Below are 144,179 nucleotides of genomic sequence, written 5' to 3' on the forward strand. Positions count from 1 at the left end.
GTGAGTTTTTCCTGCATATTGCATCATCTGGGCTAAGTGATATTTCTCACCCACTTCGACTTGTAAGTCTCTAGTCTCAAAATCAATGATCCATTGGGCCATTCTCTGTGAATTAATACCTGAAGCTTTTCCCTTCAGCAAAGTTTTTAAGGTGACATGCGGGGTATGTAAAATTAAAGGAGCAAATCCCACTATATGCTTCACTTGATTCACAGTCCAGTGCACGCCCAGTAGGTGCTTCATGCACTGAGTGAATCCTTTTTCCACGGGGGTAAGCAACCTGGAGTAATAACCTAGGGCATACAACTGACACTAGACACTTCTGGGCTTTCTTTGGGTCATTTTTGTAGGAGCACCGAAGAAATAGAAATATCACCAGTGTGAGTCTGAATGTAAAAAGGCTGGGAAGGGTCAGGGTTAATCAATGCAGCAGCTGCCGTAAGGGCGCGCTTCAATCCCTCAAAAGCCTGTAAGGCGGTTCCCTCCACATTAACAGGGTCAAAGTCATTATCAACATTTTTCAATAAATCATACAGTGGTTTAGCCAAATAAGCAAAATCTTCAATGAATTCTCTGGAAAAATTAATAAGACCCAAAAATTTTCTGAGCTCAGTGATATTGGTTGGTATGGGAACAGCCTGAATAGCTTTAACCCTGTCATGCATGGGTTTCTTTCCTTCTGCTGAGACAGACACACCCAGAAATTTAACCTCTGATTTCATCAATTGTACTTTATCTAGACTCATTTTGAGCCCTGCATCTTGTAAAGCCTGACAAACATTTTCAAGGGTTTCTCTGTGTTCACCTTCATCGACAGTTTGAATCAATAAATCATCCACATACTGTAAGACTTTGTCTCCGTAGCCAAGGGGTTCTAACATCTGAGCCAATGCCTGATCGAAATACACAGGAGAACTGTGAAATCCCATGGGCAACCGCGTGAACAAGTATTGCACATTCTCAAAAGTGAATGCGAAGCGGAGGGCAGATTCAGGTGTTAGGGGTACTGAGAAAAAGCCATTTGCAATGTCCAAACAAGAAAACACTTTACAATCACTCCTCAGCTGTGACATAACTTCAGGGACAGATGCAACAAGGTGAGCAGCTGAGGGAGTGTACTTATTTACAAGTCTCAGGTCTACTACCATTCGAAAACTGCCATCTTCCTTTTTTAAAGGTAGAATAGGACTATTACATGGAGAATTACCTTTTACAACAACACCTTGTTTCTCCAATTCACTGACTGCTACTCTTATGTAAGGGATTGCATCCTCAGGAATACGGTACTGACGCTGGAAAGGTGGCAGTTTTTCACCATCAATTTTAACCTGAGTTTGCATTAACCCACAATCAGTTTTCTTTGAGATCCACAATTCAGGGAACCTCTGCTTCAATTCATTCTTTAAAGCATCATTGTCAGCATTTTCAACATTCTCACTATCACATATTCCGAAACTAGCATTGGGTAATTTATGACTCTACTCTTCCTCCTCCACAGGAACAATTACAGAAATCAACAATTCCCATTGCTCCCAAAACATCAGTTCCCAAAATAGTATACCGTAACTGTGGGTTTACCCTAAAAGTGCATCGAAGACCCCTTTGCGTCGATCCCCCTGTGTCCTGAAATCTCAGGTTCACTGGATGACTTTTTACTGCTTGAATACAGGAGCCCCCAAATTCTAACAAAATTGTTAGTCTCAGGCAGTCCAGGGGGTGACTGCAGTTTGTGTCTTGTTACTAACTGGCTACGTCGATGGTGCCGTCAGGAACGATTTGGATTTATGGATCACGGAGTGAATTACCTTTACGATGGACTACTTGCTAGAGATGGGGTGCACCTTACGAAGACTGGAAAAGATATATTTGGAAGTCGCCTTGCTACACTTGTAAGGAGAGCTTTAAACTAGAACAACATGGGAAGGGAAGCAAAAGACCAGAAAAAGCCATACATCTGACAAATACTATTGAGAACTCTGCTATTAGAAGTGGAAAGGAAGAACAAAGACAAAAGAATCTAAATAATAAAAATATTGGAGAAAGAGAAACCAATCACAAACTAAAATGTTTCTATACTAATGCACAAAGCATGGGCAACAAACAAGGAGAATTGGAACTACTAACACAGGAAAAGAAATATGATGTCATTGGAATCACTGAAACTTGGTGGGATGATACACATGATTGGAATACAAGACTAGAAGGATACAACTTATTTTCAAGAAACAGACTTGATAAACGAGGAGGAGGTGTCGCATTGTATGTTAGAAACGCGTATATCTGCACAGAGATTGAAGCTTCAGAGACTGGAAGTTCTGTGGAAACTGTTTGGGTAAGAATACAAGGACAGAACAATGGAAAGGACACCATTGTAGGCATTTACTACAGGCCGCCTGTGCAAGCTGAAGATATGGATGAACTCTTTATGCATCAAATGGCCAAGTTCTCCAAAAAATATGACATAGTTGTCATGGGAGATTTCAACTATCCAGACATTTGTTGGGAATCTCTCTCAGGCAAAACTAACAGGTCAAGGAAATTCTTATCCTCTCTTGCTGACAACTTTATCTTCCAAAAGGTAGGGGAGAAAACAAGGGGAACTGCTACCTTGGATCTAATCCTTATAAACAGGGAGGAAATGGTTGAGGAGGTAAAAGTGGCTGGGACCCTAGGAGGTAGCGACCATGCTATTTTAGAATTTTGGATAACTAGAGGAGGAAGACCTGTGAAGACTCAGACGTCAAGGTTAGATTTCAGAAAGGCAGATTTTAAGGGATTCAGAAAGAGAATTGGTGGGATCCAATGGCTGGATATCCTTAAAGACAAAAATGTCCAGGAAGGATGGGAAATCTTGAAAAATGAAATTCTCAAAGCACAATTGTTAACAATTCCGAAAAGAGGGAAGAATAGGAAGCATTTAAGGAAGCCAGGATGGATGAACACAGAACTTAAACACATGCTAAAAAGGAAGAAAAACATGTTTATAAAATGGAAAGAGGGAGGCATATCTAAAGAAGAATATAATGCTGTCTGCAGAACCTGCAGGGCACAAATCAGATTAGCTAAAGCTGACAATGAATTGAGGCTTGCAAGAGATGTCAAAAGCAATAATAAAGGATTTTGGGGATATGTCAAAAGTAAAAGAAAAGTCAAAGATGCTATAGGATTTTTACAGGATGAAAATGATGAAATGGTAAGACAGGATGTTGAGAAGGCCGAACTTTAAAATTCCTATTTTGCATCTGTTTTCTCTCAGAAAGGAAATGTAACATCAACTGTTCTTCACTGTCCTATTAAGGGAATAGAAGAATCCAGGATATCTATAAACAGAAAGATAGTGAGGAAACACTTAGCTAACCTAAATGAATTCAAGTCACCAGGTCCAGATGAATTACACCCCAGAGTACTGAAGGAGATAGCAGAAGAAATTTCTGAACCCCTCTCCATAATCTTTGAAAATTCTTGGAGAACAGGAAAAGTCCCAGAAGACTGGAGAAGAGCAAATGTTGTTCCTATTTTCAAAAAGGGGAAGAAGGTGGACCCAGGCAACTATAGGCCGGTGAGTCTGACTTCTATACCAGGAAAGATCTTTGAACAAATTATTAAACAACATGTATGTCAATACCTGGATAAGAATGAAGTGATTAAACAGAGTCAGCATGGGTTTGTAACTAATAAGTCATGTCAGACTAACTTAATTTCCTTCTATGATGGAATCACTGATTGGGTGGATCAAGGAAATGCTGTAGATATAGAATCATAGAATCATAGAATCATAGAATCATAGAGTTGGAAGGGACCTCCTGGGCCATCTGGTCCAACCCCCTGCTCAAAGCAGGATTCGCTAAATCATCCCAGTCAGATGTCTGTCCAGCCTCTGTTTGAAGACTTCCATTGAAGGAGAACTCACAACTTCTCATGGCAGCCTGTTCCACTCATTGATCACTCTAACTGTCAAAAAGTTTTTTCTAATATCTAATCTGTGTCTCCTCCCATTCAGTTTCATCCCATTGCTTCTAGTCTTTCCTTGTGCAAATGAGAATAAAGTTGATCCTTCTACAATGTGACAGCCCTTTAGATATTTGTAGACAGCTATTAAGTCTCCTCTCAGTCTTCTCTTTTGCAAACTAAACATTCCCAAATCCTGCAACCTTTCCTCATAAGACAGGGTTTGCAGACCGGTCACCATTCTGGTCGCTCTTTTCTGAACTTGCTCCAGTTTGTTGATGTCTTTTTTAAAATGTGGTGCCCAAAACTGGACACAATATTCCAGATGAGGTCTGACCAAAGAGGAGTAGAGGGAAATAATGACTTCACGTGATCTAGACTGTATGCTTCTGTTAATACATCCTAGAATTGCATTTGCCTTTTTTGCTGCTGCATCACACTGTTGACTCATATTCAGTCTGTGATCTATTAGTATACCCAAGTCTTTTTCACATGTGCTGTCACTTAGCCCTATTCCTCCCATTCTATATATGCTTTTTTCATTTTTATTGCCCAGATGTAGTACTTTGCATTTCTCCCTGTTAAAAACCATTCTGTTAGTTGCTGCCCACTTCTCCAGTTTATTTAAATCTTTTTGAATCCTCTCTCTCTCTTCTCTAGTATTAGCTATCCCTCCTAGCTTTGTGTCATCAGCAAATTTAATCAGTTTACCCTCAATTCCTTCATCTAAATCGTTGATAAAGATGTTGAACAATACAGGGCCCAGGACAGAGCCCTGTGGTACCCCACTTGAGACATTCTTCCAACTGGATGTGCAGCCATTTACGACCACTCTTTGGGTCCGATCACTACGCCAGTTATGCACAAGGAAAGACTAGAAGCAATGGGATGAAACTGAATGGGAGGAGACACAGATTAGATATTAGAAAAAACTTTTTGACAGTTAGAGTGATCAATGAGTGGAACAAGCTGCCACGAGAAGTGGTGAGTTCTTCAATGGAAGTCTTCAAACAGAGGCTGGACAGACATCTGACTGGGATGATTTAGCGAATCCTGCTTTGAGCAGGGGGTTGGACCAGATGGCCCAGGAGGTCCCTTCCAACTCTACGATTCTATGATTAAAACTGAGGCTCCTGTATCGATGAGGATGTCTTCCCAAGGCAGCCCCTCTATTCTCCCTCTGACATAAGGTCTACCGTCCCTGCCCAGGGAAAGGGGGGCAAGGAGGGTAAGGGGAACAGGGGGAGCACTCCATTAATCAGTGTTACCTGCGGTGGGAAGCCCAAAAAATCCATCATCCCCATCTGGGCATGGCTTCCGTCCAACAGCTGCCATCTCCGCCCCAAAGAGATCCTTAGTCAGGGTCCGGTCCTCATGTTCCCGTAGCTCCTTGATCAGGGGAGCGTAGGGACGAGGAGGAGCGACCCCTCCCTGAATGACATGGACCTCCGGGCACGGATGAGTGAAAGCCGTTGGGGAAGGAACAGGAGCAGAAGGCACCTGTAAAACTGGGTTAACCATTTGAAGACCATTATACTGCTGATACTGCCTAGGGTCATTCACTGCTGGATACGGAGGTCTAACTCCGAAAGGTGGTCTGGAGAACTCCCGCGTCTGTTGGGGTTAAATGGTGCCCGGGGTTCTCGGGGAACAATCCCTGGCACAAGGCTGGGACAAAAACGTCTAACATGTCCCAGATGTCCACAAAAGTAACACAAGGGAGGACCCCTCATGGGATCCCTTGGGGGCTCTGCCGAACGGAACCTGCCCATTCTCGGTACCTGGCCGTACCCCCCTGGAACCCCTGGCCTCCCCGAATCAGCAGATACACCCCGAGGTGAATGGTACGCAAAAACATTAGACTCATCACCCCTCACCTCGGATTGCATCGTCCTAACAAAACACTCCTTTACTTTCCTCCCAATTAGGCAACATTTTTTTTAATAAATTTAAGATGGACCAGGAACATTTGGCCTAGGATTTTTTTCTCTCGGGGTTGAAGCAGCATCACACCTAACCTAGGGTCTGCATGTGCTGGAGCTGTCGGGACAATATATCTTTCCTCAACTGTGTCTGCATAAGCTGGAGCTGTTGGGACACTATATCTTGTTATGTACTACTTCACTCATTCTCCTAACTCTCTTCTCCAGTCTACAACTGTATTTACATCAGCACTGTGTCTCGAAGCTGCAGTGTCCATCTGTGACATAACTGCTCTCAGCTGCTGCTGCTGCTCGCACCCCTCCTCTCTGTGCTTCTGTGCTAGCTCCAGCATCTCACTCAGCTTTTCTAATCTCTCCCTATTTGCTGCCCCTCCCCGGGTGATCATGTTAACATATTGTTGTGTAAGCTGCCTATCAAGAGCCTGATCAAAAGTTATGACTGTCTTACACAAAGCCGCTACTTGACTATAAGCTTACCCTAGCGAATTTTTTCTATCTAGTTCCCTGTTCTCTGTGGTAAACCAACGCATACAATTTAACCACGTGGTTTCCACATTAACCCCCTCCAGCTGGGGTGTGCCAGCATATTTCTCTGCCTGCTTCCGTAACCACTCCATATTTACAGTGGTCTACAAGGACGAATTTTACTCTGTTCTAGTATCAACAAATGCAATTTAAACAAAGTTAGATACTCACACCTCTCAGATGGAAGACCTCGCTGCAGCTGTTTGGGGTCGACCAGATATCAAAAGAGGTGCAGCCGTGATTCCAGCCTCACTCGTTACGCTTGCCAAGCGTCTCCCCACGCCCTTTTAAAGCTTCTTGCTACCCGGCACAACAAATTCTCACGTCCTTGTAGATAGCTTCTTCTCATATATTTTTATAGTCTTTTTTTCTTCTGTAATTTTCTTATAAAAAAATCGGGCAGGCGGTTTCAGAGCGATCACGAGAGGTTCTCCTTCAGGCTGGCTTCCTTTGACCGGTTTAACGTATGGCCACACGCGTTTCTTTTATGTTTTTCTCTTCATTCTTCCAACCTCCAAGCCCTCATCTGCAGCTTCTTCCGGTGGTTCTTCTGGAGGCAGCTCTCCGGAGCCGCTCCTCCTGGCTGGCAATCGCCACTTGTAAGAAAAAGTTCTACTGAGAGCTGGAAGAGTCGGGAAGAAGTTCCACAGACGATCTCTTATCAAGCTGAGGTTGAAGTTTATTCGGAGATACACAGCAAAACAGATACAGAATAACAGAGGAGCTGGAATATGCGGGCAAAAACAGGGATTCAGACGGGCAGAGATTCGCTAGGAAGTCTGGCGATGATAAGGCTCTGTGCCCTGGCCATGGTGAGGCACAGCGGCATGATGGCGATGGAATGGCCTCGAGCGACAGTAACAGGGGCTTCTTATACTTTATCAGAACAAAGAAAGCTGCATTTTGCCGCAGAGGGCGTTAACATTATAATTCTAAGGCGTTTTCATGGTAATCTACAGGAACGTGGTTTAGAACAGAGAATATAATGACATAATACGAAGATATGAATTAACTTTTCTCCAAGCAAAACTAAAACCCATAAGTCATTGGTATCTATGGCTACTGTCCTAAAATCTTATCATTGTCTCCAATCTATGTCCATAAATTCTTACATCCTGACATTCTAATTACTTTACTCTTTGCTACCACACTATCACGTATAAGCATACTGACCATATATTTAGTGACCTGTGGCCCTATTGATCCAATCTTCCTCTATGCACATCTACTGAAGTTGGTAAGAGACATGATCTCATTTTCCATCCTCCATTAAGTACATTTTATTAGTTCTTTTGTAAAAGTTGAATCTTCTCTAACTTTTGACAAGATGACTGCTAGAGACAACATGGCCGCTCAGTATATTATGGCTGACCATTCTCTTACAGTATACACCGTATAACCCCAGCTTCGGTCACAGACCCTGCATCTCTCACACTGTAGAACTGACGCCGGACACACACGGTAAAACTGCGGTCGTCGGTCTTCTCATCTCTCGCACTTATACTGATAACATAAGATGGAGTCAGACGAACCCTCCTACAAAACGTGAGAACAAAGTCATTACTACAGGACTGTGTGAGAAAGGGATTTATTCTACAGGAAACGCTGGGGCCACAAATGAGAATAACATAATGTCGCTCATCTTCTCTTTCACCATAGATATTGGCAGTGAGGGCGACTTCCACTTTGCCGCAATGTGGATTTTAGTGGCCATACATAAGTAGTTTACTAGCTTCTGAAAGCTTTCTGGAAGCCGGGAAGGCCTGGTTCCCAGTAAAAGGGTAGAAGGTTTCAGAACAACCCTATACACAGTATGATGCTCTCCTATACACTGTATGATGCTCCCCTATACACTGTATGATGCTCCCCTATACACAGTATGATGCTCCCCTACACACAGTATGATGCTCCCCTATACACTGTATGATGCTCCCCTATACACAGTATGATGCTCCCCTATACACTGTATGATGCTCCCCTATACACTGTATGATGCTCCCCTATACACTGTATGATGCTCCCCTATACACTGTATGATGCTCCCCTATACACAGTATGATGCTCCCCTATACACTGTATGATGCTCCCCTATACACAGTATGATGCTCCCCTATACACTGTATGATGCTCCCCTATACACTGTATGATGCTCCCCTATACACAGTATGATGCTCCCCTATACACTGTATGATGCTCCCCTATACACTGTATGATGCTCCCCTATACACTGTATGATGCTCCCCTATACACAGTATGATGCTCCCCTATACACTGTATGATGCTTCCCTATACACTGTATGATGCTCCCCTATACACAGTATGATACTCCCCTATACACTGTATGATGCTCCCCTATACACTGTATGATGCTCCCCTATACACAGTATGATGCTCCCCTACACACAGTATGATGCTCCCCTATACACTGTATGATGCTCCCCTACACACAGTATGATGCTCCCCTACACACAGTATGATGCTCCCCTATACACTGTATGATGCTCCCCTATACACTGTATGATGCTCCCCTATACACAGTATGATGCTCCCCTATACACTGTATGATGCTCCCCTATACACTGTATGATGCTCCCCTATACACAGTATGATGCTCCCCTATACACTGTATGATGCTCCCCTATACACTGTATGATGCTCCCCTATACACTGTATGATGCTCCCCTATACACTGTATGATGCTTCCCTATACACTGTATGATGCTCCCCTATACACAGTATGATGCTCCCCTATACACTGTATGATGCTCCCCTATACACTGTATGATGCTCCCCTACACACTGTATGATGCTCCCCTACACACTGTATGATGCTCCCCTATACACTGTATGATGCTCCCCTATACACTGTATGATGCTCCCCTATACACTGTATAATGCTCCCCTATACACTGTATGATGCTCCCCTATACACTGTATGATGCTCCCCTATACACAGTATGATGCTCCCCTATACACTGTATGATGCTCCCCTATACACTGTATGATGCTCCCCTATACACAGTATGATGCTCCCCTATACACTGTATGATGCTCCCCTATACACTGTATGATGCTCCCCTATACACTGTATGATGCTCCCCTACACTGTATGATGCTCCCCTATACATAGTATGATGCTCCCCTACACACTGTATGATGCTCCCCTATACACAGTATGATGCTCCCCTATACACTGTATGATGCTCCCCTATACACTGTATGATGCTCCCCTATACACAGTATGATGCTCCCCTATACACAGTATGATGCTCCCCTATACACAGTATGATGCTCCCCTATACACTGTATGATGCTCCCCTATACACTGTATGATGCTCCCTATACACTGTATGATGATCCCCTATACACAGTATGATGCTCCCTATACACAGTATGATGCTCCCCTATACACAGTATGATGCTCCCCTACACACAGTATGATGCTCCCCTACACACTGTATGATGCTCCCCTATACACAGTATGATGCTCCCCTACACACTGTATGATGCTCCCCTATACACAGTATGATGCTCCCCTATAAACTGTATGATGCTCCCCTATACACTGTATGATGCTCCCCTATACACAGTATGATGCTCCCCTATACACAGTATGATGCTCCCCTATACACTGTATGATGCTCCCCTATACACAGTATGATGCTCCCCTATACACTGTATGATGCTCCCCTATACACAGTATGATGCTCCCCTATACACTGTATGATGCTCCCCTATACACTGTATGATGCTCCCCTATACACAGTATGATGCTCCCCTATACACTGTATGATGCTCCCCTATACACAGTATGATGCTCCCCTATACACTGTATGATGCTCCCCTATACACTGTATGATGCTCCCCTATACACTGTATGATGCTCCCCTATACACAGTATGATGCTCCCCTATACACTGTATGATGCTTCCCTATACACTGTATGATGCTCCCCTATACACAGTATGATGCTCCCCTATACACTGTATGATGCTCCCCTATACACTGTATGATGCTCCCCTATACACTGTATGATGCTCCCCTACACACAGTATGATGCTCCCCTATACACTGTATGATGCTCCCCTATACACTGTATGATGCTCCCCTATACACTGTATGATGCTCCCCTATACACAGTATGATGCTCCCCTATACACTGTATGATGCTTCCCTATACACTGTATGATGCTCCCCTATACACAGTATGATGCTCCCCTATACACTGTATGATGCTCCCCTATACACTGTATGATGCTCCCCTATACACTGTATGATGCTCCCCTACACACTGTATGATGCTCCCCTATACACTGTATGATGCTCCCCTATACACAGTATGATGCTCCCCTATACACTGTATGATGCTCCCCTATACACTGTATGATGCTCCCCTATACACTGTATGATGCTCCCCTATACACAGTATGATGCTCCCCTATACACTGTATGATGCTCCCCTATACACAGTATGATGCTCCCCTATACACAGTATGATGCTCCCCTATACACTGTATGATGCTCCCCTATACACTGTATGATGCTCCCCTACACTGTATGATGCTCCCCTATACATAGTATGATGCTCCCCTACACACTGTATGATGCTCCCCTATACACAGTATGATGCTCCCCTATACACTGTATGATGCTCCCCTATACACTGTATGATGCTCCCCTATACACTGTATGATGCTCCCCTATACACAGTATGATGCTCCCCTATACACAGTATGATGCTCCCCTATACACAGTATGATGCTCCCCTATACACTGTATGATGCTCCCCTATACACTGTATGATGCTCCCTATACACTGTATGATGATCCCCTATACACAGTATGATGCTCCCTATACACAGTATGATGCTCCCCTATACACAGTATGATGCTCCCCTACACACAGTATGATGCTCCCCTACACACTGTATGATGCTCCCCTATACACAGTATGATGCTCCCCTACACACTGTATGATGCTCCCCTATACACAGTATGATGCTCCCCTATAAACTGTATGATGCTCCCCTATACACTGTATGATGCTCCCCTATACACAGTATGATGCTCCCCTATACACAGTATGATGCTCCCCTATACACTGTATGATGCTCCCCTATACACAGTATGATGCTCCCCTATACACTGTATGATGCTCCCCTATACACAGTATGATGCTCCCCTATACACTGTATGATGCTCCCCTATACACTGTATGATGCTCCCCTATACACAGTATGATGCTCCCCTATACACTGTATGATGCTCCCCTATACACAGTATGATGCTCCCCTATACACTGTATGATGCTCCCCTATACACTGTATGATGCTCCCCTATACACTGTATGATGCTCCCCTATACACAGTATGATGCTCCCCTATACACTGTATGATGCTTCCCTATACACTGTATGATGCTCCCCTATACACAGTATGATGCTCCCCTATACACTGTATGATGCTCCCCTACACACTGTATGATGCTCCCCTATACACTGTATGATGCTCCCCTATACACTGTATGATGCTCCCCTATACACTGTATGATGCTCCCCTACACACTGTATGATGCTCCCCTATACACTGTATGATGCTCCCCTATACACAGTATGATGCTCCCCTATACACTGTATGATGCTCCCCTATACACTGTATGATGCTCCCCTATACACAGTATGATGCTCCCCTATACACTGTATGATGCTCCCCTATACACAGTATGATGCTCCCCTATACACAGTATGATGCTCCCCTATACACTGTATGATGCTCCCCTATACACTGTATGATGCTCCCCTACACTGTATGATGCTCCCCTATACATAGTATGATGCTCCCCTACACACTGTATGATGCTCCCCTATACACAGTATGATGCTCCCCTATACACTGTATGATGCTCCCCTATACACTGTATGATGCTCCCCTATACACTGTATGATGCTCCCCTATACACAGTATGATGCTCCCCTATACACAGTATGATGCTCCCCTATACACTGTATGATGCTCCCCTATACACTGTATGATGCTCCCCTATACACTGTATGATGCTCCCTATACACTGTATGATGATCCCCTATACACAGTATGATGCTCCCCTATACACAGTATGATGCTCCCCTACACACAGTATGATGCTCCCCTATACACTGTATGATGCTCCCCTATACACTGTATGATGCTCCCCTATACACTGTATGATGCTCCCCTATACACTGTATGATGCTCCCCTATACACAGTATGATGCTCCCCTATACACTGTATAATGCTCCCCTATACACTGTATGATGCTCCCCTATACACTGTATGATGCTCCCCTATACACAGTATGATGCTCCCCTATACACTGTATGATGCTCCCCTATACACTGTATGATGCTCCCTATACACTGTATGATGATCCCCTATACACAGTATGATGCTCCCCTATATCACTGTATATAGTGATATATATCACTGTATGATATAAGTGACAGCACATGTGAAAAAGACTTGGGTATACTAATAGATCACAGACTGAATATGAGTCAACAGTGTGATGCAGCAGCAAAAAAGGCAAATGCAATTCTAGGATGTATTAACAGAAGCATACAGTCTAGATCACGTGAAGTCATTATTTCCCTCTACTCCTCTTTGGTCAGACCTCATCTGGAATATTGTGTCCAGTTTTGGGCACCACATTTTAAAAAAGACATCAACAAACTGGAGCAAGTTCAGAAAAGAGCGACCAGAATGGTGACCGGTCTGCAAACCCTGTCTTATGAGGAAAGGTTGCAGGATTTGGGAATGTTTAGTTTGCAAAAGAGAAGACTGAGAGGAGACTTAATAGCTGTCTACAAATATCTAAAGGGCTGTCACATTGTAGAAGGATCAACTTTATTCTCATTTGCACAAGGAAAGACTAGAAGCAATGGGATGAAACTGAATGGGAAGAGACACAGATTAGATATTAGAAAAAACTTTTTGACAGTTAGAGTGATCAATGAGTGGAACAGGCTGCCACGAGAAGTGGTGAGTTCTCCTTCAATGGAAGTCTTCAAACAGAGGCTGGACAGACATCTGACTGGGATGATTTAGCGAATCCTGCTTTGAGCAGGGGGTTGGACCAGATGGCCCAGGAGGTCCCTTCCAACTCTACGATTCTATGATTCTATGATTCTATGCTCCCCTATACACAGTATGATGCTCCCCTATACACAGTATGATGCTCCCCTATACACTGTATGATGCTCCCCTATACACTGTATGATGCTCCCCTATACACTGTATGATGCTCCCTATACACTGTATGATGATCCCCTATACACAGTATGATGCTCCCCTATACACAGTATGATGCTCCCCTACACACAGTATGATGCTCCCCTACACACTGTATGATGCTCCCCTATACACAGTATGATGCTCCCCTACACACTGTATGATGCTCCCCTATACACAGTATGATGCTCCCCTATACACTGTATGATGCTCCCCTATATACTGTATGATGCTCCCCTATACACTGTATGATGCTCCCCTATACACTGTATGATGCTCCCCTATACACAGTATGATGCTCCCCTATACACTGTATGATGTTCCCCTATACACAGTATGATGCTCCCCTATACACAGTATGATGCTCCCCTATACACTGTATGATGCTCCCTATACACTGTATGATGCTCCCCTATACACAGTATGATGCTCCCCTACACACTGTATGATGCTCCCCTATACACAGTATGATGCTCCCCTATACACTGTATGATGCTCCCCTATATACTGTATGATGCTCCCCTATACACTGTATGATGCTCCCCTATACACTGTATGATGCTCCCCTATACACAGTATGATGCTCCCCTATACACTGTATGATGCTCCCCTATACACAGTATGATGCTCCCCTATACACAGTATGATGCTCCCCTATACACTGTATGATGCTCCCTATACACTGTATGATGATCCCCTATACACAGTATGATGCTCCCCTATACACAGTATGATGCTCCCCTATACACAGTATGATGCTCCCCTACACACAGTATGATGCTCCCCTATACACTGTATGATGCTCCCCTATACACTGTATGATGCCCCCCTATACACTGTATGATGCTCCCCTATACACTGTATGATGCTCCCCTATACACAGTATGATGCTCCCCTATACACTGTATGATGCTCCCCTATACACAGTATGATGCTCCCCTATACACTGTATGATGCTCCCCTATACACAGTATGATGCTCCCCTACACACTGTATGATGCTCCCCTATACACAGTATGATGCTCCCCTATACACTGTATGATGCTCCCCTATACACTGTATGATGCTCCCCTATACACAGTATGATGCTCCCCTATACACTGTATGATGCTCCCCTATACACAGTATGATGCTCCCCTATACACTGTATGATGCTCCCCTATACACTGTATGATGCTCCCCTATACACAGTATGATGCTCCCCTATACACTGTATGATGGCCCCCTATACACTGTATGATGCTCCCCTATACACTGTATGATGCTCCCCTATACACTGTATGATGCTCCCCTATACACAGTATGATGCTCCCCTATACACTGTATGATGCTCCCCTATACACAGTATGATGCTCCCCTATACACTGTATGATGCTCCCCTATACACTGTATGATGCTCTCCTATACACTGTATGATGCTCCCCTATACACTGTATGATGCTCCCCTATACACTGTATGATGCTCCCCTATACACTGTATGATGCTCCCCTATACACTGTATGATGCTCCCCTATACACTGTATGATGCTCCCCTATACACAGTATGATGCTCCCCTATACACTGTATGATGCTCCCCTATACACAGTATGATGCTCCCCTATACACAGTATGATGCTCCCCTATACACTGTATGATGCTCCCCTATACACTGTATGATGCTCCCCTATACACTGTATGATGCTCTCCTATACACTGTATGATGCTCCCCTATACACTGTATGATGCTCCCCTATACACTGTATGATGCTCCCCTATACACTGTATGATGCTCCCCTATACACTGTATGATGCTCCCCTATACACAGTATGATGCTCCCCTATACACAGTATGATGCTCCCCTATACACAGTATGATGCTCCCCTATACACAGTCTAATCCCCCCTCACTGTATATACACTGACCGCTTAGTATTCCCCAAATTGTTTGATAGCTCCAACACTGTAATCTCCACACTGTATGATGGCCCGCTAGATAGCCTCCATATAGTATAATGTGCCAGACAAGTTCACTATAGTCCTCAGTATAGTATAATGCACTCCCCATAGGCAGACCCTATAGAATAATGCAGCCCTTTATATAATGCACCCCATAGGCAGCCTCATAAAAAATAAATCCAAAACTCACCTTTCCTCCTGGTTTCTTCACTGCTGCGAGCTCCCGCACATCTCCGGACTGTAGGCTCCGAGTAGTGACGTCTTCGCGACCCCCTGTCAGTGTTGGCGTTAGTGACATCAGAAGCTGATGAGAGGGGGATGATGGGAGAGGGAGCGTAATGCTCCTCCTCTCATCAATGCAGTCAGCTGAAATGGCCTCCAGCCAACACAGTTGATTTTGCAATGACAGGTGGGGACCCACTGCTGGCGCAGGGCCCTAGCGCCTGCTCACGGGCCCCATAGCGGCCAGGTGGCAGAGCAGGGAGATCGATTCTGCCTGATCTGCCGCAGAATGTAACACTATCGGCGTGCTGTGGGTGGGTCCCCTCAGAGCGCTGGTCCCGGGGTGACCTCCCTCCCCCCCCCGTAGCTCCCCACATTGTAGGGTTAGAGATAAGTCACCTGCATTACTGATACTAATATATCACACTAGTAACATGTCCATGCCACTAACAATCGCTGCATAGAAAAACACTATTCCACAGCTATTTGTCACCAAGCACTAACTGCTGCTGTGGCACTACAAGTGCCAGACTTCACTTCCCAGTAGGAGCAGCAAACACTAGTTAGGCTGTGTGCACACGATGCGGATTCTGCTGCGGATCTGCAGTGGACTTGGTCCTGCGGATCAGCAGTTTCTGCTGCGTTGTACAGTACAGTCTATGAGAAATGAAGAACACAGTGCACACGCTGAGGATTTTCTGCGGATTTAAATCTGCAATATGTCAATTCTTTGTGCGGAATCTGCAGGTGTAAAAACGCAGGGGAAATCCGCACAAAATCTGCACTAAATCCGCAGGTAAAACGCCGGTCATTTAACCTGTGGATTTACCTGTGGATTTGGCCAAATCCGTGCGGAAAAATCCGCAGAGTAATCCACAACGTGTGCACATCCCCTAATCCTCCAGGACTCGCGGTCAGCCTGGTAACGGGTAGGTTAATAATTACACGCCAGCACAAACAGCGAGATAAGGTGATACACTGGTTTAACCCTCCCTCTGCCAGGGAGGATGCGCCGCTCTCTCTGCACAGCTCAGTGACTGCAGCCAGCAGTGCGATCTCTAGTTTGCACTTTTCCTGGTTTTCTCTCAGTCCCAAAGTGCAGTAAATTCCCAGGCCAAGACAAAGCATCGCCATATAGCGCATCAGTGACCGCTGCAAAGTGCCTGAAAACTATGTAACACGTAAGGAGAGCATCATGTAATGAATATTACACCCCAATAGCAGTAAGTTGTATGTATATATCCAAAGCAACAGATTAGACACTTCAAATAGCAATTAACATAGATACTCATCAATCCCCATGCTGTGTGCAGTGTCCACTGGTCCTGGAGCAGCGGCTCCTCAGCTGTCAGGCTCCTCTCAGTCAGAAGCAATCAAGTGCAGAGCAGACAGTGAACTCAGCTCACAGGCAGAGGCAGAGCCCCCCGCGTCCAGGCTGCTGCTGGAGCTGATGACTTCTCTGCAGCAGGGAGCTTTCAAGGAGAGCGCGCTCAGCCAGGATTGAGTGAGTCACCTCCCCTCCCCCTCTCCTCTGCAGAAGAACGGTCACATGACTCACTCCCTGCTGCAGCATGGAATTGTATCGGCACAATCTGCACGCCGATATAGTTACATAGCATAGCTCGGGTGGGCCCCATCAGAGCGTGGGGCCCGGGGCCACCGCCCCCTCTGCCCCCCCCCGGTAGCTAAGCTACTGCAGTACACAGATCACTAAATGCTCTCCTTTTCTTTGTGACTTCTACGGAATAATCGTTGAATAATAAACCTTTGTAGCCTCTAATAGTGATCCGAGTCGACTTTTTTTCTGTAATGTTGTAGAAGGACAGATTTAGCCACAAAGTCCAGATATTTCACAATTACCGGTCTTGCTCTACTAGAAGGAGAGGGAGAATTGTGCTGCTGTGGCAGAGGTGGACCCACTCTGGGGGCTCTTTCTACTTTCATACTGTTTTCTATCCCCAACGATCTGGGAAGTTCCTCCATACAAATCTTCATTAAATGAGTAGGGGGGATAGATTCTGGGAGACGTATTATCCTTAGATTGTTTCTCCTCGATCTGTTTTCTAGATCATTTACTTTTTCAGACAATTGCAGGCTCAATTTTGTGGCTTTTCTCAGCTTTAGTTGTATATACTGAAGTTCATCCTCTGCTGCACTCAATCTGTGCTCAGCTATATCAAGCCTTCAGACTGCTGGGTGATGGAAGCCTGCAGCTGCTGCAATGATGCAGAAACTGTTTGTTCAAGTCTTTTTTATGTCTGGTGCCAATATTTTAGCCTCCTCTGCAGCCAGAGCTTTATATGATATATTAAGTCCTGCTGGTAGTTCCCCCTCTTCCTCCCCCGTCTGTATCGTATGCGGTGCTGTGCCCGAGGACTTACTAGATTTCTTTGCTTTTGGAGTGTCGGGCGCCATCTTGTTGCACGCTTCTAGTGGTGTGTGGGGATTTAAACTTTTCCGGGACCCGCTTCTGTTAATAAATCTCTCCATGCGCCGCCGATGGAGATGTCTGGAGAGTCTCACTGACAGGCAATTAGCCAGTCGCAAGGTTGAATAGGTCCCAGTAATCTCACTGAGAGAAGCTGGTTTACAGACCTCTTGTCACACCGGAAGTTCCTGATATGTGTTTTAGCGCACTTATAAATATTTATATCCATGTTCATTTTAGTTAACATTTAATAAAATTCAGCAAAAATACCTATTTGAATAAAAAGCATAGTGAGCTCTTACTTCACTGCCTGCAGAGCAGGCACCGAGAACGGAGAAAAAGAAAGAGCCGATCGCCATATTAGATGGAAGCTCTGGGATGGAATTCCCCATAGTGCCGAGCTCAAAGAGTAAAATCAACTCAATTCAATAATGTGGGAATTCATTCTGCTCACAACAGCATGAACAGTAAACCAGAGAGGTAATATACCAGGGTCGTGGACAGGAAACCAGAGAGGTAACATACCAGGGTCGTGGACAGGAATCCAGAGAGGTGGGATATCAGGATCATGGACAGGAAACAAGAAAGGTAATATACCAGGGTCACGGACAGGAAACCAGTGAGGTAAGATACCAGGGTCATGGACAGCAAACCAGAGAGGTAAGATACCAGGTTCATGGACAGAAAACCAGAGGTAATATACCAGGGTCGTGGACAGTAAACCAGAGAGGTAATATACCAGGGTCATAGACAGGAAACCAGAGAGGTAATATACCAGGGTCATAGACAGGAAACCAGAAACGTAATATACCAGGGTCATGGACAAGAAACCAGAGAGGAAATATACCAGGGTCATGGACAGAAAACCAGAGAGGTAATATACCAGAGTAATGGACAGGAAACCAGAAATGTAATATACCAGGGTCATGGACAGAAAACCAGAAAGGTAATATGCCAGGGTCATGGACTGAAAACCAGAAATGTAATATACCAGGGTCATGGACAGAAAACCAGAGAGGTAATATACCAGGGTCATGGACAGAAAACCAGAAAGGTTATATACCAGGGTCATGGACAGGAAACCAGAAATGTAATATACCAGGGTCAAGGACAGAAAACCAGAAAGGTAATATACCAGGGTCATGGACAGGAAACCAGAAATGTAATATACCAGGGTCATGGACAGAAAACCAGAGAGGTAATATACCAGGGTCATGGACAGGAAACCAGAAATGTAATATACCAGGGTCATGGACAGAAAACCAGAGAGGTAATATACTAGGGTCATGGACAGGAAACCAGAGAGGTAATATACCAGGGTCATGGAGGGTCATGGACAGGAGCCTAGAAACGTAATATATCAGGGTCATGAACAGAAAACCAGAGAGGTAATATACTAGGGTCATGGACAGGAAACCAGAGAGGTGGGATATCAGGATCATGGACAGGAAACAAGAAAGGTAATATAACAGGGTCACGGACAGGAAACCAGTGAGGTAAGATACCAGGGTCATGGACAGCAAACCAGAGAGGTAAGATACCAGGTTCATGGACAGAAAACCAGAGGTAATATACCAGGGTCGTGGACAGTAAACCAGAGAGGTAATATACCAGGGTCATAGACAGGAAACCAGAGAGGTAATATACCAGGGTCATGGACAAGAAACCAGAGAGGAAATATACCAGGGTCATGGACAGAAAACCAGAGAGGTAATATACCAGAGTAATGGACAGGAAACCAGAAATGTAATATACCAGGGTCATGGACAGAAAACCAGAGAGGTAATATACCAGGGTCATGGACAGGAAACCAGAAATGTAATATACCAGGGTCATGGACAGAAAACCAGAAAGGTAATATACCAGGGTCATGGACAGGAAACCAGAAATGTAATATACCAGGGTCATGGACAGAAAACCAGAGAGGTAATATACCAGGGTCATGGACAGGAAACCAGAAATGTAATATACCAGGGTCATGGACAGAAAACCAGAAAGGTAATATGCCAGGGTCATGGACTGAAAACCAGAAATGTAATATACCAGGGTCATGGACAGAAAACCAGAGAGGTAATATACCAGGGTCATGGACAGAAAACCAGAAAGGTTATATACCAGGGTCATGGACAGGAAACCAGAAATGTAATATACCAGGGTCAAGGACAGAAAACCAGAAAGGTAATATACCAGGGTCATGGACAGGAAACCAGAAATGTAATATACCAGGGTCATGGACAGAAAACCAGAGAGGTAATATACCAGGGTCATGGACAGGAAACCAGAAATGTAATATACCAGGGTCATGGACAGAAAACCAGAGAGGTAATATACTAGGGTCATGGACAGGAAACCAGAGAGGTAATATACCAGGGTCATGGAGGGTCATGGACAGGAGCCTAGAAACGTAATATATCAGGGTCATGAACAGAAAACCAGAGAGGTAATATACTAGGGTCATGGACAGGAAACCAGAGAGGTGGGATATCAGGATCATGGACAGGAAACAAGAAAGGTAATATAACAGGGTCACGGACAGGAAACCAGTGAGGTAAGATACCAGGGTCATGGACAGCAAACCAGAGAGGTAAGATACCAGGTTCATGGACAGAAAACCAGAGGTAATATACCAGGGTCGTGGACAGTAAACCAGAGAGGTAATATACCAGGGTCATAGACAGGAAACCAGAGAGGTAATATACCAGGGTCATAGACAGGAAACCAGAAACGTAATATACCAGGGTCATGGACAAGAAACCAGAGAGGAAATATACCAGGGTCATGGACAGAAAACCAGAGAGGTAATATACCAGAGTAATGGACAGGAAACCAGAAATGTAATATACCAGGGTCATGGACAGAAAACCAGAGAGGTAATATACCAGGGTCATGGACAGGAAACCAGAAATGTAATATACCAGGGTCATGGACAGAAAACCAGAAAGGTAATATACCAGGGTCATGGACAGGAAACCAGAAATGTAATATACCAGGGTCATGGACAGAAAACCAGAGAGGTAATATACCAGGGTCATGGACAGGAAACCAGAAATGTAATATACCAGGGTCATGGACAGAAAACCAGAAAGGTAATATACCAGGGTCATGGACAGGAAACCAGAAATGTAATATACCAGGGTCATGGACAGAAAACCAGAGAGGTAATATACCAGTGTCATGGACAGTAAGCCAGAGAGGTAATATACCAGGGTCATGGACAGGAAACCAGAAATGTAATATACCAGGGTCATGGACAGAAAACCAGAGAGGTAATATACTAGGGTCATGGACAGGAAACCAGAGAGGTAAGATACCAGGGTCATGGACAGAAAACCAGAGAGGTAAGATACCAGGCTAAAAGTTATGAGGTCCAGAATAAATGCCTGAATCATTTCTTATGTACTGATGAGTATTTTTGTGGCTATTTAAATGTATAAATATTTTAACCATGATAATTTTATGTAGATTTTATTTTAATTGTTTAAATGAAAATAATTATAAGCTCAAACTTCACAGCGTGAGGAGCAGGCACAGAGGGCAGTAAATCAGCAGAATGAGCCGAACGCTGCATCACTTCAGAAAGTGAGGTGAACGGAGTCCAATATTTTGGGAATCCATTCTGCTCACTAATAGCAGTATGGGCCGGAGACCAGAAGCACAGTGTACTAGGGCACAGAGAGAAACATGGGTTCCAGGACATATCGGCCCCCGATGTCCTGTTAAAAAACTGGAAATCCGGAATATCAAGGAATTTATGGAAAAAAGAAGAAAAGAAAAAATGTTGATGGGTAAGTTTTTCATATTAGGCTCAGTATATACCTGGCTTGGTTTTAATAAGGTGGAAATATAATTTTCCCACCAGGTTCAGGAATTGACAAGGAAGTTATCGATTGTAACCAGAACCTTTGAAATTTCGGGATATTACAGACCCGCTTTTTAGTTTGACATATGTTAAATCTACTGATCTCAAAGAACAACTGCCCATAATAATATATGTTATTCACCATAAATGCTGGACGTGAAGCACCATGTATCTTATCAATGGTATCTAGTGGAGCAGAAGCTATCCTCCAGGAACACAGACCGATATAGTATATCATTAATCTGCAGAGAGCTTATCACTATAGTCGGATGGTAGATATATATCTAGATGGGAAAAGATGGCTGGGGGGGAAAGGGTGAGGATGGAAGTAAGATGGGGAATTGTGGCCAGGGAGAGAGCACAGTAGGAGCTCATCCGCGCTGATTCTACCGGCAAGAATCTTCTTATGGGAGAGAAAGAAGGGGAACTACAATATATTTGATCATATATATTATATTTATATCTAATTTATAACCCACTTGCTGATTGTCTCTCTTAGGCCAGACACATCACATAATCACAGGGAGTGAGTGTGAGGACAAAATAGTATTGTGACCCGGTCACTGCTTCACATAGAGTCTTCATTGCTAGTGCACAAATCAAGAAGCAGGAGAACGTGGCGAACCCCACAATGTCCACATACCAAAGAGGCAGACACAGACAAGACCGATCTATAGAGATGATTACATTACCCAGAGGCGCTCTTTTCAGCACGTTTCGCTTGTAATGCTTCCTCAGAAAGGGGTTTCTACAAGAGAAACGCGGGTAATGTGCAGTTTGCCCCGTTCTGCTGCTTCTGGATTTATGCACCAGCAATGAAGACTCTATGTGAAGCCGTGACCGTATCATGCCCATAATGCCACACATGCCCTATGGAATCGGCTTTATAACATTCATTGTTTGTACTATTTTTTGAATGTTTCCATGAGCACTGTCACTTTATGAGTCTACAATGTAATATTTATTCCTGTGTGGATTGTAAACCCGTTCTATATATTCTTTCTATCTGGGTTTATTGTGAATTGCTATTTACAATTCGGCGGAGACCTTACACCTGAGATATGTAATGATATAGGATGATAAGCGATATAATTGTTATACTTCTTCCATATGGACTTTCCACTTACAATTATATATACAGTCATATGTAAAAGTTTGGGCACCCCTATTAATGTTAACCTTTTTTCTTTATAACAATTTTGGTTTTTGTAACAGGTATTTCAGTTTCTTATATCTAATAACTGATGGACTCAGTTATATTTCTGGATTCAAATGAGGTTTATTGTACTAACAGAAAATGTGCAATCTGCATTTAAACAAAATTTGACCGGTGCAAAAGTATGGGCACCCTTATCATTTTCTTGATTTGAACACTCCTAACTACTTTTTACTGACTTCCTGAAGCACTAAATTGGTTTTGTAACCTCATTGAGCTTTGAACTTCATAGCCAGGTGTATCAAATCATGAGAAAAGGTATTTAAGGTGGCCACTTGCAAGTAGTTCTCCTATTTGATTCTCCTATGAAGAGTGGCATCATGGGCTCCTCAAAACAACTCTCAAATGATCTGAAAACAAAGATTATTCAACATAGCTTTTCAGTGGAAGGATACAAAAAGATGTCTCAGAGATTTAACCTGTCAGTTTCCACTGTGAGGAACATAGTAAGGAAATGGAAGAACACAGGTACAGTTCTTGTTAAGCCCAGAAGTGACAGGCCAAGAAAAATATCAGAAAGGCAGAGAAGAAGAATGGTGAGAACAGTCAAGGACAATCCACAGACCACCTCCAAAGACCTGCAGCATCATCTTGCTGCAGATGGTGTCACTGTGCATCGGTCAACAATACAGCGCATGCATAACGCCTTTTTGTATGACCAAACAACTCAATCTTTGTTTCATCAGTTCACAGGACCTTCTTCCAAAATGTAACTGGCTTGTCCAAATGTGCTTTTGCATACCTCAGGCGACTCTGTTTGTGGCGTGCTTGCAGAAACGGCTTCTTTCGCATCACTCTCCCATACAGCTTCTCCTTGTGCAAAGTGCGCTGTATTGTTGACCGATGCACAGTGACACCATCTGCAGCAAGATGATGCTGCCGGTCTTTGGAGGTGGTCTGTGGATTGTCCTTGACTCTTCTCACCATTCTTCTTCTCTGCCTTTCTGATATTTTTCTTGGCCTGCCACTTCTGGGCTTAACAAGAACTGTACCTGTGTTCTTCCATTTCCTTACTATGTTCCTCACAGTGGAAACTGACAGGTTAAATCTCTGAGACAACTTTTTGTATCCTTCCACTGAAAAGCTATGTTGAATAATCTTTGTTTTCAGATCATTTGAGAGTTGTTTTGAGGAGCCCATGATGCCACTCTTCATAGGAGAATCAAATAGGAGAACTACTTGCAAGTGGCCACCTTAAATACCTTTTCTCATGATTTGATACACCTGGCTATGAAGTTCAAAGCTCAATGAGGTTACAAAACCAATTTAGTGCTTCAGGAAGTCAGTAAAAAGTAGTTAGGAGTGTTCAAATCAAGAAAATGATAAGGGGGCCCATACTTTTGCACCGGTCAAATTTTGTTTAAATGCAGATTGCACATTTTCTGTTAGTACAATAAACCTCATTTGAATCCAGAAATATAACTGAGTCCATCAGTTATTAGATGTATGAAACGGAAATAGCTGTTGCAAAAACCAAAATTGTTATAAAGAAAAAAGGTTAACATTAATAGGGGTGCCCAAACTTTTACATATGACTGTATGTAAAGGATTTTTCTAAACTACATTTTGGGACAGATTAGATTCGTTTTATATACATACCTGATGATTTCTCTCTGCATAATCTCTTCTTTTTACATTTTTTTATGTGTTTTGTTGAAATACAGATATATTTCATACTGAAATGTTGTTTATGGGAGTAACTCTTGTAGGCTGTGTTGTTGATTTCTACTTCTGAATATATGGAGGACCTCATTTGGGCTTTTTATATATATATATGGTTAGACAAACAAACTACATAGAGCGGCAAAAGGTGTATACATGATAACCTCATACTGCAGGGAAGACATGTATTCTAGAATACTAAAGAAAGTGATAACACAAAATGACAATATTTAGGAGTATTTCACCAAACCCCATTACAGTCCATAAATCCCCATGTCCCTTTTAACTAATGTCATTACTCACATAACTCTTCACATATTGACAACTGTATTGTCCTCATCACAGACACTACTTACTACCATATGACACCATTACTTACTCTCACAATGCCCTGCAGCTACTCCTATTAACCCTTGTGTATGCCAACCATACCTGCTAATGGCTCTGATGTCATTTTATGTCTCCATTCTGGCTAGAGCTCCCATAAAGTCATCTCATTAGCTGCAAAGTTAGTTAGCGAAAGATTTTCTATGATGGCAGCTCAGTCTGACATGGCTGTTCAATATATTTACTACTGATCATTCTCGTACAATGAGTGTTTTTATTGTAACACTAGCTGAAGAGCCCGGCGCTGCCCGGGCATAGTAACTAACTGTGGTTAGTTATAGCAAATTATAATTATCCTCCATCCCATAGTCCTGTGCCCATATACCCATCATACATATCTACGATCCCATAGGCCCGTGCCCATATATCCATCATACATATCCTCCATCCCATAGTCCACTGCCCATATACCCATCACACATCCTTCATCTCATAGTCCCATGCCCATATACCCATCATACATATCCTCCATCTCATAGTCCTGTGCCCATATACCCATCATACATATCCTCCATCCCATAGTCCCATGCCCATATACCCACCATACATATCCGCCATCCCATAGTCCCGTGCCCATATACCCGTCATACATATCCTCCATCCCATAGTCCAGTGCCCATATACCCATCACACATCCTCCATCATACATATATCCATCATACATATCCTCCATCCCATAGTCCAGTGCCCATATACCCATCACACATCCTCCATCCCATAGTCAACCATTATATCATTTCCCACATTCTGAACAGTTAAAAGGCTTCTCCCCCATGTGAGTTCTTTGGTGCTTAAACAAATATGATTTACAGTTAAAACATTTCCCACATTCTGAGCAGGAAAAAGGCTTCTCCCCTGTGTGAGTTCTATGGTGTTTAACCAAATGTGATTTGCAATTAAAACATTTCCCACATTCTGAACAGCAAAAAGGCTTCTCCCCTGTTTGAGTTATACGGTGCATAATCAAATCTGATTTCCTTGTAAAACATTTCCCACATTCTGAACAGGAAAAAGGCTTCTCCCCTGTGTGAATTCTTTGGTGACTAACCAAATGTGATTTCTTTGTAAAACATTTCCCACATTCTGAACAGGAAAAAGGTTTCTCCCCTGTGTGAGTTCTATGGTGATTAACCAAATGTGATTTCTGGATAAAACATTTCCCACATTCTGAACATGAAAAAGGCTTCTCCCCTGTGTGAGTTCTCTGGTGCTTGACACAAACTGATTTCTTTGTAAAACATTTCCCACATTCTAAACAGCAAAAAGGCTTCTCCCCCGTGTGAGTTCTTTGGTGCTTAACCAAATCTGATTTCTTTGTAAAACATTTCCCACATTCTGAACAGCAAAAAGTCTTGTCCCCTGTGTGAGTTCTATGGTGACTAACCAAATCTGATTTCTGGTTAAAACATTTCCCACATTCTGAACAGGAAAAAGGTTTCTCACCTGTGTGAGTTTTATGGTGAGTAACAAAATGTGATTTATGTGCAAAACATTTCCCACATTCTGAACATGAAAAAGGCTTCTCCCCTGTGTGGGTTCTATGGTGATTAGCCACATATGATTTCTTTGTAAAACATTTCCCACATTCTGAAAAGGAAAAAGACTTCTCCCCTGTGTGAGTTTTCTGGTGTGTAACAAAATTAGATTTCTGGTTAAAACATTTCCCACATTCTGAACAGGAAAAAGGTTTCTCGCCTGTGTGAGTTTTATGGTGAGTAACAAAATGTGATTTATGTGCAAAACATTTCCCACATTCTGAACATGAAAAAGACTTCTCCCCTGTGTGGGTTCTATGGTGATTAGCCACATATGATTCCTTTGTAAAACATTTCCCACATTCTGAACAGGAAAAAGACTTCTCCCCTGTGTGAGTTTTCTGGTGTGTAACAAAATTAGATTTCTGGTTAAAACATTTCCCACATTCTGAACAGGAAAAAGGTTTCTCGCCTGTGTGAGTTTTATGGTGAGTAACAAAATGTGATTTATGTGCAAAACATTTCCCACATTCTGAACATGAAAAAGGCTTCTCCCCTGTGTGGGTTCTATGGTGATTAGCCACATATGATTTCTTTGTAAAACATTTCCCACATTCTGAACAGGAAAAAGACTTCTCCCCTGTGTGAGTTTTCTGGTGTGTAACAAAATTAGATTTCTGGTTAAAACATTTCCCACATTCTGAACAGGAAAAAGGTTTCTCCCCTGTGTGAGTTCTATGGTGCTTAACCAAATCTGATTTCTTTGTTAATTTCCCACATTGAGAACAGGAAAATCTATTGTCTGTTATGTGTATTTTTTCATGTTTAAGAAAAGTCTTTTCAAGAAAACTATTTCCATATTCTGAATCTGAAAATGGCTCCTTTCCTTTAGAAGCAATTAATTTTTTAATGCCTATATTGTGACTTTGATTTTCCTTAGTAGTTGGTAATGAACCAAAAGATGGGACCTGTTTCATAGGATCAGATGACAGATCTTTGCTATGAAGGGATGATGGTATATCTGGAGTAATGGCAATCACTTCAGTTGTATCCTGTGTGATCTCAAGATCATCAGATTTAAAAATTGAAGATGTCAGCGTTCCTAAAAATAAAACCAGTTAATAATTTTGAATAAAATATCTTCAAATTTTATACTTTTGAACATTTCTACTTAAGCTGTCCATAAAAGATACAAGCTTTTTAAAACCATTGAATTATTCACCAAGACAATGAGAGTTCACAGTCTAATCGAAAGCCTCATAGCATGAACCAGTGCATCATGGTGTTCAATGGTTTGTTCATTCTGCCTCCCAAACATGGAATAAAAAGCCAACAAACAATGTTATATAGGCAAAAATTATACCAATAAAACTTCTACTCATCTCACGGAAACACAAGACACCACTAAGGTCCATCATCTGTCAGAAGAAAACCAAAAGGTTTCCACAATATTTGTGGCTCAAAAGCTCTTGAAAAGCAACATGGCTTCCATAAACCAATCCAGCAATATCCGCTCTCCCAAAGTCAAATATCCACTCTCTTCTGAGCCTTGTAGTGCGCCCAAACCATATTTAGCATCCATATATTTGGCATTACTATAGTGAGAAGAACCCACTTAATTTACGGTGTGTGTTTCCTGGAGCACAATCTGGGCATTATGTGTTGGGTAATAAAAAGGCAAATGTGCAATTTTCATGTTGCAACATCCAGTGCGAGCTAATTTCCGTAAAGTGTCACTACTCCCATAGAATAATTCACTGAGGGTTATAATTTCCATAATGGAGTCACTTTATGGGGATTTCTACTGCTTCAGTTCCCTGTAATTTTGCTATATTAGGGCATCTGCAGATGGTGTGTCCCCTCTCCACTGGAATCTGCTCCTGCGATGTTTGATTCCATCACCAAGCAGCGCCTTATTTATGGTGCAGACGTTGCTGGTAATAGAAGAGATGTCGAAACCAGAAGCTCTGGGTGGCGCTGGCTCTGTCCAACCACTAAGATTAGGGTGCCTGAGACCAGTAGTTTCATCCAGCCTGGCAGTATGTGTGATGTACAATGTCTGCAAGATATGTTTTCTGTTGCAATGTGCTAACAAATCCTCCATCCTAGGACATTGTAAACTGTCAGTAGTAGGAATTCCTTCCCCCCCAGGTTTTATCAACCCTGCCACTTCCTCTGGAAGAGCAGGAATGTTAATTAGCTAGACCATCTTCCTCACACCATTTGGCTTCTCTCAGCTGAAAGAGAAAAATGCGGGAAAAAGGTCTTTGTTTGAAATAAAAACTTTAAGAGCCTGCCCTGCGAAAACCGTACCAAGTAGAGATATGAAAATCATATTTCTGCGATCCGAGCAGACCCAGCTTCGCTGTGGTGCCTGTTGCAAAACTCTCGGATGTCCAGAACCTGAGATATGATTTGCGCCCAAATGGATGGTCATATCGCATAGATGTTTGATGTTTTCTTGATAGGCTCATTACGCTGGGTAACATGATACCACTGATGAGTCCATACCAGCTTCTCCCATAAAGTTATAGCTAATCTAAGTTTTGTAGCCAAAACATAACTCGGATGAGAGAGGAGGGATCAACCCAGAATGCATCTCTCCGTGATGTCACAAAGCAAAGCCTATAAGGCCTTCCCTGGGCAAACCAGCACAGAACAGCTGCAGAGTCCGTGCTGACAAGAACTCAGATGAGCGGAGAAGTGCAGCTCCGCCTCCACCCACCTTAGCCGCATGGTCTGCCTAAGGAACAATATGGAACTGTGAGTGTAATCTCTTTGTTTTCTCCACTTTTATTTTATACCTGTACTGTACATATTTTATGTCTCAATTTTATAGCAACTTTTATCTGTAATCACTGTCCTCTTTCGGAAAATAAATGAAATTATTTAGATCTGTCTCCATGCTCTAAGAATCGAACTATACGCCTTTGTTAGATAATCGCTACTAATTCAAAGGGTTTGCCACGGACCCTCTTAACTTAACACTGTGAATTAAGTAACCGTGACTGGTGGCAGCGCGTTGTGCACGGCTATTGCGGCTTGCTGGCAGTCTAGAAGGGTCTTATATTGCTGAATAAGGGTCTGCGGCCACAGCATTGATAATTCCCTTACTGCAGAAGCCTAATTGCCGGTTCACAACAGGCAGCCCGTCCGGCGATTAATTATCCTAGGTGCAGTTCCCTGACTGACCTGAGGGTAAGGGGGGCGCCGGAGAGCTGCGAGTTCCAAAGTGGAACTGAGAAAGTGGGATATACATAAATCCCCGCAGTACTTGGAAGATTGATAGCAGTGGTGGGGCATCCAAATTAAACTCCCCCTGCGGCAAATTGTAGAGCGAGATTAGCTTGCTGGATATTTTTGTCACATGGTGCCAGTGGTGGGATAACTAAGATAAGCCCCACTGCGCCTGTGATAGCCGTGTGCCGGCATTGTGTCACGTCCCTCCGTCCGCTGATACACCGGTGTCAGTGGTGGGATTGTGACATAGTGGTGACACAGGGTCCGCTGTCCGTCGCGTTTTGGTGGCAGCGGGACCCCCGTTAGTCGTCGCCCGTAAGTGGACGAACGGCGGTGGGCTGGTCGTCACATATTGGTGGCAGCGCGGTGGGATAATCCTAGAGCATTAGTGATTTGGTTTGAGCAATCATTCCTCTCACTAAAAACCTGCACGGTTCCTGCGGGAATCCTGCATCATAGGTTTTGGAGAACAGACTCAGTGGTTACTAGTCCTGAGACATTAGTGTGTACTTGCAAGTATCCCCCTCCCGTTTCTTTGTTTTTCTTTTTCTATCTTTTATTTGGCAACCATGGCGGCAAAAGGAGAACCTTGGTACAACCGGCAGACAAAGGAAGTTCTTGCTGGGTTATGCACGTACCAAGGCCTTGACGCCACGAACAAAAACAGAGCTCAAATGATCGCGGCTCTAGTGCAGCTGGACAACGACCAGAATCCAGCGAGCGCAGAAGTTGGCCCAAGTGGCAATGGGGCTGCAGCAGAGGCTCCACTCCTGAGCGCTGGCCCCACATTCAGCCAGAACGGGGTGGACCCCTATCTGCAAATGGCCTTGGACGAACTCCCCGCCGAAGACAGTGATGGGCGGGTGAGGCTGATCCAGCAATATCGGCAGGAGGCCCAAGCCGAACGTGAGCGCCAAGCTGAGGCTGAGAGGGCCGAGCGTCAAGCCCAGGCTGAGAGAGCTGAGCGCCGAGCAGAGGCTGAGAGAGCCGAGCGCCAGGAGCAGAGGGCCCATGAACTGGAGGTACTCCAGCGGGGTGGGAATGCCCCCACAGCCCGAAGCGGTGAGCCCAGCAGCATCCAGACTCCTAAACCCCGGCCAGAGCTTTTTCCCGTGATGGAAAAGGACGGGGACTTGGACACGTTTCTGCGAGCCTTTGAGAAAGCCTGCAGACAGTACCAGCTGCCCAGAGACCAATGGGCAAGGTACTTGACCCCAGGGCTAAAAGGCAAAGCCCTGGAGGCATTTGCTTCTCTTCCGCCAGAAGCCGATGATGACTATGACGCCATAAAGCAGGCGCTGATCGCCAAATACCGGCTGACACCTGAGGTATACCGAAAGAAGTTCCGGCACCTCCAACGTGGCCCACATGATAGCTACAGTGATGTGGTGCAAGGACTCAGGACCCACTTTGACCAGTGGATCCATGGACTGTCCGTTGAAACCTTTGAGCAGCTACGGGACCTGATGATCAAAGACCAGTTCCTGCATCTCTGCCCAGCTGAGGTCCGACAGTTCATCCTGGACCGCGAACCAACGAACGCGGACAAAGCGGCGCAGATCGCCGACAACCACGAGGCCAACCGGAAGCCCGAGACGCGGAGGCCAGTCGCCACCAGCTGGAAAGGGGGTAAGCCAGCAACCAACCCCAATGCCCCAGCTAGCCGTCCCTCCGGAGGCCCAGTCCCTGTTGCCAACAGCAGGCCGGCTACTGACAGTCGCCTGTGTCACCACTGCCAGCGGCCTGGTCACTTCTTTTACACCTGTCCGAATAGGCCGAAGAACCCCCCAGCCAAGGCCCCTGGGCCCAACGCCTCTGTTCTTTTGGTGGGAGGTGTGGTTGGGAGGGCTGACGACAACGTTCAACCTGTTCAGGTGGGGGCCCGTCTTGCTACAGGCCTCAAGGACACCGGGGCTGAACGAACCCTCATCCGTCCTGGACTGGCGGCCCCTGAAGAGTTTGTTGAGGGGAAAACCCTGACTGTCACCGGGATTGGAGGCACCCGTTGTCCCTTGCCAGTGGCACGAGTTTTTCTTGACTGGGGTGCCGGGAGCGGGTTGAGGGAGGTGGGAGTGTCTGAAAACCTGCCCACTGATGTTTTATTGGGGACTGACTTGGGGCGGATGGTTGCATACTACGTCCCTGACACCCTTCCCCAAACTGATAATAAGGGTAACGTTAACCCTGATGATGATGATGATGACGGGAAACTGAATGTGTTACCTGCTAATGCCTTGATGAGTAATGATGCAACTAACAACCATTCTTTCCCCAGGTACAATGCTGATGCTGATGTGAATGTACCAAAGCAAACTGATAACCATTCTTCTCCTAGGAAGGATGATGATGATGTTGATGTATCTGTGCCGACTGAACCCGTTAACCCTTTCTTTGAAGCGGTAGATGTGTCCACAGGTACCGAAGTGCTCAGCCCCATCACTCTGCGGAGTGAGACGGCTGAGGAACCCCTGGCAGGAGTAAGCAACGGTGCTCAAGGAAATGGGGAGGTGCATGGGGACCATGAGGAAGGTAATGCCATGCAGCTGACCAGTGCCACCGAGGAAGGTAACTGGCCCATAAGTAGCACTGCTCCTGAAGTGTTGGGGGTGGATGGGGAGGTAGAGCCCAGGGCAGCACCAGCTGGTGGGTCTGAAGAAATCCCCAGGGAGACAGCATACATAGCAGCTGTCACACGCAGTCAGAGTGCCCAGATCGCAGGTAACGCACTGTCTTCTGGACCCTCTGCTGCTACAGGAGAGACTGAACCAGAGGTGAACCCAGAGCCGGTTCCAGAGGGTCCCAGTAAAGAGGGGACCCTGACGTCACTTCTGGCAGCCTCCAGCATGGAGTTCCAGGCTGCTCTGCACTCAGATGCCAGCCTGGAGAAATTGAGAGGTCTCGCCGAGACGCCCACCTCCAAGTCTGATAAGGAGAGGGTGTTCTGGGAACGAGGAAGGTTGTACCGGGAGACAGTACCCGGAGATCCTAAAAAGGAGTGGTTGAGGGAAAGACAGCTGGTCGTCCCCTATCAGTTCAGAACTGAGTTGTTGCGGATTGCCCATGAGATTCCACTCGCTGGACACTTGGGGATCAGCAAAACAAAGGCACGGCTGTCTCAACACTTTTATTGGCCCAAGATGGGGACAGATGTAACACACTACTGCCGCTCCTGTGCCACCTGTCAAAAAGTGGGTAAGGCGGGGCCTGCTCTTAAGGCTCCCCTTATTCCTTTGCCGGTGATAGAGGAGCCTTTCCAGAGAATCGCAGTGGACATTGTAGGGCCGCTGTCCGTCCCCAGCAGCTCCGGAAAGCGATACATTCTCACCGTGGTAGACTACGCTACCCGGTACCCGGAGGCAGTAGCTCTGTCTTCAACCAGGGCAGATAAGGTGGCTGACGCACTGGTGACCATCTTTTCAAGAGTAGGATTTCCCAGGGAGATGCTTACCGATCAAGGGCCCCAATTCATGTCTCGCCTAATGGAGCCTCTCTGTGAGAAAATGCAGGTGACGCAGCTGGTATCGAGTCCGTATCACCCACAGACTAATGGTTTGTGTGAACGCTTCAACGGTACCCTCAAACAGATGCTCCACATACTGGTTGAGACCCAAGGGCGCGACTGGGAGCGGTACCTCCCACACCTGCTGTTCGCTTACAGAGAAGTTCCGCAGGCCTCGACCGGGTTCTCCCCCTTCGAGCTCCTGTATGGCAGGCGAGTCCGGGGACCCCTTGGGTTGATAAGAGAATCCTGGGAAGATGAGCCAAACCCCACAGAAGTGTCCATCGTGGATTATGTCATGCGCTTCCGTGACAAGATGCAGACCTTGACGCAGTTGGTGCATGACAACATGACGCAGGCTCAGGCTGACCAGAAGCACTGGTATGACCAGAACGCCCGGGAGCGGACCTACCAGGTGGGTCAAAAGGTGTGGGCGCTGGTCCCTGTACCAACGGATAAGCTTCAGGCAGCCTGGGAAGGCCCGTACGTCGTCCACCAACAGCTCAACCCGGTCACCTACGTGGTCACGCTTGACCATGCTCGGGGTAGGCGCAAGGCCTTTCACGTCAACATGCTGAAGGCGCACTACGAACGTGAAGCTTGCGTCCTACCAGTCTGCAATCTGCCAGAGGATGGGGAGGAAGATTCCCTCCTGGACATGCTGGCCCAGGCCAAGGCCAATGGGTCCATTGAGGACATGGAGATAAGTGGTTCGCTCACCGTGTCCCAGCGGTTGCAGTTGATGGCCACCCTGGAACTCTTCTGGCCCGTGTTCACCAACCGTCCTGGGAGGACGGAGTTAGCGGTTCATGAGGTGGACACCGGGAATCATGCCCCATTACGGCGAACACCTTATCGGATCTCTGAAACGGTGCAACAAGTCATGCGCCAAGAGGTCGATGAGATGTTAAGGCTGGGAGTGATTCGACGGTCAAAAGGTGCGTGGGCTTCACCTGTAGTCCTCGTGCCTAAAAAGGATCGAACCACCCGGTTCTGCGTGGACTACAGGGGGCTCAACGCCATCACAACCTCTGATGCCCACCCGATGCCGCGCATCGAGGATCTGCTCGAGCGGTTGACAAACGCCAACTACATATCCATCATGGATTTGAGTCGGGGATACTGGCAGATTCCCCTGAGCCCTGAGGCGCAGGAGAAATCCGCCTTTATCACCCCCTTTGGACTGTACGAGTCCACGGTCATGCCCTTCGGCATGAAGAATGCCCCTGCCACTTTCCAGCGGATGGTCAACCACCTGCTTCGGGGACTGGAGGAGTACGCAGTGGCGTACTTAGACGATATTGCCGTCTTCAGTTCCACCTGGGAGGAACACCTTCAGCACCTCCAGGAGGTGCTCAAGCGTTTTCACAAGGCAGGCCTGACCATCAAGCCGGGGAAGTGCCAGATAGGCATGCACAAGGTCCACTACCTGGGGCACCGGGTAGGCGGGGGTTCCATGAGTCCGGAGCCAGAAAAAGTGGACGCAATCGTGTCCTGGCCCACCCCCAGGACCAAGAAACAGGTGAAGTCCTTCTTGGGCACTGCAGGGTACTATAGGCGGTTTGTACAGGACTATAGCGCCCTTGCCAAACCCTTGACTGACCTCACCAAGCAGAGGCTACCCCAAACAGTCAACTGGACAGATGACTGTGAGGCGGCTTTCCAAGCTTTGAAAGCAGCCCTGTGCAACTCTCCAGTGTTGAGAGCAGTCGACAGCAGTCGCCCGTTTCTGGTACAGACCGACGCCAGCGAGTTTGGCCTCGGTGCTGTGCTTAGCCAGGTCAACTCGGGAGACCAAGAACACCCCGTGCTGTACCTAAGCCGGAAACTTTTGCCGAGGGAAGTGGCATACTCGACCATCGAGAAGGAGTGTCTGGCCATGGTGTGGGCACTGCAACGTTTGCAGCCCTACCTGTACGGGCGCGCCTTCACGGTGGTAACTGACCACAACCCTCTGAGCTGGTTGCACACAGTGTCGGGAACCAATGGAAGATTGCTCCGCTGGAGCCTTGCCCTTCAGCAGTATGACTTCACTGTAAAACACAGGAAGGGCAGTGAAAACGGCAATGCCGATGGGTTGTCCTGCCGGGGCGAACCCGCTGAGGTGCGCATGGCCGATTACCGAGAGGTAATGCCTCCTTAGCGCCCTCTTAAGGGGGGAGGTGTGATGTACAATGTCTGCAAGATATGTTTTCTGTTGCAATGTGCTAACAAATCCTCCATCCTAGGACATTGTAAACTGTCAGTAGTAGGAATTCCTTCCCCCCCAGATTTTATCAACCCTGCCACTTCCTCTGGAAGAGCAGGAATGTTAATTAGCTAGACCATCTTCCTCACACCATTTGGCTTCTCTCAGCTGAAAGAGAAAAATGCTGGAAAAAGGTCTTTGTTTGAAATAAAAACTTTAAGAGCCATGCGAAAACCGTACCAAGTAGAGATATGAAAATCATATTTCTGTGATCCGAGCAGACCCAGCTTCGCTGTGGTGCCTGTTGCAAAACTCTCGGATGTCCAGAACCTGAGATATGATTTGCGCCCAAATGGATGGTCATATCGCATAGATGTTTGATGTTTTCTTGATAGGCTCATTACGCTGGGTAACATGATACCACTGATGAGTCCATACCAGCTTCTCCCATAAAGTTATAGCTAATCTAAGTTTTGTAGCCAAAACATAACTCGGATGAGAGAGGAGGGATCAACCCAGAATGCATCTCTCCGTGATGTCACAAAGCAAAGCCTATAAGGCCTTCCCTGGGCAAACCAGCACAGAACAGCTGCAGAGTCCGTGCTGACAAGAACTCAGATGAGCGGAGAAGTGCAGCTCCGCCTCCACCCACCTTAGCCGCATGGTCTGCCTAAGGAACAATATGGAACTGTGAGTGTAATCTCTTTGTTTTCTCCACTTTTATTTTATACCTGTACTGTACATATTTTATGTCTCAATTTTATAGCAACTTTTATCTGTAATCACTGTCCTCTTTCGGAAAATAAATGAAATTATTTAGATCTGTCTCCATGCTCTAAGAATCGAACTATACGCCTTTGTTAGATAATCGCTACTAATTCAAAGGGTTTGCCACGGACCCTCTTAATTTAACACTGTGAATTAAGTAACCGTGACTGGTGGCAGCGCGTTGTGCACGGCTATTGCGGCTTGCTGGCAGTCTAGAAGGGTCTTATATTGCTGAATAAGGGTCTGCGGCCACAGCATTGATAATTCCCTTACTGCAGAAGCCTAATTGCCGGTTCACAACAGGCAGCCCGTCCGGCGACTAATTATCCTAGGTGCAGTTCCCTGACTGACCTGAGGGTAAGGGGGCGCCGGAGAGCTGCGAGTTCCAAAGTGGAACTGAGAAAGTGGGATATACATAAATCCCCGCAGTACTTGGAAGATTGATAGCAGTGGTGGGGCATCCAAATTAAACTCCCCCTGCGGCAAATTGTAGAGCGAGATTAGCTTGCTGGATATTTTTGTCACATGGTGCCAGTGGTGGGATAACTAAGATAAGCCCCACTGCGCCTGTGATAGCCGTGTGCCGGCATTGTGTCACGTCCCTCCGTCCGCTGATACACCGGTGTCAGTGGTGGGATTGTGACATAGTGGTGACACAGGGTCCGCTGTCCGTCGCGTTTTGGTGGCAGCGGGACCCCCGTTAGTCGTCGCCCGTAAGTGGACGAACGGCGGTGGGCTGGTCGTCACATATTGGTGGCAGCGCGGTGGGATAATCCTAGAGCATTAGTGATTTGGTTTGAGCAATCATTCCTCTCACTAAAAACCTGCACGGTTCCTGCGGGAATCCTGCATCATAGGTTTTGGAGAACAGACTCAGTGGTTACTAGTCCTGAGACATTAGTGTGTACTTGCAAGTATCCCCCTCCCGTTTCTTCGTTTTTCTTTTTCTATCTTTTATTTGGCAACCATGGCGGCAAAAGGAGAACCTTGGTACAACCGGCAGACAAAGGAAGTTCTTGCTGGGTTATGCACGTACCAAGGCCTTGACGCCACGAACAAAAACAGAGCTCAAATGATCGCGGCTCTAGTGCAGCTGGACAATGACCAGAATCCAGCGAGCGCAGAAGTTGGCCCAAGTGGCAATGGGGCTGCAGCAGAGGCTCCACTCCTGAGCGCTGGCCCCACATTCAGCCAGAACGGGGTGGACCCCTATCTGCAAATGGCCTTGGACGAACTCCCCGCCGAAGACAGTGATGGGCGGGTGAGGCTGATCCAGCAATATCGGCAGGAGGCCCAAGCCGAACGTGAGCGCCAAGCTGAGGCTGAGAGGGCCGAGCGTCAAGCCCAGGCTGAGAGAGCTGAGCGCCGAGCAGAGGCTGAGAGAGCCGAGCGCCAGGAGCAGAGGGCCCATGAACTGGAGGTACTCCAGCGGGGTGGGAATGCCCCCACAGCCCGAAGCGGTGAGCCCAGCAGCATCCAGACTCCTAAACCCCGGCCAGAGCTTTTTCCCGTGATGGAAAAGGACGGGGACTTGGACACGTTTCTGCGAGCCTTTGAGAAAGCCTGCAGACAGTACCAGCTGCCCAGAGACCAATGGGCAAGGTACTTGACCCCAGGGCTAAAAGGCAAAGCCCTGGAGGCATTTGCTTCTCTTCCGCCAGAAGCCGATGATGACTATGACGCCATAAAGCAGGCGCTGATCGCCAAATACCGGCTGACACCTGAGGTATACCGAAAGAAGTTCCGGCACCTCCAACGTGGCCCACATGATAGCTACAGTGATGTGGTGCAAGGACTCAGGACCCACTTTGACCAGTGGATCCATGGACTGTCCGTTGAAACCTTTGAGCAGCTACGGGACCTGATGATCAAAGACCAGTTCCTGCATCTCTGCCCAGCTGAGGTCCGACAGTTCATCCTGGACCGCGAACCAACGAACGCGGACAAAGCGGCGCAGATCGCCGACAACCACGAGGCCAACCGGAAGCCCGAGACGCGGAGGCCAGTCGCCACCAGCTGGAAAGGGGGTAAGCCAGCAACCAACCCCAATGCCCCAGCTAGCCGTCCCTCCGGAGGCCCAGTCCCTGTTGCCAACAGCAGGTCGGCTACTGACAGTCGCCTGTGTCACCACTGCCAGCGGCCTGGTCACTTCTTTTACACCTGTCCGAATAGGCCGAAGAACCCCCCAGCCAAGGCCCCCGGGCCCAACGCCTCTGTTCTTTTGGTGGGAGGTGTGGTTGGGAGGGCTGACGACAACGTTCAACCTGTTCAGGTGGGGGCCCGTCTTGCTACAGGCCTCAAGGACACCGGGGCTGAACGAACCCTCATCCGTCCTGGACTGGCGGCCCCTGAAGAGTTTGTTGAGGGGAAAACCCTGACTGTCACCGGGATTGGAGGCACCCGTTGTCCCTTGCCAGTGGCACGAGTTTTTCTTGACTGGGGTGCCGGGAGCGGGTTGAGGGAGGTGGGAGTGTCTGAAAACCTGCCCACTGATGTTTTATTGGGGACTGACTTGGGGCGGATGGTTGCATACTACGTCCCTGACACCCTTCCCCAAACTGATAATAAGGGTAACGTTAACCCTGAAGATGATGATGATGACGGGAAACTGAATGTGTTACCTGCTAATGCCTTGATGAGTAATGATGCAACTAACAACCATTCTTTCCCCAGGTACGATGCTGATGCTGATGTGAATGTACCAAAGCAAACTGATAACCATTCTTCTCCTAGGAAGGATGATGATGATGTTGATGTATCTGTGCCGACTGAACCCGTTAACCCTTTCTTTGAAGCGGTAGATGTGTCCACAGGTACCGAAGTGCTCAGCCCCATCACATAACGGCGGTGGGCTGGTCGTCACAGTATGGGTTTGTGTGCTGTCCAGCAATCTGGTAGCAATCTGCTACCTGCTTAAGCCAATTAGAAAGCACCAAACCCTCCTAAAGCTTGAAGCCTATTCCCGGAATCTGCTAGATACAGCCTTGTTCTCCTCTGGTTCAGTCCTCTGTGCTCAGCTGGTGTATTTGTTTCCTGGTGTAATCCCAGCCCGCTTACTGACTACACTTGTGTCTTCTGATTTTGTACTTTCTCTGCCCTCCTGGTTATGACCAACTACCTGACTATTCTTCTTGCCATCTCACTCCACAGAATAGCGGGTAACACCATGGCCCAAGCCTAGGGGTCTCTGTGTAAGTCCAGATCCATGTAGAGGGGTTAAAGGATGATGAGCAAGGCAATCACTGGGATCTGGAAAATAGTGGTGGCCATCTTTTGATCTGCCAGGTGACCACTAACAGTGCTCCCAGTACATCGTGTCTGCAAACTATTCCATCAAGATCTGTGTATGAATAGCTAAATGGCGCTCCTTCCTTTCTTAACTCTACCATGTGCCCAGACAGTAGTGTACAATCATATATAGGGGATTGTTGGACTCAAGAGACATTGGGAAATAATTTGTAAGGTCCATTTGTTTCCTATGATTCTGGTGAAAACTCTCTGGGTAATTAGAGTATGGGGCTCGGTGGCTCTTGGCAATCTAAACTATCGTAAGGGCCAATATTTTCCATCAGATGAGTTTCAAGAAGAAAGATTAGACATTCATAGAGAACTTTTTATAATAGTGCAGAGCTGAGGTGTCTTAAATTTAGATCTCAGCCATCTGGCAGAGGTAATGGAGACCTTATTTTAAAGGCTACCAGGTAGTTGCAGACTCACATAAGTGAGGCAGGCCGATCCCACCATCATCAGACTACCATACAAAATGAACCTGTACAAAAAGAACTAGAATAAAAAACATGTTACCGTATTTTTTGGATTATAAGACGCACCCCAAATTTTGAGGAGAAAAATAGGAATTTCTTTTTAATAAAATGGTGGTGCTTCTTATAATCCATGCGTCTTATTTCTGTGGTGAAGCGGGGTCCCAGGGTCGCTGCTGGAGGAGGCAGGAGTGGGGTGATGCTGCAGGCCACAGGGTGGGATGAGGGGGGTCCGATGTGTAGTGCACCGCTGTGATTGTTTGGTGCTGCTGGGGTGCCTGGCGCTGCTGCCCGGGGAGTCCGCTGCTGCAGGGGGACTCTGCCGACATTTCGTGAAAGGCCAGAGCCCCCCGCATGTCCATGGTTTCCTCCTGTGCGGTGGACTCTGTGAACATGGCTGCCGGGGGGCGGCACATGCGCAGATGGAGGTCTCGGTATCAAGATCTTGGGAGATGAGATTACAGCCCTGATATTAGATCTCAGGGATCTAGGAAGCCAACAGCATCATTACCCTCCGCTTTCTGTTACAGGCCCAGCATAATAGTTTTCTTCAAGTGAGTTTCTAACTTGTCAGCACATTTTACGTACGCTGTCATTTGGCTTTATAGTTACAGATCTGGGCAGGTAACGGTCAGTGTCTTCTAATCCCAGGGGTAGATGGATCTACCAGGTTGTAAGTTCTATAGAAAAGGGCTTTCAATTCCCAAAGTCATTTGAACAGTTTTGGGTGGAGGAGAATGTTGTGGGCTAGAGGCAAAATGGTGATCATGGTAATACGGCCGGACTACACCACCGATAAAGCAGCCACAGTCGGTGACTGAGAGGAATCTGTGACTTCTCTGCATTCAGTGGTTACTACTCACCTGGGTAGTCATATGTGGGAATCTCCTCTTTACACCACTCATCACCCCTCACATATGTCTCTGTAGTATTAATATGGGTCAGATCTTCACCCTGAAACAAATATTGTAAAAGTCACAGACAGATGGAGAAGTCCCATCTATGATCAGCTCTAATCCTGCCATCTCCACCGTTCTCATTATACAAGTTGTTGGAATAGTTTTAGTGCAACAACTCCATTCATGTACATGACTGTTTAGTTGCTAGATTTGTATGCTGTTTATAAAGTTTAAAAAAAAACTCCCAGAGGCTCACACAGGGAGAGCATGTGACTGTATTTCCTGTTTTCCTGCTGTGTCTGAGTATGGGAGAAGCAGCCTGCTGTAGATGCTGCACAAATAGAGACACTCAAATGATTTATTCCTGATCTATTAAGCTTATCATATATTGTTCTTGATTGCTCCTGAAAAAACAACTTCTGTTGTCACACGCTTGGAGAGAATCGTGAGTAATCCGCTGCCAACACAAGTTCTGTGATGTATTAAGAGAAGTATAGAGTCTACATCACGTCAAATAATTCTACTCCTCTACTCCTTCTTGGTCAGATCTCTTCTGGAACACTGTGTCCAGTTCTGGGCATCACACTTAAAAAAAAGCATTGACAAGCGAGAGCAAGTTCAGAGAAGAGCTAACAGGATGGTGACATAAAACAAGACTGAGCACAAGACCTTTACAGCCGTCTACACATCATAGGGGAGATCTCCTGACACCTTCTCTCCATCTACCTGATGATCCTGAGGAGCACTGGGATCTTCTTGGTTACAGTCCTGTGGAAGAAGAGGACGGGGACATCTCTCTGGTGTTGTCCTCTTACTGGATAGATCTGGAGGAAACACATACAGGGACTGAATTCATTCTCTACATACAGATAATTATAGGCCGTGTGTATTTAGTCCTGTCTATTACCTGGTGATGTGAGGGGCTGGGGAACCTCCATTATGACGTCCTTGTACAGATCTCTGTGTCCTTCTAAATACTCCCACTCCTCCATGGAGAAATAGACAGCGACATCCTGACACCTTATAGGAACCTGACACATACAATGATACTGTCATCCCCCCCGATCCCTTCATAGTGTTACTGTATAATGTCCCAGCATTCCCAGCAGTGTCACCTCTCCAGTCAGCAGCTCAATCATCTTATAGATGAGTTCTAGGATCTTCTGGTCATTGATGTCCTCATGGATCAGGGGGTGAGGCGGAGGCCCCGTGATTGGGCTCAGGGGTCTTCCCCATCCCTCAGACACAGGGTCCTGACAGCGATCACTAGAGGTCTTCTTCACCACTGTGTAATCCTGGTAATGGAGAGACACATTAATAAATCTCACTCCAGACATTTCCAGAGTCCTCACCTCTCCAGTTCTGTCCATCTGTTATTCCCATAGATAACAATGATGTAATGTGACGTCAAAACATTCTTTAACTACATAAATAGTAAGAAGCTAAAAAATGATAGTGTTGGCCCCCTTAAAAATAGTCTGGGTGAAATGGTGGATGAGGAGGAGGAAAAAGCCAATATGCTAAATGACTTTTTTTCAACAGTATTTACACAAGAAAATTCCATGACGGATAACATGACCAGGGATAAAAATTGTCCATTAAATGTCACCTGCTTAACCCAGCAAGAAGTACAGCGGCGTCTAAAAATCACTAAAATTGACAAATCCCCGTGCCCGGATGGGATACACCCCCGAGTACTGCAGGAATAAAGCACAGTCATAGATAGACCATCATTTTTAATCTTTAAAGATTCCATAATAACAGGGTCTGTACCACAGGACTGGGGTATAGCAAATGTGGTGCCAATATTCAAAAAGGGGACAAAAACTGAACTTGGAAATTATAGGCCAGTAAGTTTAACCTCAACTGTGGGTAAAATCCTGGAGGGTTTTCTAAGAGATACTATACTGGAGTATCTGGAGAAGAATAACCTCATGACCCAATATCAACATGGGTTTACAAGGGACCATTCCTGTCAGACTAATCTGATAAGCTCTTATGAAGAGGTAAGTTCCGGACTGGACCAAGGGAATGCAGTTTACGTGGTGTACATGGACTTTTCAAAAGCTTTTGATACGGTGCCACACAAAAGGTTGATACATAAAATGAGAACAATGGGGATAGGGGAAAAGATGTGTAGGTGGGTTAAGAGCTGGCTCAGGGATAGGAAACAAAGGGTGGTTATTAATGGAGCACACTCGGACTGGGTCACGGTTAGCGGTGGGGTACCACAAGGGTCAGTTTTGGGCCCGCTTCTTTTTAACATATTTATTAATGACCTTGTAGGGGGCATAGAGAGTAGAATTTCAATATTTGCAGATGACACTAAACTCTGCAGGGTAATCAATACAGAGGAGGACAATTTTATATTACAGGAGGATTTATGTAAACTAGAAGCTTGGGCTGATAAATGGCAAATGAGCTTTAATGGGGATAAATGTAAGGTCATGCACTTGGGTAGAACGAACAAGATGTATAATTATGTGCTTAATTGTAAAACACTGGGCAAAACTGTCACTGAAAAAGACCTGGGTGTATGGGTGGGAGACAAACTCACATTTAGCGGCCAGTGTCAGGCAGCTGCTGCAAAGGCAAATAAAATAATGGGATGCATTAAAAGAGGCATAGATGCTCATGAGGAGAACATAATTTTACCTCTATATAAGTCACTAGTGCGACCACACTTAGAATACTGTGTACAGTTCTGGTCTCCGGTGTATAAGAAAGACATAGCTGAACTGGAATGGGTGCAGAGAAGAGCGACCAAGGTTATTAGGGAACTGGGGGTCTGCAATACCAAGACAGGTTATTACACTTGGGGTTATTTAGTTTGGAGAATCGAAGGCTTACGGGTGATCTTATTACAATGTATAAATATATGCGGGGACAATACCAAGACCTTTCTAATGATCTTTTTACTCTTAGACCTGTGACGGGGACAAGGGGGCATCCTCTACGTCTGGAGGAAAGAAGGTTTAAGCATACTCACAGACGCGGATTCTTTACTGTAAGAGCAGTGAGACTATGGAACTCTCTGCCATATGATGTTGTAATGATCGATTCCCTACTAAAATTTAAGAAGGGACTGGATGCCTTTCTTGAAAAGTATAATATTACAGGGTATATACACTAGTTTCCTTAATATTGCGTTGATCCAGGGAGCTAGTCTGATTGCCGTATGTGGAGTCGGGAAGGAATTTTTTTCCCCAATGTGGAGCTTACTGTTTGCCACATGGGTTTTTTTTGCCTTCCTCTGTATCAACATGTTAGGGCAAGTTAGGATAGGATATGGGTTGAACTAGATGGACTTAAAGTCTCCCTTCAACCTTAATAACTATGTTACTATGTCATCAGAATCTCTCACCTCTCCAGTGAGACGGAAGAGGATCTCTAGGGTGAGGTGTAACATCCTCTCCGCCATCTTGTCTCTGTCCATATCCATCCTTGATGGGTAAATCAGGAAAATTTTCTTCTGTAGAAGATCTTCACTGAGAGGATCCGATATTGTAGAGACCTGAATGAGAAGAAGATGATCCGATGTAACATCATAAGAATCCTGTGTAATAATACAATTACTGGAGATAATAAGGGAAACATATGAGGAGATTTATTATCTTACAGGGTTTAGTTTTCTTCCCTGACATCTACTAATAAAACCTATATATTTAGGCCACAGACAACAAGCAGTTTCCTCCTCGGAGTCGGCAGCTGAACACGTTCCTCATAGACTCATCTTCCATAACGCTAATTCTCGTCTCATTACCGACACTGGAATCGGCATTAGCAATACTGCAGGAGAGATTCATTACACGCGACATGAGAAATAACTCCTTCATGATGAGGACGACATCTTCATCTTCTACTGCGGCTCTAGAGACAGATGTGGCCAGAGTCGGTCACTGCCTCCATCCCCACCGGCCGTCTATATGAAGGTTTCCCGTCTTCCCCGCACTGGAATCTTCTCTCACGTTAGATCTCAGCTCTGAGTCACACACAGAAGTTTGAGGCTTTTCTGGAAGAACAGGACAGGAGAGATCTGAGGCCGATGTCTCCATGTACAGGGTTTCCCCTCGGGATAAGAGGCTTTTCTATCCCTTTCCCCCAATTAGAGGGGACACCTGTGGATATCGGGGTCTTTACCGGCTGCAGTCCTGGGGGGATTTACTCGGTAACGTGGACGTTGGAGAAACGTCACCATCAATTCCCATCAGAGTGAAGGAACATCGCTCCTCTATTCAGCTCTATGGATCCAGGATGAAATCCACTGCGGCCTCTGCAAGAAAAGAGGGAAGTCTGGTGAGACCCCCGAGGCCGGAGATTTCTACAGCTGCTCTGTGCGCACAGGACCTGTGATCAGGGCCGGTTTTAGGCAAAGTGGGGCCCTAGGCAAAGTTTAAAATGGGGCCCCAAATGCTAACATACTGCACATCACACAGAAGCATTTCGATTGTATTTACATGCACTGAGTTCGGGCCGCTAAATGATCGTCAAAATTGAAGTTGTTCAATGCTTGTTTCCCGGCCTCTTTCCACCATCTGAGAAAGAATGATGGGAACAGAACGATCACTAAGGGTGTGTGCACACGTTGCGGTTTTTGCTGCGGTTACGCCGCAGTTTCCATGCAGTTTACAGTACAATGTAAACCTATGGAAAACCAAATCCGCCGTGCACATGCTGCGGAAAATTCCGCGCCGATTTGCTGCGGTTTATTTTCCGCAGCATGTTACGTCTTTTTTGCGGGACCGCAGCTGCAGTGTATGTTCCGGGACATACAAATCAATCTCTCTCTCTCTCATCCGCACTGCCAAACCGCACTAGAACCTGCATCAAATCCGCTGTACACATGCTAGGAATCCGCAGAAAAAATGCATGTGTTTTACCCTGCAGTTTCTGCCAAGAGATATGGATTCTCTGCAGAAAAAGCCGCAGACTAATCCGCAACGTGTGCACACACCCTAAGGGTGGTTTCACATTAGCGTTTCAGGCCGCAGCATCGGCCTGCACACGGCCGCCGCTAAGCCCCGCCACCTGCCGCGCCTCCTCCGGTAGCTCCGCCTACGGGCGCATGACGCTGCATGCGTCCTGCGTCCCCTATCTTTAGCACTGGGGACGCAGGCCGTGCGCAGATATGCGTTTGGCGGCGCATGCGTCCTTTTGACGGTGCGCCGACCAGCGCCAAACGCAACCTGTTGCAATTTGGTGCGCTCGGCGCACCGTCAAAAGGACGCATGCACCGCCAAACACATACCTGCGCACAGCCTGCGTCCCCAGTGCTAAAGATAGGGGATGCAGGACGCATGCAGCGTCATGCGCACATAGGCGGAGCTACCAGAGGAGGCGCGGCAGGTGGCGGGGCTTAGCGGCGGCCGTGTGCGTCCCCAGTGCTAAAGCGTCATGCGCCCGTAGGCGGAGCTACCGAAGGAGGTGCGGCAGAGAGCGGGGGGCTTAGCGGCCTGCAACGTTAATGTGAAACCACCCTAACAGATCACCATACAGTATCATGTTATCAGCAGGACATCTACAGTTTACACCCCATAGTCCTCCATATAATATAATCTGCCCCAAAGTCCTCCATATAGTATAATACACTCCTTATAGCTCTCCATATATTAAAATACACTGCTCAGTCCTCCATATAGTATACTACACTCCTCATAGCCCTCCATATATTAAAATACACTGCTCAGTCCTCCGTATAATACACTCCATATAGTATAATGCACCGCCATAGTCACCCATGTAGTACAAATCACTTCCCATAGCATAATGCACCCCATAGTTCTTCATATAATGTATTCCCCATAGTCCTCGATACAGCATAATGCAGCCCACATATAGTATAATGCAGCCACCCCACAGAGTATAATGCAGCCCCGCCATACAATATAATGTAACCCCCATAGAATATAATGCAGCCACTCCACAGAATATAATGTAACTCCCCATAGTATATAATGCAGTCCCACCCCCCATAAAGTATAATGCAGCCCCTCCATAGAATATATGGCAACCCCCTCATGGGATATAATGAAGCCCCTTATATAGAATAACGTAGCCCCTCCATAGAATACAATGTAGCCCTCCTCATATAATAACTATAATACAGCGTCCCCCATAGAATATAATACAGCCCACCTCCCCATAGAATATAATGTAGCCCTTCATATTATTTAACACAGCCGCATAGTATACAGCCCAGCCCACCATGGTATACAGCCCACCATGGTATACAGGCTGTATACCATGCTGGGCTGTATAATACAGCCCAGCATTGTATAATATAGCCCGCCCAGCATGGTATAATACAGCACAGCATGGTATAATACAGCCCAGCATGGTATATAGCACCCCAGAATGGAATAATACAGCCCAGTATGGTATAATACAGCCCAGCATGGTACTGTATATAGCCCCCCCCCAGAATGGTGTAATACAGGCCAGCATGGTATAATACAGCCCAGCATGGTATATAGCACCCCAGAATGGAATAATACAGCCCAGTATGGTATAATACAGCCCAGCATGGCATATAGCCCCCCCAGCATGGTATGATACAGCCCAGCACGGTATATAGCACCCCCCAGAATGGTGTAATACAGGCCAGCATGGTATAATACAGCCTAGCATGGTATATATCCCCCCACAGAATGGTATAATACAGCCCAGCATGGTATATAGCCCCCCCAAAATGGTATAATACAGCCCAGGACGGTATAATACCGCCCAGCATGGTATATAGCCCCCCCAGCATAGTATAATACAGCCCTGCATGGTATATAGCCCCCCCAGAATGGTATAATACAGCCCTGCATGGTATATAGCCCCCCAGAATGGTATAATACAGCCCAGCATGGTATAATATAGCCCAGCATTGTATATAGCCCCCCCAGCCTGGTATAATACAGCCCAGTATGGTATATAGCCCCCCCAGCATGGTATAATACAGCCGAGCATGGTATGATACAGCCGAGCATGGTATATAGTCCCCCCAGAATGGTGTAATACAGCCCAGCATGGTATATAGCCCCCCCCCCAGCATGGTATGATACAGCCGAGCATGGTATATAGTCCCCCCAGAATGGTGTAATACAGCCCAGCATGGTATATAGCCCCCCCCCCAGCATGGTATGATACAGCCGAGCATGGTATATAGTCCCCCCAGAATGGTGTAATACAGCCCAGCATGGTATATAGCCCCCCCCCCAGCATGGTATGATACAGCCGAGCATGGTATATAGTCCCCCCAGAATGGTGTAATACAGCCCAGCATGGTATATAGCCCCCCCCCCAGCATGGTATGATACAGCCGAGCATGGTATATAGTCCCCCCAGAATGGTGTAATACAGCCCAGCATGGTATATAGCCCCCCCCAAAATGGTATAATACAGCCCAGCACGGTATAATACAGCAAAGCATGGTATATAGCCCCCTCCAGAATGGTATAATACAGCCCAGCATGGTATATAGCCCCCAGCACGGTATAATACAGCCCAGCATTGTATATAGCCCCCCCCAGCCTGGTATAATACAGCCCAGCATGGTATATAGCCCCCCCAGCATGGTATAATACAGCCCAGCATGGTATATAGCCCCCCCAGCATGGTATAATACAGCTGAGCATGGTATATAGCCCCCCAGCATGGTATGATACAGCCGAGCATGGTATACATATAGTCCCCCCAGCATGGTATAATACAGCCCAGCATGGTATATGGCCCTCCCAGCATGGTATATAGCCCCCCAGCATGGTATATAGCGCCCCCCCAGCATGGTATATAGTCCCCCCAAAGTGGCCCCACAGTCTAGTACTCGCACTGATTTAAAAAAAAAAAAAAAAAAAAAACAACACTCCTCACCTTCTCCTCATGCCCGCGCTGCTGGCTGCTCCTGTCTCCTCCTGCACACAGTGAGAGCGCGATGACGTCATTGCGCCCCCGCTGTGTCAGAGGCAGAGCGGGGAATGATGGGAGAGGGAGCGTCAGCTGACGCTCTCTCCCCCATCACTGCCTCCTTCAGTGCGGCGGCGGGAGTCGGCGCTGAGGGCAGGCGGGCCCTCCTGCCTCACAGGGGCCCCATAGTGGCTGTGTGATGTGCCGCTGGCTGGGGGCCCCTGGAGGAGCGGGGGCCCTAGGCAGCTGCCTGGTCTGCCTGCCCATAACGCCGGCCCTGCCTGTGATGAGGTCACAGGAGGGGAGGAGTCAGGGATCACATGATCAGGGCCTCAGTGTCTGCAGGACTCTGCTGTGCTGGTTGTCATGGTGCTGGATGAGGGGAAGTTTCTGTGTGGGGTCAGGAGGGGTTTACAGGGTGGATGTAGCAGAGCTGTGTGTACGAGGTGTACGGAGCGGAGCCGTGTGTGTACGAGGTGTACGGAGCGGAGCCGTGTGTGTACGAGGTGTACGGAGCGGAGCCGTGTGTGTACGAGGTGTACGGAGCGGAGCCCTGTGTGTACGAGGTGTACGGAGCGGAGCCGCGTGTGTACGAGTTGTACGGAGCGGAGCCGCGTGTGTACGAGGTGTACGGAGCGGAGCCGCGTGTGTACGAGGTGTACGGAGCGGAGCCGTGTGTGTACGAGGTGTACGGAGCGGAGCCGTGTGTGTGCGAGGTGTAAGGAGCGGAGCCGCGTGTGTACGAGGTGTACGGAGCGGAGCCCTGTGTGTACGAGGTGTACGGAGTGGAGCCCTGTGTGTAAGAGGTGTACGGAGCGGAGCCGTGTGTGCACGAGGTGTACGGAGTGGAGCCGTGTGTGCACGAGGTGTGCGGAGCGGAGCCGTGTGTGTACGAGGTGTACGGAGTGGAGCCGTGTGTGTACGAGGTGTACGGAGCGGAGCCGTGTGTGCACGAGGTGTACGGAGTGGAGCCGTGCGTGTATGAGGTGTACGGAGCGGAGCCGTGTGTGCACGAGGTGTACGGAGCGGAGCCGTGTGTGTACGAGGAGTACTGAGCAGAGCCATGTGTACGGAGCGGAGCCGCGTGTATACGAGGTGTACGGAGCGGAGCCGTGTGTGTACGAGGTGTACGGAGCGGAGCCGTGTGTGTACGAGGTGTACGTAGCGGTGCCCTGTGTGTACGAGGTGTACGGAGCGGAGCCGGGTGTGTACGAGGTGTACGGAGCGGAGCCGCGTGTGTACGAGGTGTACGGAGCGGAGCCGCGTGTGTACGAGGTGTACGGAGCGGAGCCGCGTGTGTACGAGGTGTACGGAGCGGAGCCGCGTGTGTACGAGGTGTACGGAGCGGAGCCGTGTGTGTACGAGGTGTACGGAGCGGAGCCGCGTGCGTACGAGGTGCACGTAGCGGAGCCATGTGTGTACGAGGTGTACGTAGCGGTGCCCTGTGTGTACGAGGTGTACGGAGCGGAGCCGGGTGTGTACGAGGTATACGGAGCGGAGACGTGTGTGCACGAGGTGTACGGAGAGGAACCGTGTGTGTATGAGGTGTACGGAGCGGAGCCGTGTGTGCACGAGGTGTACGGAGCGGAGCCGTGTGTGTACGAGGTGTACTGAGCAGAGCCATGTGTACGAGGTGTACGGAGCGGAGCTGCGTGTGTACGAGGTGTACGGAGCGGAGCCGTGTGTGTACGAGGTGTACGGAGCGGAGCCGTGTGTGTACGAGGTGTACGTAGCGGTGCCCTGTGTGTACGAGGTGTACGGAGCGGAGCCGGGTGTGTACGAGGTGTACGGAGCCGCGTGTGTACGAGGTGTACGGAGCGGAGCCGTGTGTGTACGAGGTGTACGGAGCGGAGCCGCGTGTGTACGAGGTGTACTGACCAGAGCCGTGTGTACGAGGTGTACGGAGCGGAGCCGCGTGTGTACGAGGTGTACGGAGCGGAGCCGTGTGTGTACGAGGTGTACGGAGCGGAGCCGTGTGTGTACGAGGTGTACGAAGCGGAGCCGTGTGTGCACGAGGTGTACGGAGCGGAGCCGTGTGTGTACGAGGTGTACTGAGCAGAGCCGTGTTTACGAGGTGTAAGGAGCGGAGCCGCGTGTGTACGAGGTGTACGGAGCGGAGCCGTGTGTGTACGAGGTGTACGGAGCGATGCCCTGTGTGTACGAGGTGTACTGAGCGGAGCCGGGTGTGTACGAGGTGTACGGAGCAGAGCCGCGTGTGTACGAGGTGTACGGAGCGGAGCCGTGTGTGTACGAGGTGTACGGAGCGGAGCCGTGTGTGTACGAGGTGTACGGAGCGGAGCCGTGTGTGTACGAGGTGTACGGAGCGGAGCCGTGTGTGTACGAGGTGTACGGAGCGGAGCCGTGTGTGTACGAGGTGTACGGAGCGGAGCCGCGTGTGTACGGAGCGGAGCCGTGCGTGTACGAGGTGTACGGAGCGGTGCCGTGCGTGTACGAGGTGTACGGAGCGGTGCCGTGTGTGTACGAGGTGTACGGAGCGGAGCCGTGTGTATACGAGGTGTACGGAGCGGAGTCGTGTGTGTACGAGGTGTACGGAGCGGAGCCGTGTGTGTTCGAGGTGTACGGAGCGGAGGCGTGTCTGTACGAGGTGTACGGAGCGGAGCCGTGTGTGTACGAGGTGTACGGAGCGGAGCCGTGTGTACGAGGTGTACGGAGCGGAGCCGTGTGTATACGAGGTGTACAGAGCGGAGCCGTGTGTGTACGAGGTGTACGGAGCGGAGCCGTGTGTGTACGAGGTATACGGAGCGGAGCCGTGTGTGCACGAGGTGTGCGGAGCGGAGCCGTGTGTGTACGAGGTGTGCGGAGCGGAGCCGTGTGTGTACGAGGTGTACGGAGCGGAGCCGTGTGTGTACGAGGTGTACGGAGCGGAGCAGTGTGTGTACGAGGTGTACGTAGCGGTGCCCTGTGTGTACGAGGTGTACGGAGCGGAGCCGGGTGTGTACGAGGTATACGGAGCGGAGCCGTGTGTGCACGAGGTGTACGGAGTGGAGCCGTGTGTGTATGAGGTGTACGGAGCAGAGCCGTGTGTGCACGAGGTGTACGGAGCGGAGCCGTGTGTGTATGAGGAGTACTGAGCAGAGCCATGTGTACGAGGTGTACGGAGGGGAGCCGCGTGTGTACGAGGTGTACGGAGCGGAGCCGTGTGTGTACGAGGTGTACGGAGCGGAGCCGTGTGTGTACGAGGTGTACGGAGCGGAGCCGCGTGTGTACGAGGTGTACGTAGCGGAGCCGCGTGTGTACGAGGTGTACGGAGCGGAGCCGTGTGTGTATGAGGAGTACTGAGCAGAGCCATGTGTACGAGGTGTACGGAGCGGAGCCGCGTGTGTACGAGGTGTACGGAGCGGAGCCGTGTGTGTACGAGGTGTACGGAGCGGAGCCGTGTGTGTACGAGGTGTACGGAGCGGAGCCGCGTGTGTACGAGGTGTACGTAGCGGAGCCGCGTGTGTATGAGGTGTACGGAGCGGAGCCGTGTGTGTACGAGGTGTACGGAGCGGAGCCGTGTGTGTACGAGGTGTACGGAGCGGAGCAGTGTGTGCACGAGGTGTACGGAGCGGAGCCGTGAGTGTACGAGGTGTGCGGAGCGGAGCCGTGTGTGTCCGAGGTGTACGGAGTGGAGCCGTGTGTGTACGAGGTGTACGGAGCGGAGCCGCGTGTGTACGAGGTGTACGGAGCGGTGCCCTGTGTGTACGAGGTGTACGGAGCGGGGCCGGGTGTGTACGAGGTGTACGGAGCAGAGCCGTGTGTGTACGAGGTGTACAGAGCGGAGCCTTGTGAGTACGAGGTGTACGGAGCGGAGCCGTGTGTGTACGAGGTGTACGGAGCGGAGCCGCGTGTGTACGGAGCGGAGCCGTGCGTGTACGAGGTGTACGGAGCGGTGCCGTGCGTGTACGAGGTGTACGGAGCGGTGCCGTGTGTGTACGAGGTGTACGGAGCGGAGCCGTGTGTGTACGAGGTGTACGGAGCGGAGCCGTGTGTATACGAGGTGTACGGAGCGGAGCCGTGTGTGTACGAAGTATACGGAGCGGAGCGGTGTGTGTACGAGGTGTACAGAGCGGAGGCGTGTCTTTATGAGGTGTACGGAGTGGAGCCGTGTGTGTACGAGGTGTGCGGAGCGGAGCCGCGTGTGTGCGAGGTGTAAGGAGCGGAGCCGCGTGTGTACGAGGTGTACGGATCGGAGCCGCGTGTGTACGAGGTGTACGGAGCGGAGCCGTGTGTGTACGAAGTATACGGAGCGGAGCCGTGTGTGTACGAGGTGTACGGAGCGGAGGCGTGTCTTTATGAGGTGTACGGAGCGGAGCCGTGTGTGTACGAAGTATACGGAGCGGAGCCGTGTGTGTACGAGGTGTACGGAGCGGAGGCGTGTCTTTATGAGGTGTACGGAGCGGAGCCGTGTGTGTACGGGGTGTACGGAGCGGAGCCGTGTGTGTACGAGGTGTGCGGAGCGGAGCCGCGTGTGTACGAGGTGTGCGGAGTGGAGCCGCGTGTGTACGAGGTGTACGGAGCGGAGCCAGGTGTGTACGAGGTGTACGGAGCTGAGCCCTGTGTGTACGAGGTGTACGGAGCGGAGCCGCGTGTGTACGAGGTGTACGGAGTGGAGCCGTGTGTGTACGAGGTGTACGTAGCGGTGCCCTGTGTGTACGAGGTGTACGGAGCGGAGCCGGGTGTGTACGAGGTGTACGGAGCAGAGCCGTGTGTGTACAAGGTGTACGGAGCGGAGCTGTGTGTACGAGGTGTATGGAGCGGAGCCGCGTGTGTACGAGGTGTACGGAGCGGAGCCCTGTGTGTACGAGGTGTACGGAGCGGAGCCGGGTGTGTACGAGGTGTACGGAGCAGAGCCGTGTGTGTACAAGGTGTACGGAGCGGAGCTGTGTGTACGAGGTGTATGGAGCCGAGCCGCGTGTGTACGAGGTGTACGGAGCGGTGCCCTGTGTGTACGAGGTGTACGGAGCGGAGCCGGGTGTGTACGAGGTGTACGGAGCAGAGCCGTGTGTGTACGAGGTGTACAGAGCGGAGCCGTGTGAGTACGAGGTGTACGGAGCGGAGCCGCGTGTGTACGAGGTGTACGGAGCGGTGCCCTGTGTGTACGAGGTGTACGGAGCGGAGCCGGGTGTGTACGAGGTGTACGGAGCAGAGCCGTGTGTGTACGAGGTGTACAGAGCGGAGCCGTGTGAGTACGAGGTGTACGGAGCGGAGCCGTGTGTGTACGAGGTGTACGGAGCGGAGCCGCGTGTGTACGGAGCGGAGCCGTGCGTGTACGAGGTGTACGGAGCGGTGCCGTGCGTGTACGAGGTGTACGGAGCGGTGCCGTGTGTGTACGAGGTGTACGGAGCGGAGCCGTGTGTGTACGAGGTGTACGGAGCGGAGCCGTGTGTATACGAGGTGTACGGAGCGGAGCCGTGTGTGTACGAAGTATACGGAGCGGAGCGATGTGTGTACGAGGTGTACAGAGCGGAGGCGTGTCTTTATGAGGTGTACGGAGTGGAGCCGTGTGTGTACGAGGTGTGCGGAGCGGAGCCGCGTGTGTGCGAGGTGTAAGGAGCGGAGCCGCGTGTGTACGAGGTGTACGGATCGGAGCCGCGTGTGTACGAGGTGTACGGAGCGGAGCCGTGTGTGTACGAAGTATACGGAGCGGAGCCGTGTGTGTACGAGGTGTACGGAGCGGAGGCGTGTCTTTATGAGGTGTACGGAGCGGAGCTGTGTGTGTACGAGGTGTACGGAGCGGAGCCGTGTGTGTACGAGGTGTACGGAGCGGAGCCGTGTGTGTACGAGGTGTACGGAGCGGAGCCATGTGTATACGAGGTGTACAGAGCGGAGCCGTGTGTACGAGGTGTACGGAGCGGAGCCGTGTGTGTACAAGGTGTACGGAGTGGAGCCGCGTGTGTACGAGGTGTACGGAGCGGAGCCGGGTGTGTACGAGGTGTACGGAGCGGAGCCCTGTGTGTACGAGGTGTACGGAGCGGATCCGCGTGTGTACGAGGTGTACGGAGCAGAGCCGCGTGTGTACGAGGTGTGCGGAGCGGAGCCGCGTGTGTGCGAGGTGTAAGGAGCGGAGCCGCGTGTGTACGAGGTGTACGGATCGGAGCCGCGTGTGTACAAGGTGTGCGGAGCGGAGCCGCGTGTGTACGAGGTGTGCGGAGTGGAGCCGCGTGTGTACGAGGTGTACGGAGCGGAGCCAGGTGTGTACGAGGTGTACGGAGCTGAGCCCTGTGTGTACGAGGTGTACGGAGCGGAGCCGCGTGTGTACGAGGTGTACGGAGTGGAGCCGTGTGTGTACGAGGTGTACGTAGCGGTGCCCTGTGTGTACGAGGTGTACGGAGCGGAGCCGGGTGTGTACGAGGTGTACGGAGCAGAGCCGTGTGTGTACAAGGTGTACGGAGCGGAGCTGTGTGTACGAGGTGTATGGAGCGGAGCCGCGTGTGTACGAGGTGTACGGAGCGGAGCCCTGTGTGTACGAGGTGTACGGAGCGGAGCCGTGTGTGTACGAGGTGTACGGAGCAGAGCCGCGTGTGTACGAGGTGTACGGAGCGGAGCCGTGTGTGTACGAGGTGTACGAAGCGGAGCCGTGTGTGTACGAGGTGTACGGAGCAGAGCCGTGTGTGTACGAGGTGTACGGAGCGGACCCCTGTGTGTACTCTATATACACCTGTATTACCCCAGTTTCAGTCACAGACTCTTGTGTACACTATATGCACCCGTATACCCCCAGCTTCGGTCGCAGACCCCTCACTGTGCACTGTATAAACCCGTATACCCCCAGCTTCAGTCATAGACACCTCCATGTACGCTGTATACACCTGTAATCCCCCAGCTTCTGTCACAGACCCCTGTTTGTAGGCTGTACACACCCGCCTACCCCCAGCTTCGGTATCACCCCCCGTGTATGCTGTATACACCCGCATACCCGCAAGTTCAGTCGCAGACCACTCTGTGTACACTGTATACACCTGTAATCTCCCATCTTCAGTTGCAGATTCCTGTGTACACTGTATACACCCGTATTCCCCTAGCTTCGGTCACAGACCCCTCTGTGTATACTGTGTACACCCGTATTCCCCTAGCTTCGGTCACAGACCCCTCTGTGTATACCCTCAGCTTAAGTAACAGCCCACTGTGTACGCTGTATGCACCAGTATACCCCAGCTTCAGTCGCAGACCCCTCTGTGTATACTGTATACACCCGTATATCCCCAGGTTCGGTCACAGACCCCCTTAGGCTACTTTCACACATCAGGTTTTCGGCGTCAGGCGCGATCCGGCATTGTGCCGGAATGCTGGATCCGGCAAATGTTTTGTAAAACTTGATGTGCCGGATCCGGTTTTCTGCCGGATCCGTCTTGTTCATGACAGACAAAACCGGATCCGTCTCATCCGGTTCATCCGTTTTTCTATCCGTTTTTCGACGGATTACGCCGGATCCGGTTTTTAAAATTGACCCTTGTGGCCTTCCGAACGGGATTGGCTACTGGAAAACTATATATAGCATGTTCCTACAGCCCTTCTTTGACAGGTTGTAGAGGAGAAAGTGCAGGTTGGAGAGAAGAGTATGGATGTTGTCATTGGAAATATTTTGAAGAATTTGGCGGATTTTATAGCGGAGGCGAATCGTTTGAGGGTGATTGTTCTGGAGAAGGAGAGAGCGAGACAGCAGCGCATCAGGCATCGTAGACGACGTTTGTGGATCCACCCCATCACAGCCAAGAGAATGACGCATGGGGTCTATTCTACACTCTGCATGGACCTTCGACGAAACCCGGATAAATTTTTTGGATATGTTCGGATGAAAATGGAGAATTTTGATTACTTGGTGGAGCGCATTGCACACCTCATAAGAAAAGCGGACACCTATTGCCGCTTCTCTGTTTCACCCGCAGAGCGTCTGATGGTGACTTTAAGGTAAGCCACATTTATTGGATGTGATCGCATCAGAGCACACTTTCACTGCAATCTTGTTGGTGGTAGTTTGCATCTCCAAGTGTTATAGGTCAGTTTTGGTATGTAATGCTGTGATTTAAAACTAATTTATTGTTTTTTAATTCCCCACAGATTTCTTGCAACTGGAGAATCCCTTTCGTCACTGCATTTCCAGTACAGACTTGGGATTTCCACCATATCTGGAATTGTGAAGTACACATGCCATGCACTGTGGGACTCCTTAGCTGAAGAGTTTTTACCAGAGCCCACAACAGAGAGGTGGATTGAAATTGCTGACAAGTTTCAACAGATATGTCAGTTTCCCAACTGCTTGGGCGCTGTGGACGGGAAACATATCCGCATTGTAAAGCCAGCTGGATCGGGATCGGAATATTTCAATTACAAGAAATATTTTTCAATTGTCCTCATGGCCATCGCTGACGCGGAATACAAATTTATTGCGGTTGATATTGGGGCCTATGGCCGCTCCAATGACTCTCAAGTTTTCAAACTATCTGCCATGGGGCGTAAACTGTATGGAAACACCTTCCAGTTCCCACCACCTAGACCGCTGCCGCAAACATCTGGTCCACCTATGCCATTTGTCTGTGTAGGGGATGAAGCCTTCCAGCTGTCAGAACACCTTTTGAAACCGTACTCTAGCAGAGGATTGACAAGACCAAAACGCATTTTTAATTACCGCCTCACAAGAGCAAGAAGAATGGTTGAATGTACCTTTGGTATTCTGACAGCCAAATGGTGGGTCCTATTGACTGCGATCAACCTCAAGACAGAAACTGTGGACGAGGTGATCAAAGCTTGCGTGGTACTCCACAATTTTGTTATCTGCAAGGAACCCATTTCCATTGAGGACACCTCTGAAGAAACCACCTTGCAAGATTACCATGACATTACCACTAGAAGTTCTGTGACGGTTTCAGTAATGAGGGACAATTTTGCACTATACTTTATGTCACCTCAAGGCAGAGTACACTGGCAGGATGACAGAGTGTGAAAGATTTGTGCCCAACCAAACTTGTGTACCTTCTGGACCAACAGTATATACAGTATATAACTGGACCAACAGTATATACCTTTGCCAACCAAAGTTGGCTATCTTGTCATGGTCTCTATTTTTAGCTTTAGGCCACAGGTGTGTACCTGGTTGTGTTTTATGCAAAGTATTTCACCTTTTAACAAAAGTTGTGTACATTGTTAGGAAATCACCAACAATAAACACAACTTTTCAGGTGAAATACTTTGCTTCAAACACAACCAGGAACACAACTGTGGGAAAAAGCTATAATTTACCCACAGTTATATACCTGGTTTTGAATACCTTTTTACCTTTTAAATACCCTGTATTTAACCTTTTTTTTTAAACATATTTCGCCGCAGAAAGAAATGGCAGACAACCAGTGTAAACAATAATTTAACTTTTATTTAAAATATTTTTTTTTGTGTAAACTGTTTTTAAAGTTAAAAAAACTTTTTTAATAAAGGTTTGAAACCAACTGGGCATTTTTATTACAAAACACATCATAAATCTGTGTAGTGTGGGGTGGAAATACTGCTGGAGGGGCTGCGGGACACTTCGACAATGGGAGTGTGGAGAGAGGACTGGGATCGTGGTGGGGAAGGAACAGTTAGAGGTGATGGTGTGGGAGGCAGAAGAGGTGGTGGGCGGTGGAGTGGAGGGTTGGGCAGGGACTGTAGGAGCAGATGATGTTGATGGAAAGTTGTATGGGGAAGGAGTTTGGTACGGGGAAGGAGTTTGGTATGGGGCAGGTTGCTGGAAGTGGGGAGATGTCTGGTACTGGGGAGGTTGCTGGTATGTAATAGGAGGGGGAGGATGGAAAGTGGCTGGAGGGGGTGCAGATGTAATAGGAGGGGGAGGATGGAAAGTGGCTGGAGGGGGTGCAGATGTAATAGGAGGGGGAGGATGGAAAGTGGCTGGAGGGGGTGCAGATGTAATAGGAGGGGGAGGATGGAAAGTGGCTGGAGGGGGTGCAGGTGGAGGAACTACAGTGGTGGGAGGTGGAGGTTGGGAGGTAACCTGCTGTAGAGCACCGTGGCACGAATGCATTACATGCATCTGCTGGGTAGGAGATAGTGTTGCCATGCGCCCCACAACAGACCTGAAAAAGGTGTGGTTTGGCGAAGATCTTGCTTCTGAATGCATGGTTTGCAGAAGTGTCTTCACCTCCAGAATGCTGGTGTTGATCTGCTGAAAGCCTGCGGAGATTTGCTCTGACAAGACTTTTAGACAGTTCTGGAAAGATGCATTCAGATGCAAGAACTCTGGCGCATAACTCTTTTCCTGACCCCTCTGCCGCTGCCGCCCAGTACCCGCAGGTGTACTAGAGGTGGCAGGGGCAGAAGGGTGGGGTAAAGGGAAAGCGATCTCCTCACCAGCAGCTTCATGTAATGTAGGCGGCCACGATGCTCCTGTGCTGGTGGATGGGACAGATGGGTCGAATGTGTGGGAAGGCTGGGAAGGTGCAGATGTACCGGGGCGGTCGAAGTGTCCCTCGGTGCCGGTCTCCTCAGGGATCGCCTCAGAAGGGTCCAATCGTGCAGGCTCCCGAGTGCTGCTCACCGTGCTGTGGAACAAAGAGAAAAAAAAAACAATTAAAATACTGACATGGTATGGCCCTGGCTGAAAAAAAAAAGTTACATCTAACATTTTTTTTCACATGTGGTGTGTAATATTTACCTTCTAGTGACCATTGTTTCCCGGAGGAACGACAGGGCTCGTGCGTACTTGTACTTGCTCCTGCGTCCTCCAGATCCACTCGGGGCCCGCATCTCTTTATTGAACTCCTTCTTGAAACGATCCCTCACAGACCGCCACCGCTTCACAATTCTGTTCCCTGAAACGAGAAAGGACAAAGTGGTTAGTATACAACATCAGTGTTTCCCAAACTCCAGTCCTCATGGTCCCCAGGGGTCATGTTTTCAGGATTTCCATAGTAAATAGAAATCCTGAACACATGATCCGTGGGGACCACGAGGACTGGAGTTCGGGAAAAACTGGTTTACATCAAGCAACCGGTACTGTATATACTTACGCTCTGTAATCTGGGCCCGAACATCGAGGTCCTCCCAGCGGCCCACAAGGAGCGAACAGATTTCCTCCCAGAGTCGTCGGGTAACGATAAGGTCAGCGTGGCGGCGGTCAGCCATATTCCAGAGCGGCTCCCTTTCTCGGACGAGATCGATGAGGTGGTCCACATCGAGTCCTCCATCCTCACCGTCAGAGTCGGGAGCACGCTGTGAAGGCTGTTAAAGAAAAAGACAAAAATAACATAATTAGCCTCCACATAAGAAATGAAATAAAAAGTGCAAAAAAACAAAGCAAAAATATTTATACTTACACGCTGGTGACCGCCGCGTTGCTGTCGCCGACGACCCTGGGAGGCACTGCGAGGACCTCTTGGCCGAGCACCAGATTGGGAAGACTAGAGAAGAAAACAAAAAATGTTATGTGTTTGGATGTTGGCATTTGTTTGCTGTGTGTGGTCTGCAGAACATTGTTTTCTATGTGTTGTGTGTAGTGTGATGTTGTGTTTCTGCGTTTGGTGCAAAAAACTTACCAATTGTGAGCCCACTCCAGGTGTCTGTCCACCCCTTCCTTCTTCTTCTGGGAGCTCCTCTTCATCTTGTGATTCCTGTTTTGAAATAAAAGGCAATGAATAGACATATATTACAGAGAAGATGGATTTTGGAAATAAAAACTTACCGTCAAACGCTGACGATGCGAGGGAGGGCTCCCAGAAGATGATGTGCTGTCTTCCTGGTGGCCACACTCCATGCCTGTGGGTGGTGTTCCAGCTGCTGCCATTGCTGCCAGTGATGCCATTTCTGCTGCTGCTGCTGCTGCATCTATTGGGCGGCTGTTGAATAAAGACAAACAAAGGGCCAATGAATATCTTGATATTCCATGGCCCTAGTTTGGAGGAATGGGGGATTTGATAATTACCGTCTCTCATCTGCTGCTGGCCTCCCCTCCTCAGCATGTTCCATTTGCTGCTCCATTTGGGGTGGTGGTGGTGCTGATGGTGCTGCAGTGGTCTCCTGCCTTCTCCTGCGCTTGGTTGCTTTCTTGGGTGGCATGTTGGGTGTGGCTGTGGGTCCCACTGTCTTGCTTTTATATATGTCTTGTGGGCAGAGCTACTGAGCATGCTCAGACCAAAAAAAACGGATCCGGCCACCATCAGGCGCATTGCGGCGCTCATAGGCTTTCATTGTATGAAAAAGCCGGACACGCCGGATCCGGCGTGTCCGTCTTTTTCGCCGGAGACAAAAAACGTTACAGTAGCCGTTTTTTCCAGACGCCGGATCGCGTCACATTGCCGGATCTGGCGAAAACCGGATGAAACGCATGGCCATCCTGCTCGATCCGGCTCTAATGCAAGTCAATGGGGGGGAAACCGGATCCGGCATTGCATTTCGCCGGATCCGGTTTCTGTCAAAAGCGCCGGATCGCACCTGACGGCGAAAACCTGATGTGTGAAAGAGGCCTTAGTGTACACTTTATATGCCTGTGTACCCTAAGCTTCGGTCACAGACCCCTCTGTGTATGCTGTATACACCCGTATACCCCCAGCTTCGGTCACAGACCCCTCTGTGTATGCTGTATACACCCGTATACCCCCAGCTTCGGTCACGGACCCCTCTATGTATGCTGTATACACCCGTATACCCCCAGCTTCGGTCACAGACCCTGCATCTCTCACACTGTAGAACTGACGCCGGACACACACGGTAAAACTGTGGTCGACGGTCTCTCATCTCTCGCACTTAGGGTGTGTGTAGACGCTGCGGAATCCGCTGCAGATTAATCCGCACGGGTTTTGCAAAAACCGCAGATAAACCGCAGGTCAAAAGACCTGCGGATTATCTGCGGTTTTGCCTGCGGATTCACCATCTCCACAATGGTGGAGTAGGAACCCGCTGCGGATTCCGCAGAAAGAATTGACATGTCAATTCTTTCTGCGGTTTCAAAACCGCAGCAAATCCGCGCTGATTTTTCCGCAACGTCAGCACAGCAGTTTTTTTTTACCATTCATTTGAATGGTACTGTACACCGCAGCTAAAACTGCTGCGGGTCCGCAGCGGCCAAAACCGCTGCGGAAACGCAGCGGAATCCGCAGCGTGTGCACTTAGCCTTATACTGATAACACGAGAAGTGGTGAGTTCTCCTTCAATGGAAGTCTTCAAAGAGAGGCTGGACAGACATCTGACTGGGATGATTTAGCGAATCCTGCTTTGAGCAGGGGGTTGGACCAGATGGCCCAGGAGGTCCCTTCCAACTCTACGATTCTATGATTCTATGAACATAAGATGGAGTCAGACGAACCCTCCTACAAACCGTGAGAACAAAGTCATTACTACAGGACTGTGTGAGAAAGGGATTTATTCTACAAGAAATGCTGGGGCCACAAATGAGAGACTCCGGGCCTCGTGGCTGGATACTCCGGGCCCCCAGCGTGTTAGGACCAGACGGGGTCTTTGTCCCTGGAGCTTCTCTACTCGGGATAATGAGACTCTGATCTTGGTCATCCGTATGGATAATGGAAATGGAATTACAAAGCTTCTCATAGACTTTCCATGTTACACACGGACGGCACATGTACGGCACACAGACGGCACATGTACAGCACACGGATGGCACATGAACAGCACACGGACGGCTCATGTACAGCACACGGACGGCACATGTACAGCACACGGACGGCACATGTAAAGCACACGGACGGCACATGTAAAGCACACGGACGGCACATGTACAGCACACGGACGGCACATGTAAAGCACACGGACGGCACATGTACAGCACACGGACGGCACATGTACAGCACACGGACGGCACATGTACAGCACACGGATGGCACATGTACAGCACACGGACAGCACATGTAAAGCACACGGACGGCACATGTACAGCACACGGACGGCTCATGTACAGCACACGGACGGCTCATGTACAGCACACGGACGGCTCATGTACAGCACACGGACGGCTCATGTACAGCACACGGACGGCACATGTACAGCACACGGACGGCACAGGTACAGCACACGGATGGCACATGTACAGCACACGGATGGCTCATGTACAGCACACGGATGGCTCATGTACATCACACAGACGGATCATGTACAGCACACAGACGGCACATGTACAGCACACGGATGGCTCATGTACAGCACATGGACGGCTCATGTACAGCACACGGATGGCACATGTACATCACACAGACGGCACATGTACAGCACACGGATGGCTCATGTACAGCACACGGACGGCTCATGTACAGCACATGGACGGCTCATGTACAGCACACGGACGGCACATGTACAGCACACGGACGGCACATGTACAGCACACAGACGGCTCATGCACAGCACACGGACGGCTCATGCACGGCACACGGATGGCTCATGTACAGCACACGGACGGCCCATGTACAGCACACGGACGGCACATGTACAGCACACGGATGGCTCATGTACAGCACACGGACGGCTCATGCACGGCACACGGATGGCACATGTACATCACACAGACGGATCATGTACAGCACACAGACGGCACATGTACAGCACACGGATGGCTCATGTACAGCACACGGACGGCACATGTACTGCACACGGATGGCTCATGTACAGCACACGGACGGCACATGTACTGCACACGGATGGCTCATGTACAGCACATGGACGGCTCATGTACAGCACACGGACGGCACATGTACAGCACACAGACGGCTCATGCACAGCACACGGACGGCTCATGCACGGCACACGGATGGCACATGTACATCACACAGACGGATCATGTACAGCACACAGACGGCACATGCACAGCACACGGATGGCTCATGTACAGCACACGGACGGCTCATGCACGGCACACGGATGGCACATGTACATCACACAGACGGATCATGTACAGCACACAGACGGCACATGTACAGCACACGGATGGCTCATGTACAGCACACGGACGGCACATGTACTGCACACGGATGGCTCATGTACAGCACACGGACGGCACATGTACTGCACACGGATGGCTCATGTACAGCACATGGACGGCTCATGTACAGCACACGGACGGCACATGTACATCACACAGACGGATCATGTACAGCACACAGACGGCACATGTACAGCACACGGATGGCTCATGTACAGCACACGGACGGCTCATGCACGGCACACGGATGGCACATGTACATCACACAGACGGATCATGTACAGCACACAGACGGCACATGTACAGCACACGGATGGCTCATGTACAGCACACGGACGACACATGTACAGCACATGGACGGCTCATGTACAGCACACGGACGGCACATGTACAGCACACAGACGGCTCATGCACAGCACACAGACGGCTCATGCACGGCACACGGATGGCACATGTACATCACACAGACGGATCATGTACAGCACACAGACGGCACATGTACAGCACACGGATGGCTCATGTACAGCACACGGACGGCACATGTACTGCACACGGATGGCTCATGTACAGCACACGGACGGCACATGTACAGCACATGGACGGCTCATGTACAGCACACGGATAGCTCATGTACAGCACATGGACGGCACATGTACAGCACACGGACGGCACATGTAAAGCACACGGACGGCACATGTAAAGCACACGGACGGCACATGTACAGCACACGGACGGCACATGTAAAGCACACGGACGGCACATGTACAGCACACGGACGGCACATGTACAGCACACGGACGGCACATGTACAGCACACGGATGGCACATGTACAGCACACGGACAGCACATGTAAAGCACACGGACGGCACATGTACAGCACACGGACGGCTCATGTACAGCACACGGACGGCTCATGTACAGCACACGGACGGCTCATGTACAGCACACGGACGGCTCATGTACAGCACACGGACGGCACATGTACAGCACACGGACGGCACAGGTACAGCACACGGATGGCACATGTACAGCACACGGATGGCTCATGTACAGCACACGGATGGCTCATGTACATCACACAGACGGATCATGTACAGCACACAGACGGCACATGTACAGCACACGGATGGCTCATGTACAGCACATGGACGGCTCATGTACAGCACACGGATGGCACATGTACATCACACAGACGGCACATGTACAGCACACGGATGGCTCATGTACAGCACACGGACGGCTCATGTACAGCACATGGACGGCTCATGTACAGCACACGGACGGCACATGTACAGCACACGGACGGCACATGTACAGCACACAGACGGCTCATGCACAGCACACGGACGGCTCATGCACGGCACACGGATGGCTCATGTACAGCACACGGACGGCCCATGTACAGCACACGGACGGCACATGTACAGCACACGGATGGCTCATGTACAGCACACGGACGGCTCATGCACGGCACACGGATGGCACATGTACATCACACAGACGGATCATGTACAGCACACAGACGGCACATGTACAGCACACGGATGGCTCATGTACAGCACACGGACGGCACATGTACTGCACACGGATGGCTCATGTACAGCACACGGACGGCACATGTACTGCACACGGATGGCTCATGTACAGCACATGGACGGCTCATGTACAGCACACGGACGGCACATGTACAGCACACAGACGGCTCATGCACAGCACACGGACGGCTCATGCACGGCACACGGATGGCACATGTACATCACACAGACGGATCATGTACAGCACACAGACGGCACATGCACAGCACACGGATGGCTCATGTACAGCACACGGACGGCTCATGCACGGCACACGGATGGCACATGTACATCACACAGACGGATCATGTACAGCACACAGACGGCACATGTACAGCACACGGATGGCTCATGTACAGCACACGGACGGCACATGTACTGCACACGGATGGCTCATGTACAGCACACGGACGGCACATGTACTGCACACGGATGGCTCATGTACAGCACATGGACGGCTCATGTACAGCACACGGACGGCACATGTACATCACACAGACGGATCATGTACAGCACACAGACGGCACATGTACAGCACACGGATGGCTCATGTACAGCACACGGACGGCTCATGCACGGCACACGGATGGCACATGTACATCACACAGACGGATCATGTACAGCACACAGACGGCACATGTACAGCACACGGATGGCTCATGTACAGCACACGGACGACACATGTACAGCACATGGACGGCTCATGTACAGCACACGGACGGCACATGTACAGCACACAGACGGCTCATGCACAGCACACAGACGGCTCATGCACGGCACACGGATGGCACATGTACATCACACAGACGGATCATGTACAGCACACAGACGGCACATGTACAGCACACGGATGGCTCATGTACAGCACACGGACGGCACATGTACTGCACACGGATGGCTCATGTACAGCACACGGACGGCACATGTACAGCACATGGACGGCTCATGTACAGCACACGGATAGCTCATGTACAGCACATGGACGGCTCATGTACAGCACACGGATGGCACATGTACAGCACACGGACGGCTCATGCACGGCACACGGATGGCACATGTACATCACACAGACGGATCATGTACAGCACACAGACGGCACATGTACAGCACACGGATGGCTCATGTACAGCACACGGACGGCTCATGCACGGCACACGGATGGCACATGTACATCACACAGACGGATCATGTACAGCACACAGACGGCACATGTACAGCACACGGATGGCTCATGTACAGCACACGGACGGCACATGTACTGCACACGGATGGCTCATGTACAGCACACGGACGGCACATGTACTGCACACGGATGGCTCATGTACAGCACATGGACGGCTCATGTACAGCACACGGACGGCACATGTACAGCACACAGACGGCTCATGCACAGCACACGGACGGCTCATGCACGGCACATGTACAGCACACGGACGGCACACGGACGGCTCATGCACGGCACATGTACAGCACACGGACGGCACATGTACAGCACACGGACGGCACACGGACGGCACATGGACAGCACAAGTACAGCACACGGACGGCACATGTACAGCACACAGACAGCACATGTACAGCACACGGACGGCACGTTTACATGGACTCATAGACTTGTATTGGCGCTTTGTCATCTGTGCCGATGGGGAAACACGGACATGAGAGCAGTACCGTAGGTCAAATAGGGGACACGTGGCATCTGTGAAAAACATGACAGGTCGTGTGAAGGGGCCGTACAGTCACATAATAGAAAACAGCAGAATAAAAAGTGATTAATAACAAGTCCTACATGTCCCCCAAGCTACTCTGCTAAATCCCCTCTGGCTCCGTGGCCGATGGTTCGGGGGCCCTGATGGTTATTATTCACTTTGCAGCTATAATATAAGGTGAAGCCACAAGACCCCTGCAGACCAGTGCTGAGGCTGACGGAGACCCCCGGAGCCACAAGACCACTGCATCCCAGTGCTGAGGCTTACAGAGAACCCCGGAGCCACAAGACCACTGCAGACCAGTGCTGAGACTAGCAGAGACCTCCCGCAGCCACAAGACCCCTGCAGCCCAGTGCTGAGACTGACAGAGACCCCCGGTGCCACAAGACCACTGCAGCCCAGTGCTGAGACTGACCCCCGGTGCCACAAGACACCTGCAGCCTAGTATTAATACTCCCGGAGACCCCCTGGAGCCACAAGACCACTGGAGCCCATTGCTGAGACTAGCAGAGACCCCCAGAACCAAGACTCCTGCAGCCCAGTGCTGAGACTGATGGAGACTCCTGGAGCCACAAGACTACTGCAGCCCAGTGCTAAGACTGTCAGAGACCTCCAGAGCCACAAGACCCCTGCAGCCCAGTGCTGAGACTCGCAGAGAACCCCGGAGCCACAAGACCACTGAAGCCAAGTGCTGAAACTGATGGAGACCCCTGGAGACCCAAGAACATTGCAGCCCAGTGCTAAGAATGACGGAGACCCACGGAGCCATAGAACACTGTAGCCCAATGCTGAGACTGGCGGAGACCCCCGAAGTCCCAAGACCACTGGAGACCAGTGCTGAGACTGATGGAGAACCCTGGAGCCACAAGACCATTGCAGCTCAGTGCTAAACTGAAGGAGACCCCCGGAGCCACAAGACTATTGCAGCCCAGTGCTAAGTCTGGCAGAGACCCCCAGAGTCACAAGACCACTGGAGCCCAGTGTTGAGACTGACAGAGACCCCCAGAGCCACAAGACCCCTACAGCTCACTGTTGAGACTGGCGGAGAAGCCCGGAGCTTCACAACCACTGCAGCCCAATGCTAAGACTGACAGAGACACCTAAAGCCACAAGACCATTGCAGCCCAGTGCTAAGATTGACGGAGACCCCTGGAGCCACAAGACTATTGCAGCCCAGTGCTGAGACTAGCAGAGACCCCCCCGGAGCCACAAGAACACTGCAGCCCAATGCTAAGACTGACAGAGACCCCCGGAGCATCGGTGCTTGAGCAATGGGGGATTTATCATTTCATGCTAATTATTTTTACATTCTCAGAAATCCCCTGTAGTGTCTGTTCACACTCACAATTTTTGCTGTGGATTGATCTACAGTGTTGGCAGGAAATATTCTGCTTTTTTGCAGCCTTTTCACTTACATTTTTGTGTCCCATTCATTTGAACAGGGAAAAAAACACTGCAGAAACTCTGAAAGACGACAGCAACAGATTTATACTGGCTGGTGTCCGTGTCTGGTCAGTGTCCGTGTTTGGCTGCTGTCCGTGTCTGGCTGGTGTCCGTGTTTGACTGCTGTCTGTGTCTGGCTGGTGTTTGTTTCTGGCCGGTGTACATGTCTGGCTGCTGTCCGTGTCTGGCTGCTGTCCGTGTCTGGCCACTGTCCGTGTCTGCCTGGTGTCCATGTCTGCCTGGTGTCCGTGTCTGGCCGCTCTCCGTGTCTGGCCGGTGTCCGTGTCTGCCCGGTGTCCATGTCTGGTCAGCGTCCGTGTCTGCCCAGTGTCCATGTCTGCCCAGTGTCTGTGTCTGGTTGGTGTCCGTGTCTGGATGCTGTCCATGTCTGGATGCTGTCCGTGTCTGGCCGGTGTCCGTGTCTGGCCGGCGTCCGTGTCTGGCCGGTGTCCGTGTCTGGCCGCTGCACTGGGACAGGCCGGAATAGTATAGTAGACGGCATTATTCCACACAATAGGATATTAAGCCCTGTTCACACTGCGCTTCTGCAGTGCGTCCGGGGGCTCTGCCTGAATCCCTCTAAAATAGGAATCACATAAATCCCCGTTGGGGTCACAGACGGCACTGACACCAGCAGAGGTCAAAGGAATTTGCTTTTTTTCTGTAATTGACTGATTTATTTCCTTAGGCCGGGTGCACACGATCAGGAATTGGCAGCGCTTTGGACGCAGCACATGTCCGCTGCCGGCTATTGAACGCAGGTGACTCCACATGTGATTACTGAGCCGTGTGGATTCACTGCATACAATACATTGTACGAGTGAGATTTATCGCATCTCCACAAGATAAATAGACATGTTGTGATCTGGAAAGACGCCGCCGCATGTCCGTCTCTAAGGCTAGGGAATGTAGATTGTGAGCCTCATTGGGGACAATGCCACTAATGTCTGTAAAGCGCTGTGGAATTAATAGCGCTATATAAATGAGTAAAAATATATAAACTGCGGGGGTTCTGGCCTTTCACAAAATGTCAGCAGAGCCCCCGCAGCACCGTACACCCGCAGCGGAGCGCCACACATCTGAACGCCCCCTCATCCCAGCCTGCAGCAACGCTCCACTCTTGCTTCCTCTAGCAGCGACCCTGGGACCTCGCATCACCGCAGCCACCACCCCCCGGTAAGTAACTTATTAAAAAAAGTTATTTTCCTTTTCCTCTCTTCAAAATTTGGGGTGCGTCTTATAATCCGGAGCGTTTTATAATCAGTAAAATACGGTAAACTACTGATCCCTATTATGGCGACACTACAATTACAGGACTATATATACAGCACATATACACAGATACACACTATACATGGACACGCATTATATATACTTTATAAATATAGAAACATACACTATATGCTGTACATACAGTACACACACATACTGTGTATATAAAGTATATACACACAGAAACAGTCAGTTTATATATAGTATATACAGTATGCTCACATACATATACAGTTTAGATATTTACAGAATACAGTGCACACAAGCAGTATACAAGTATAACATACATACACATACCATATACTGTATGTACATGTATATATACATTATATATAAACTCACATGCACCACAGATATGCACACACATACTAATACACATATACAGGCACACACACTATATACTGCACATGTACACGCACAGATACACATATACATGTATACTTACCAGGTTCCACTCCTGTGTCTCCATTCAATGTCAGCAAGCAGTTAATCCTGAATGCTATCTCTGTGTTTTCAACTCTGCAAGCTTCTATATGGTAACCAGCTTTTCCAGTCTCTGCTCTGAATCCACTCCTGTGTCTCCATTCAATGTCAGCAAGCAGTTAATCCTGAATGCTATCTCTGTGTTTTCAACTCTGCAAGCTTATATATGGTATATAGTTTTTTTCAACTTACTCTGCTTGTCCCCTTATGTTGTGAGGTCAAGAAACTTTTCAAAGTGCTTTATGATCCATGTAGTGCTGGACATGTGTTTATTTGACCACAACATTTTATTGGGTCCTGGTGTCTCAATTTAGTGTGATTGATTAACGAGAAGAGAGAGAGGCCAAAAAAAAAAAAAGTTCTAAGTCTTATCCTCCTATATATTCAGACATAGCTTGGGGATAGCATTTATGCACACTTTATCCAAGTACAGTTTATCAAAGTACTGGCAGTTATAACATGGCAGTTAGACAGGGCAGGAGATAGGTAAGACATTTATATACATCTACTCCCTGTACATTAGGAGTGCAACAAATATATACCATATGCATTTGTGTAATTTTAATCCTGGCCACTGCATTCACACACATCCACCGCCCTGGCATTAACTCTCTACACTCCATCCACATTGGCCCCTCGCTTCTTTCCTCTCCTATGTATAGCACTCATGCTCTTTTCACATTGTTAAATTGCACAGATCCAGTCAGTCCCACCATTCAACATCAGAGACGCTCTCACAAATCAATTAACCATCTGCTCACTCTTTCTATCCTCCTTCTCCTAGTCGCAGGAGACATTGCTCCCAACCCTGGTCCCCCATGTTATAGAGAGTCAAACCCCCCGACTGCTACACTCAGAAACCCCTCTAATCTTATTAATATTCCCTGCATGCCATCTGTCTCTCTTAATTGTGCACTTTGGAATTCTCGCTCAGTGTGTAACAAACTCTCCTTCATTCATGACTTTTTCCTTTCTAATTCTCTTAACCTCCTGGCTCTTACTGAAACCTGGATCCAGCAGTCAGACACTACCGCTGCTGCTGCTCTTTCATACGGGGGGCTTCACTTCTCTCATACCCCAAGATCAGACAGTAGAGCTGGTGGAGGCGTTGGTCTGCTCCTATCACCAAAATGTACCTTTCAGGTTATCCCTCAAGTACCCTCACTTGTCTTCCCTTCTTTTGAGGTCCATGCCGTCAGACTCTACACCCCCTTCTCCATGCGAGTGGCGGTGGTGTATCGTCCTCCCGGCCCCTCCCATCAGTTCCTGGATCATTTTGCCACTTGGCTTCCACATTTTCTCTCCTGTGACATCCCTACCCTCATCATGGGAGATTTCAACATCCCCATTGCTCTTCCCCTCTCACCATCTGCTACTCACCTTTTATCTCTAACCTCCTCGTTTGGCCTTTCGCAGCTTACTAATTCTCCAACGCATGAAGACGGAAACTCCCTCGACTTGGTCTTCTCTCGGCTTTGTGCAGTGGATGATTTTGCAAACTCCCCTCTCCCGCTCTCTGACCACAATCTTCTTTCATTCTCTATCAAGAACTGCCAGGCTGCTCAGGTCACCCCCACTGTCCAGACTTATAGAAACATACAGGCCATTAACACCCAGAAACTTATGAAGAACTTGCAGTCTTCATTGGCCCCTATCTCCTCCCTCTCATGTCCTGATTCTGCATTGAAGCATTACAATGAAACACTTCAAACTGCCCTGGATGAATTTGCACCCCCTATAAATAGAACACCACAACGCAGACGGCGACAACCCTGGCACACGGTGCAAACACGTTTCCTGCAGCGGTGCTCCAGGTGCGCCGAACGTCTGTGGAGAAAATCCAATCTACACGAAGATTTCATCCATTTTAAGTTTATGCTTAGAACATACAACACTGCCCTTCACCTCTCCAAACAAACCTATTTCAACACCCTCATCACCTCACTGTCCAATAACCCGAAACGTCTCTTTGACACTTTTCATTCTCTACTCAATCCAAGAGTACAGGCCCCAACCACGGAGCTCCGAGCTGACGATCTGGCCAATTACTTCAAAGAAAAAATTGACCAGATCCGACAGGAAATTATCTCCCAATCACCTCATACCATGCACTGTCCTCCCTCCCCCACTGCATCTAACTCACTCTCTGATTTTGAACCAGTCACAGAAGAAGAAGTAAGCAGGCTCCTTACATCTTCTCGCCCAACTACTTGCACCAGTGACCCATTTCTGTCACAGCTCCTCCAGTCCCTTTCCCCTGCTGTCACCCCTCACCTAACTAAAATATTTAACCTCTCTCTCTCTTCTGGTATTTTTCCCTCCTCATTTAAGCATGCCATCATACATCCACTACTTAAAAAACCATCCCTCGACCAAAACTGTGCCGCTAACTATAGACCTGTCTCTAATCTTCCCTTCATCTCTAAACTCCTGGAACGCCTGGTCCACTCCCGTCTTATCCGCTATCTCTCAGAAAACTCTCTTCTCGACCCTCTCCAATCCGGTTTCCGCTCTTTACACTCCACTGAAACTGCCCTCACTAAAGTCTCCAATGATCTGCTAACAGCTAAATCAAATGGTCACTACTCCATGCTAATTCTCTTGGATCTCTCTGCAGCATTCGACACTGTGGATCATCAGCTCCTCCTCACTATGCTCCGTTCCATTGGCCTCAAGGATACCGTTCTCTCCTGGTTCTCCTCCTATCTCTCCGACCGCTCCTTTACTGTATCTTTTGCCAGTTCCTCCTCCTCTCATCTTCCCCTTACTGTTGGGGTCCCCCAAGGATCGGTTCTAGGCCCCCTCCTCTTCTCCTTGTACACTGCCCCTATTGGTCAAACAATCAGTAGATTTGGTTTCCAGTACCATCTCTATGCTGATGACACCCAATTATACGCTTCTTCTCCTGACATCACGCCAGCCTTTCTAGAAAACACCGGCGATTGTCTAAACGCTGTGTCTAATATCATGTCCTCACTATATCTGAAACTGAACCTGTCAAAGACTGAACTCCTGGTGTTTCCTCCCTCTACTAATGTACCTATACCCGACATTGCCATTTCTGTGTGTGGTTCCACTATTACTCCCCAGCAACAGGACCGCTGTCTTGGGGTCATACTTGATTCCGAGCTTTCCTTTGCCCCCCACATTCGATCACTGGCTCGCTCTTGTCATCTGCACCTCAAAAACATTTCTAGAATTCGACCTTTTCTTACCTTTGACTCTGCAAAAACTCTTACTGTTTCTCTTATTCATTCTTGTCTCGACTATTGTAACTCTCTTCTAATCGGTCTCCCTCTTACCAAACTCTCCCCTCTCCAATCTGTCTTGAATGCTGCAGCCAGGATCATATTCCTCACCAATCGTTACACCGATGCCTCTACCTTGTGCCAGTCATTACACTGGCTACCCATCCACTCCAGAATTCAGTATAAACTTATTACCCTCACTCACAAAGCCCTCCATGGCTCAGCACCACCCTACATCTCCTCCCTTGTTTCAGTATACCACCCTACCCGCGCCCTCCGTTCTGCTGATGACCTGAGGTTAGCATCCTCAATAGTCAGAACCTCCCACTCCCGTCTCCAAGACTTTACACGTGCCGCGCCAATTCTTTGGAATGCACATCCCAGGTCAATACGATTAGTCCCCAATCCCCACAATTTTAAGCGTGTCCTGAAAACGCATTTATTCAGACTGGCCTATCGCCTCAACACATTAACCTAATCTATCCCTGTGTGGCAGAGCCAAAAGTTTTACCATAACCAGGTTCCCCGCATCATTCTCCCACATGCTTTATGCATCCATTAGCCCTCTGTGTCCGTACTGTCACACACCTAACATTATGGCTGGTCCATACAATCAGGGCAACTGTTACCACCCACCTTTCATGTCTACCTCTTTCCCAATAGACTGTAAGCTTGCGAGCAGGGCCCTCTTTCCTCTTGGTATTTGCTATAATCTACTGTATGTGATTATTGTTATGCTGTAATGTCTATTGTCTGTACAAATCCCCTCTGAAATGTAAAGTGCTGCGGAATATGTCGGCGCTATAAAAATAAAATTTATTATTATTATTATTATTCTGTGGTTTCACTTGCACAGATCCATTCCCAGGACAGTGCTTTATGAGCAGCCATGATGTGGACTCAGGAGGAGATGACACAGACACACAGGGCTGCAGGCATCTTCCTGGCCATGCTTTGATCTCTGCTGTGTTGTAATCGGCCCCTTCCCACTCACTCTCAACTTCTAACCTGACTGTAGGGAGAAAGAGAGAGAGGGGCTGGAGGGGGGTTTAGGAGAGATGCTCCGGGACTACAGAGGATGCACAGCGTTATTGACTGCTGTAAACTGTCTACTATAGAGCGAAATTGGGATTTATATCATTGTAACCGGTTGTTGTATTGTTTACTGGTTTTTCTTTTTTTTATTGTTTTTCTCACAGTTTGTACAAGAAAAACAAAATGTTAGTAATTCTTTGTTTTGTTCAATAAAATTTATCTGATTGAAAAAAGAAAGGTGATAAAGTTGTTAATAGATGAAACGATAGAAAATACCAAGATCACATGAGAAGGTGCTCGTATGAATTCACAGATAAATGTGGTTGCTCATTGACAAGGAGGTTATATCCATGCATGCAAGGGACATATGTATCCAAAATAAAAGAGGCACCCGGGCCAGAAATTCATAACCCCTCTGACACAGCTGAGGCATGTTGTTGCTGTTATAGCTCGCTCTATAATATCCATGGATAATACCACGACATGCCACCTAATATTCTGGAAAGAAAAATTGACAAATATATTATGGACGCTGCTCTTCCTTCCTTACAGACCCCTGAGCAGGAGGAACTAGACAAAGCTGTCACTGAGAAAGAGATCGGAGAGGCCATTACATCATTCCCTATCGGGAAGAGCCCTGGGCCGGATGGAGGCAATAATAGATTTTATAAGATGTTTGCACCCCAGTTATTACCATTTTAGGAGAAGTGTTCAGTAATATCTCAGAAGACTCCCTCTCTGCCCCTTAATTACTTGAGGCTGACATAACATTGTTTCTGAAAGCCTGGAGAAGAACCAAATGTCGGCCCTAATTTTCATCCAATATCACTAATTACTGTAGATGTGAAAATATTCTCTAAAGTGATTACAGCCCGGCTCTCCCACTACCTGCCCTCAATTGTTACCGATCATCAGGTTGGCTTTATTAAGGACAGAGAAGCTCGTGAGAAAACATTGTTATTAATGTCACATGCGGAAACCCCGGGGATCCCAATGTGCCTTGTTTCTGCCGACACTGAAGAAGCGTTGGACATAGAGCCCGGACTTTCTTGAAGATCACCCTACGACATATTGGGTTGGGCCTTTTCTTGTTATCTATCATTCTCTCCTTATACACTGACCCTAAACTGATAATTAGGGGAGACGGCCTTCTATCTGACACATTATCTATTAATAATGGGACGAGGCGAGGGCGTCCCTCATCACTTCTCCTAGACACACCGGTGATTGAGCAGTTAGTGGTGGCATTACGTATAAATCCCGATATTAGTGGGTTACTATAGGCTCACAGCTCTATACACTCGCTCTATACACAGGTGACTTGTGGCTCTATGTTTCACCCCAATGATCTCATTTCCCTCTGTAATAAAGGAATTCGGAGAATTCGGCCATGGAAGGAATTTTATAGTCAACTCCTCTAAATCAGAAGCCATGAACATAACGCTGACCTGACACAACTAATTTCTATCTTTCCCTTTAAGTGGCAGAAAGACGCAATTAACCCCTTCATGCTGCGGGACATTTTCGTTCTTTTGTTTCTGTTTTTTCCTTCCCTTCTTCCCAGAGCCATAACTCTTTATCTCTCTGTCCACATAGACATATGAGGGCTTGATGTTTGCGGGGCGAGTTGTACTTTTCAATGACTCCCTTAATTTTACCACATAGTGTACTCAAAAACGAGGAAAAAATTCCAAGTGCGGTGAAATTGTGAAAAAAACAATTCTGACATTGTTTTTTGTGAACTGTTTTTGTACATTTTGTGGTATAATTGACCATGTAATATGATTCTCCTCATCACTATGATTACGGCAACACCGAACATGTCCAGTTTTTATTATTCTTTTAGTGGAGAAAAAAAAATCTGAGGTTTGGAAAGAAACATTTTTGGAGCAGTTTCTCCATTTCCCGAGCCCCGTAACATTGTTATTTTCCTCCGGTGGAGCTGTATGATGGATTATTTTCTGCAGGACGAGATAACGTTTTTATTAGTACAATTGTGATCGCTCGTTACAGCATTTTTTGTGGAATTGTGACATCCATAAATACGTAATTTTGGCAATTCTCACATTTTTTCTATTTCCGGTGTTTACTGATCGGGTTAATTGTTTTTATGTTTTTTACAGAGGGGTAAAAGACACACAGGCAGTGCTGTACAAAAACAACAGATAATGTAACAAAAAAGAACAGCGAGCACCGAAGGAGATAAAAACTGCCAAGATCCTGTTATTAGAGAAGCCGATAAAGGCAATAATGTAGTGTTAGTAGCAATGGACAATATAGTAAGGAGCAGAAAGACAGCGATCAGAGAGCAGCACAGAGAAAAACAAGCGCTGATCCCACAAATAACGAGAAGGAACAACTAAGATCTTCTCTGAGATTTCACATAGAGAAGGGACGATTGTCTAAGGAATATCAGAGAAACTCTTCCCTGAATTTCCACACAAGCCGCATTGGTGTTATATTCCTAAAGTCCACAAAGACGCAGCGCCCCCACCAGGCCGCCCGATAGTGTGCGGGGTCGGATCAGTAACAGAATCTTTATCTACATTTATAGACCGGTGTGTGAGACCATTACTGAGAATAGCACCTGCTCACATCAAGGACACCGGAGATTTATAGAGAATTGTGTCCGGTATAGATTGGCAGGAGGGTTATAAATTGGCTTTGATCGACGTCGGGAGCTTGTACGCACGAATTCCACAAATCACAGGACTGGAAGCAATAAAAAATCTATGGAAAAAACTGCTGAAACAGATGACTATATTGGATTCATCCTGGAAAGCCTGAATGTTATATTGTCCCATAAGGCCTTCTCTTTTGGGAGCAGCTGGTCCACCCAGATGACGGGGACAGCGATGGGGGCGACAGATGCTGCAGTTTCACTAATTTGTTCTTGTCAGACTTTGAAAATAAATATATTTATAGTGTAAACCCCCCCTGACACCTCCGTGGATGATGTGTTTCTGGTGTGGGCTGGGACAGAAAGGGGTTAATGATTTCATGAAATATTTGAATGAGGAGAATAAGGTTAATATGAGATTTATTCACAATTTGCACAGAATAACTTAGATTTCTTAGGTGTGAATATTATCTGCCATGGTCTCTCTGAATTCACCCTTATTTCTACTGGTGAAATTTTCCCAACCAAAATCCCCATGTCATGTTCCACCAGTTATGTCACATACGTGATTATATGCTCATACCAGAAATTATATGTGGGAAGGACGACCCAACCCCTCCACAAAAGGCTGAACTCACACCGTCCCAATACTCCATAGGGTTTTCTCCAACATGGGCTTTCACGTCACTGCACCATCAAACACAAGAAAGATTCCACACAACTGAGAATATTCCCCACAGAGGAGATTCCCCCACAGGGTCAGAATCGCATTGGACAACTACATCGGGAAGAAATCTTCTGGATTTATAAACTAAACCCCCTTACTCCAAATGGCCTCAGTGAGATTACAGATGTTACAGAGGCTCCTGCTGCACCAGCCTGGGATAAGTCAGATCATCGCCGGATCCCCGAACACCTCCTGTGACCCGGCTCCACCAGCGCTGCCGACCCCCCCCCCGGGTTTACTGAATTCAGACTGTGGGACAGACCCCCATTTGATGCATTAACTTTTGCCCTATTATCCTTCTGAAAATTTGGGGTTCGTCTTATGGTCCAGTGCGGCTTATAGTCCATACCAATGAAGGGACTGCTGGGACGGTAACGGGGTCCATCTGAGACCCCAATGCAGAAGCCACATGTCCTGAGAACTGGACCTGCTGGACCACAAATTGTCATTTCTCCAGGATACCAAATAAATAGTTGTCACGTAGAACCTGGAGAACCTGTCTGACATGCTCAGCATGCTCCTCCAGAGGACGGGAGTAACTCACTATATCATCCAGGAAAATTACCACAAATCTACCAATCAGTGAGAAAAATATAATTACTGACATTGTCACAGACTGCCGGAGCATTGGTTACCCCGAATGGCGGCATCAGGTTCGGTTTTCTTACAATGAATATTGGATTTATGTTGGGGCCCCCTGTCCCTGACAGCCGGTGTCATTTCCCCTACAGAGGCTAATCCACAAGGGCCCTGAGGAGCGAGACTCGGGTGAGTTTCTCCCAAGTGTGACCCCGACCTCAGCCGGACTCTGGAAGGGGGGAAATAACCGAGATTTGGGCATTTTAGCTCCTGGTGTGGAGTCGATAGCACAATCATATGCCGCCATATAGTAGACGGCCGGTAACTGGTGAGAATTCTCTCATGTGTGGGGTCTATTTCCCTCCAGAGAAACCACACGTTACATTCCACACATAACACTGTGTAGAGAAGGCGGCGCGGGGTAATTGTGCCAGTAGTGAGGGGCGAATAATGGCGGGAATGTCACTGACTGAGGAGAAGGCTCCATGGAGCGTCTTCACTCCGGAGATCATGTGACCCCTGACTCCTCCCCTCCTGTGACCTCATCACAGGTCCTGTGCACAGAGCAACCATATATGTGGAGTGCGGCTCTGCAGGTTAGTGATGGGCAGTCCGGCTCTTCTGGCTCCTTTCCCCATTTTTCTCCCTCCTGTCCCTTCACTATAAAGCCTGGGCCTCATTATACAGCTGTACAGGGGTCTAGTGAAGGCTTTTTAGCCCTTTCCTCAGTCTGTAGCTCCTGGGAACAGGCCCTCACTCCTGTCCCTTCACTATAAAGCCTGGGCCTCATTATACAGCTGTACAGGGGTCTAGTGAAGGCCTTTTAGCCCTTTCCTCAGTCTGTAGCTCCTGGGAACAGGCCCTCACTCCTGTCCCTTCACTATAAAGCCTGGGTCTCATTATACAGCTGTACACGGGTCTAGTGAAGGCTTTTTAGCCCTTTCCTCAGACTGTAGCTCCTGGGCACAGGCCCTCACTCCTGTCCCTTCACTATAACGCCTGGGCCTCATTATACAGCTGTACAGGGGTCTAGTGAAGGCTTTTTAGCCCTTTCCTCAGACTGTAGCTCCTGGGAACAGGCCCTCACTCCTATCCCTTCACTATAAAGCCTGCGCCTCATTATACAGCTGTACAGGGGTCTAGTGAAGGCTTTTTAGCCCTTTCCTCAGTCTGTAGCTCCTGGGAACAGGCCCTCACTCCTGTCCCTTCACTATAAAGCCTGGGCCTCATAATACAGCTGTACAGGGGTCTAGTGAAGGCTTTTTAGCCCTTTCCTCAGTCTGTAGCTCCTGGGAACAGGCCCTCACTCCTGTCACTTCATTATAAAGCCTGGGCCTCATTATACAGCTGTACAGGGGTCTAGTGAAGGCTTTTTAGCCCTTTCCTCAGTCTGTAGCTCCTGGGTACAGGCCCTCACTCCTGTCCCTTCATTATAAAGCCTGGGCCTCATTATACAGCTGTACAGGGGTCTAGTGAAGGCTTTTTAGCCCTTTCCTCAGACTGTAGCTCCTGGGAACAGGCCCTCACTCCTGTCCCTTCACTATAAAGCCTGCGCCTCATTATACAGCTGTACAGGGGTCTAGTGAAGGCTTTTTAGCCCTTTCCTCAGTCTGTAGCTCCTGGGAACAGGCCCTCACTCCTGTCCCTTCACTATAAAGCCTGGGCCTCATTATACAGCTGTACAGGGGTCTAGTGAAGGCTTTTAAGCCCTTTCCTCAGTCTGTAGCTCCTGGGAACAGGCCCTCACTACTGTCCCTTCACTATAAAGCCTGGGCCTCATTATACAGCTGTACAGGGGTCTAGTGAAGGCTTTTTAGCCCTTTCCTCAGTCTGTAGCTCCTGGGAACAGGCCCTCACTCCTGTCCCTTCACTATAAAGCCTGGGCCTCATTATACAGCTGTACAGGGGTCTAGTGAAGGCTTTTTAGCCCTTTCCTCAGACTGTAGCTCCTGGGAACAGGCCCTCACTCCTGTCCCTTCACTATAAAGCCTGCGCCTCATTATACAGCTGTACAGGGGTCTAGTGAAGGCTTTTTAGCCCTTTCCTCAGTCTGTAGCTCCTGGGAACAGGCCCTCACTCCTGTCCCTTCACTATAAAGCCTGGGCCTCATTATACAGCTGTACAGGGGTCTAGTGAAGGCTTTTTAGCCCTTTCCTCATACTGTAGCTCCTGGGCACAGGCCCTCACTCCTTCCCTTCACTATAAAGCCTGGGCCTCATTATACAGCTGTACAGGGGTCTAGTGAAGGCTTTTTAGCCCTTTCCTCAGTCTGTAGCTCCTGGGAACAGGCCCTCACTCCTGTCCCTTCACTATAAAGCCTGGGCCTCATTATACAGCTGTACAGGGGTCTAGTGAAGGCTTTTTAGCCCTTTCCTCATACTGTAGCTCCTGGGAACAGGCCCTCACTCCTGTCCCTTCACTATAAAGCCTGGGCCTCATTATACAGCTGTACAATGGTCTAGTGAAGGCTTTTAACCCCTTTCCACTGAAGGTACTGTCACACTTAGCGATGCACCAGCGATCCCGACCAGCAATATGACGCGGTCAGGATCGCTGGTGCATCGCTAAGTGGTCGCTAGTGAGCTGCCACACAGGCAGATCTCACCAGCGACATCGCTGGGGACAGGGGTCGCTACTTACCTGTCACACCAGGTGATCCTGCGTCCTCCCGCCCGCATCCACGCTCGTCACTCGTCGTGACAGCAGGAAGCGCCGCAGGAAGCAGACGACAAGAAACAGTCCAGCCTGTTCTAGCGCGATCAGCGATAACCAGCGGGGGAGCGGGTTGTAGATAAGTATCAGACACAGTGATTTCGCTAGCAATATCGCTATAACGTCACAAGTTATAGCGATATTGCTAGCGATATCTCTTAGTGTGACATGCCCTTGACTGTAGCTCCTGGGCACAGGTCCTCACTCCTGTCCCTTCACTATAAAGCCTGGGCCTCATTATACAGCTGTACAGGGGTCTAGTGAAGGCTTTTTAGCCCTTTCCTCAGACTGTAGCTCCTGGGATCAGGCCCTTCAGTCCCTTCGCTATAAAGCCTGGGCCTCATTATACAGCTGTACAGGGGTCTAGTGAAGGCTTTTTAGCCCTTTCCTCAGACTGTAGATCCTGGGAACAGGCTCTCACTCCGGTCCCTTCACTATAAAGCCTGGGCCTCATTATACAGCTGTACAGGGGTCTAGTGAAGGCTTTTTAGCCCTTTCCTCAGACTGTAGCTCCTGGGATCAGGCCCTTCAGTCCCTTCGCTATAAAGCCTGGGCCTCATTATACAGCTGTACAGGGGTCTAGTGAAGGCTTTTTAGCCCTTTCCTCAGACTGTAGCTCCTGGGAACAGGCCCTCACTCCTGTCCCTTCACTATAAAGCCTGGGCCTCATTATACAGCTGTACAGGGGTCTAGTGAAGGCTTTTTAGCCCTTTCCTCAGACTGTAGCTCCTGGTCACCATGTGATCTCACCGTAACCCTAACAAGCTAATTAACGTGTAAAATCTTGGTCAAAATTATCTCAGTACACAAATCTCCCAGGATGCCCAAAGTTTTGCATCACCCCTTTTTCCTTTTTGCAATTATGAAATTGTAAAAAAGTCTATATATATATTTTTTTTTATTATTGTTGCCTAAAATACAAAGGCCATGTGTCATCTTAGAGGTTCGGCCTTTTAGAGATCATTTCATCTTCGTCTTACTACTGCTCACAATAACGGTCATTTTGACCCGGGGCGCCCACACTTTTACATGCCGCTGTCAATGCTTCGTCCTTTTGGTGCTCAATATTTAATAGGTTCTTGCTATTAAACTTAATGAAAAGTTTGGTGAATTTCTTTGAGCTGTTATTACTAGAGATGAGCGAATATTGTCGGAGAAGTTGTTATTGGCTAATATCGCTTACCGAATAGCTGCATCGGGACCCCGGATCCCTGGAGCGCTCCCGATAATCAGCTGCATGTGTCGCCCTCCATGCAGGTGCTGTGACTATCACACAGCGCGACACACGCAGCTGATTATCGGGAGCGCTCCAGCACACTGAGTCCTGCACACCCTGAGGCCCCTGATCATGTGACCCCTGACTCCTCCCCTCCTGTGACCTCATCACAGGTCCTGTGTGCACAGAGCAGTCATATATGTGGCAGACACTCCTGGATCTTCTGCTTTCTGGGCCAGTTCCTCCTGTGAGACCTATTAACCCTTTCGCTCCCTGTATTCTCCTTTCTCACAGGACAATATCTGAATTCGGACAGTGTGACAGGAATATAAGCAATGTGGAAGGAAAAAATGACAATTTTACTTTTTTCCTCACAAAAATGTGACTTTGCCCCAAAATTGGCAGCGTAACAAATCCTTATTTTCCCCACTGTAGTTTGTAGACTCCATATACAGATCCCTTAAGTGCGAATGGATGTTGCAGGCAGCAGATCGCTCTCCACGGCGTCTCCAGACTCTGTCACGGCTGTCACATGTGCTCAATGTGAACCTGCTTTCATCTGTGAAAAGCACAGGGCGCCAGTGGTGAATTTGCCAATCCTGGTGTTCTGTGGCAAATGCCAAGTGTCCTGTACGGTGTTGGGCTGTGAGCACAACCCCCATCTGTGGATATCGGGACCTCAGACCATCCTAATGGAGTCAGTTTCTAAACGTTTGTGCAGACACATGTTCATTTGTGGCCTGCTGAGTATCATTTTGCAGGTCTCTGGCAGTGCTCCTCCTGTTCCTTCTTGCACAAAGGGGGAGGTAGTGGTCCTGCTGCTGGGTTGTTGCCCTCATACGGCCCCCTCCACATGTCCTGATGTACTGGCCTGTCTCCTGGTAACACCACCAGCCTCTGGACACTACACTGTCAGACACAGTAAACCTTCTTGCCACAGCTCACATTGATGTGCCATCCTGGATGAGCTGCACTACCTGAGCCACTTGTGTGGGTTGTAGAAGTCCGTCTCATGCTACCACAAGTGTGAAAACACAACCAACATTCAAAAGTGACCAAAACGTCAGCCAGAAAGCATTGGTACTGAGATGTGGTCTGTGGTCCCCACCTGCAGAACCACTCCTTTATTGAGGGTGTCTTGATAATTGCCAATAATTTCATCTGTTGTCTATTCCATTTGCACAACAGCATGTGAAATTGATTGTCAGTCAGTGTTGCTTCCTAAGTGGACAGTTTGATTTCACAGAAGTTTGATTTACTTGGAGTTATATTCTGTTGTTTAAGTGTTCCCTTTATTTTTTGAACCGTGTATATAGATGGATAGATTTTTTTTTTCTTTGCATTGGAGGGTCCAATTCCAGCTATTGCTGTGGGATCTGTGATTTCTATCTACTCCACTGTGTACAGGATAATAGAGTATAATAAAGTAGTTATGGACGTGACGTAACTAACATTGTGCAGTGACTCTGCTTTCCATATAGTGATGGATATTTCTTGTTGGTGAAACTGTGATTTTTTTCCACTTTAAGCCTTTTTTAAACCCCTCTGATCAGTGCGATCATACAACATACAAGCCTCTGATGGCTCCGGTGATGCCCTGTACTCCTGTAGTGCCGTGTATCATCACTGCCTGTCAGTGTAATACTAACGGCCCCATACACATGAGATCAGAGTTGGCTGAGCGGTCATTTGGCAGACGGCGATCTCTCCCGACTCCCCCATACACACAAATATTCCAGCTTTCCTGTGGTCTGTATGAGAGAGTCGCCTCCAGACTCCTCTAGAGGAGGATTATCTACACGAAGAACAGACGGATTATCCTCTGAAATTCAGGATGCCGGATCCTTCTCTGCCCTGACATCATCTGTCGGGAGGCCCCGAAATACATTATATGGTCGGCCAAACCCCCCGAAATCAGAGCTTTCATGGAACTTTAGTCTAATGTGTATGGGGGGTTATAAGGTAACTTATTGGACGCTGTCTCTGGCCCGGCCTAATAGACCTTCATAAATTGCAGCCCAGACCCCATTATTAGGCATGTAAGTATCGGAGTAACTAGGCCGCCCCATACTATCGAGTACTTGGGGGCGGGGGGCATTCAGCCAAACTCTGTCACACCTTCTTAGATGCCATGTTTGCTTCTCACAGCAGCAAGTGGTTAAACTGTCAGGGTTTTTGTTGAAGCCTCATCTGTGCCGTCCCTGCAGTGTACATCTATGTTCTGGGGACCAAAAAGATTAATTTCTTTTTAATAAATGTTTAATTGTTAAAAATTATAAAATGTGTCTTCTGCTTTTTGCATATTTTTTTCTTCTTACAAGAATTGTTGGAGCCAATTTTCTTTAGAAACATTTTAATATCGGCTTTTTCTGGAGTTTTTCTTGTAATATAGGAAAGCCTCAGGCCAGAAATAATCCCCATAAATCACTGTACATGGAGACTTTGGGATCAGATCATTTCTGTCCGTTGTGTTTGTGAAAACTAAAAATCTTTTCTAAAAGCCTCAAACTTCTGTGTGTGACTCAGAGCTGAGATCTAACGGGAGAGAAGATTCCCGTGCGGGGAAGATGGGAAACCTTCATATAGACGGCCGGTGGGGATGGAGGCAGTGACCGACTCTGGCCAAACCTGTCTCTAGAGCCGTAGTAGAAGATGAAGATGTTGTCCTCATCATGAAGGAGTTATTTCTCATGTTGCGTGTAATGAATATCTCCTGCAGTATTACTAATGCCGATTCCAGTGTCGGTAATGAGACGAGAATTAGCGTTATGGAAGATGAGTCTATGAGGAACATGTTCAGCTGCCGACTCCGAGGAGGAAACTGCTTGTTGTCTGTGGCCTAAATATATAGGTTTTATTAGTAGATGTCAGGGAAGAAAACTAAACCCTGTAAGATAATAAATCTCCTCATATGTTTCCCGTATTATCTCCAGTAATTGTATTATTACACAGGATTCTTATGATGTTACATCGGATCATCTTCTTCTCATTCAGGTCTCTACAATATCGGATCCTCTCAGTGAAGATCTTCTACAGAAGAGAATTTTCCTGATTTACCCATCAAGGATGGATATGGACAGAGACAAGATGGCAGAGAGGATATTACACCTCACCCTAGAGATCCTCTTCCGTCTCACTGGAGAGGTGAGAGATTCTGATGACGTCACATTACATCATTCTTATCTATGGGAATAACAGATGGACAGAACTGGAGAGGTGAGGACTCTGGGAATGTCTGTAGTGAGATTTATTAATGTGTCGCTCCATAACCAGGATTACACAGTGGTGAAGAAGACCTCTAGTGATCGCTGAAGGAGATAGCAGAAGAAATTTTTGAACCCCTCTCCATAATCTTTGAAAATTCTTGGAGAACAGGAGAAGTGCCAGAAGACTGGAGAAGAGCAAATGTTGTTCCTATCTTCAAAAAGGGGAAGAAGGTGGACCCAGGCAACTATAGGCCGGTGAGTCTGACTTCTATACCAGGAAAGATCTTTGAACAAATTATTAAACAACATGTATGTCAATACCTGGATAAGAATGAAGTGATTAAACAGAGTCAGCATGGGTTTCTAACTAATAAGTCATGTCAGACTAACTTAATTTCCTTCTATGACGGTATCACTGATTGGGTGGATCAAGGAAATGCTGTAGATATAGTATATCTTGACTTCAGCAAAGCATTTGACAAAGTCTCTCATACAATCCTTATTGAAAAAATGACTAAGTATGGAATGGACAAGGCAACTGTTAGGTGGATTCATAACTGGCTTAGTGATCGGACCCAAAGAGTGGTCGTAAATGGCTGCACATCCAGTTGGAAGAATGTCTCAAGTGGGGTACCACAGGGCTCTGTCCTGGGCCCTGTATTGTTCAACATCTTTATCAACGATTTAGATGAAGGAATTGAGGGTAAACTGATTAAATTTGCTGATGACACAAAGCTAGGAGGGATAGCTAATACTAGAGAAGAGAGAGAGAGGATTCAAAAAGATTTAAATAAACTGGAGAAGTGGGCAGCAACTAACAGAATGGTTTTTAACAGGGAGAAATGCAAAGTACTACATCTGGGCAATAAAAATGAAAAAAGCATATATAGAATGGGAGGAATAGGGCTAAGTGACAGCACATGTGAAAAAGACTTGGGTATACTAATAGATCACAGACTGAATATGAGTCAACAGTGTGATGCAGCAGCAAAAAAGGCAAATGCAATTCTAGGATGTATTAACAGAAGCATACAGTCTAGATCACGTGAAGTCATTATTTCCCTCTACTCCTCTTTGGTCAGACCTCATCTGGAATATTGTGTCCAGTTTTGGGCACCACATTTTAAAAAAGACATCAACAAACTGGAGCAAGTTCAGAAAAGAGCGACCAGAATGGTGACCGGTCTGCAAACCCTGTCTTATGAGGAAAGGTTGCAGGATTTGGGAATGTTTAGTTTGCAAAAGAGAAGACTGAGAGGAGACTTAATAGCTGTCTACAAATATCTAAAGGGCTGTCACATTGTAGAAGGATCAACTTTATTCTCATTTGCACAAGGAAAGACTAGAAGCAATGGGATGAAACTGAATGGGAAGAGACACAGATTAGATATTAGAAAAAACTTTTTGACAGTCAGAGTGATCAATGAGTGGAACAGGCTGCCACGAGAAGTGGTGAGTTCTCCTTCAATGGAAGTCTTCAAACAGAGGCTGGACAGACATCTGACTGGGATGATTTAGCGAATCCTGCTTTGAGCAGGGGGTTGGACCAGATGGCCCAGGAGGTCCCTTCCAACTCTACGATTCTATGATTCTATGATTCTATGACCCTGTGTCTGAGGGATGGGGAAGACCCCTGAGCCCAATCACGGGGCCTCCACCTCACCCCCTGATCCATGAGGACATCAATGACCAGAAGATCCTAGAACTCATCTACAAGATGATTGAGCTGCTGACTGGAGAGGTGACACTGCTGGGAATGCTGGGACATTATACAGTAACACTATGAAGGGATCGGGGATGACGGTATCATTGTATGTGTCAGGTTCCTATAAGGTGTCAGAATGTCGCTGTCTATTTCTCCATGGAGGAGTGGGAGTATTTAGAAGGACACAGAGATCTGTACAAGAACGTCATAATGGAGGTTCCCCAGCCCCTCACATCACCAGGTAATAGACAGGACTAAATACACACGGCCTATAATTATCTGTATGTAGAGAATGAATTCAGTCCCTGTATGTGTTTCCTCCAGATCTATCCAGTAAGAGGACAACACCAGAGAGATGTCCCCGTCCTCTTCCTCCACAGGACTGTAACCAAGAAGATCCCAGTGTTCCTCAGGATCATCAGGTAGATGGAGAGAAGGTGTCAGGAGATCTCCCCTATGATGTGTAGACGGCTGTGAAGGTCTTGTGCTCAGTCTTGTTTTATCCACCAGTATTATGTGTTTTATACTTGTGTAATGAGAACGGTGGAGATGGCAGGATTAGAGCTGATCATAGATGGGACTTCTCCATCTGTCGGTGACTTTTACAATATTTGTTTCAGGGTGAAGATCTGACCCATATTAATACTACAGAGACATATGTGAGAGATGATGAGTGGTGTAAAGAGGAGATTCCCACATATGACTACCCAGGTGAGTAGTAACCACTGAATGCAGAGAAGTCACAGATTCCTCTCAGTCACCGGCTGTGGCTGCTTTATCGGTGGTGTAGTCCGGCCGTATTACCATGATCACCATTTTGCCTCTAGACCACAACATTCTCCTCCACCCAAAACTGTTCAAATGACTTTGGGCATTGAAAGCCCTTTTCTATAAACCTTACGACCTGGAGGATCCACCTACCCCCTGGGATTAATAACAAGAATCTCATGTAAAATGCTAAAATGCCTTTGGATGATACCAAAACAATTTGTTCACCCTAGGCACAAGCCACATCAGCTCCTATAAACATGGAAACACTGGAGAAAAAAGGGAGCAAAACGATGATTGCAAAAATATTAATAATTTTTATTAAATATCGTACAAAGAAGTGCCCAAAATCATGATGAGGTGCCAATATAAAGCAGATGAACACATACCCGACCATCCCCTCGTCCATCCAAGATAGAAATAATGTCCTCATATATGTATTTTAGACATCATGCCTATAAAGTGGAAGCCCAAATTATAATACCGCCCTACAAAAATCAATGGCCATATGGCTCAGATTACTTCAAGTAAATCCCCTGAGCAAAGCTCAAAAAGTAAGGAGGAGAGACATATAATGTCCTTAGGGTGCATTGAATCTGGACATAAACAAGGGCGACCACCAATGAAAGACAGAAATAAATGTCAGTTCAAAATCTTACCAGAGGATGCAGGAGGAAGAGGGGAAGCGTCTGGCAGTGACCCCGATGCGCGTCTCGCGGCGCAGAAAGGCCGCTTTATCAAGGAGATAATAACCATATCTCCACAGGACCTTCATATACCCTGTGACCCCGGTCACGTGACCGGGATCAACCAATCATCGCGGCCTCATCGGCGCATGCGCTCTGAGGTCGGCAAGCACCGCTGCACAGAACAGGCGTCATGCTGAACACAGGACACCGGTCAAAAGACAAAGGCGCCCGTGTACAACACAAAGACGCCCATCTGTCAGCAGCACAATTACCACCGCAGAGAGATGCGCACAGCCGCCCATAATTGTATCCCATATATAGGGTAAATGGAAATCCCAAAAAATCCATACCGGGAAAATGAATGATTTTTAAAGGGGTCATGGCCATTCAAAAGAATCATCACATACATACATGGATATACATCACATATAGCCCAGGCGATAAAGAGTCTCATATATTAAATACGTCAAATGCATAAAACGAATATATGGTCATGACACATACAACTATAAAGGCCACTAGATCCGATTCACATGTTTGATATAATATGCTCATAATTATATCCCATACATGGGAAGAACCCTAAGGTCCATGCAGACAATAATCCTAAGCGGGTCATGACCGTAAAAAAAGTCATCACATGTATATAAATGTACATCGTATATGACATAAACAGTGAAAAAATCTCACATACTAAGTACATAAAATACATAGAATACAATATATGGTCATGATTCCCACAACTGTAGAGACTGCTGGATGCGGTTCACATAGATATGGTACAGGGTGAGGGTCCAAGGAGATATATGGTGTCCTCAAGGTCACTAGCTATAAATTATTGACATACAAGAAAAGATTAGTGAAAATAAAGAGTAAAAATTAAAAACAATATAAAAACAACACACTGCCAGAAAAAAGGAGGGAGTGTGATATAGACCTGTGGAGGAAAAAGGACATGAGGAATTCTCATTACCTATATATTATATGCCTATAAATATACCCAGATATCCATATGGAATATACTATAAAGAGAATAATGCAAATCATCCCATTGGGAATCCATTAACAAAAAAGAAAATAATATCCGGGACCAATTGATGCATAATTGTTAAATCTCCAAAGACTATAGGAATGGGGCCAAGCTCAAAACTTCATTGAGTCCATTAGGGGTCATGGTGTCCAGTTGAATGAACCACCTGAGTTCCATCTGTGATAAAAAAATGTTTGTTGTCACCACCCCTAATCCCCATATGAAGCGCATCAATCCCTCTAGTTCTCTTCTCATCAGATGGGACAAGGGAATTCCAGATTAGACAGAGAATTTCCTGTGGAACTTCAAACGTGATTTACTATGCCACGTGCCCTTGCCCCAAAATATATGTGGGTCTGACAACAAGAGAACTCAGGATTCGAGTGCGGGAGCATGTGCGGGACATTGGCGCGGCCAAGACAGTGTCCGATATTGGGGATCTGAAAACCATTCCCCAACATTATAGATCATGTCATAATAGCGATGCGACCTTATTGAAGATTAGAGGGATTGATGCGCTTCATATGGTCTATGCGGCTTCATACTCTAATTACACCAGAGAGGTTTCACCCCTAGTTACTCATTTATTACTGATGGAGACTGTGGAGTTTGACCATTTCAGTAGTTCCTAATCAGGCCCCATTATTAATATCTGATGTGTGTCACTTTATGTGGTGGTAAGTTTGGAATTCTTCACAAAGGATAATAGGAAACAAATGGATCTTAGAAATTGTTTTCCAGCTTCGCACTATACCCTATATACGGTTGTACACTACTGTCTGGGCACATGGCAGTGTTCAGAAGGGAAGGAGCGCCATTTAGCTATTTGAATGCAGATCTAGCTGAATAGTTTGCAGACACAATGTATTGGGAGCACTGTTCATGGTCACCTGGCAGCTCAAAAGATGTCCACCATGAACATGCTTGGCTCTATCTTCTCTGCTTTCCATATCCCAAGGATTGCCTTGCTCATCGCCCTTTAACACCCATACATGAATCTGGACTTACACAGGGACCCCTAGGCTTGGACCATGGTGTTACCTGCTATTCTGTGGTGTTAGATGGCGAGAAGAATAGTCAGGTAGCTGGGTCAGAACCAGAAGGACAGAATACAGAATCAGAAGACACAAGAGTAGTCAGTAAACGGGCCACGGTCACAGCAGGAAACAAATACACAAGCCACAAGCTGAGCACAGACGACTGAACCAGAGGAGAACAGCGCTGTATCTGGCAGATTCCGGCCATGTGCTTTGCGCTTTAGTAGGGTGTGGTACTTTCCAATTAGCTGAAGTAGGGAGCAGATTACTCCAGCTGGACAGCAGGAACAGATCCCAGATGAGATTGGACACACCATATGCAGAAGCCCTAATATAACTAAATGACAGAAAACCAGAATAGTAGAAATCCCCATAAAGTGATTCCATTTTATAAATTAATTCACTGAGGGTTATAATCCTTAGGAGGAGTGAATATTGTGACTCCACAGCCACTTTCTGGAAATTAACACACAGTGGATGTTGGAGAGTGAAAATTACACATTTGCCATTTTCTTACCCAGCACATAGTGCCCAGATTGTGCTCCAGGAGACACACACCGCAAATTAAATGGGTTCTTCTCACTATAATATTGCTAAATACAGGGATCCTAAATGTTGTTTGCGCACACTGCAAGACTCCGAAGTGAGAGCGGATTTTGCTGGATTGGTTTATGGAAACCTTGTTGCTTTTCAGCAGCCTTTGAGCCACTAATAGTGTGGGAACCTCTGTTTTTCCATTGACAGATGATGGACCTGAGTGGGGACTTGTTTTTTGTGAGATGAGAATTGGTATTTTTTTCATCTACATAACATTGATTGGTTTCTTTATATTCGATATTTGGGAGGCAGAATGAACAAACAGTTGAACACCGCACACTACTGGCTCATCCAACAAGGTTTTCTATTAGACTGTGAACTGTCATTGTCTTGGGAAATAATTAAAGTTTTTTACATAGCTTGCCATTTTTATGGACGGTATAAGTAGAAACGTTCAAAAATATAAAAAACTCAAGGATATTTTATTTTAAAAAGTTTTTTTTTATCTTAGCAGATGTCTGTACCAGGAGATCAGAGGGACAGCTGACATCTTCAACTTTCAAATCTGATGATCTTGAGATCCTACAAGACACAACTGAAGTGATTACTGTTATTCCAGATATATTATCTATTCACAGCAAAGATCTGTCATCTGATCCTATGAAACAGGTCCCATCTTCTGATTCATTACTGACTACTAAGGAAAATCAAAGTCACAAAAGAGGCATTAAAAAACAAACTGCTCCTAAAGCAAAGAAGTCATTTTCATGTTCAGAATGTGGGAAATGTTTTAACAAGAAATCTCATTTTGTTACACACCAGAGAACACACACAGGGGAGAAGCCTTTTTCATGTTCAGAATGTGGGAAATATTTTGCATCAAAATCAAATTTTGTTATCCACCAGAGAACTCACACAGGGGAGAAGCCTTTTTCCTGTTCAGAATGTGGGAAAATTTTGCACAGAAATCAAATTTTGTTATCCACCAGAGAACTCACACAGGGGAGAAGCCTTTTTCCTGTTCAGAATGTGGGAAATGTTTTAATAATAAATCTGATTGTGTTAAGCACCAGATAATCCACACAGGAGAGAAGCCTTTTTCGTGTTCAGAATGTGGGAAATGTTTTAATCTGAAATCGGTTCTTGATAGACACCAGAGAGCACACACAGGGGAGAAGCCTTTTTCCTGTTTACAATGTGGGAAATGTTTTAACACTAAATCTGATTGTGTTAATCACCAGAGAATCCACACAGGGGAGAAGCCTTTTTCCTGTTCAGAATGTGGGAAATGTTTTAACACTAAATCAGATTTTGTTAAGCACCAGAGAATCCACACAGGAGAGAAGCCTTTCTCATGTTTAGAATGTGGGAAGTGTTTTAGACAGAATTCACATTTTCTTACCCACAAGGGAACTCACACAGGGGAGAAGCCTTTTTCATGTTCAGAATGTGGGAAATGTTTTATGAATAAATCATATTGTGTTAGGCACCAGAGAACTCACACAGGGGAGAAGCCTTTTTCCTGTTCAGAATGTGGGAAATGTTTTACCACTAAATCAGAATGTCTTAAGCACCAGAGAATCCACACAGGGGAGAAGCCTTTTTTATGTTCATAATGTTATAATGTTAGAATAGTTTTAACCAAAATTGAATCTTCTTAAATGGGTTGTCTCTTGTCATTCCTCATGTTTGCTGACGAAAGGATAAAACTAAACCTTATTGCAAATGTAAAACTATACCCATAATTCACCCCCTGAAGGTTAGTCGGAAAGTGACTAATAGAAAAAACATATATCCCACATCTCAGTATATAGGGTGAGGTGACGTTTACACACTCACTCTCATTTCTACGGGTTTCATCGTCCTCACCAAAGGTGACTCATTAAGAGACTATTTAATATTGACCTATATTCAAGAGAGACTAAATGAGAAAAAAAAAAACTAAAATCATATATCATGTTATCCGAAACAGAAAACTAACCACATATTGGCAGATCCCAAACACCAAACTATATACTTCGGAAGCTTATAAGCCACTCCAGTGTCAGGAATAGATAGTATGAATTTGAATTTACCAAACGGTTGCAATGAAATAAAGAGTGAAAAATTTAAAGGGGTCTGAATACTTTCCATACCCGCTGTATCAGTAAAAATAACTCCTCTTTATTAGGTTAAGTATAAAAGAATTGCACCATTTTCCGATACCCGTCACGTCTCCATTTTTCATGATCTCGGATCGGGTGAAAGACTATTTTTTGTGTGCCGAGCTGACGATTTTAATGGAGACCATTTTGGTGCAGATATGATCTTTTGGTCATCCTTTATTGCATTTTAATGCAATGTTGTGGCGACCAAAAAAAGTGATTTTGGCGTTTTGACATTATTTCTCGTTACGCCATTTAGTGATTGGGTTAATTCTTTTTATATTGATATATTCTGAATATGGCTATAACAAATATGTGTTTGTCTGATTTTTTACTGTTTTATTTTGAAAGGGGGTGACTTGAACTTTTATATTTTTTTATATTTTTTAAAACATTTTTTTTACTTTTAGCATTGTGAAGACATACAGCATTGTATCTTAATTAACCAGACAGCTATTTTTAGCAAATGAAGAATAATAGAATGTTATCTGTATATTGGCTTTAAATTTAAGTGTTGATTTCTGGTTGGTCAAGAAAACTGACTTTTGTTTGTGTAAGTCAGTAATATTGACTTTTATTGTGCGCTTATCCTTGATCACTGGTGATGTTTGCTGATATGCTAATTATGCATTGTGTTATGGAACCAGTTTGTTGACTTCTAAAGCAGAGAGGGAAAAACTATGCAAATAGTTTAAATAATCAAGTAATGCTATAATAATCTCACCTCCATTCTTACCCTTTATGTAAATACTGAATGAGGGACACTTGTTAAGTGTAAAAATGGGTTACATGCCTCTGTATAAAGAGACTGAGAGAGAAACAGCCAGAGAGATTCTGCCAAGACATCCATACATCCCAAAAGGACAAGAGACAGGACAGCAGCCACAACATCATCACAAGGGACACGGATCTATCATTCTATAGGAAACAACCTAGGGGTTTTCAGCCTTGGTCGGAAGAATACACATCTGCTCCATTGACCATCGCTGAACCATGGATATGTTCGGAGAAGCCAGATTGTGATCTTTGGATCAACTGGCCTTGTACCTTGTATGGACTCAATGGACTGTCATCTTCTTACATTTATTGTTACCTCCTCTCTGTGTGCGTGCCACAGGTGGAGTAGTCGACCCTGGAAGATGAAGCCAGGCTGTGATCCTCGGATCAACTGTCCTTGTATGGACTGTCATCTTCTTATGCTTGTCGTTACCTCCTCTCTGTGTGTGTGACACAGCTGGGGTAGTGACCCTGGAAGATCTGAAATCACAGAAGCTATTATCCCGGCGGGTCAGTGGAAGGGTGAGACTCTGTAATGTGCCCCATCTTGGGTACTGTGCTGGGACTGTTCTATGTGTTATCTGCCTGTTTTGTGGTACAATAAAGCATCGCCCACACTGTTTTACCCTCACCCTGTGTTGTCTGAGTAGTGTTTTGCCCATGTTAAAAGGAATCATAGAATCATAGAATCATAGAGTTGGAAGGGACCTCCTGGGCCATCTGGTCCAACCCCCTGCTCAAAGCAGGATTCGCTAAATCATCCCAGTCAGATGTCTGTCCAGCCTCTGTTTGAAGACTTCCATTGAAGGAGAACTCACAACTTCTTTTGGCAGCCTGTTCCACTCATTGATCACTCTAACTGTCAAAAAGTTTTTTCTAATATCTAATCTGTGTCTCCTCCCATTCAGTTTCATCCCATTGCTTCTAGTCTTTCCTTGTGCAAATGAGAATAACGATGATCCTTCTACAATGTGACAGCCCTTTAGATATTTGTAGACAGCTATTAAGTCTCCTCTCAGTCTTCTCTTTTGCAAACTACACATTCCCAAATCCTGCAACCTTTCCTCATAAGACAGGGTTTGCAGACCGGTCACCATTCTGGTCGCTCTTTTCTGAACTTGCTCCAGTTTGTTGATGTCTTTTTTAAAATGTGGTGCCCAAAACTGGACACAATATTCCAGATGAGGTCTGACCAAAGAGGAGTAGAGGGCAATAATGACTTCACGTGATCTAGACTGTATGCTTCTGTTAATACATCCTAGAATTGCATTTGCCTTTTTTGCTGCTGCATCACACTGTTGACTCATATTCAGTCTGTGATCTATTAGTATACCCAAGTCTTTTTCACATGTGCTGTCACTTAGCCCTATTCCTCCCATTCTGTATATGCTTTTTTCATTTTTATTGCCCAGATGTAGTACTTTGCATTTTTCCCTGTTAAAAAACATTCTGTTAGTTGCTGCCCACTTCTCCAGTTTATTTATATCTTTTTGAATCCTCTCTCTCTCTTCTCTAGTATTAGCTATCCCTCCTAGCTTTGTGTCATCAGCAGAGCGATCAGGAGAGCGGGAGTTCGGCGAGATGATCCTTAGTTCATGTGGTTTTGGCTAGTGGGTGGTGCTCATAGCATTCCGGCAGTGACAAGCATAGAGGTCTGCTGGAGATCACTGGTTGTCATGCCAACCCGTCGGTGACCCATGATCATGTGACGGGGTCACTGTTGGGTGGATTTCCGGCGCGCTTGCTGGAAGTGCACATTAAATGCCACTGTCAGAGGCTGATAGGGGCAAATGGCAGCTGTTCAATACAGCTGACATGTGCCGGAAAGGATGTGAGCTCACTGCCGGAGCCCAAATCAAAGGGGGAAGTACATTTACGCCCAATGTCAGAAAGGGGTTAAAGGGGATTGTCTTTACAGAGACAAAAGTGGTAATCAATCATGTATACATACAAATAATTACAGAAATACACAGCTTCTAATGATAAATAGTATAGAGTTACCACAAGAAAATATAATTTGTGTAAACCATGTGTAGATATAAAAATTCAGGCAAATGTCAGATGTTGTAGCGCCATCTAGTGGCCGTGTGCAAAAGTGCCATCATAGAGTAACATGTATCCTAAGAGAGCATCACTATCAAGGGGGAGATGAGATAAGTGCTCCGTATTTATTGCGTGTAAGATAAATCCATACATAGATATATGTAACCGGATTGTAGATCTATCACTGGATATCCGTGTATAAGGGGAATAGATCCTGTGCACTTATAGATTTTTTGGCGAAAAGAAAAAATATTCTGATACTAGAAAATCTACAATAATTTTTTCAACACAATATAGTACAGATTTTTATAATAGCAAGAAAATTCTTCTGAAATATTTACCCATTCTTAATCAGGACCCAAAATTAAGGGAAATCTTGAGAAATAACAAAATTGAATTTATTGCCAAAAAAGCACCTTCTTTAAGGGATATCCTTTCCCCGAGTTATTTTTCTGAAAAATCCACCACTCCAACAACGTGGTTGGATATGAAAGGGTTTTTTCCATGTGGTGCAAGAAAGTGCAAGTGCTGTCATTTTGGGAAAAAATCGAAACTTTTTTCTTCATTTGCTTATAAAAAAACCTATGTAATGAACAACTTTATTAATTGTAGTTCTGACTATATCATATATTCAGTAGAATGCACCGTTTGATCCAATATATTGGTTGTACTTCAGGACCCTTAGGCGTATTCGTAAACATCTGAGTGATATTGAGAGCACTACGGCACTTACTATTTCTGCTGCATCTAGACATTTTGTGACAGTCCATGGAAGAAACACAGATTTTCCTTTATGGGCATTGAGAAGGTTTTTCACCTCCACGTGGCGGTAATTATAAACGCAAATTATTAAATAGGGAGAGTTTTTGGATTTTTACTTTAGGTAGTCGTACACCAGATGGCATGAAGAAGAGACAGGACCTTATTACTTGTTATTGAATGTGTTTCCGTTTGGGTTTTTTTTTTTTTTTTTTCAGAAAGAAGGATTAAAGGGAATCGAATAAGAAATAATAAATTTATAATTAAAATTGATGATCTATCCATCTGGTGAATGTATGTTTATGCATATATATATATATCTTTTGTTTGTTGTATTTTTGTGTCAAGATATTTATTTAGTGACATTATTATGACGTAGAATACTGGAACAATTTTTTTTCCCATATATATATATTTGTATACTTGTTAACTGATTTTTCATATGCTCTTTCCATGTATCACTATTGATTGGGGTTTTGTCATCATAGGGTTAAAGTATGGGAGGACTTACTCTTGATTTTAATTCCCCTTTTTTTTTCATCCCTTCCCCCCTCTTCCTTATATATTGGTAGCTTAATTTTCAGTTGGACAGACCATGTAGAAGGCGTTAATTCGCCGAAACGCGTAGTCTGAGAGGCTAACCCCCCCTTCCCCTAATCTATTTATCTACTGTCCAGAAGTGTGGATTTATTTTATGATGGACTTTAATAATAAAAATCTTTGCTAATGCAAGAAAAAACTTTTTAAACAAAATTTTGCATCCTGGATTTTGTCCGCTGGAGTTTAAAGTTACATTTCTTCATTTGAATCTTTCGTGGCTGGCTCCTGCTCTGGTCTCCGTGCAGACTTTCTCCTGGATTGATATTGGATCTCACACACCGGGGTGTACGGGTAAGCTGGCTTTGAAAATCTGGAGTTTTTTTGTATAGATGAATAGCTTATATAATGAGAGGACACAGAGCAAAGGGTATAAATAGTGAGAGAATAAAGAGCTGACAGCGCATTACATCCCTGGAGTACAGATAGGAGATATAAAGTGCAGCCAGTGCTATATGGGATATCCCAGGAATACAGCACAGCCCATATAGTGTAAAGGAGGAACCATCCTAACAAGAGATGGGGATTACAGATCCTACAGACGACATGCCGGGAGTGTACAGAGAAAGATGGCAGAGTCACCACTATTCCCTCTTACGGGCGTTTCGCCCCGTCAACTTCCTCAGAGGGTACGGATAAGTGTTTCCACCACACCAAGGTCCTGCACTAATCCAGGCAAGGGGAGTAACTCTGGGGTAAAGTGGGGGTGTTCCTAAAGGAATTGGGGCTGTTCCCCGGTCACATCTTCCCCAGTGAAGCAGGAGGTTCAGGATGAAAACCTGTTGGTAAGACCAAGATGAATAATGCTGCATAGAGCCATCTCGTAGCGATCAGTCAGGTAAAGTGATTGTGAGGGGGGTCCGGAAACAGAACAATGCATGTGAAAAGAGCCAAATGTGACCCCACCGAGTAACCAGTGAAAGTGCAACTGTGCAACGGGTAAGAAAAGAGAATAAACAGTGATATGGTAAAGATATAAAGAGAAAAGCAGCTTAATAACAGTGATGGATAATAAAATCTATGGGAAGTGTTTGTGGTGAAGTGTATACACTCCTAGAAATGTTTCCTCTACAATATAGAGATATAAATGATCAGTATTAGGACGTGTAACAAAGAGGAATCTGTTATTATATAGAGAGAATGTAACGAGCAATAAATGACGGGAATAATCGGGAATGAAATTGTTATTAATAATATAATGAGATCCCAGCACCTGACACTTCCCGGGATATATGGGCTTATATTAGAATCCCAATTACCAACTGGAAAGATAAAAACAAAGGGAAAAGGGCGGAACAAAAAACAAGCCCCAAACACCTCATAACCCACAATGTAAGGGCAGAAAAATACCGGAAATATAAGTTTCTATTCACACTGCAATATTAGTCACCTGTGATCTGTGTCTCTCCCAGAAGAGAAGTCATCACAGCGTCATTCCCCGTAATAACCGTATAGAGGAGGAAATGATCGCGGAGAGAGCGTCCATTGTTAGAATAGTGGGGAGACACAGATGGGATCCAATGCTCCTGACTGTCCGGAGGTCTAGAGGATCGTCACCATCGGAGAGTAAAGTGCAGATCGGCGATCTTGTGACCGTTGTATTATGGGGAAATAAAAAACAAATAAGACACATTGAGATCAGAGAAAACTGTTTTATGTAATAAAGAGTGTAGAGAACGAATTCCACCAAACCCCCTATAGGAAAGGTGTTAAAGAAATGGTTAATCTTAGTTCTCTAAAATTCAGAAAATAACTGAAAAACAACTTATAACCCATGACACTATTTAATTGTTATCTTCTGTCTACGTGGTTAGATAATTCTGCCAGTGGTCAGTTCCAAATTTCCCTCTCATTCCCAGAATGTCAAGGCCAACTATTTATCTGGCCAAAAAGTACTAACGGATACGGTTCCACGAATTGTTAAATTGACATAAGGGAAATGCCATAAATCCCACGCACTCCCCACACCCTCAATTAAATATATCTTATAACACATAATATACTCTGACATTTCTGTTATATAACTATCGTTCTTGCCAATTATTGTGTAAGCTATCCACCATTTTGTTAATTATTACACAACGTTACGGAAGTATCCATATTTGTTCATTTCCTCCTCTGTGATCCTATAAAAGATGCACCCATCTTAATAAAGGATGAGATTAACTTGAAAGACAAGCAACCTGTGTCTCTCTTTTTATTTCTCCACTCCTAGGATCCTAGGTAAGAGAAGCTCTAAGTGAGCTTTACCCGAGGTTGGTGACGAGAGAAAAAATCCCGATGCTGACAACTTGGAGGCCCACAGCGGGATTGCATTCCCCTTTAACTATCGATTTGGACTGAAAAAGATTTCCTTGCTTTGTCGGAGGGAGAGCAGAAAGGAGGACCCGGGTAAGTGAGCATTTTTGCTCGCATCTTTTCTTGTCTCCCTCGGACAAGGTAGGTAGGTCAGTCTGTCTGGATCTTTGAATGGGAATCCCCTCGGGTAGCAAAATTTAAATTTATTTTATATTTGTCTCTTTGCTTTAAACTATTTTGTTTTGTGTTTTTGTTTGTTGTTGCATATTTGCACTTGTTTATCTGTCTAAAAATACTAACCAGCTTAACATTCTAATATTGTGTGCTTAATTGTTGTTGCAAAGCAAAGACTGGGCAACAGACTAAAAGTGCTGCTAAAAATTTTCCTTTTCTAGATAATCTTAAATCTTAAAAAGGAGTGTGAGAGTGTGAGTTGTATGTTGTATGCAGTATGCAGAATTGAAAATTAAAAGTTATGTTGTGTTATACATGTTCCACCCTTCTCACTTTGATTGCTATTTTGGCTTTTCCTTGGTTGGTGGATTATGTTATTATGTATTTCTGTTGCTTTGCCAGTTGCTAAGTAGTAAAAGGATAAGAATTGGTTGATTTTTTGGTGTGAATCTGCAAAAATAAAATTAAAGGATTATCAAGGGAAATTTGATAAATGTCCTGTGCTCAGTGTGTTCAAAGCATAGTTATAAAGAGTTTGCAGACAGATGCGACCCCACGTTATTGGAAGTCTGAGGAAAAGATCACTGGAGGAGTCGGCTGGTGGGCAGCCATAAGGTGGCTTGGATCTGTGAGAGTGTATATATTGACTATAAATATTCATTTTAGAGTGCCTCGAGATATCCCGGTCAATTGTGGGATAGTAGAGATATTGCGAAGATTTGGAAGTGCAGGAGCCAGTTACTGCCCGGTGGCTTTGAGACACTTTGAGATGAATACTAGTCTGTGAAGTGTACGTATTACATGCCATGTGAAAATTGTTTGTGTTCGGTTACTATAGTTGAAAAAAGAGTGAAAAGATTAAGGTCTGATTGGTTTTTGGAAAGAATACATTTGACGCCAGTTGTTCCCCATCAGTACAGAAGAGCAAATAAGCTGTATAGAGTATTCTCTTGCCATGTAGTGCCACACCCACATGCACTATTGAAAAGTTGGTCATACATCTTAGAGACTAGATGGTACATGCCAAGTTGGCAAGATATAGTTTCACATGAATATTATTTTGATTTCTTTGAAACAGATTCAGGAATAGATTTGGCATGCTCAGAGTCTAGCGAGAATTCATGTTCTGATTCTGATGAATGAGGAATATGTAGGGCTTGCTTTTGGAATAATATTGTTTGTAGCGACATAGTTACCTGTTCTACAAGGTGTGTAGTAGAATCAGGACAGAACAGAAAGTACAAGTTCAGCTTGTTACTTTGGAAGCAGAGATTGCTGGGTATCATAACCGTCCAGTGGGATCCTGCTAAGTATAGATATCGGAGCTGAAGATAGGAGTAGCTAACCTTGACAGCTTCCGATACAGATAGTCAGAGCTGAAGATAGGAGTAGCTAACCTTGACCGCTTCCGATACAGATAGCCAGAGCTGAAGATAGGAGTAGCTAACCTTGACAGCTTCTGATACAGATAGTCAGAGCTGAAGATAGGAGTAGGTAACCTTGACCGCTTCCGATACAGATAGCCAGAGCTGAAGATAGGAGTAGGTAACCTTGACAGCTTCTGATACAGATAGTCAGAGCTGAAGATAGGAGTAGCTAACCTTGACAGCTTCCGATACAGATAGTCAGAGCTGAAGATAGGAGTAGCTAACCTTGACATCTTCTGATTCAGATAGCTTTTTGCTATGGGTATTAAATTTACCAGGCCAGGATGAAACATGGATCCAAGATATAAAATGAGGGATCTGGTACGCTTGGGCAAAAAGCGGTGAGAAATGCTACAAAAATTTTAGAGCGAGCAGGAATGCCAAAGAATGGGTGTTTGGATGTTGAGAGATGGAAGCAATTTAGCAGAGAACATGATAAATGGATTGAGAAACATGGTTATGAGGAGCAGGTGGCTGCACGGATGAGAACAGCTGAGCAGCATGATCCATATTTTAATACTGCTAATGATGATGATGAGAGGGAGTTCACCCAGAACAGGAGAGGGAGAAATCAAATAGCGCAGGGACGAGCAGCAGCCCCTCCTTTACAGCGACAGTCTGTGTCCGCAGCTCCCTCCGCCCCTTTGAGTGAGAGTAGGGAAATCTCTCTTAGTGACTCAAATGTTACCAGTAGTTGCAGTCCTACAAGGGACAGAATCGTTAGTGAAAAAGGCATAGAATCCATGTCCACTGAGGCAGCAGTTTCCACTCCAACGGCTAGTACTGTGCCTTATGTTTCTTCACCATCATTTTTGTCCCCACCAGACCTTCACATGTCAGGACTCCGTTCTGGTCAGATACTGGTGATTTACCAGACACCAGGAGCCCCATTCATTCAGTATGTGGTGGAGAGAATGATTTCTTCTGCATCTCAAATGCAGATGCGGTCGAGCCCCCTTACTTTTGAGTCTTCTCCTCCTACATATTCGGTTACCAGTCAATATCCTGCGCTACCAAGGGGGTTCCCAGATAGTTTTTAGACCCCAATAAAAAGTTCTGGACAGGGGGAGCTGGAGGTCTCAAGGAGAAGTGGGGATGATTTTAATTTACAAATATCACCCAACCCCTCCCAGAGTAGCCCCCAGGTAGCGAAGTTAAAGCTAATTAGGAAAAATAATGAGTGGAGATGTGAGGACAATCACCAACAGTAAGGATACTCAGGGTTATTCAAATAGAGCTATGAGATCCCTTACTTGGATTGTAATAGGTGTAATAAACCGCAGGAGAAGGGAAAGGCAGAATGTGATTTTTGTAGTAGGGCTGAGAGAAATACTACAGTCAGCAGCTTCCCTGTGATAATTCAGACTACAAGCAGACCAACAGATGACGGAGATGATGAGGCAAAGATAGATACCACTACTTGGTATAAGCCATGGAGCAGATCTGAACAGCTAGCCATGGCAAACAGCTTCACTGATCCCTATAAGAATCCCTTAGGATTCCATAGAGCAGTGGAAGGGGTCGCTGATAATTATGACGCAGCTTGGAATGATCTGGAAATATTGTGTCGAATATCTGTTGGAGTGCCTTTGCTTGAGAACATAAGGGCAGTCCCTGCAGATACTAACTTGATTCAGGAAGTTCCAGAGGATAAGAAAACTAGAGAATCAGGGCGACAATTCATAGCAAGGTTACACGTAGTAGCCAAGAAGCTAACAGAAGAGTTGACTTCAGGGTTACCTGAAGTATTTCAGGAATCAGATGAACCTATTGACAAGTTCCATGCCAGGTGTGCAGCAGTGTTCACAGACCATGACTATGACCTGAAAAATCCTAGGGAAGCTAGGTTTCTAAAAAACATGTTCATAACAGGATTAAGAGAAGACCTGAGAGCTGAAGTAATGAAAGTAAGACCTGAATGTGTATTTGCCACAGTGGAAAATTCTCTTCCCGTATTCCGGGGGATAGAAGCCCAAATTAATAATCGCAAAGTAAAAAAACAGCAGAAACCAGTGCCTGTCATGGTAAATATACCTGTTATTGATCCCAGCAATGCCTTCTTCTCGGTGCCAATTGATGAGGAGAGCCAACTGCTGTTTGCTTTTACACATGCTGGCAAGCAGTACTGTTGGACACGACTGCCTCAGGGGGGAGCTACTTCCCCCTCTGTGTTCTCTGAGGCAATGGCTGGAATCCTCCTTTCTTGGCACCCTGAAAGGGAAGATGTGCAGTTGTTACAGTATGTGGATGATTTACATCTTTGTACCCCAGATAGACAAGTCTGTCTAAAGGAAACTGCTTCATTACTGATATTTTTATATCATGAAGGATGTAAGGTGTCAAAGGACAAATTACAGGTAGCAAAGGAAAAGGTCATTTTCTTGGGACATTGCATCTCATCTCAATTAAAACACATAACACCACAAAGGAAACAGGCCAAAAGCCAAGCCATTGAGCCCACTTCGGATACTAGACTGAGAACATTCTTGGGATTGATTGGTTACTGCAGAGAGTGGGTTCCTGCTGCATCACAAATGATGCAACCTCTCTTTGATGTGCTATCTGCATGCAATAAGGGGCAGCCATACCAGCTGACCCCAGAAGCCAAAGAGGGGTTCAGAGACCTAAAGGAGGCCATTGTCTCTGCACCAGCCCTTGGAATTCCAAACTATAACCTGCCTTTCCGTTTGTACTGTCATGAATCTGGGGGACATGCTAAGGGGGTGCTTACACAACAACATGGAGGGAAACATCGCCCCTAGGATACTATTCAGCCAAACTTGATACAGTGGCACAAGGAGCTCCAACATGCATCAGAGCAGTCGCTGCTTGTGCAATACTGAAGGAAAAAGTTGCAGACTTGGTGCTGGACAATCCTTTGGAAATTCTAGTACCACACTCTGTGCAGGAGCTGCTGCTCCAGGCAACGACAAAACATTTGTCCATGAACAGGTTAACAAAGTACGAAGTGGCTCTGCTTACACCCCAAATGTGACTATAAAAAGGTGTACAGTTCTGAACCCCGCTACTTTGCTGCCAGACACTGATAATTCAGAAACAATTGAAGCTCAGCATGATTGCTTTGAGCTCATGGAGGCAGAGACACAACCACTTGCCAATGTGCAAGAGACACCCATTTCTAATGCAGATTTAGAGTTGTATGTGGACGGATCACGGTTTTACCAAAATGGTGTACCTCACACAGGGTATGCAATTGTAGATCAGCCTGAGGTTGTAAAGAGTGAAGCACTGCCAGCCAAAATGTCTGCACAGGAGGCTGAGTTAAAGCGCTCACTCAGGCGTGTGTAATCGCTAAACATTTGACAGCAAATATCTTCACAGATAGCCGCTATGCATTTGGCATCTGCCATGTTTATGGTCCCATATGGTCCCGGTGTCGAGGGAGGTGGATCTTCATTTACTCCAGAGCCTGCAAGAACAGGCCTCTGCACCAGAAAAGGAAGAATGGCAAAGGCACGCAGGTGCGAAGGAAGAAGCTGGATTGTGGAGAGTTGACGGTAGGTATTGCTTGCCTAGGGCGCTGTTCCCTATGGTGTGCTCCCTCTGCCACGGATTAACACACCAATCCAAGGATGGAATGGTAAGCCAGGTAAAAGCAAGTTGGGTCGCACCAGGGTTCCATTATGCTGCTGCAAAATTCATACAGGGATGTGTAATCTGTGCATGCCATAATGTAGGAAAAACAGTGAAGGTGCCACCAAAGTGCACCCCCAGGCCATTGTACCCTTTTGAGTGACTGCAGATTGATTTCATTCGGCTTCCAAGAGTAGGCAACTATAAGTATGTGCTGATGTGTTTGGACCTTTTCTCCAACTGGCCAGAGGCATGGCCCTGTGCTCATGCAAATGCACGCACTGTGGTTAAAATGCTACTTTGAGAAGTTGTTTGCAGATTTGGAGTACCAGAGGTAATTGAAAGTGACTGAGGTAGTCATTTCACGTCACAGGTGTGCCAAGGAATCACCCGAGCCTTAGGGATGGAACAATCATTTCACACTCCCTATCATCCTCAGAGCAGTGGTAGGGTGGAAGGGTTAAATGGTACACTGAAATTGAAAATTCAAAAAGCAATGGCAGGAACAGGTAAACCATGGACTGAGTGTCTTCCCACTGCATTGTACACTGTTAGGGTAACTCCCAACAGAAAGACAAATTTGAGTCCATATGAGGTATTGTTTGGGAGCCCTCCCAAGACAGGATTGTACTTTCCCCAGCAGATGCAGGCCTCTCATTCAAATATGACGGCCTATGTGGGCGCATTACAACAGGTGTTGCAGCAAATTCATACGCGTGTTTTCAGTTCCCTTCCAGATCCGTCCTCCTTGTCAGGCTCGTATGACCTTAAGCCTGGAGACTGGGTGGTAACATGAAAGCACCTAAGGAAAAGTCTGGATCCTCGCTTTGAAGGACCCTACCAAGTCCAGCTGACCACGCCTACCTCTGTTAAGCTGGAAGGAAAGTCCACCTGGATTCACACATCTCACTGCAAGAAGTTCCACAGGAACTAAAAAGAATGGAATTTGGGAAATACTTGTGGCGCCCCCAGGAGTATGGTCGCCACACTGGCATTGCCTTCCTCCAGGGAGGGTGATGTCAGGCTTGGAAGCAATGAAGGGTCTCTCTAGCAGTTAACTAGGTCACGCAACACAGTTCCCATTCCAGGCCAGCAGAGGGAGCTCTGAACCAGAATTGGGGGAGGAGTACTCTCTGAGGGCCAGGAAGGGAAATGAGCAGTTAGTGTGAGGAGGGCAACGAGTGTAGACATGTGGAGAGAAGCTGGAGGTTGAGCTGAGGATAAAGAGCTCCCTCCCAGTGATAGCGCATGATCTGGAGCCTGGTCTCCACGGTTGTATGGATACTGAAGGTCCTGCAACAGAAACCAGAGGAGTAGGAAGCTGTAAATGCTCTATTCCCACCTAAAACTCGGAGGCACCACAGCGACAGGTGAGCCAAGAGAGATAGAGGGCTACAGTTGTCTGACATACGAGGTAGTTCTAAAAGAAGATAATAAGGAGGAACTTCAGTGTTACACAGTGCTGCATGTACCTCAACTAAGCGCTAGGAAGGAGACTACACAACCCATCTGAGAGAGACATTCCTGAGTTGCTTCCAGGCTAGCCAGCTCCTGTGCCATCTGTAATTGGGACCCTGGACTGCATTTGCCAAGTAAAGGTAAAGAAACTGCACCCTGTTGTGTCCTTGCCTTCTTCCTACAAACTCTCCGGCACTGCTACATCTCTGTGCCTGACACTGCACCCTCGTCCCCAACACCTATCTACACTGCCCTGGGACCAGCGGCCCTGCCTGTGGAGGGCTATAACATCACTGCTGCACCCCACCATCTGTCCCAGAGGATGTCTGCAGCGTCAGCTTAACACCTCCTTTGCCAAACGCCACAGGTGGCATCACGAATCATTCATAAACTTTATTCCCATCACTCAATCCCCTTTTACATGGATGCCCAGGGCCACGGACCGGGTCACCGCTGCTGTGACATTTCCCTCTGAAGGACCGGCCCGGTACCGAGTATCCCACAGCCCTGGGAGGGCGACCCATACTATCCATTCTTGCTTCTTGCTGTGATTGTATCTATTCAATGTAAAAAAGATAATGATGTCTTTGAATTATGGGATAGTGAGGTGTCAAAACTGTGGGCTAATAAATTTGTCCAGTACCATAACTATATTGCACAAGTCCGAAATTTATCAAATTGCTAGATTTGTTCACATGCCCCCATTGCTGCAAAGACTATGCCATATTTTGTAACTCCATTGACAGAGTTGTTCAGAGGAAAGTGTTGGGAAATGCGGGCCCTCAATCTGACTGAGCAGCAGAGTCAAACTTCTGCTGCCTTGCCTATTACTGGTTGGACAACAGCCGTGGTTCCAAATCAATCTTACCAGAAAACAGGAACCTGTAAGTAAGCGACCAATCAATTTGTTTGAATTTAAGGAATATGATGGAAACTGGGGAAACAAGGCTACTGATGAAAATTATATAGGAAAGGTGACAGATCAGGAGCTAAAACTTAGTTTTGTGGTAAAAACTCCTTTTTCCCTGGGAGATAAGCAAATTTGTAGTGACCAAGTGTGTTTAGAGCGATATCTACATGATACTAATTGGACAAGGAATCATTTCTTCCTTTATGGTAATACAGCACAATGTACAGCAAGAGAGGCGGTTCATGTAGATGAAGAAACCGGAGAAGGTCAGTATGGAGATGGAGCAGCTGAGATGTCCATAAGTATTAATACAGACCCAGAATGTCAGCCATTACGATATTATAGGGCAGTCACTACAGATTTAGACAACTCCTGGTGCCTCTACACTGCCACCACCCGGTTGGTTTCAATAGCAATAGCTTTTCTTAATGAATTTCAGTTTGAATTACCAAAGGGGGTTTATATAGTCTGTGGGAGCAATGTGTATAGGTGGATTCCTAAAGGAGCTGAAGGTGCATGTACACTGGCTAGGTTTGAGCCGGCCACCTGGGTATGGAATGAAAAGGACTTCCCTTATAAATATGTCCCTGGTCACATGATAGCAAAGCGTAGTGCACCCTCTCCCCAGCCACCCAAGCATTTAATGCACACCCCATGGTATCTTAAGACTGGGATGGTTCTCACTGGTCCTTTGGGAGTTATGTTCAGAACTCTAAGAAATGCTCAGATGATAGAAGAATTGGGTGATATTTTTGATAATGTGACTGAGTATTTATTTGATGCCATTAATGTAGGATCTGCTTATATGAGACAGCTCATTGTCATAACCAACCAACACTCTATGGTGCTCGACTATCTTACAGCATCTCAAGGGGGATTCTGTCAGGTAGTGGGACCCGCCTGCTGCCACTATATAGATCCGTCCGGACTGATGAGGGTCACTCATGACATAGAACAAGCTAGGCTGATAAAGGAAGGAATAGGGACGGTTAATTCCCTGGAGGACCTGCCCCTCCCTGAATGGCTCGCATGGTTAAATCCTTTGAATTTGTTTAAAGGAATAGGCGGATGGATATCAGGAATAATTCATTTCCTAATTCAAGCAGTTTTTGTGATATTGGTTATTGCAGTAATGATAAGATTATTTGTTTTACTCATAAAGAAAATTCTTGGCTCTAATTGTAAATGTTTTCCAGGTAAACGTAGTAATAAAATTGATACTGATTCAGATATCAAGCAAACTCAAGTGATTATTATTATTATTATTTATATAGCACCATTGGTTCCATGGTGCTGTACATGAGAAGGGGTTACATACAAATTACAGATATCACTTACAGTAAACAAACTAACAATGACAGACTGATACAGAGGGGAGAGAGGACCCTGCCCTTTCGGGCTTACATGCTACAGGATGGTGGGGAAGGAGACAGTAGGTTGGGGGGTTGCAGCAGTTCCGGTGTTGGTTGAGATGATATCACCAGTAGTGGTGAGAGAGGAGGTAGCAGGGTCATTGTAGGCTGTAGGTTTTCTTGAAGAGGTGGGTTTTCAGGTTCCGTCAGAAGGATCCAAAAGTGGTTGATAGTCGGACTTGTTGGGGCAAAGAATTCCAGAGAATAGGGGCTATTCGGGAGAAGTCTTGGAGGCGTGTTGTGAGTTCATTTTCCCCTTCACCATTGAGGTCTGATGAACTCCCTCTTCTGGTGAAGGAAGGTAGTGAGGCTGATTACAAAGCACCTGAGCAGAATGATGATGACTGGGTGACTGGGATTGCTGACTGGATATAAGGCAGCCGACGCCCTTCTGCTTTGCGGGTGATTACTCTGAGGGATTCTTGGAGACCAGTCTGATTCCTGCTCCTCAAAAGCTAAGTTTTCTGCTCTGCTTTTTGCATTTGTGTTTTGGTTTTGTTTTGCCTTGTTTTTCTGGATTTCTGCCTTTCCCTGCTGGGTGAGCTGAATTCCTTTTTGCTCTGTCTTCAGATAATACCTGAGTACTGATATAGTCTTTTTGAAGCCTAGCATCTTCAGGGCTTTTTTCCCTACCAGTCTGTTGGCTCTTGTTTTTGAGAGGGTTTTGGCAGATTGCAGACAGCAGCTTTTCTATTCTGTCCTATTTAGTTAGCTTGGGCCCCATCATTTGCTCAGCCTATCTTTATATCTGTGTGATTATTTTTTCATCTTGCTTCACCGTCATTATATGTTGGGGGCTGCCTATTGCTTTGGGGTCTGCTCTGGGGCAGTTTAGATTTCCCTTTCTGTCTTTAGGCTATGTAGTTCTCCGGCTGTGATCGAGGGGGTCTAGGGCACCGTAGGAATCCCCCACGGCTACTGCTAGTTGTTGTTAGGTTCAGGGGTCTGCAATCCGATAGCTGCCAACTTCTCTGGTTTTCTGGACTTAGCTAGTATTTTTGTTTTTGCCGCCTACGGTGACTCATTCATAACAGAGGCGGTTGGGTGAGGAGCAAATAAGTGTGGAGAGAAGGAGGTCTTGGGAGGACCGGAGATTACGTGAGGGAAGGTATCGGGAGATTAGTTCAGAGACATAGGGGGGAGACAGGTTATAGAAGGCCTTGTAGGTCAGTATTAGTAATTTGAACTGGATACGCTGAGGGAATGGGAGCAAGTGAAGAGATTTGCAGAGGGGAGAAGCGGAGGAGTAGCGAGGAGAGAGATGAATTAGTCGGGCTGCAGAGTTAAGGATGGACTGGAGAGGTGCGAGGGTGTTAGCAGGGAGACCACAGAAAAGGATGTTGCAGTAGTCGAGACGAGAGATGATGAGGGCATGCACAAGCATTTTAGTAAATTGAGGGTTGAGCAAAGGATGGATTCTGGAAATATTTTTGAGCTGGAGGCGACAGGAGGTAGAAAGAGCTTGGATGTGCGGTTTGAAGGACAGGGCAGAGTCAAAGGTTACTCCGAGGCAGCGGACTTCTGGTACTGGGGAAAGTGTGATGTCATTAATTGTTATAGCTAGGTCGGGTAAGGAAGATCTGTGAGATGGAGGAAAGATGATGAGTTCAGATTTGTCTACATTGAGTTTGAGGAAGCAAGAGGAGAAGAAGGAGGATATGGCTGATAGACACTCTGGGATTGTGGACAGCAGAGAGGTGACGTCTGGGCCAGAGAGGTAGAGTGTCATCAGCATAAAGGTGGTAGTGGAATCCGTGGGACTTTATGAGTTGCCCCAGACCAAGTGTATAGATTGAGAAGAGTAGGGGTCCTAAAACAGAGCCTTGGGGGACTCCAACAGAGAGAGGGTGGGATGAGGAGGTGGTGTGGGAGTGGGAGACGCTGAATGTGCGGTTGGAAAAGTATGAGGAAATCCAGGATAGGGCAAGGCCTTTGATGCCGAAGGAAGAGAGGATCTGTAGTAGGAGGCAGTGGTCAACTGTGTCAAATGCAGAGGACAAGTCTAGAAGCAGGAGTATAGAGTATTGTCCATTTGATTTGGCTGTAAGTAGGTCATTAGTAATTTTGGTCAGGGCTGTCTCAGTGGAGTGATGGGGCGGAAACCAGATTGTAGATTGTCAAAGAGCAAGTTAGATGATAGGTGGGAGGAAAGTTCGGCGTGGACGTGCTGTTCCAGGAGTTTGGAAGCGAATGGAAGCAATGATATTGGGCGATAGCTGGACATAGCGGTTGGGTCGAGGGTTGGCTTTTTAAGGATAGGTGTGATTGTGGCATGCTTGAAAGCAGAAGGGAAGGTACCGGACATTAGTGATAGGTTGAAGAGGTGGGTTAGGAATGGGATAAGTGTGGTTGTGAGGTTGGGGAGGAGGTGGGATGGGATGGGGTCAAGTGCAGAGGTTGTGAGGTGCGATTTGGAGAAGAGGCGATTAAGCTCCCCTTCAGTGATGTTGGAGAGTGAGGTTATGGGGTTTGGGCATTGGTCTGGTATACAAAGGGGGTTGTGGTGGTTGAGTGATGAAGACTTGCCTTGTTTGGTCAATCTTGTTTTTGAAGTGTGTGGCAAAGTCCTCGGCAGAGATGAGGGAGGTTGGAGGAGGCAGTGGTGGGCATAGGAGGGAGTTCAAAGTTTTGAATAACTGTTTTGGGTTGTAAGATAGGGAAGATACAAGGGTTGTGCAGTAGGACTGTTTAGCAGAGGTGAGGGCAGATTTGAAATCGAGTGTTGCCTGTTTGAATGTGGTGAAGTCATCTTGCAAATTTGTTTTCTTCCAGCGCTGCTCTGCAAGCCTGGACACTTGCCGGAGCTTTTTAGTGGTGTTATTGTGCCAGGTTTGTCTGTTGATACGTCGCATTCTGCCATGAACTAGAGGGGCAACCGTGTCAATAGCTGATGCGAGAGTAGCATTGTAGAAAGCAGTGGCACCGTCTGTGTCATGGAGTGAGGATATGGATGCCAGCAGTAGAATAGAGTCAGAGAGCGCGTGGGTGTCTAGGTGTGCAAGGTTTCTGCGGGGGTGTGCATGTTGCTGGACATGGGTGCCAGGTGAAGAGGACAGGGATGAGAAAGTGAGTAGATGATGGTCAGATAGAGGGAGAGGGGAGTTGGTGAAGTTAGAAAGAGAGCAGAGACGGGTGAAGACCAGGTCTAATGTGTGTCCATCTGTGTGGGTGGCTGAGGAGGACCACTGAGTAAGTCCAAAGGATGAAGTATGGGACAGGAGTTTGGAGGCTGCTGTCTGAAGGGTATCAGTGGGGATGTTGAAGTCACCCATGATGATAGTGGGGGTGTCAGTTGAAAGAAAATGAAGCCAGGTAGAGAATTGGTCAATGAAGGCAGTGGTCGGGCCTGGAGGTCGGTATATGACGGCCACTTAGAGGTTGGAGGGAGAGTAGATGCGGACAGAGTGGACTTCAAAAGAGGGGAGGATTAGGGAGGGAAGAAGTGTGATTGGGTTGAAGGTGCAGTTGGAAGAAAGGAGAAGACCCACTCCTCCACCGTGTCTGTTGCCAGGGCGAGGAGTGGTGTGGGTAAAGTGGAGGCCGCCGTAACACAGCGCAGCAGGGGAGGTGATGACTACCTTCATAACCACTGTTCAGCGTGAATGTATATTCTGCAACAAGCAAATTTCAGTACACTTGGCTGATTGTATGCATTGTGGAAAACCACTGGTCTGAACAAAGACAAAAACTTTATAAAGAACTACAACAATGAAGATTACATGCATTATGGATTTTAAATGACTAACACTTACTGATGAATAAATATATAAAATAAATACATATTAATATATTAAAACATGTATGTATTACAATAAATATGTATTCGCCATATATTAACATATTATACACAAGACAACGTGGGAAGGGAAGCAAAAGACCAGAAAAAGCCATACACCTGACAAATGCTATTGAGAACTCTGCTATTAGAAGTGGAAAGGACAAAAGAATCTAAATAATAAAAATATTGGAGAAAGAGAAAACAATCACAAACTAAAATGTTTCTATACTAATGCACAAAGCATGGGCAACAAACAAGGAGAATTGGAACTACTAACACAGAAAAAGAAATATGATGTCATTGGAATCACTGAAACTTGGTGGGACGATACACATGATTGGAATACAAGACTAGAAGGATACAACTTATTTGCAAGAAACAGGCTTGATAAATGAGGAGGGGGTGTCACATTTTATGTTAGAAATGCGTATATCTGCACAGAGATTGAAGCTTCAGAGACTGGGAGTTCTGTGGAAACTGTTTGGGTAAGAATACAAGGACAGAACAATGGAAAGGACACCATTGTAGGCATTTACTACAGGCCGCCTGTGCAAGATGAAGATATGGATGAACTCTTTATGCATCAAATGGCCAAGTTCTCCAAAAAATATGACATAGTTGTCATGGGAGATTTCAACTATCCAGACATTTGTTGGGAATCTCTCTCAGGCAAAAATAACAGGTCAAGGAAATTCTTATCCTCTCTTGCTGACAACTTTATCTTCCAAAAGGTAGGGGAGAAAACAAGGGGAACTGCTACCTTGGATCTAATCCTTATAAACAGGGAGGAAATGGTTGAGGAGGTAAAAGTGGCTGGGACCCTAGGAGGTAGCAACCATGCTATTTTAGAATTTTGGATAACTAGAGGAGGAAGACCTGTGAAGACTCAGACGTCAAGGTTAGATTTCAGAAAGGCAGATTTTAAGGGATTCCGAAAGAGAATTGGAGGGATCCAATGGCTGGATATCCTTAAAGACAAAAATGTCCAGGAAGGATGGGAAATCTTGAAAAATGAAATTCTCAAAGCACAATTGTTAACAATTCCGAAAAGAGGGAAGAATAGGAAGCATTTAAGGAAACCAGAATGGATGAACACAGAACTTAAGCACATGCTAAAATGGAAGAAAGAAATGTTTATAAAATGGAAAGAGGGAGGCATATCTAAAGAAGAATATAATGATGTCTGCAGAACCTGCAGGGCACAAATCAGATTTTCTAAAGCTGACAATGAATTGAGGCTTGCAAGAGATGTCAAAAGCAATAATAAAGGATTTTGGGGATATGTCAAAAGTAAAAGAAAAGTCAAAGATGCTATAGGATTTTTACAGGATGAAAATGATGAAATGGTAAGACAGGATGTTGAGAAGGCCGAACTTTTAAATTCCTCTTTTGCATCTGTTTTCTCTCAGAAAGGAAATGTAACATCAACTGTTCTTCACTGTCCTATTAAGGGAAAATAGAAGAATCCAGGATGTCTATAAACAGAAAGATAGTGCGGAAACACTTAGCTAACCTAAATGAATTCAAGTCTCCAGGTCCAGATGAATTACACCCCAGAGTACTGAAGGAGATAGCAGAAGAAATTTTTGAACCCCTCTCCATAATCTTTGAAAATTCTTGGAGAACAGGAGAAGTCCCAGAAGACTGGAGAAGAGCAAATGTTGTTCCTATCTTCAAAAAGGGGAAGAAGGTGGACCCAGGCAACTATAGGCCGGTGAGTCTGACTTCTATACCAGGAAAGATCTTTGAACAAATTATTAAATAACATGTATGTCAGTACCTGGATAAGAATGAAGTGATTAAACAGAGTCAGCATGGGTTTGTAACTAATTATTCATGTCAGATTAACTTAATTTCCTTCTATGACGGAATCACTGATTGGGTGGATCAAGGAAATGCTGTATAGTATATCTTGACTTCAGCAAAGCATTTGACAAAGTATCTCATACAATCCTTATTGAAAAAATGACTAAGTATGGAATGGACAAGGCAACTGTTAGGTGGATTCATAACTGGCTTAGTGATCGGACCCAAAGAGTGGTCGCAAATGGCTGCACAGCCAGTTGGAAGAATGTCTCAAGTGGGGTACCACAGGGCTCTGTCCTGGGCCCTGTATTGTTCAACACCTTTATCAACGATTTAGATGAAGGAATTGAGGGTAAACTGATTAAATTTGCTGATGACACAAAGCTAGGAGGGATAGCTAATACTAGAAAAGAGAGAGGATTCAAAAAGATATAAATAAACTGGAGCAGTGGGCAGCAACTATCATTAGAAGCTGTGTATTTCTGTAATTATTTGTACGTATACATGATTGATTACCACTTCTGTCTCTGTAAAGACAATCCCCTTTAACCCCTTTCTGACATCGGGCGTAAATGTACTTCCTCCCTTTGATCTGGGCTCCGGCGGTGAGCTCACATCCTTTCCGGCACATGTCAGCTGTATTGAACAGCTGCCATTTGCCCCTATCAGCCTCTGACAGCAGCATTTAATGTGCACTTCCAGCAAGCGCATCGGAAATCCCGCCCATCGGTGACCCCTTCACATGATCATGGGTCACCGACGGGTTGGCATGACAACCAGTGATCTCCAGCAGACCTCTATGCTTGTCACTGCCGGAATGCTATGAGCGCCACCCACTAGCCAAAACCACATGAACTAAGGATCATCTCGCTGAACTCCCGCTCTCCTGATCGCTCTGCTGATGACACAAAGCTAGGTGGGATAGCTAATACTAGAGAAGAGAAAGAGAGGATTCAAAAAGATATAAATAAACTGGAGCAGTGGGCAGCAACTAACAGAATGGTTTTTAACAGGGAAAAATGCAAAGTACTACATCTGGGCAATAAAAATGAAAAAAGCATATATAGAATGGGAGGAATAGAGCTAAGCAACAGCACATGTGAAAAAGACTTGGGTATACTAATAGACCACAGACTGAATATGGAACTGTTAAAAATAGGAATATACAAAAAATGATATCCACATAACATATCACACCATCATAACCTCTCCCCCCCCATAATAAGTGAGCACGCCATGAAGTCTACACAGACCTCTGGCCTGCTCACTTTAATCCACATTGCTCCGTTATTTATAGTTCCTTGTACAGTGGCAGGGGTAGGTTGGCCTGGGGAGCCTATGGTTCTTCTTGTCGAGACAGACCATCGGCATTCTGGTGTTGGCTTCCCCGCTTGTATTGGATGGAGAAGCTGTAGGGTTGTAAGGACAAGCTCCACCGCAGCAATCTTCCATTGTCCCCTGATACGCGATTCAGCCATGTGAGGGGGTTGTGGTCTGTAACAATTGTAAAGTCTCTGCCGTACAAGTAGGGCTGCAATTTTTTTAGCGCCCATACGATGGCAAGGCACTCCTTTTCAATAGTGGCATAGGCAACTTCCCGATCCAGTAGTTTCCGACTGGCAAAAGCAACAGGATGTTCTTCTCTGGCAGCATTCACTTGGCTAAGTACTGCCCCAATCCCAAAGGTGGATGCATCTGTCTGCACGAGGAACCTGCGTTTATAATCCGGGGCAGCCAAGACAGGAGCAGTGACGAGGGCAGTCTTTAATGCTGAAAAGGCATCCTCGCATGCCGTCGTCCACGTCACATTCCTAGGCATGTTCTTGCGGGTCAGGTCGGTTAGGGGCTTGGCCAAGGTGCTGAAGTTAGAAACAAATTTGCGATAGTAACCAGCAGTTCCTAAAAATGCAAGTACCTGCTTTTTAGTCTGGGGTCTACTCCAGTTGCTAATGGCTTCCACCTTGGCAGGCTCAGGCCTTAGTGTTCCACCCCCTACTCTATGTCCGAGGTACTGCACCTCAGCCATCCCTATTTGGCACTTATCAGGGCAAATGGTCAGTCCTGCAGTAAGGATACAGTCCAGCACTATGCCCAAGTGTTTAAGATGTTCCTCCCAGGTTGTGCTAAAAATGGCAATGTCGTCTAAGTAAGCACAGGCAAAGTCCTGACATTGTTGTAAGTCGATCCACCAGTCTCTGGAAAGTAGCGGGGGCAGTTTTCATCCCAAAGGGCATTCCCAGGAACTCATAAAGCCCAAATGGAGTAATGAAGGCTGAGCGCTCCCGAGCGTCCTCCGTTAGGGGTATCTGCCAGTACCCCTTGCTCAAGTCTAACGTGGTCACAAATTGGGCAGGGATTGCATGGGTACCTTATGTCGAGCTCCTGGATGCTGCATTCGCTGGCACACATCGCAGGTGCGGCAATAATGGGCTACCGACTGCGAGACGCCCGGCCAGTAAAAACTTTGGGTGAGTCTCTTTTCAGTCCTTTTTCTCCCTTGATGCCCAGCCAAGGGGATGTCATGGGCCAGTTGAAGTAGCTGTGCCCTGTACTTCTGAGGGACAATGAGTTGCCTGGTCATTGTGTCAGGGTTGCCCTGGTCACTGCCCTTTGTTACACGATAATACAGTCTGTTTTCTCGAGTGAAGCCATCCCCATTATCTCCCAGGTGCCCAGTTTCTGCCTTTCGCCTAAGGGCTGCTAAGGTAGTGTCACCCTCTATTTCTCTCCTAAACTCCTCTCTGTCCCAAGACTCTCCCAATGTAGTAGCAGCGAAAGTATTGCTTACCGACTCTGCCCGGTGGGGTCCGGATGATGTAGTGCTTGAAGGGCCAGTAGTCGGGTGACTGCTCCCACAAATGGGCACTGTAACTCCTCAATGTCTTTCCCAAGGAGGATATCTGCAGGAAGTCCTCCCATAACTCCAATCCAACACAGTTTTTCTCCACAACCATAATCCAAATGCACAGAAGCTCGCTGTATATATTTACTGGCACCCCCCGCCAGGACAATGGGAATTCCCGGACCCTGGTAAATTGCCTCGGGTCAAACCACACGGGGGTCAGTGATAGTCAAGAATGCCCCCGTGTCTCTAAATCCTGACACTTTGTATCCATCAATAAAGACATCCTGCAGGTGGCGTTGCCGTTGCTCTGAGTAGCTAAAGGACAGAGGCCGGAGTCCGTACACTCCAGGAGGGGTATCTATGGTGCCGTGGTCGGTGGTCCACTCTGGTGGGGGTGGTGGTAGCTCTTCCTCAGGTGTGGTGGAATGTACAAGATGCACTGGACGAGGTGGGGCTCCCTCCGAATCCTGGAGGGACAGCCCGACTGCAAATGTCCAGGTTGCCCACACCCATAACATCTGCGCTCTAGGATTCTTCCTCCACGTCGTAGTCCCGAAGGTGGAGTGGGAGTAATGTGAGGCACAGTCACCCGAAGGTCACCATGAGTTGATGGTCTAGTGGGATGGTGAATATTGGAGGCCGAAGGACCAGGGGCCGCCAGCGTTGGGGGGCTGGTTTTCTCACTGAGTAGTAGTTTTTTCCACTGAGGCTTGATGGTGAGAGCCTCATCAGCTAGAGCTTCAGCTTCCTCCACAGTGGCTGGTCTCCTTTCATGCACCCATTCCTGGATCTCAGCGGGGCACTTGAAGTAAAACTGCTCTTTTAGGATGACTTGGAGGAAGGTCTCCCAAGTTAAGGCCTCCTCTCCCTTCAGCCAGCGATGACATATTTGTTTGAGTCTGTGGGCATACATCTTGAAGGACACTTCCTCATCACAGGCTAAAGTACGGAACTGGGTCCTGTAAGTGTCTGGGGTCACAGCATAATGTTCTAAAATAGTCTGTTTAATCTCCGCATACTCACAGTTCCACTGAGGGTCTATAGCTCTATAGCTATGGCTGCGGCAGCTCCACCCTCTAAGAGCCCCACCAGATGTCGGACTCGCTCCCTTTCCGGGACTTCCATTAATCGACACTGATGCTCAAAGTCCTGGAAGAAGTCCTCAATGTCACCTGAAGCCTCATTAAACGGCTTGAAGTCTTTGCGGGACACTCTGGGGAGTTCCCTCATGGTGGGTGCTGGGGTTACAGTCTGTCTGGAGCTTCTAGCTGCTTCCACAGCGAGCTGCCTCTCCAGCAATGCCCTCTCTTGAGCTCTATGAATGGCCTTCCTCTTATCTTCTATCGTAGCCTCTTCTCCCAGCACTTCCAACTCCTCCTCGTACCACACAACCCACTGACTTTTTTGGGTATTTACCTCCGGCTGGAGTCTTTCCTCCATATGCTGTGGGGATCCTTCCTCAGCGTCATCTTGCAGGCGAGCTCCTTCCAAAGCCTGCAAGATGCTCCTTGGAGAGTCCCTTGTAGCTGACTCCCAGTTCACGGGCCTTTGTTTGTAGGTTCACCGCAGTCGTTCTTGTACTCTGCGGTGCTGGTTCCAGATGTTGATGGGCCGTTGTCCTCCATTCCTTCTGCTCTGATCCCACCGCTGCCACCAGTTGTCACTGGGTCCTTCTCTGGTATCACACAATCCACTGAGCAAGCGAAGAGTGAACAATTCCAAGACCTTTATTCAGATAACAATACGAAAAGGTCCATATTCAGTCCACCACAAAGGATAAGATAGTCCAGAATAAGAATGCAGTCCAGTATCAGGATAAAATGTCCAGGGAAACGAGATTCCAAAACTCTAGCACCAGAGGATAAAATGGGTCCTTCTCTCTGAAGTGCTGTCTGTACACGATCCTGTCCACACCGGAACTGACTTGTCCAGCTGCTGTTCTTCCCCCACCCCCTTCCTTATCCAGGGGTAGTCAAACAAGTTGGGGCGGGCCTTAGGGATTAATGCACTACAGGGGGTCATCAAGAGACAGATACAGTGAGGCTGTAGACTTACAATGTAATAAGAAAAACACTATGAAAATAACTGGAATTGTTAAAAATAGGAATATACAAAAAATGATATCCACATAACATATCACACCATCACACCCCACATGTTCCCATCACCTCCAATTAAATTATATCTCATTACTCATGATATAGTTGACATATCATTATATAACTTATCTTTCTTGCCAATTATTGTATAACCTTATCTGTATTTTGCCAATTGTTACACAATGTTACGGAATTGTCCATATTTGTTCATTTCCTCTTCTGGTATGCTATAAAAGATCAAGCCTGGTCCCTTTAATAAAGGAGATTTACTTGATAGACAAGCAACCTGTGTCTCTCATTTTATTTCTCCAATCCTAGGTTCCTAGGTAAGAGAAACTCCACGTGAGCTCCACCCGAGGTTGGTGACTAGAGAAAAATCCCGACGCTGACAAATATTCCTATTAGTGGATATCTATTCACATTCTAGGAAGTGGGAATTGGTACATTATGGCATGTCTCATCTGCAGATATCTATAAAACTCTATTTGAAGGATTCCAAATTTTATATGAAATTGTTCAAATGATAATAAAATGTGATTTTCAAATAATAATAATAATAATAATAATCTTTATTTATATAGCGCCAACATATTCCGCAGCGCTTTACAGTTTAACAGTTTCAAAACACAAGTCATAAGTAACAACGCTAACAATACAATAATTAAAGCAAAATAAGACGAAATAAGACGACCCTGCTCGTGAGAGCGTACAATCTACAATGAGGTGAGGGAGATGCAGAGTACAGGTGTGTATTTACAATGGTGTATTTACAATGAAGGTCCAGCCATCTTGCAGGAGTGAAGGATGGATGGAGATAGTGAATGGGCTACGCACGCACACTTACACAGAGAATGACTTTGATTAGTGAATGTGATAGGCCGCTCTGAACAGGTGTGTTTTGAGGGAGCGCCTAAAACTATGCAAATTGTGGATAGTCCTGATTTCTTGGGGTAGAGCATTCCAGAGGATAGGAGCAGCACGGGAGAAGTCTTGGAGTTGGGAGTGGGAGGTACGGATTAGTGCAGAGGTTAGTCGAAAGTCGTTTGCAGAGCGCAAAGATCTGATTGAGCGTTGTTATACCATTTTGTTTCCAGAAATTTGGATCCAGTAAATTATGGAGATGGAAAAATTCAGGCTTATCCCATATCTGAATCTCCCTGATCTGATCAGAAAACTTTAAAGTATGTTTACTTTCCTGCCAATCCTGCATTACTAAACTATGTGCAAACAGCAGACCCTGAGGTGGTCTGTATGACCCTCCAATACTGCCCATGGTGTGTGCCCCCCGAGAAAATGAATGAGATGAGCCTCTGCATTATTGAGTCTATCATGGAGCAACCAATATTTTAAATATCGTAGTTGGCCAGCGAGATAATACAAAAAAGGTCAGGTACCGCATATCCACCCTGCCTTTTGGGCCTTTGCTGGGAACCAATATTCACTTTAGGTCTAGATGAGCCCCATATAAACGCTGCCATCAAGGTATGCATTTTCTTGAAGAAACTCTTGGGGACCTTAATTGATGCATGTTCCAACATATGTAAACACTTTGGGAGGATTATCATTTTAATTAATCCAATTCTGCCCACTACAGATACGGGGAGTCAAGACCATATCTCAAACTTTTTTTTTCATCATACCCTCGAGGGGGTATATATTGTCTCCAAGGTCTTTAATCGGATTTTGGTTCATTACAATGCCCAAATACTTACATTTTTGTACTACTTGCAAACCAAACAACACGGGTACTGTTATATTATCCACTATCTACATACCTACCAATTTACCCCAATTAATTTTAAGACCCGAGAATTCTCCAAAGCTAATAGACTGAAAGCAAGTCAAGTCTATTACTTGATTGGTTATTAAGTTCAAAATAAGTTTGTTTAGTAAAGAAGAGTTTCCTCTGGGCTTTTTCCTGTAAACATAACAGATATTGCCTCCCCTTCCCAAGCCATTTATGCAAAAATTTTCAGAGGGGTTATTAACATAATTGGCTTCCAATGACATACTATCTATTCCTGACACTGGAGGGGCTTATAAACTTACACAGTATATAGTCTGAGGTCTGGGATCTGCCAATATGGGGCTAGTTTTCTTACTGTTTCGGATAACAATACATGATTTTAGTTTTTTTTTTTGTCTAGTCTCGCTTGAATATAGGTCAATTTTAAATAGTTTTCTGATGAGTCGCCTTTGGTGAGGACTATGAAACCCGTAGAAATGAGAGGCCTGGAGAGTGAGTGTGTACACGTCACCTCACCCTATATACTGAGATGTGGGATATATGTTTTTTCTATTAGTCACCTACCGACTAACCTTCAGGGGGTGAATTATGGGTATAGTTTTACATTTGGAACTAATAAGGTTTAGTTTTATCCTTTTGTCAGCAAACATGAGGAATGACAAGAGACAACCCATTTAAGAAGATTTAATTTTGGTTAAAACTATTCCAACATTATGAACATAAAAAGGCTTCTCCCCTATGTGACGTTTCTGATGTTTATCAACAGTTGTTTTCCAAGTAAAATATTTTCCACATTAAGGCCAGGTTCATATTGCGTTAACCCAGCCTGTTCAATGCGTAGCTTTGATGGGCTGCGTTAACTGTATCGCATAACGCAATCGCATTATGCTATACCCACTAGCGCAGGTGATTCATCTGTGCTAGCAGTGACGGAGCTTCAGACGCTGCAGCCCGCGTCCGAGGCTCAGTCACTGAATGACGGCACACCGCGAGCGCATGCGGCTTTACGGCATGCGTCGCGATGCGCCCGATAATGGGGGTTAATGGCAGCGTTAACGGACTGCATTACACCTTGTTATGCTGCAGTGTAACGCAGTCCATCTAACGGACTGCCATAAAGCAATGTGACCCCGGCCTAAGAAAATGAAAATGGCTTCTCCCTCTGTGTGACTGCTCTGATGGTGATGAAGCGCTTTCTGGATAAAACATTTCCCACATTCTTAACAGGAAAAAGGCTTCTCCGCTGTGTGAGTTTTCTGGTGCTTAACACAATTTGATTTCTTGCTAAAACATTTCCCACATTCTAAACATGAAAAAGGCTTCTCCCCTGTGTGAGTTCTCTGGTGATTAACACACACTGATTTATTGTTAAAATATTTCCCACATTCTGAACATGAAAAAGGCTTCTCCCCTGTGTGAGTTCTCTGGTGATTAACATAAACTGATTTAATGCTAAAACATTTCCCACATTCTGAACATGAAAAAGGCTTCTCCCCTGTGTGAGTTCTCTGGTGAATAACAAGCTCTGATTTCTGCTTAAAACATTTCCCACATTCTGAACAGGAAAAAGGCTTCTCCCCTGTGTGAGTTCTATGGTGATTAAAACAATTTGATTTCCTGCTAAAACATTTCCCACATTCTAAACATGAGAAAGGCTTCTCCCCTGTGTGAGTTCTCTGATGCTTAACACAATTTGATTTTTTTTTAAAACATTTCCCACATTCTGAACATGGAAAAGGCTTCTCTCCAGTGTGGATTTTCTGATGCTTAACACAATCTGATTTACTGATAAAACATTTCCCACATTCTGAACAGGAAAAGGGCTTCTCACCTGTGTGAGTTCTTTGGTGGATAACAAAATGTGATTTATATGCACAACATTTCCCACATTCTGAACATGAGAATGACTTCTTTGCTTTAGCAGCAGTTTGCTTTTTATTGCCTCTTTTGTGACATTGATTTCCCTTATTAGTCAGTAATGAATCAGAAGATGGGACCTGTTTCATAGGATCAGATGACAGATCTTTGCTGCGAATGGATGATGGTATATCTGGAGTAATAGCAATCACTTCAGTTGTATCTTGTAGGATCTCAAGATCATCAGATTTAAAAATTGAAGATGTCAGCTGTCCCTCTGATCTCCTGGTACAGTCTTCTGCTAAGATAAAAACAATTATGTTTTAATAAAATATCCTTGAGTTTTATATTTTTGAGCATTTCTACTTAAACTGTCCATAAAAATGGCAAGCTATGTAAAAGCTTAAATTATTTACCAAGTCAATGACAGTTCACAGTCTAATAGAAAACCTTGTTGGATGAACCAGTAGTGTGTGGTGTTCAACTGTTTGTTCATTCTGCCTCCCAAATATCGAATAAAAAGAAACCAATCAATGTTATGTAGGCGAAAGTGATACCAATTCTCATCTCACAAAAACAAGTCCCCACTCAGGTCCATCATCTGTCATTGGAAAAAACAGAGGTTCCCACACTATTAGTGGCTCAAAGGCTGCTGAAAAGCAACAAAGTTTCTATAAACCAATCCAGCAAAATCCGCTCTCACTTCGGAGTCTTGCAGTGTGCGCAAACAACATTTAGGATCCCTGTATTTAACAATATTATAGTGAGGAGAATCCACTTAATTTGCGGTGTCTCCTGGAGCACAATCTGGGCACTATGTGCTGGGTAATAAAATGGCAAATGTGTAATTTTCATTCTCCAACATCCACTGCGTGTTAATTCCCAGAAAGTGGCTGTGGAGTCAAAATATTCACTCCTCCTAAGGATTATAGCCCTCAGTGAATTAATTTATGAAATGGAATCACTTTATGGGGATTTCTACTATTCTGGTTTTCTGTCATTTAGTTATATTAGGGCTTCTGCATATGGTGTCCAATCTCATCTGGGATCTGTTCCTGCTGTCCAGCTGGAGTAATCTGCTCCCTACTTCAGCCAATTGGAAAGTACCACACCCTACTAAAGCGCAAAGCATATGGCCGGAATCTGCCAGATACAGCGCTGTTCTCCTCTGGTTCAGTCCTCTGTGCTCAGCTTGCGGCTTGTGTATTTGTTTCCTGCTGTGACCGTGGCCCGTTTACTGACTACTCTTGTGTCTTCTGATTCTGTCCTTCTGGTTCTGACCCAGCTACCTGACTATTCTTCTTGCCATCTAACACCACAGAATAGCAGGTAACACCATGGTCCAAGCCTAGGGGTCCCAGTGTAAGTTCAGATTCCATGTAAGGGTGTTAAAGGGCGATGAGCTAGGCAATCCTTGGGATATGGAAAGCAGAGAAGATAGAGCCAAGCATGTTCATGGTGGACATCTTTTGAGCTGCCAGGTGACCATGAACAGTGCACCTAATACATTGTGTCTGCAAACTATTCCAGCAAGATCTGCATTCAAAAAGCTAAATGGCGCTCCTTCCCTTCTGATCACTGCCATGTGCCCAGACAGTAGAGTACAACCGTATGTAGGGTATAGTGCGAAGCTGGAAAATAATTTGTAAGATCCATTTGTTTTCTATTATCCTTTGTGAAGAATTCCAAACTTACCACCACATAAAGTGACACACGTCAGATATTAATAATGGGGCCTGATTAGGAACTACTGAAATGATCAAACTCCACAGTCTCCATCAGTAATAAATGAGTAACTAGTGGTGAAACCTCTCTGGGGTAATTAGAGTATGGGTCTCGGAGACTTCACAATCTATACTATCCTAAGCACCAATATTTTCTGTCAGATGAGTTTCAAGAAGAAATATTCGTCATTTAAAGAGAACTCTGTATAAGGCCGGTTTCACACGTCCTGATATTTCTGGTACCGGAGATGTCCATGTGTGTAATACTTGTGGCACACGTGTGACAACCGTGTGCAGCATCAGTACCACATGGACAGCAAGCAGGGAAGAAGCATTACAGTAAGTGCTACAGTAAGTGAAATCCAAAGGAAAAAAAGAGGGGTCTCCAGCACCAAAATTAGTGAAAAAAGACAAAACTCACATTTATTGGGAAGTTTTTAAAATCATATTAATAAGCCACCATGACAGGCAAGGCTACTTACGCGTTTCAGACAGATATTACATGTCCTTAGCCATAGATATATCTTATCAAAACGAGGAAGCTTAAATCAATGAATACATGAGGAGACTGCAGAGTGAACACCCAGTTTCAGGTAATTAATTAGCTCCACCTTATTCAGACCTCAGCAATTAATGTTGCTAAGCAAAGCTAACATATAAATAAGAAATATATGTTTGCAGACATAAATGAATACATGCAAAACAGCAATAAACCATAAATCACAATAGACGTAAATAGATGAGTATTGCAAAAAAAAAAAAAAACATATTACATTATATATTGCAAATCTGATCTATAATTTAAACCCTTCGGTGCACGAGCATCAAGAAGCAGGATCCATTTAGCCTCAGCTGATAATAGTGCAGCAAACCAATCACCACCTCACTTCACTCTGTTAATTCTCTCTATGCCCCTCACGGACAACGTAGACAAATCACCTCCATGCACTTCTGAGAACTGTTTTGATAAACCAGAGCTAGGTCTTTTATTGCTATAGCGATCAGTAGTCTGCACAGGGGCAGAAGCAGAAATATGTTCAGCTAATTGTTTCTTCAACTTACGTGATGTACAGCCAACATAATATTTGCTGCATGCTTCACAGCTGGCTAAATACACTACATAAGTTGTTGAACAGTTTATCAATGTTTTTATCTTATAAATTTTACCATTATTAGCCGAAAACTCTTTACAATTAGCCATATACCTGCACAGATTACATCTGGAGGTACCACACCTAAATGAGCCCACTGTGCTGAGCCACATATTTCTGCTTCTAGGGGTGATCTACAAACTTGGTGATAGCAAATTGCCCAAATTTGTGGATTTTCTAGCTACAATGTTCACACCATTTGACAGAATTTCCTTCAGAATTGGATCCTGTCCCAACATAGGTATATTTTTAAGAAAAGCCTTTTTTATGTTAATAAAATCCAGACTATATGGGGTAGAGACTGTAAGCTGATTTTTATCATCCAATCCTGGTTCATTATCCCTCAACAAATCTGATCTTGATTTTTTAGTAGAAATAAATAAAGCCCACTTAAGAGATTTATTAGAGGACCCGCTCTGCTTCAACCTATCAAATATAACTCCACATTCTGAATGGAAGGAGATTTCAGTCGAACACAATCTACGTGCCATCACAAATTCTCCAGTAGGTACATTGCGGATGGTATTAGCCGTGTGTGAACTGGTAGCATGTAATGTAGAATTACCGCTTGTAGGTTTTCTGTCATGGTTAGGACATGGTTAATGTCCTGTTCTGACAGGGTTAACATTGCCGGCCTCTCTTTGGATCTGGGAGGGGTATTTATGCTCACTCCATACTGGCATTCTCTGTCAGTTATACTGCTATTCTGGTGTGTCTGACCCCTGGTGTGTGTGTACTCTGCATTGTTTGTTTGCTTCCCGTGTATGACCCGGCTTGTTCCTTCACTCTGTACTCCGTCTCTCGTTTTTGGTACCATTGTCTTTTCTGGTTCTGACCTCCTGGCTTGGCTATCGTTACTCCGTTACAGTTTACCCCTATTGTACCGTCTAATACCTGTTCTGGTTTTCTGATCTATTGCTACGTCCTGACTATTCTTTCTGTCTAAGCCCTTTGGTACTGTCCTGCTATCTCGTGCTTTGACCCGGCTTGATCTGGTGTCTGTCTCTGTCTATGCTCCTTGGTAACATTGTCCTGTAGTTACCCTTCTAGGAGTTCCCCTGCAGCTCCTAGCTCTGTGGAGCTTAGGCCACGCCCCCAGCAGTCACATGATTCAGGTCCTGGAGCATGCATTGTCACCACTGCTGCTCGCTCCGCAGGTATCTTTGTGCACAGTCTTTGTACTCAGGACACGCGCCCTGGCTCAGTGAGCAAGTGCAGTGCGGTGTTCCTGACATTATAACTGACCGTATCAGTTTTTTTTTCCTCTGAAGGAAAAAAAAAGCGTGTGTTATCCTCATGGATCCCATACAAGCCTTGGCTGATCAGGTCAAGCACCTGACCCAAATGTTCCATAAACTCAATGTGGAACAGCGCACAATGGCCCATACCCAGCAACAGTTGGTGGTTACTGTGCAGGGGGCTGTCAATGCAGGGGCTTCTAGTTCTGGGGGTAGGGATGTGTCATTAGCGTCCCCCGAATCTCCAGTCAAATTGCCCGATCCCTTCTCAGGGGATAAAAAGGAGTTCAGGTCTTTCAGAGAAGGATGCAAGCTTTTTTTTTCTCTAAGGCCCCGCTCCTCCGGGGATGAGTTCCAGAGGGTGGGGGTCATTATTTCCCTACTTCGGGGGGCTCTGCATGCATGGGCTTTCTCTCTGTCTTCCTCTGCTCCTGAACGTATGTCAGTGAACTTGTTCTTTGAGGCTCTGGGGCACATTTATGACGAGCCTGATAGAGTGCGTCTGGCAGAGGATATGGTGATGAGTGTGACACAGGGAAGGCACTCTGCTGAATGGTTCTGCTCAGAGTTTAGACGTTGGACCGCCGAAGTATCCTGGAATGACGCCGCCCTGAGGGGGTTGTTTCGCAGGGGCCTTTCTGACCATCTGCAGGACGCTCTGGCATTACATCTGCCTCCTGATACCCTGGAGGACGCCATGATGCAGGCGGTCCGTATGGACCGGAGACTCCGTGCTAGAGGAATGATGCAACAAGAGTCTCCCTTGTACCCCAAATTGTGTGACACTTCACCCGTATCTGAGCCCATGAACGTTGGGTCAGTCTCGGTTAAGGAGAAAGAGAGAAGGCACCGCAGAGACAACCTACTATGTTTTTACTGTGGAGCCTCTGGACATTGGAAAAAGAATTGTCCCTCCTGCCCTTCTTCAGAGAAACCTTCAGAGAAATGACTGAGTCTGGGCAACAATCGAGGAGGTTGTCCAGACTCCCAGGTACATTTTTTCTCACGTATAAAAATGGTCCTCCAGGTTGAATTGGAAATTGCTGGCGGTCCTGTTATGACCACCGCCTTTGTTGACTGTGGTTCCTCCATTACTCTGATTGATGCCCAAGTTGTGACTCTTAATAAGATAGGGACAGTCAGGTTAAAAGACCCTGTTAAAATTGTGGCTGTGGATTCATCCCCTCTTACCCGGGATGGAATTTGATTTATGTCTGAAGTTTTTTCTATGAAAGTGGGTTCCACTCATGTGGAAAATTTAAGTTGTTTCGTTATGAATAATCTGCCTGCAGGACTGGTATTGGGAATGCCCTGGTTGCAACGCCACAATCCTCTTATTGATTGGGTGAAGGGGAAGATCACCCGTTGGGGATGTAATGATAATGGTCTGTGTTGTAACCCGGTTCCTTTTGTCAATCCGATAAAATCTGTATCTGTGTCATCTGTCGGTCTGGAGGGTATTCCGGAGTACCTGAGAGACCTTAAAGATGTGTTTTCCGAAAGCGAGGCCGAGGCGCTCCCACCACATAGACCATATGATTGTGCTATCGATTTAGTACCTGGAGCCAAATTACCCAAGGCTCGTTTGTTTAATTTGTCCAGGCCTGAGCGCCAAGCTATGAAAGAGTACATTAAAGAAAGCCTTCGCAAGGGGCATATTCGGCCCTCGGTCTCACCCGTGGCAGCGGGGTTTTTCTTTGTAAAGAAAAAAGATGGTGGGTTGCGACCGTGCCTCGACTTTCAAGAACTGAACAAAATTACTGTTAAGAACACGTACCCTCTCCCGTTGATTCCTGATCTATGCAATCAACTCACGGGGGCCAAATGGTTTTCTAAGCTCGATCTACGAGGGGCTTATAACCTTATAGAGGATCCGGGAGGGGGACGAATGGAAAACAGCATTCCTGACAACTGAGGGGCTGTTTGAAAACCTGGTTATGCCCTTCGGCCTCACTAATGCTCCTGCGGTTTTTCAGAACTTTATTAATGTTGTTTTTTCTGACTTGATTGGACGTTATGTAGTCATTTACCTGGATGACATCTTGATTTACTCTGAGGACAGTCAGTCACACTTGCATCATCTGCGTACGGTGCTTATGAGACTCCGGGAGAACCATTTGTATGCTAAGCTGGAGAAGTGCTCATTTTTTATGCAAGAACTGTCTTTTCTGGGTGTAATTGTATCCAGGGAGGGATTCCGCATGGATCCAGGGCAGGTTCAGGCCATTACAGATTGGGTGCAGCCTCATGACCTGAAGGGGTTGCAGCGATTTCTGGGCTTCGCTAATTATTATAGGAAGTTCATTAAAGGGTTCTCGCAGGTGGTAAAACCCTTGACGGACCTCACTCTTAAAGGGGCAGCTGTAAAAAGTTCGTCTGTGGCCGCAAAAAATTCCTTCCTGGCATTAAAGAAGTGTTTTACTACAGCCCCTGTGTTGGTACAACCCGATTCGTCAAGACCTTTTATCGTCGAGGTCGACGCTTCGGAGGTGGGGGTGGGGGCAGTATTGTCACAGGGTCCCTCTACCCTGACTAACCTCAAACCCTGTGCCTTTTTCTCTAAGAAGTTCTCGTCGGCCGAGAGAAACTATGATGTCGGTAACAGGGAACTGTTAGCAGTTAAATTGGCCTTTGAAGAATGGAGGCATTTTTTGGAGGGGGCCGCTCATCCCATTACGGTCGTCACTGATCATAAAAACCTGGCCTATATCGAGTCTGCTAAGAGATTGACCCCCAGACAGGCTCGGTGGGCACTTTTTTTTTCTCGATTTCAATTTACCATCACGTTCCGACCAGGGTCTAAAAATGTAAAGGCAGATGCCTTATCCCGAAGTTTTGATTCTGTGTCCCCTCCAGAACCTCCTTCCTCCATTCTTCAACCGGGAGTGGTTGTAGCCGAAATCTCCTCTGAGTTACAGAGAGAGATTCTGGAAGCACAAGCACAAGCTCCCAGGAATAAACCCCCAGGTAAATTGTTTGTACCCGAACAATTCCGTCCCACACTCCTCCAAGAATTTCATGACTCTATGTTAAGTGCACACCCTGGTATTGCAGCTACCTGGGGGGCAGTAGCTAGGGGTTTTTGGTGGCCCTCTATGGGTACTGATATAAAAAGGTTTGTGAATACTTGTGGGGTGTGCGCGCGCTCTAAAAGCTCTCAGGTCCGGCCGGCCGGGGAATTGGTGCCTTTGCCAATTCCGGATAAACCATGGACACACCTGTCCATGGACTTTATCACTAACCTTCCACCTTCCAAGGGCAACTCAGTGGTATGGGTAGTGGTTGATAGATTTTCTAAGCAAGCCCACTTTGTGCCATTACCTGCGTTACCATCTGATGAAACCTTGGCTCGTTTGTTTATACAGCACATTGTTCGACTGCATGGAGTGCCTGTGAACGTGGTGTCGGACAGGGGTGTGCAATTTGTGGCCAGGTTTTGGAGAGCGTTTTGTATGAAGTTGGGGGTCACGTTGTCATTCTCCTCTGCCTATCACCCTGAATCTAACAGACAAACGGAATGCACCAACCAGTCATTGGAGCAGATTCTGAGATGCCTGGCCTCCTCCAGACAGGAAGACTGGTATGAGGTATTGCCCATGGCAGAATTTGCATTCAACTGTCGGGTTAATCAGTCTACCGGAAAGCCTCCCTTTCTGGTCAATTATGGGTTTGTTCCGCAGTTTGGGGAATTTTCCCGTATGGATTCGGATTGCCCTGGTGCCGAGGGGATGATACAACAATTAAAAACCCTCTGGAAGGAGGTACAGGGGAACATCTCCAAATCCCAGAAGAAGTTCAAACATTTTGCAGACAGGAGGAGGGGGGTGGTTCCTGCGTTGACAGTGGGAGAAAAAGTCTGGTTGTCCACTCGTAACATCAAACTTAAAATACCCTCTATGAAGTTGGGCCCCAAATTTATTGGCCCATACAAGATTGTAGAGGTGATCAACCCGGTGGCATACAGATTACAGTTGCCCACCTCCTTCAAAATCTCTAACGTCTTCCACAGGTCCCTATTAAAACCTGTGAGGACAGTTAGAGAAGATCCCTCATCCGTGGCTCCACCAGTGTTGGTAGAGGGTCAACTGGAGTACGAGGTAGGGCGCATCATTGATTCGCGGTGGGTGCGCCGGAGACTTCAGTACCTTATCCATTGGAAGGGATATTCCGTTGAGGATCGATCGTGGGTTCCGGCCAGTTCGGTGCACGCTGATCGACTGGTGCGGGCTTTTCATGCCAGGTACCCTGAGAAACCTGGGGGTCCGGTGGCCCCCCATTAAGAGGGGGGTACTGTCATGGTTAGGACATGGTTAATGTCCTGTTCTGACAGGGTTAACATTGCCGGCCTCTCTTTGGATCTGGGAGGGGTATTTATACTCACTCCATACTGGCATTCTCTGTCAGTTATACTGCTATTCTGGTGTGTCTGACCCCTGGTGTGTGTGTACTCTGCATTGTTTGTTTGCTTCCCGTGTATGACCCGGCTTGTTCCTTCACTCTGTACTCCGTCTCTCGTTTTTGGTACCATTGTCTTTTCTGGTTCTGACCTCCTGGCTTGGCTATCGTTACTCCGTTGCGGTTTACCCCTATTGTACCGTCTAATACCTGTTCTGGTTTTCTGATCTATTGCTACGTCCTGACTATTCTTTCTGTCTAAGCCCTTTGGTACTGTCCTGCTATCTCGTGCTTTGACCCGGCTTGATCTGGTGTCTGTCTCTGTCTATGCTCCTTGGTAACATTGTCCTGTAGTTACCCTTCTAGGAGTTCCCCTGCAGCTCCTAGCTCTGTGGAGCTTAGGCCACGCCCCCAGCAGTCACATGATTCAGGTCCTGGAGCATGCATTGTCACCACTGCTGCTCGCTCCGCAGGTATCTTTGTGCACAGTCTTTGTACTCAGGACACGCGCCCTGGCTCAGTGAGCAAGTGCAGTGCGGTGTTCCTGACATTATAACTGACCGTTTCAGTTTTTTTTCCTCTGAAGGAAAAAAAAAGCGTGTGTTATCCTCATGGATCCCATACAAGCCTTGGCTGATCAGGTCAAGCACCTGACCCAAATGTTCCATAAACTCAATGTGGAACAGCGCACAATGGCCCATACCCAGCAACAGTTGGTGGTTACTGTGCAGGGGGCTGTCGATGCAGGGGCTTCTAGTTCTGGGGGTAGGGATGTGTCATTAGCGTCCCCCGAATCTCCAGTCAAATTGCCCGATCCCTTCTCAGGGGATAAAAAGGAGTTCAGGTCTTTCAGAGAAGGATGCAAGCTTTTTTTTTCTCTAAGGCCCCGCTCCTCCGGGGATGAGTTCCAGAGGGTGGGGGTCATTATTTCCCTACTTCGGGGGGCTCCGCATGCATGGGCTTTCTCTCTGTCTTCCTCTGCTCCTGAACGTATGTCAGTGAACTTGTTCTTTGAGGCTCTGGGGCACATTTATGACGAGCCTGATAGAGTGCGTCTGGCAGAGGATATGGTGATGAGTGTGACACAGGGAAGGCACTCTGCTGAATGGTTCTGCTCAGAGTTTAGACGTTGGACCGCCAAAGTATCCTGGAATGACGCCGCCCTGAGGGGGTTGTTTCGCAGGGGCCTTTCTGACCATCTGCAGGACGCTCTGGCATTACATCTGCCTCCTGATACCCTGGAGGACGCCATGATGCAGGCGGTCCGTATGGACCGGAGACTCCGTGCTAGAGGAATGATGCAACAAGAGTCTCCCTTGTACCCCAAATTGTGTGACACTTCACCCGTATCTGAGCCCATGAACGTTGGGTCAGTCTCGGTTAAGGAGAAAGAGAGAAGGCACCGCAGAGACAACCTACTATGTTTTTACTGTGGAGCCTCTGGACATTGGAAAAAGAATTGTCCCTCCTGCCCTTCTTCAGAGAAACCTTCAGAGAAATGACTGAGTCTGGGCAACAATCGAGGAGGTTGTCCAGACTCCCAGGTACATTTTTTCTCACGTATAAAAATGGTCCTCCAGGTTGAATTGGAAATTGCTGGCGGTCCTGTTATGACCACCGCCTTTGTTGACTGTGGTTCCTCCATTACTCTGATTGATGCCCAAGTTGTGACTCTTAATAAGATAGGGACAGTCAGGTTAAAAGACCCTGTTAAAATTGTGGCTGTGGATTCATCCCCTCTTACCCGGGATGGAATTTGATTTATGTCTGAAGTTTTTTCTATGAAAGTGGGTTCCACTCATGTGGAAAATTTAAGTTGTTTCGTTATGAATAATCTGCCTGCAGGACTGGTATTGGGAATGCCCTGGTTGCAACGCCACAATCCTCTTATTGATTGGGTGAAGGGGAAGATCACCCGTTGGGGATGTAATGATAATGGTCTGTGTTGTAACCCGGTTCCTTTTGTCAATCCGATAAAATCTGTATCTGTGTCATCTGTCGGTCTGGAGGGTATTCCGGAGTACCTGAGAGACCTTAAAGATGTGTTTTCCGAAAGCGAGGCCGAGGCGCTCCCACCACATAGACCATATGATTGTGCTATCGATTTAGTACCTGGAGCCAAATTACCCAAGGCTCGTTTGTTTAATTTGTCCAGGCCTGAGCGCCAAGCTATGAAAGAGTACATTAAAGAAAGCCTTCGCAAGGGGCATATTCGGCCCTCGGTCTCACCCGTGGCAGCGGGGTTTTTCTTTGTAAAGAAAAAAGATGGTGGGTTGCGACCGTGCCTCGACTTTCAAGAACTGAACAAAATTACTGTTAAGAACACGTACCCTCTCCCGTTGATTCCTGATCTATGCAATCAACTCACGGGGGCCAAATGGTTTTCTAAGCTCGATCTACGAGGGGCTTATAACCTTATAGAGGATCCGGGAGGGGGACGAATGGAAAACAGCATTCCTGACAACTGAGGGGCTGTTTGAAAACCTGGTTATGCCCTTCGGCCTCACTAATGCTCCTGCGGTTTTTCAGAACTTTATTAATGTTGTTTTTTCTGACTTGATTGGACGTTATGTAGTCATTTACCTGGATGACATCTTGATTTACTCTGAGGACAGTCAGTCACACTTGCATCATCTGCGTACGTTGCTTATGAGACTCCGGGAGAACCATTTGTATGCTAAGCTGGAGAAGTGCTCATTTTTTATGCAAGAACTGTCTTTTCTGGGTGTAATTGTATCCGGGGAGGGATTCCGCATGGATCCAGGGCAGGTTCAGGCCATTACAGATTGGGTGCAGCCTCATGACCTGAAGGGGTTGCAGCGATTTCTGGGCTTCGCTAATTATTATAGGAAGTTCATTAAAGGGTTCTCGCAGGTGGTAAAACCCTTGACGGACCTCACTCTTAAAGGGGCAGCTGTAAAAAGTTGGTCTGTGGCCGCAAAAAATTCCTTCCTGGCATTAAAGAAGTGTTTTACTACAGCCCCTGTGTTGGTACAACCCGATTCGTCAAGACCTTTTATCGTCGAGGTTGACGCTTCGGAGGTGGGGGTGGGGGCAGTATTGTCACAGGGTCCCTCTACCCTGACTAACCTCAAACCCTGTGCCTTTTTCTCTAAGAAGTTCTCGTTGGCCGAGAGAAACTATGATGTCGGTAACAGGGAACTGTTAGCAGTTAAATTGGCCTTTGAAGAATGGAGGCATTTTTTGGAGGGGGCCGCTCATCCCATTACGGTCGTCACTGATCATAAAAACCTGGCCTATATCGAGTCTGCTAAGAGATTGACCCCCAGACAGGCTCGGTGGGCACTTTTTTTTTCTCGATTTCAATTTACCATCACGTTCCGACCAGGGTCTAAAAATGTAAAGGCAGATGCCTTATCCCGAAGTTTTGATTCTGTGTCCCCTCCAGAACCTCCTTCCTCCATTCTTCAACCGGGAGTGGTTGTAGCCGAAATCTCCTCTGAGTTACAGAGAGAGATTCTGGAAGCACAAGCACAAGCTCCCAGGAATAAACCCCCAGGTAAATTGTTTGTACCCGAACAATTCCGTCCCACACTCCTCCAAGAATTTCATGACTCTATGTTAAGTGCACACCCTGGTATTGCAGCTAGCCGGGGGGCAGTAGCTAGGGGTTTTTGGTGGCCCTCTATGGGTACTGATATAAAAAGGTTTGTGAATACTTGTGGGGTGTGCGCGCGCTCTAAAAGCTCTCAGGTCTGGCCGGCCGGGGAATTGGTGCCTTTGCCAATTCCGGATAAACCATGGACACACCTGTCCATGGACTTTATCACTAACCTTCCACCTTCCAAGGGCAACTCAGTGGTATGGGTAGTGGTTGATAGATTTTCTAAGCAAGCCCACTTTGTGCCATTACCTGCGTTACCATCTGCTGAAACCTTGGCTCATTTGTTTATACAGCACATTGTTCGACTGCATGGAGTGCCTGTGAACGTGGTGTCGGACAGGGGTGTGCAATTTGTGGCCAGGTTTTGGAGAGCGTTTTGTATGAAGTTGGGGGTCACGTTGTCATTCTCCTCTGCCTATCACCCGGAATCTAACAGACAAACGGAATGCACCAACCAGTCATTGGAGCAGATTCTGAGATGCCTGGCCTCCTCCAGACAGGAAGACTGGTGTGAGGTATTGCCCATGGCAGAATTTGCATTCAACTGTCGGGTTAATCAGTCTACCGGAAAGCCTCCCTTTCTGGTCAATTATGGGTTTGTTCCGCAGTTTGGGGAATTTTCTCGTATGGATTCGGATTGCCCTGGTGCCGAGGGGATGATACAACAATTAAAAACCCTCTGGAAGGAGGTACAGGGGAACATCTCCAAATCCCAGAAGAAGTTCAAACATTTTGCAGACAGGAGGAGGGGGGTGGTTCCTGCGTTGACAGTGGGAGAAAAAGTCTGGTTGTCCACTCGTAACATCAAACTTAAAATACCCTCTATGAAGTTGGGCCCCAAATTTATTGGCCCATACAAGATTGTAGAGGTGATCAACCCGGTGGCATACAGATTACAGTTGCCCACTTCCTTCAAAATCTCTAACGTCTTCCACAGGTCCCTATTAAAACCTGTGAGGACAGTTAGAGAAGATCCCTCATCCGTGGCTCCACCAGTGTTGGTAGAGGGTCAACTGGAGTACGAGGTAGGGCGCATCATTGATTCGCGGTGGGTGCGCCGGAGACTTCAGTACCTTATCCATTGGAAGGGATATTCCGTTGAGGATCGATCGTGGGTTCCGGCCAGTTCGGTGCACGCTGATCGACTGGTGCGGGCTTTTCATGCCAGGTACCCTGAGAAACCTGGGGGTCCGGTGGCCCCCCATTAAGAGGGGGGTACTGTCATGGTTAGGACATGGTTAATGTCCTGTTCTGACAGGGTTAACATTGCCGGCCTCTCTTTGGATCTGGGAGGGGTATTTATGCTCACTCCATACTGGCATTCTCTGTCAGTTATACTGCTATTCTGGTGTGTCTGACCCCTGGTGTGTGTGTACTCTGCTTTGTTTGTTTGCTTCCCGTGTATGACCCGGCTTGTTCCTTCACTCTGTACTCCGTCTCTCGTTTTTGGTACCATTGTCTTTTCTGGTTCTGACCTCCTGGCTTGGCTATCGTTACTCCGTTACAGTTTACCCCTATTGTACTGTCTAATACCTGTTCTGGTTTTCTGATCTATTGCTACGTCCTGACTATTATTTCTGTCTAAGCCCTTTGGTACTGTCCTGCTATCTCGTGCTTTGACCCGGCTTGATCTGGTGTCTGTCTCTGTCTATGCTCCTTGGTAACATTGTCCTGTAGTTACCCTTCTAGGAGTTTCCCTGCAGCTCCTAGCTCTGTGGAGCTTAGGCCACGCCCCCAGCAGTCACGTGATTCAGGTCCTGGAGCATGCATTGTCACCACTGCTGCGCGCTCCGCAGGTATCTTTGTGCACAGTCTTTGTACTCAGGACACGCGCCCTGGCTCAGTGAGCAAGTGCAGTGCGGTGTTCCTGACATTTTCTATATAAAGCAGTGGTGATCAAACCTGTCTGATCATCTCCATGTAGAAAAACATCCAAAAAAGGAGCAGAATTTTTATGAATATCCACCTTGAATTTCAAATTTAGGGGGTTATCATTCAGATATCTTTATCCACACAAGACATCTGTACATCATGTTGTGAGTTAGTACGCCAGATAATCACCAAATCATCTAAGTATCTGGCGTACCAGCAAATTTTGTCACAGAAAGGGTTAAATGACGAATGAATATAAGTCTCTTCCCACCATGGCATATATAAATTCACCAAAGATGGTGAAAAAGATGATCCCATAGGGCAACCACACACCTGAATATAAAACTGCTTATTAAAACTAAAAAAGTGATGTTTAAGCAGAAAGTCTGCAACCTGTAGAATGTACTCCGTGTGGGAAGCCTTAAGATCCCCCTAGTGTTCCAAGTGGCTACATGGTGGGGAATATGGGAATATAGGGCTTCAACATCACAGGTAACCCAAATCGAATCTTTGGACCAAGACACATTTGACAGTGCTTGTAATAAGTGTTTCGTGTCTTTGATATAACCCACTGTTCTCTTAACAAATGGCTGCAGAATCTCATCCAGCCAGGTAGATAGTCTCTCTGTGCAAGATCCTATGCCCGCCACACTAGGATGGAAGGCAGGGGGAAATACCTCTTTATGCACCTTAGGCAGGCCATGAAAAATAGCACACACAGGGTTTTCAGACACAAGATAATCAATCATTTTTCTGTGAAAAATGCCCAAAGCTTCCCCTTCACCTAATAAACATCTCAATTTCCCATTAATTTCTGATGTAGGATCAGCGCCCAACTTTCTGTAAGTATTACAATCTGATAGCATACTCATAGAATCATAGAATCGTAGAGTTGGAAGGGACCTCCTGGGCCATCTGGTCCAACCCCCTGCTCAAAGCAGGATTCGCTAAATCATCCCAGTCAGATGTCTGTCCAGCCTCTGTTTGAAGACTTCCATTGAAGGAGAACTCACCACTTCTCGTGGCAGCCTGTTCCACTCATTGATCACTCTAACTGTCAAAAAGTTTTTTCTAATATCTAATCTGTGTCTCCTCCCATTCAGTTTCATCCCATTGCTTCTAGTCTTTCCTTGTGCAAATGAGAATAAAGTTGATCCTTCTACAATGTGACAGCCCTTTAGATATTTGTAGACAGCTATTAAGTCTCCTCTCAGTCTTCTCTTTTGCAAACTAAACATTCCCAAATCCTGCAACCTTTCCTCATAAGACAGGGTTTGCAGACCGGTCACCATTCTGGTCGCTCTTTTCAGAACTTGGTCCAGTTTGTTAATGTCTTTTTTAAAATGTGGTGCCCAAAACTGGACAAAATATTCCAGATGAGGTCTGACCAAAGAGGAGTAGAGGGAAATAATGACTTCACGTGATCTAGACTGCATGCTTCTGTTAATACATCCTAGAATTGCATTTGCCTTTTTTGCTGCTGCATCACACTGTTGACTCATATTCAGTCTGTGATCTATTAGTATACCCAAGTCTTTTTCACATGTGCTGTCACTTAGCCCTATTCCTCCCATTCGATATATGCTTTTTTCATTTTTATTGCCCAGATGTAGTACTTTGCATTTCTCCCTGTTAAAAACCATTCTGTTAGTTGCTGCCCACTTCTCCAGTTTATTTAAATCTTTTTAAATCCTCTCTCTCTCTTCTCTAGTATTAGCTATCCCTTCTAGCTTTGTGTCATCAGCAAATTTATTCAGTTTACCCTCAATTCCTTCATCTAAATTGTTGATAAAGATGTTGAACAATACAGGGCCCAGGACAGAGCCCTGTGGTATCCCACTTGAGACATTCTTCCAACTAGATGTGCAGCCATTTACGACCACTCTTTGGGTCCGATCACTAAGCCAGTTATGAATCCACCTAACAGTTACCTTGTCCATTCCATACTTAGTCATTTTTTCAATAAGGATTGTATGAGAGACTTTGTCAAATGCTTTGCTGAAGTCAAGATATACTATATCTACAGCATTTCCTTGATCCACCCAATCAGTGATACCGTCATAGAAGGAAATTAAGTTAGTCTGACATGACTTATTAGTTACAAACCCATGCTGACTCTGTTTAATCACCTCATTCTTATCCAGGTATTGACATACATGTTGTTTAATAATTTGTTCAAAGATCTTTCCTGGTATAGAAGTCAGACTCACCGGCCTATAGTTGCCTGGGTCCACCTTCTTCCCCTTTTTGAAGATAAGAACATTTGCTCTTCTCTAGTCTTCTGGCACTTCTCCTGTTCTCCAAGAATTTTCAAAGATTATGGAGAGGGGTTCAAAAATTTCTTCTGCTATCTCCTTCAGTACTCTGGGGTGTAATTCATCTGGACCTGGAGACTTGAATTCATTTAGGTTAGCTAAGTGTTTCCTCACTATCTTTCTGTTTATAGATATCCTGGATTCTACTATTCCCTTAATAGGACAGTGAAGAACAGTTGATGTTACATTTCCTTTCTGAGAGAAAACAGATGCAAAATAGGAATTAAAAAGTTCAGCCTTCTCAACATCCTGTCTTACCATTTCATCATTTTCATCCTGTAAAAATCCTATAGCATCTTTGACTTTTCTTTTACTTTTGACATATCCCCAAAATCCTTTATTATTGCTTTTGACATCTCTTGCAAGCCTCAATTCATTTTCAGCTTTAGCTAATCTGATTTGTGCCCTGCAGGTTCTGCAGACAGCATTATATTCTTCTTTAGATATGCCTCCCTCTTTCCATTTTATAAACATTTTTTTCTTCCTTTTTTGCATGTGCTTAAGTTCTGTGTTCATCCATCCTGGTTTCCTTAAATGCTTCCTATTCTTTCCTCTTTTCGGAATTGTTAACAACTGTGCTTTGAGAATTTCATTTTTCAAGATTTCCCATCCTTCCTGGACATTTTTGTCTTTAAGGATATCCAGCCTTTGGATCCCTCCAATTCTCTTTCTGAATCCCTTAAAATCTGCCTTTCTGAAATCTAACCTTGACATTTGAGTCTTCACAGGTCTTCCGCCTCTAGTTATCCAAAATTCTAAAATAGCATGGTCGCTACCTCCTAGGGTCCCAGCCACTTTTACCTCCTCAACCATTTCCTCCCTGCTTATAAGGATTAGATCCAAGGTAGCAGTTCCCCTTGTTTTCTCCCTTACCTTTTGGAAGATAAAGTTGTCAGCAAGAGAGGATAAGAATTTCCTTGACCTGTTAGTTTTGCCTGAGAGAGATTCCCAACAAATGTCTGGATAGTTGAAATCTCCCATGACAACTATGTCATATTTTTTGGAGAACTTGGCCATTTGATGCATAAAGAGTTCATCCATATCTTCAGCTTGCACAGGCGGCCTGTAGTAAATGCCTACAATGGTGTCCTTTCCATTGTTCTGTCCTTGTATTCTTACCCAAACAGTTTCCACAGAACTTCCAGTCTCTGAAGCTTCAATCTCTGTGCAGATATACGCGTTTCTAACATACAATGCGACACCCCCTCCTCGTTTATCAAGTCTGTTTCTTGCAAATAAGTTGTATCCTTCTAGTCTTGTATTCCAATCATGTGTATTGTCCCACCAAGTTTCAGTGATTCCAATGACATCATATTTCTTTTCCTGTGTTAGTAGTTCCAATTCTCCTTGTTTGTTGCCCATGCTTTGTGCATTAGTATAGAAACATTTTAGTTTGTGATTGGTTTCTCTTTCTCCAATATTTTTATTAATTAGATTCTTTCGTCTTTGTTCTTCCTTTCCACTTCTAATAGCAGAGTTCTCAATAGCATTTGTCAGGTGTATGGCTTTTTCTGGTCTTTTGCTTCCCTTCCCATGTTGTTCTAGTTTAAAGCTCTCCTTACAAGTGTAGCAAGGTGACATCCAAATACATGCTTTCCAGTCTTCGTAAGGTGCACCCCATCTCTAGCAAGTAGTCCATCGTATAAGTAGTTAACTCCGTGATCCAGAAATCCAAATCGATGCTGACGGCACCATCGACGTATCCAGTTGTTCACCTGCAGAATCTTATTCCACCTCCTTGTTACATGGCCATCCACTGGGAGGATGGAAGAGAAGACCACCTGCGCTCCCAGTTCTTTCACTTTCTTGCCTAAGTCTTCAAAGTCTCTGCAGATGGTTTCCAGGTCGTTTCTTGCGGTGTCATTTGTCCCCACATGTAGTAGCAGGAATGGGTAGTCATCTGTAGGTCTGAAGAGTCCTGATATCCTGTCAGACACATCTTTAATTTTTGCACCTGGAAGACAGCACATTTCTCTTGAAGATATATCCGGTCTGCAGATAGCGGCCTCTGTTCCTCTCAACAGGGAATCCCCCATGACCACCACTCTCCGTTTCTTCTTCACAACATTTTTCTTTCTCCATTCAGGAGGACTCTGAAGGCGTACAAGGTTGCTGTTTGTTGGCAAAGTCTTATCCTGATGTATTTCTTCATCGTTTTCCTGCGTGAGAGCCTGGTACTGGTTCCTGAGAAGTAAGGACGCTGACTGCTTCCCGATCCTCCTGCTTCTCTGAATTTCTCTCTCATATAAGGTATTATCCAAGATAACCAGAGAGCCTCCCTCTATCCGCAAGGCTGGTCACAACCTTAGGATCACACGATAAATCCTTTAAAGCCTTTTTTTCCGCTTTTGTTAGATTGTTTGCAGCTCCTATGTCAGTAGTTAGGATCTCTCTTATTTCCTTCCCCAACACATCCTGAAAGCTGTCCATGACGGGGACCCTTGCTGAGACAGGATAAAAGTCTGGATTAGGAGTTTGTATCGGTATTAGTTCCATAGATTTTACAATCCTCCGATTAGTATCAAGGTCCATCGAGGTTTTAGGTGCGATCTGTTCAGTCAAAGTCCTAGATAGTGGAATAACAGGAAATTCAGACACCGGATCAGCCATAGATGCTGACATAGGAGCAGAAGCCGCCACAGATTAATGAAAGTGTTCTTTCACTGCTAACAAGCAGACAAACTTATCGACATCTTTAATAGTTTGTCACATATTGGCACGAACACTGAGTGCAAACTTGATTCCTTTCTCCAACACTTTCATCGGAGTGTGAGTACATATATTTGCTGATTAATCACGGAGTAATTAGACACCTCAGACAAAGCTTTGTCTAATATCTGATGTGACTGTCTCTTGGGGGATCTTTTTTCTCCCCCTGTGCCTCTTCCCTGCCCTATGCCATCTCCGTTTTTTGACGCTGACGGTACCCCTATATTGGGCACTCCAGCAGATGGAGGGGTCGGGGGTTAGTATCCACTTCTGAGAGATCAGTAGTGTCACCAGCTGTCTCCTGATCTGTAACAAACTCCACTCTTTTATTTGGAGATTGACCCTTCTTGTTCTTAAGAATAAGTCTGATTTTTCTTGGAGACTTCCAATTATAAACTTTATTTGTTTCATAATCAATACAATCACATGAAAATTTGCTATGCTTAATACTAATAATCTTCTCCTCTTCTTTATTAATTCTATACAGCAATTTATCATTTTGGCCCTGACTTCAGGGTTCCCAGCAAAATCCTTCAGTGGATTATGATATTCTGTAATTGATTTTTCCAACTCAATGACCTGATTAGTTTCCTCTTTAATAATAAGTTTCATTAGTTGCAATGAATAATCCGTAAGAATTTTAATCCATTCAGTCATAAATGACTCTGGAAAAGGATATGTTGGTATTTTCCTGATTCTCAGACCTCTAGGGATCATTGATCTAGCAACATATTTTTGCAAAATAGTTGAATCCCACCAGGTCCTCAGTTTTTGTAGCATAGTTTTTTCCAGATCAAACAAAATATTATCCAAGTCTGTGCCAGCTGAATAATCAGAATTAGATTTGTTGGAGAACATAGAATCCAGTTTTTTAAGTCTATCCTCATTATTAAACAAAACCTTTGTGGTTAAATCCATGTTGAAAGAATGCAACGAAGAAAGAGGATAATCGTCCAAAATCTAACTGCACAAAGGTATTTTCAAAAGACCGCACATTGACACGGAGGCACAAAAAAAACGCCAGAAGTAAATAGCAAAAAAAGAGGGAAAAATATTCAGCCTATATTCAGTGTCCATATAGTCCATAAGCGGTCTGATGCCAGGAGATGTCCAGTGCGGTTCAACTGGCGCTATAAATCCAAAGGAAAAAAGAGGGGTCTCTTGCACCAAAATCAGTGAAAAAAGACAAAACTCACATTTATTGGGAAGGTTTTAAAATCATATTAATCAGCCACCATGACAGGCAAGGCTACCTTACGCGTTTCAGACAGATATTACATGTCCTTAGTCATAGGTATATCTTATCAGAACTAGGAAGCTTAAATAAATGAATACATGAGGAGACTGCAGAGTGAACACCCAGTTTCAGGTAATTAATTAGCTCCACCTTAAAGTACTGTCACACTTAGCGATGTACCAGCGATCCCGACCAGCGATATGACGCGGTCAGGATCGCTGGTGCATCGCTAAGTGGTCGCTAGTGAGCTGCCACACAGGCAGATCTCACCAGCGACATCGCTGGGGACGGGGGTCGCTACTTACCAGTCACACCAGGCGATCCTGCGTCCTCCCGCCCGGCTCCACGCGTCGCTCGTCATCACAGCAGGAAGCGCTGCAGGAAGCTGACGACGAGAAACAGTCCAGCCTGTTCTCGCGCGATCAGCGATAAGCAGCGGGGGAGCGGGTTGTAGGTAAGTATCAGACATAGCGATATCGCTAGCAATATCGCTATAACGTCACAAGTTATAGCGATATTGCTAGCGATATCTCTTAGTGTGACAGGCCCTTTAGTCAGACCTAAGCAATT

At 46.3% G+C, this 144,179-nt stretch overlaps 2 protein-coding genes across 2 annotated transcripts in view; both read right to left on the minus strand.

The window, feature by feature from the left end:
• Positions 1-26,126: 26,126 nt before the first annotated feature.
• LOC141082448 (uncharacterized) lies at positions 26,127-76,225 on the minus strand. Its single transcript, XM_073566390.1, has 6 exons — positions 76,082-76,225; positions 42,339-42,518; positions 42,131-42,254; positions 41,950-42,047; positions 41,188-41,278; positions 26,127-27,970 (listed from the first exon to the last, which is right to left on the minus strand). Exons 1-6 carry the CDS (start codon positions 76,223-76,225, stop codon positions 26,127-26,129), a joined length of 2,481 nt encoding a protein of 826 aa, XP_073422491.1.
• Positions 76,226-121,789: 45,564 nt separating this feature from the next.
• LOC141082297 (uncharacterized) overlaps positions 121,790-144,179 on the minus strand; it is a 105,692-nt gene continuing 83,302 nt past the window's right edge. The window contains 1 exon segment of the mRNA XM_073566249.1: positions 121,790-123,230. Within this exon segment, the coding sequence (XP_073422350.1) occupies positions 122,707-123,230 (524 nt within the window). The 3' untranslated portion in view covers positions 121,790-122,706.

The sequence above is a fragment of the Dendrobates tinctorius genome, unplaced genomic scaffold, assembly GCF_039654945.1.
Source record: "Dendrobates tinctorius isolate UK_male_01 unplaced genomic scaffold, ASM3965494v1 ptg000017l, whole genome shotgun sequence".
Taxonomy (NCBI): domain Eukaryota; kingdom Metazoa; phylum Chordata; class Amphibia; order Anura; family Dendrobatidae; genus Dendrobates; species Dendrobates tinctorius.

Bases quoted from the DNA above. Each gene is read 5' to 3' on its own strand.
- LOC141082448 (XM_073566390.1), bottom strand. From the start codon at position 76,225: ATGGCTTCTGATTTAGAGGAGTTGACTATAAAATTCCTTCCATGGCCG. The intron at 41,279-41,949 runs GTAGATGGAGAG...TATTTGTTTCAG, and splicing joins GTGCTCCTCAGGATCATCAG to GGTGAAGATCTGACCCATAT. The intron at 27,971-41,187 runs GTGAGTAGTAAC...TTTTATTTTTAG, and splicing joins TCCCACATATGACTACCCAG to GAACGCTGACATCTTCAATT.